Below are 114,745 nucleotides of genomic sequence, written 5' to 3' on the forward strand. Positions count from 1 at the left end.
TTAAGTAGATAATTATTTTATTATTTAAATTAATTTAATATTAATAAAAAATGTAAATTTTAAGTTATAAAATTTAAATATTAAATAATATTAAAAGAATAAAAAGTAATATATAAGATTTTTAAATAATAATAATAATAATTATATGTATAATAAATATATATTTATAAATATAATTTATTTATATTATACTGAATATTAAACATATAATGCAAGTTAATTAAATTAATAATAATAAAATTGATCTCTATAAATAAGGATTACAATTGATAAAAATTTTTAGATATTCAATTTAACGAAATTATAATAAAATAGATTTTATTTATTGAATTTAGATTTTATTTATTTATTTATTTTTTAAATGGAAATTTGAATTTTATTTATATATATTTATTATTTAAATTTATTTATATAAATAATTAATTTAATATAAAAATATATATTTTATAATAATATTTCTAAAATTTTGTATATATTTTTATTTAAAAATTTAAAATTAATTTTTTTTTAAAATATTAAATTTATAAATAAAAATTATTAATAAAAATATTTTTTATATAAATTATTAATTAAAATATATGAGATTAAATGATTTTACATTTTAATTAGGTAATAATAATTAATTTTTAATTAAATTTAAAATGAATTCGAAAATTAAAAATATGAATCGAATTTGTTTATTATTAATTTTCGAATCCCTTCCAGACAAGGAAAAAACAAAGAATTCTGAAGGGGTAATCTGGTAATTTGGGAACAAATCCAACGGGGCTGTTTGGTATCGCCGCATGTCCCTTGTCCCATTCACCCACCAAAAACTCCCAGCGGACACTCCGAGAAAAACAAAAGCCTCCGCTGCATTTTCGCTCTCCTTCATAAATAATAACACAAACACAAGCAGAAGAGCGAATGAAAAGCACGCCTTGACCGCGAGAAAGCTTTTTTTATCGTAGACGTCAGTTATCAAACACCTTCCTTTCTCTCTATCTTGGATCTCGATCTTCATCTGCTCATTGCTTTAGACGCCATGGCTTGTGCTAGTTTCGCTAAACTAAACGCAGCGTCGTCCTCTTGGATCGGCCAACAGTCCTTTGGTCAGCGACCGGGATCATCCTCAGCACGCCTTACCACTCGTCGAGTCTCCCTCCCGATCCGTGCTAGTTCTTACAAGGACGAGCTTGTTCAAACGGCTGTTAGTTTATCTCCTTTCCTTCTTCACTTTCTATTGATTTCATGTGCCATTTCAGTGCCTGATATGCGTTTTCGATTTACATCTCGTTTCGTTTTTGTTTTTGTAATTTCTCGCTAAATGAAGTCGAATTTGATTTATTCTCTCGTATTTTATTGAATTGTTCAAGTTATCCTATTCAGGATTCTGTAAACTTTCAGCTCTATCTTATGAAAAATATATATTTTTTGAATTAATTGATTGCTCTTTCTTTTGTGTCCCCCCCCTCCAACTCCACTATTACGATTAACATTTCGTTTGATGTCTCGATATATTTTCGGTTTCTCTCTATCAGTCAATTAGTACTTTTAGCTTTTCAGTTTAACGAAATCATAACGGCTGATAATGGCATACCTCTTTGAAACAAAGATTACAAGCATTGCAAAAATGGGTATCTTGTTAGACAAAGAGGTGATGTGGTGAAAACTGCGGAAAATGCCTTCTGTGATCTCCATGCAGTTGATATTATATTGGGATCGTGATTCATTTCAATCATCCTAGTTTCTATTATTGAGTCACCTCAATTCCCTAGTTCAACTCTTCCCAAATATGCTGCCTTAGAAAGTTTTCCTTTTCTCAATTGATATATGTAAATTGGTTTATGATTTTTCATTGTCTATGATGTTTCGTGCTATCAACTGCCTTTGGCTTGTTTCTTGATTGTGTAGAAATCTATTGCATCGCCTGGTCGCGGCATCCTCGCGATTGATGAATCAAATGCAACTTGTGGGAAGAGGTTGGCATCTATTGGCTTAGACAACAACGAGGTCAACAGACAAGCATACAGACAACTCTTGTTGACCACTCCTGGCCTTGGTGAATATATTTCTGGTGCCATTCTTTTTGAGGAAACACTCTACCAGTCTACTGTTGATGGAAAGAAGTTTGTGGACTGCTTGCGTGATGAGAATATTGTACCTGGCATCAAAGTTGACAAGGTATATTGTCTGTAAAAGTAAAGATTGTATATCCAAACAAACAAAGCATGTATAAAGTTCAACCAGGAATTATTTTATTAGTTGCTTAACCTACGATTTTTCTATGTTCAACAAGCTTATATATTTTAACTACCTGCACATCAGGGTTTGGTACCTCTTCCAGGATCAAACAATGAGTCTTGGTGTCAAGGCTTGGATGGATTGGCCTCAAGGTCTGCTGAATACTACAAGCAAGGTGCACGATTTGCCAAGTGGTGAGTCCAATTTACGTACTTGTTATGCCTTTGTTGATCCTTTATCCCCCTTAGGCAATTGAATAAAATGTTTTATTGATTATATGATACTATTATACATGTTCATATGGAATATTCAGGAGGACTGTAGTCAGCATTCCTTGTGGCCCTTCTGCTCTAGCTGTTAAGGAAGCTGCATGGGGACTTGCACGTTATGCTGCCATTTCTCAGGTATTCTTTCACTTCTAAAACCTACTTCTCTCTTGCATTAGCTAAAACTCTTTCAACAAAGTTAGAAATGCATGCCTATATCATTTTCCCTTTTGTTTGAAATGCATGTGGAGGGATGCTTGTGGATGTGGTTATAACATTGATGAACTCTCTGTTGCATCCTGTGGAGCAGTAAGAAAGTTAAAATATTGGCAAATTGATTGAAATTTCGGTTGAGATGAAAATAAGTCTCAGAAGTTGAGCTCTTTCTTTTTCCTTTTAACTCGATAAATATTTATCTTCCAATCCTTTGATTAATTTGTCTTGTTTTATACATGGGAGTAGATTTAGGCTTGCTGCTCTTTTCCCAGTGGTCAGTTTTGTCAGCATGCGAGTGCCAAAAATTACAGATTCTGTTTTTTCCTTACTGTAATTTTTATGTGCAGGACAATGGCCTTGTGCCCATAGTTGAACCTGAGATTCTTCTTGATGGAGACCATGGAATTGAGAGAACACTTGAGGTTGCAGAGAAGGTCTGGGCAGAAGTGTTTTTCTACTTGGCTGAAAACAATGTTGTGTTTGAGGGCATCCTGCTTAAGCCTAGCATGGTAACACCAGGAGCTGAGCACAAAGAGAAGGCTTCTCCTGAGACCATTGCCAAATACACACTCACAATGCTTAAGAGAAGAGTACCACCTGCAGTTCCTGGAATCATGGTATGAATACCTGAATCCTGCTTTTTATCAGGAATTTAAAGTGAGATAGTGTTGCTCATATGTCAGTGTTTCTCTTCTTACAGTCGTGAATTTAAATCTCGAGAATCTTTTCAAGTGCCCATGGGCAAATATCTAATTCTTTTTATATAGACTTGGTCTTTTCGCTGGTGAAATGAGATAAGAAAAAGACAATAATTAGTACTTGAGTTGTTAAAATGAGATAATAATAATAATAATGATGATGAAAAACCTGAAAAATCTTAAACATTAGACCATATCTTATGCTTAGGGTGTGTTGTTTTGTAAATCATCTAAAATTGTTGCTGTTGTATGTGATCGACGAGTTTCATGTGTTTTCAATTTGAATATTACTGAATCTTTAAGAGCAACTAGTGTAACTTGTGTTCATTTGTCAGTTTTTGTCAGGAGGACAATCTGAAGTAGAAGCAACTCTTAACCTCAATGCAATGAACCAAATCCCCAACCCATGGCATGTTTCCTTCTCATATGCACGAGCGCTGCAAAACACTGTGCTCAAGACATGGCAAGGACGTCCAGAGAATGTGGAAGCTGCACAGAAGGCACTGTTGGTGCGCGCCAAGGCAAATTCCTTGGCTCAGCTCGGTAAGTATTCTGGTGAGGGTGAAAGCGAGGAGGCTAAGAAGGGAATGTTCGTCAAGGGCTACACCTATTAAGCATCATTTAAACATAGCATTAGATTTAGATAAGCTTTTTAATTTTGTTTACCCTAGTCTTTTAAGACTAGAGGCTTGAATAACACATGTGGAAAGAACAGTTTTTCCGAACTGCTACCTTGGAAGAGATGGTTTAGTGAGAGAGAAGATATGTATTCTTATCATCCTAAATTATTGTTGTTGAAATTTTATGAATTCTGAGTGAGAGATTTGTTTTGACCATGTTTTGTCTCTCTTTGTTTCGGTTGGTAAGCTAACTTGGTGCTTATACTCCCATTGAAACCAGTTGGGTTATTATAATCTACAGTAGAAACATTTGAAAAACAGTGTTCTCTTAAACATAAAATTTGTTTGTCGTCATTTATAGAGAATTTTAACTAATATATTTACGTGAAAATGGAGAATATTATGAATAATCCCTCTTTTCTTGGATATTTTCTTATGAAACTTTGAAAATATAAAAATATTTTTTATTATTAAAAACACTTATTATTATTATTATTATTTAATAAAAAAAAGTAGGCTGATTTTAACTTAAATAAAGAGATCAAAATAACTAATTAGTCCGAAAAGTTTACTTTTTTAAGCTCTGGCGGAAAGTTCAATCGGCAATTTTAGGTCCAATCTATTTAAGGGAAGATTTTTCCCATCCCCTATAAATTATTTCCCATCTTCGTATTTAAGGACAAAAATTTAATACTATGTTCTATTTAATTTGATTCAATTAAACCAGATCATGTATAAAAATTATTAAATATTATAAAAAATATATATGTATTTTTTGATTAAAAAGGAAAAAAAACACGGCGCTAAAAAAAGTAATATCAAAAAATACACAAACATCTTCACAAAGATATACTATCTTTTAATATTTAAATTATGTTAAATTAAAACTTATTTTTCTCATTATTTTTTAAAAAATGATTTAACTAGTGTACCTTGAATTATTAATCTTCAAAAAAAACATATGCTATACTAAATATCGATAGAGGGAGCTTTAATCTAATAAAAATAAAATATAAACTAAATAAAAAATTATTAAATTTTAAATGTGGTGCGGCACGTATTAATCTTTTAAAAAATATATTTTAATTTATTAAAAAATTTATTAACGAGTCATTTATTTTTTAAGTATTATATTATTTAGTTATTATAATATAAAAAAAATTTAATTTTATAAAAAATATAAATTAATTAATTTTTTCAATTGAAAATATTATAAACTTTTTTCGGTATTAATGTTGAAAATTAATTCAAAGGTTAATTAATATATTTTTTTAAAATTAAAGGATTAATAATGATAGTTTTCTTTTAAAAAAACTAAATATTAAATTTTTCTTAATTTATTTTGCCAAAAAAGTGATTTTAGCTTTCCTTATAGTCTAGTAGTCTAGTACCAAAGACGCAGAGTAGAAGGCAACCATTACTGACTCAGTTACCCAAAACTCAACGACACCGGTAACCACCGGGATCAGAAACCGCTTTTCTACCAAAATACAAAACGACGATACCTTCGTCTCACCTGCATGCTCCCTCATCCTGTTCATCATATTCTCCTCAATCCGCCTTCTCTGCAATTTCCTTTCACTTCACATCCCAAAACCCTAAAACCCTCACTCTCCCCTTCCTCTTCCACCACCGCCACCTCCTCCACTATAGTAATGAAGGACCGACCGCCTTCCTCGTATGGTGCTGTCTATGTCCCACCTCATCAACGTCTGCGCTCCGTCATCAACGCGTCTAATTATAGCTCCTCCTCTGCTGTCCCTGCTTCTCCATTTGACTCTAAAGTCTCCAAAAATCAAAGCTCCGTTTTAAGCCATATACACAGCTCTCGTGTACCTTATTTCCAGCAGCAGCAAGAGAAACAGCGGGGGAACGGTGTTTGTGATAGCAATCATGTTAATAATAATAGTAATAATCATAAGTTCGTTTCTGCATACGACGATGGGATCTCTGAGGAGGGATCCGATCGGGAGATGGAATGCTCGATGGTTATGCATGTAAGTGATTTATATGTAAAAATTATGGTGAATGTTCGTTGCAGCCAACTGTGGTATGGAAAGAACCAAGCCACTGATATGGCAGAAAGAACAATACTTTTTAGCACTTGCCTTAGTTGCCTTTGGTCTGTAGTAGACATATCCCAGTTGTGTGATGTCTAAGCCAGTATTTTTATGCATCAGATGCCTATGTTCTAATGTTAATTGCAAGCATTCATGGGATGCTGGAGACCCTTCAAAAGATGTTTAAAATGGTTATTCTTCATTATATATTTGTCTCTGATATGGGTCTCTCTCTCACTTTTGGTTCATATTTTTTATACAATTTGGTCATTGTCATTTTTAACAATATGCAAATTATTACAGCCTTTGGCCTATACTTATTGAATACTCGTATTGTGTTCTCTTTGTTGCTTGAAAGATCTGTAGTTAATTTTCTGAGGATAAACAGATGCTGTTTTTACCCTTTTCTTTTTTTCTTTTGGTGGTGAGTATTTACTGTTTAAGCTGTCTTTGTCAGGGGGCTTTCCTTTCTGATAACATGGAAGAGTGGAGGCGGAAGCTAATCATGCTTTTGCGAGACAAGGAGAAGCAAGAGTTGGTCTCAAGGGAAAAAAAGGATAGACGTGATTTTGAACAAATAGCAACTCTGGCAAGCAGAATGGGTTTGTATAGGTATCTTGTGTTTCATCAGAATAGATGCTTCAGTCTGTTAAATTTCACCAATGATCTCAATTGAAATTATTTTTGCAGCCATCTATATGTAAAAGTTGTTGTAGTTAGTAAGGTCCCACTGCCAAACTACAGATTTGATTTGGATGATAAGCGTCCGCAGAGGGAGGTATTTTCTCCTAGTACCATCATTTTAAAAATTTTGCTTCTGGATGATAAAATTTGGTGATGCACCATAGTAATGCTTCTGTTACCTTCACAAGCAAGCTATATGTAGCTCAGACACTTGGACACATTTGTTTATGCTTTTGTTTTCCCAGCAGAAACTGCCTCTCCTCCTGCTCCACCTCTCCACTTGACAATATTGTATGCTTCAATAAATTCCAAGCAAATGAATTTTATTTTGATTGATTATTTGAGTTCCATTATTAAACACATGCATGTTTTCAGAGGCCCCTTTGTCACAGGTTGCTTCTGCTCAGTCTTTTAGCATGTACTTGAAAATTCATTGTCCTCCTGGGTTAGGAACCATGTACTTATTTCCCATACGTTGAACTTGAGTAACTTTCTTGTATATTATTCATAAGCATTTACTGAATATTTCAAAAATTGGCAGGTGAGCTTGCCCTTTGGTTTGCAAAGAAGAGTTGATTCATATCTTAGAGAATATCTCTTTCAAAAGTCCAAGACTAAGGAAAGATTTCCAGATATTTCCTTTTCAAGATCAAGCAGCAGCAGCAGTCTAGCTACTGATGAAGGGCTTTTTGAACAACCGGAGCTGCCGGTTTCCAGCAAGGCTGTAATGGATAAAATTCTATGGCAGAGAAGTTTGCAACTGTGCAATCAGCAACAGGCTTGGCAGGTTCGTGCTACCCTGAAAAATATGGAACTATGTTATATTTCTGTTGTTCTCTGAACCTATCCTTGTTTAACTTTTCTTTTTAATTCAGAAACAAGCACTATCTTGGGCAATCATGTCTCATAGGTTACTTTGCATATAATAATATTGCTTAGAAACTCTGGAAGGCTACTTAATATCGCCACTTCAGTATTTTAAAAGCATACGGCTTAGCTAGTCACACCAGAGGTGATTTTTATAATTGATCTCGTTTTACTTCATTATCTGCCTTAAGTAAAATCCCATGGAAAACAATTTGATGCTTTTTACAACCTTGAACTGATTGATCTGCTTAGGGTTTAAACTGGTGGTTACTTTTCTTCCATGTTATAAAAGGACATAGGTTATATGGGGCACATCATGTCAAGTTTGATGAAAGTGTTTTGCAGTTGAGGTTTGGACCTCCAACCTGGAAGGTGTGTGTATTGTTGTCTAAAGCACTGCAAGGAGAATATCTGATTCTGATAGTATGCTTCATTGATTTTTATTGAAATACAAATTGGATAAATTAGAGGTGCTTTTTCCCTTTTTCTTTTCTCCATTTTCCTCCTAATCTTAAATGACCATGTTGAGATACTTTCTGTAAATAGGCTAGATTTGCGGTTATTGTGTGCTTAGATTATGTGATATGATTGGGATATGATTAGGCTATAATTAGGGAATTGATTTATTTTATTTTCTATTGTATATTCTTATAAGTAGTATATGTACCCCAATTGATTTGAGGGGAATCATCAAGCATCTTTTCCTCAAAAAGTCCTTGATTTCCTCTCTTTTTCATCATTGTTTCATGGTATTAGAGCTAAGAAACTTGGCCTAGCTGTGAGTGGCAACCTTCGTTTGGAGACTTTCTGAAAATTATTTGGTCTAATCACCTAGCCCACCAGTCTCGCCGACTTTCAATTGGCGACCCTGTGAAGCGCCGCCACCAGAAGCGGCTCCACGCGCCACCCAACCTTTCTAGCTCCGGTATACGAGCTGGTGTGTGAATAGTTCTCCGGCGAATTTAACGCACGATCCTTCCTCTAGCATCGCTAGAGACCGGCGACTCTAGCCCACTCGATCCGGTCACCTGCCCAGCTATCCTTCACATGTTCCTTGTGAACAGTAGCTTCGAATCTATTGTTCACGGTCACAGATTCTTTTTTTTTTTTCTCCTGCAGATTCAGTTCCCATGGCCCAATCAAATATTGCTCATTCTCATAATTCATTTGCTTATCTAATCAAGTCTTTACTTATTGGTTCATGGATCCTCGACTATGGTGCTGGTGCTTCTGATCATATTTCTGGTAATCACAATATTTTCTCTACTCTTGTTTCACTTTCTACACCATCTAAAGTCACATTAGCTAATAGTTTACAAATTCAAGTTAAAGGGATAAGTAACATATATCTCCTTCCATCCCTTCTATCCTCTTGACTACTGTTTTATTCACCCCTGCATGTCCATACAACCTAATCTCTGTTAGCAAATTGACTAAAGATCTTAACTGTTCAGTCATCTTTATTGCTGAATCTGTGGTTGTGCAAGACCGGAGTACTGGAAGATGATTGGAGCAGGATATGAGTCATAATGATTGTACTATTTTTTCACTTCTAACCCTCCAACTTTTTTGTGTCTACTACTTTCGCTGAACTCATTCATAGTCGTTGGGACATCCAAGTCTGAACAAGTTACAAAAACTGGTTTCTAGTCTTTCTTTCTTGTCTTCTTTAGAATGTGAGTCTTCTCAATTTGGGAAGCAAATTCGAGCTTCTTTTTCCAAGCGAGTCAATAATAAGGTCATTTCTATGTTTGATATTGTTCGTTCAGAAATTTGAGTTCAACTCGGGTTAGTACAACTCATAAATTTCAATATTTTATTACCTTTATTGATGGCTATTTTCGTTGCACTTGACTTTTTCTAATGAAGAATCGTTTTGAGTTGTTCTCTATTTTTAAGAAGTTTTATGTCGAAATCCATAATTAATTTGGTGTTCGCATTAAGATATTACGAAGTGATAATGCAAGGGAATATTTGTCTTCCTCATTCACTCACTTATTGTCTACTCAAGGTATTAGTCACCAGACTTCTTGTTCTCATACCTCATAACAAAATGGGGTTGCCAAGCGAAAAAATCGGCATTTGATTAAAACAACTCGCATCTTACTCCTACATCACAATGTTCCATTACGTTTTTTGAGAAAGCTGTCTTTAATGCTTGTTACTTGATTAATCGAATGCCTTCCTCTGTTTTGCAGCATCAAAGTCCTCATTCTGTTTTATTTTCTAATCAGAATTCCAACCAGTTATCTTTGCGAGTTTTTGGATGTGTATATTTTGTTCATGATCATACTCCTAGCAAAGACAAACTCCAGCCCAAATCAGGTAAATGTGTCTTTCTCGGTTATTCATGGCTGCAAAAAGGTTACAAATGCTATGATCCTACTACTAACAGATATTTTGTGTTTGCAGACGTTACCTTTTTTGAAATCTCTCCTTACTTTTCTTCTAGTCCAGCATACAAAATCTTTGTTCCTAGAGTTTTGCCTATACCTTTGACTCTTATTTCTCCTTTGTCTCAAGTGTGTCCATCTCTCACTTCTACGCCACCTCTTCAGGTCTACACACGTCGGCCTCATCCATCTGCTAATAATACTGATATTTTTTCCCCTGATGCAGGTACTTCTAATGACTCACTTCCTGTTCCATAATCACCTATTTCGGTCATGCCTTTAGCAGCAACAGCTACTCTTCCTCTTGCTCTTCGAAAAGGCATTCGCTTTTCTCAAAATCCTCATCCCATTTATAATTTGTGAGTTACTATCGTTTGTCTCCTTCCTATTATATTTTTATTTCTACTATGTCTGCTGTCTCTATATCCAAGACAATTAGAGAAGTATTGGATCATCTGGTTGGTGTAATGCAATAGTTGAGGAGATGATTGCTCTTTACAACAATGGAACTTGAGAATTTGGGAACTGGGAAACTGATATCCTTACTACCTGGCAAGTCTACTGTTGGTTATCGATGGGTTTACACAGTTAAGGTGGGACTTGATGACAAAATTGATCGTTTTAAAGCTCGTCTTGCAGCTAAAGGTTACACAGATTTTTAGGCTTGATACAGTGATACTTTCTCTCCGATAGCCAAAATAGCTTATGTTTGCCTCCTTATTTCATTGGCTGCAATTAAACACTGGACCCTTCATTAATTGGACATTAAAAATGTCTTTTTTTCATAGTGAGCTCGCCGAAGAAGTTTATATGGAGCAACTTCCCATGTTTGTTGCTCAGTTAAGGTGGGATCTGATGGCAAAATTGATCATTTAAAAGCTTGTCTTGTAGCTAAAGGTTACACAGATTTTTAGGCTTGATTACAGTGATACTTTCTCTCCGATAGCCAAAATAGCTTATGTTTGCTTCCTTATTTCATTGGCTGCAATTAAACACTGGACCCTTCATCAATTGGACATTAGAAATGTCTTTTTTTCATAGTGAGCTCGCTGAAGAAGTTTATATGGAGCAACCTCCCGTGTTTGTTGCTCAGAGGGAGTCAGGCTTAGCATGTCGTCTTCGACACTCTTTGTATGGTCTAAAACAGTCTCCAAGAGCATGGATTGGACGATTCAACATTATAGTTCAAAAGTTTGGAATGTCTCGAAGTAAATCTAATCATTCTGTATTTTTTTTGTCATAATGGTGATTGATGCATCTATTTGGTAGTATATGTTGATGATATTATCATTTCTCATGCTGGAATCTCTCAGCTTAAGCAACATTTTGTTCAGACATTTCTAAATTAAAGACCTAAAAAAATTGAAATATTTTTTTGGGATTGAAGTGGCATGGTCTAAAACAAGTATTGCAATTTCTCAACGTAAATATGTTTTGGATATATTGGAAGAACATGCATGCTAGATTGTAGACACGTGGATACTTTCATGGATCCAAATGTCAAACTTGTTCCTGAAAGGGGAGCCACTTAAAGATTCTGCTAGATATAGAAGATTTGTTGGCAAGCTCAACTATCTCACTATCGCGCGACCAAATATTTCTAACTGTGTGTAGTCAATTTCTTCAAACCCTATATAGCAGTCACTGGGACGCAGTCATCCGCATTCTTAGATATATCAAAGGAGTTCTAGGACAGTTTATTTTATGAGGACAAGGGTCACTCACAAATTGTTGACTATTTTGATGTAGATTAGGCAGGTTCCCCTATTGTATTATGATTGGAGGGAATTTTATATCTTGAAAAAGTAAAAAAAAAAGGGCTGTGGTTGCAAGATCAAGTGCAGAAGCGTAATATGGAGCTATGACTTTGGCAACATGCGAACTCATTTGGTTGAAGCAACTCCTTTGGGAATTGAAGTATAGCAACACCGGCCAAATGAAGTTGATATGTGATAATCAAACAGCTCTCCATATTGCATCAAATCTAGTTTCTCTCATAATCTAGTTTTTCATGAGAAAACGAAGCATTTAGAGGTGGATTGTCACTTTATTAGGTAAAAGATTCAGTTGGGATTAATTTCTACTAGTGTTGTCAACTCAAATGATCAACTAGCTGATGTTTTTCATAAAATCTCTTTGAGATTCACAAATTGAGTATATTTGTAACAAGCTTGGAGCATATACACCCCAACTTGAGGGGTAGTATTGAGATACTTTCTATAAATAGGCTAGATTTATAGTGATTGTGTGAGACTATAATTAGGGAATTGATTTATTTTATTTCCTATTGTATATTATTGTAAGCAGTATATATACTCCAATTGGCTTGAGAGGACCCATATATAAGATACTGCATGCGTGTATTAATATTTGATCAATTTCTCTATTGTTCACTATTATATTGATTTGATAAATTATGAAGTTCATATTAATAGAGTGGAGGAAACAATTTGCATATCTTCTAAAAAAGCCCCTCTTCAAAAGCTAAATGAAGGACATTGCGAAGAGGCCCTGAACACTCTGTTGTCGCACAGTAAACGCTATGTTAGTAATATTAAAGCTTTTTATGAATAGATAACATGAATTTAGAATATCTCAAAAAAAAAAGATAACATGAATTTAGAAGAAAATGCTATTTTAGAATTAGTTTTTGTCAAGCAAAAAGGGGAAAGAAATTTGGGATTTTTGTATAATAATGTAAAATTTATTTATATACCACCTTTTCATTTTTATTCTGATTATATTAAATTTATTATTTCATGCAAAACTTGGATGTTAAAATGTCTTTTCAGGTTTTAAGTCAATCAGTCTTTTCTATCATTCTTTCTGATTGCCAATCTTTAAGTAGGTACAGTTTAATGTTTTAATTTTAGGATTCTCCAGAAGGCAGAAAAATGCTGGAATTTCGGAAAAGTCTCCCTGCCTATAAAGAGAAAGATGCTATCTTGACTGCCATTTCACAAAATCAGGTATGAAAAGTTTACTATATTGTTCTTTTTAGTAGTTCTTCATGCTGACTTTTTGTGGACATCTAGGTTGAATTTAGATGGCTACTTTGTTTGAGAATTGAGCATATTAAGTCTGAGTTGGATCTCAAAATGGCTATGCGCTTTCCTTTTATAATCAATATTATGCAAGTATCAGTTCATTATTTTATGATGCCTAGAATTTTGAATTTTGCAGGTGGTCATTATCTCAGGTGAAACTGGTTGTGGCAAGACCACACAAATTCCCCAGTTCATATTAGAATCTGAGATAGAATCTGTCCAAGGAGCTGGTTGTAGTATTATATGTACACAGCCAAGACGAATATCTGCCATGTCTGTTTCTGAACGAGTTGCTTCAGAGAGAGGGGAGCAGTTGGGTGAATGTGTGAGTGCTGTCTCAAACATGGTCTGGGATAATTTCCCAGATTACCACCTTCTGTCAATAAGATCTTGAAAGATAATTGAATATGATCTTTTTCTGTTCTTATCTTTAAAGGTTGGATATAAAGTTCGGCTTGAAGGTATAAGAGGAAGAGATACTCGCCTTCTGTTCTGCACCACAGGCATCTTGCTGAGAAGAATGCTTGTTGATAGAAATTTGAGGGGCATAACTCATGTTATTGTGGACGAGATTCACGAACGTGGAATGAATGAGGGTAAACTGTTAGTTCTGAGTTGAATTTTGTGAATGGAGGATATGTTTTCCTCTAATTTAAACTTCTTTTCTTTATTCACTATTAGAAATTTCTTCATTTATCTTAAAAATAAAGTGAACTGCACTCTGAGCCTTACCATGAAGCTTTGATGCCAGACTTTCTGCTTATTGTCCTTAAAGATCTCCTTCCCCACCGGCCAGAACTGAGGCTGATTCTGATGAGTGCAACCCTCGATGCAGAGCTTTTCTCATCCTACTTTGGTGGAGCTCCAATACTTCGCATTCCAGTAAGTGTAAATGAATATGCCTTATTTTATATTGTTAGCGCAAGCATATTCTGTTTAGTACTCATGATGGTTTCTAGGCAAATTTGTAGTGACATCCTCCATCTACATGTTGATAGCATGTGAAACGTGAATATTGTCTGTTGGTGGGATGCCTGGAGTTTGATCCTTGGGCTATGCTCGAACTAAAATATTTATTAAAACATCACCTAATGATATGAAAACTTTTCCCATGGATTTGTGATAAAACTAATCTAATATATATAAAGCAGGCCAATCACTCTCCTGGTGCTGCCACTTGGTTGGCAGTGGCATTTACTGTAAAGATATTGACCAGCTTTAATAATTAGTTAGTTGTTATCTATTATGCTAGGTATTTAATTCTAATTTTTTCTTTTTAGTATCATTATTATTGCCATTACTACCTAGATTTTCTTGATTTAAATGATTCCAAAAAGGTCTTTGTAATTAAATTTATCATTTAAAATTTTATTACAATCAAATTTATTATTTAACATTTTATTGTATTGCTCTTTTTTCTTAAAAGGCAAAGATAGAAATATATTGTTTGCTCTTTATTGTTCATCAATCCCACAATACACGTATATTTATCTTGCATCTTTGTTTTTCATTTATCATTTTTTTTTTCTCTTTCACGAGTTCTTAATACTCTTCATCAAATGTTGTGCATTAATTTTGTATGCTTAGTGAATAAATCTTTACTAATATCAGTTAAAATCACATTTTAGTAAATTAATTTTGGTTGGGATTGATAATTTAAATAAATAAATATGAATTAAGATTTTTGGAACTCATAATTATTATATTTGGTAAACATATTTTCATTTAAAATGTAATTGATGAATATTATATATATATATATATATATAACAAACTACAAATTGAAATATCAAAATTAAGGTAACAAGATTGGAAAAATCCAATTTAGAGTTTATTTGAGTTGAGGTGAGACTATCAAAATTATAATGCGATCAATTTTTATAATCATAAAAATTTTATTAATATCAAAATTGTTTTACATGATGAGAATAGTAGATATATTAATTAATTTTAATTATTAAATTTCTAATTAAGTTCCTATTGAACAGTTATTAATTCTTTTTTGTATTTCAATTAATTATAAAATTTAAGAATTTATACTTTAAAATTGACAACAAATTTAAAATTATATTTACAAATATAATTGTAAATACATTCTACACTCCACAAACATTTAGCTAGTTCAAGCTTATAGAGATGCCAAGTTGTTCCTATTTTAATTTCATATATTTCATTTATTGGGATGTCCATCATGTTCTTAGATTGGTTGGGCTATGCCTGGTTATCTAATGCATCTACAAATTTCAGCATTTAAACATATTATTATGTATGCGTCCGATTTGTTTAATTTCTGGAAAAAGTTATACAGGATCCTGAGGATGACAGTGTGGTCTAATCAGGGGTATTTTTCTTCTTTGTGGTTTTATTGTCCAATTAGGGTTTTACATACCCAGTTCAAACTCATTTTCTGGAGAATATCCTGGAAATGACCGGTTACAAATTAACCTTACACAACCAAATTGATGATTATGGCCAAGAGAAGGTGTGGAGGACAAGTAAACAAGCTCCAGGAAAGAGGAAGAGCCAAATTGCTTCTTCTGTTGAGGTATAGGAAGTTATCTTGGATGGTATTGCTGCTTTTGCAATATTCAGTCTTTCCTGATTTCTTTTCTCATTTTGGAAACATGTAATCAGGAAGCACTAAGAGCTGCTGATTTCAAGGAGTATAGTCCCCAAACTCGAGAGTCTTTGTCATGTTGGAATCCAGATTGCATTGGTTTTAATCTCATTGAGTATCTTTTATGTAACATATGTGAGAATGAGAGGCCTGGTGCTGTTCTAGTCTTTATGACTGGGTGGGATGACATATGTTCTCTGAAGGATAAGCTCCTATCACATCCTATTTTAGGAGATCCAAGTCAAGTATTGTTGCTCACTTGTCATGGTTCTATGGCTAGCTCAGAGCAGGTAAATTTCTTATTTCAATTTAATTATCCAATTGCTTATTTCAATAATTGCTTAGTTGTTTGTAAAGTATGTGTTGTAGCAAATTAATAACCGACAACTAATGCTTGCTATAATTAATATTTATCTGCAAAAAAAGCAGTAATAACAAGGTGGTATTGCTTATTTTGCTGCTTCTTGCTTTGATGTTTTTGTTATTTTATTATTGTACGGAAAATTTCATCCTGTTTCTACTTTTGTGTTTCTTTCTGAGATAATTTTGAGAATGATTTTTCTGGCCGTCTCCAGAGATTAATATTTGATGAGCCCAATGATGGTGCGAGGAAAATAGTGCTAGCTACTAATATTGCTGAGACAAGCATCACAATCAATGATGTTGTTTTCGTACTCGACTGTGGAAAGGCAAAGGAGACTTCATATGACGCCCTGAATAATACTCCTTGCCTGCTTCCTTCCTGGATTTCCAAGGTTTCTGCTCAACAAGTAAGGTCTTCTTATGTTGGGCTTTTGATCTATAAGATGGATTCAATTTTGATTATTGATGGTCTAGTCATGTCATTGAAATAAATAGTGCAATGCAGGGATCTGTGGAGGCCTGTGTTTCATGAAGTTGCTTTATTCTACAATAGTAAGGCTACTAGAGCCAAAAAAAAAAAAAGTGATTTGTACTTCCTCTTGCATACACACTTGTAATCCAAAAAAAAAAAAACAAGTTGGTGGGTGGTTGCAGAGATATAGTCAAATTTGTCTAGGACCTTCTTTCTACAGGTCATTTTGATTATTAAGATAGAAATAGAAACACAAGGAGATTAAAAAGTGGGATATGAGGATTACTGCAAGTAACTAAGAAAACAATCCAAATATATGGACATGTTCATATTATAATTAGGCCAAAAAAAAAAACTACGTTGAAAGCCATATAGAAGTCATATAGTCAGATCAACATCTAAGTGTATTTGTAACATTTAGCTTTGCTTATTTATATTGTCTTGTTATTAACTGTTCTTTGTAGAATATTCAGTGTCTTCATATAATTTTTTCTGGTCCTAATTAAAATTTTCATTTCTCCCACAGCCCCGCCAAACAAACATAAGTTATTTACGATCACCTGATTGTAAACTGTTTTTATGGTTGTGCAAACTTTTGCATATTAAATCATGCAGGGATCAAGACTGTTTAAATGGTGGTGCTAACTGTAGACTTTACATGAACTAAGGGTTGGAATGATGTGCTTCGATCATAATCAAAATTTAGCTTCTATCATCTTGTTGAAAACTATTTCTGTGGTCATGCAGTTTTTTGTGAGTTGCCCACACTACTGGCTAAAATGGTTCAAGGATTTCATAGTTCAAAGTTCCTCCTTAGATCAACTATAAATGAGGCCCTCAAAAGATTAGATTAGAGCAAAAATAGTTGGTCTACTGGCCCCTTCCTTTTCAACTATATCATCCAATTTCACATTTGAATCAATTTGGTTGCTCTACCCAGATCCGCGTACATCCAGTGCCTTCAGGTTCTGGTGTTAATGTAGCAAGGGCTAGTGCTGTTAAGCACTATTTGCTCCGTCTGGCCATAATTGAAACAAGATGATTGATTGACAGTGTAACTGAAATGAAAAAAGAGGTCAAAATTGAAAATCCAGCTAAAAGTTTGGATTTTCAGGTTAGAAACTCAAGAAAAGGAAGTGAAAGAAGCTTGAGAGAGGAATAACCCCTCTCTCTCTCTCTCTCTCTTTCTCTCTCTATTGGAGATTTGATGTGCTTAATGAGATCATTTCTGGTTCGTGGTAGAATTTTTATTATGCTTTATATGTTTGTATCATTCTTAAATGGTACCATCAAGGCACATAAACTTGACTATATATTGCTTTTACTGCATATACTGTAGCGAAGAGGAAGAGCCGGCCGCGTTCAACCAGGAGAATGTTACCATCTTTATCCTAGATGTGTTTATGAAGCCTTTGCAGAGTACCAATTACCAGAAATTTTGAGGACACCTTTGCAGTCTCTCTGTCTGCAAATCAAAAGTTTGAAACTCGGGAGTATTTCCGAGTTTCTCTCAAGGGCTTTGCAGTCACCTGAGTTGTTGGCGGTAGCTTCATTTTAATATCTTTAATCTTATTTCCATGTTGATGTGGCTTGTTTGGAATTCCTCCATCTGATACTTTACCAATAGAATTTATTCATTGCTTCTGATTCATGCAAGTTGATTCTTTAATGCCAATATTTTTCCTCTGATTTTATTTTTGTAGGTTCAAAATGCTATTGACTACTTAAAAATCATTGGGGCCTTGGATAAGAATGAAAATTTGACTGTTCTAGGTAGGCCAGAATTTATAAAGTTCTTTTAAAAATGAAAAACTTAATGCTTATATTTTCTTTCTAATTTATTCTATCCTCGTTTTGTGTGTTGCTTGACAGGACAATATTTGACTATGCTTCCCCTGGAGCCTAAACTTGGGAAGATGCTCATACTAGGTGCTATCTTCAATTGCCTGGATCCGATATTAACTGTTGTTTGTGGCCTTAGTGTTAGAGATCCTTTCTTGACACCAATGGATAAGAGGGATGTAAGTGAGCTTCCAATTGTTTTTTGCTTGATGAAGTTTGCATGCTCTGTATGCTTCTGTAAGGATAGCAGCTGCAAAGTACACTTAATCTGGTGAATTTTGTAATTTTGGCTTTTATTAATTTATTCTGGTAGAAGGCAGCCTAAGTTCTTTGATGACAATGAATCAATCCAGCTCAAAGACACCTCTTACTGGTCCTAAATGCTACCTACCAAAATATTGCATTCTCATGTCTAGATCTTAGAAGATCAAGTATAAGACATACTAATTTCCCATGCTGCTGCTCTCGTAGAGGATCCAATGCCAATTTTACGTGCAAATCCACCCATCCACTTCCCAATTCCCATTTTGAATTTAGCCAACGCCTTCTGTATTCATTAGGTGAATTTTATTATAGGTTTTTTATTGGACTTCATGGCCCATTTGGTATGTAGATGCCAATTTCCTAAGAAGTTCTTTGAAAGATACTTGTTGAGAAACTGTATTTATAAAGTTACCATTTAAAGTGTTGTGTCACATACAAGAGATTAAAGCATGCAGGCTAGGGACTGGTATTTGGAGGGAGAATTGGTTATGAGTTGAAGGTGGTTAGTGGAAGTCAAAGATAGTTATAGGAGTTGATGTGATAGGCACTTATTGTAACAAGTTAGTATAAATAGTGAAGTTTACTTGTAGAAGAGGATATCCAGAAATTGAATACGATAACAAATATTTCTCCCTTCTATTCTCTTGCTCTTCTCTCCCCTTGCTTCTCTTTTTCTCTCATATCTTCTCCCCCTTCTCTACAATTTCTCTTCTTCTATCTCAGTGGAAACCCTAATCTAAAGGCTGCTACTGACATGTTGGCTCATTCATTCACCTTCCCTAGGAAGCAGTACTTGATTCCTCAATGAATTTCATTTGTGTCCAACTTTACATATGATTTGATTGATTACTATTGCTATCGGTTCATATGTAGTTTGTCCCAAGCTTGGACTGAGGACTGGCATAAAATTGTCATATCTATATGATATGAAATGAAACTACCTAAAACAAATCGAGAAAGATCTTTATAGTCAATCCCGACTAGCTCATCCCAATGAAGGTTTTATTTTACTTTTTTCCTTTAGAAGAAGTGTGAATTTGAAGGTTAATTTTTTAGCTTGTTTTTATATGCACTCAGAATGTTGAACTTAATAACTCTGCTCCCTTCCTCTAGTAGATTATTTGTTGAAAACTAAGTTGAGGGATCGAAAGAAAAGTCCAATTGCTTTGCTCTCTTGCAAGGGAAAGAGTGCTTCTCAGGCTATTTCCAAGAGTTTAACGTATCGAGTTCTTTCTATATATTTAACTATTGTTATGCATTGAGCTTGTTTTGTAGTTCAAATGTTCACATGCGCAGCACATCCTTTTTTCTTCCTTTTTTGTGTTATAACACCAACTTACCATATGACATCACTGTTGGCATTGGATTTGGAGCAATCTGGCCAAGGAAACACTACAACGGATTGTTGGAAATAACAGTTTTATTGTCCAAGTTTTACATTTAAGCAGTAACACCTGGTTGGCTGGTTCTGTAACCACACATCTCAAAAGAAATTATTTCTGTAGTTTCTTTCAATCAGTGCTAGAACAGGCAATTTAACCTAATATTTTAAGGTTTTTTTCCCTTTTTTTGTCCCCTCGTTGAAGCATTTCTGGATATATGTAATATGGCTTGTATTTACTTCCTGTTTGTATGTGTGTAAAGATGAATTTATGAATCTATTCCTATTGTGCAGCTTGCAGAGGCTGCTAAATCTCAATTTTCCCGTGATTATAGTGACCATCTTGCCCTTGTCCGGGCATACGAGGGCTGGAAAGATGCTGAAATAGATTTTGCAGGATATGACTATTGTTGGAAAAATTTTCTATCCATACAATCTATGAAAGCAATTGATACTCTTCGGAACGAGTTCTTCTCCTTGCTCAAGGATGCTGGCCTAGTTGATAGCAACACTGCCACCTGTAATGCATGGAGCCATGAGGAGCATCTCATTCGAGCAATTATTTGCTATGGTCTCTATCCAGGACTTTCGTCTGTTGTGGTGAGTCATTTGTTATTTTTTTAGGGCAGATCATGCTAATAGGCTTTATTTTGGTATCATTTATGTATTTCTTGCATATATTTATATTGAAAATGTTGGAATCATCCTCAACAGCCCCTTCCCCCTAAAAAAAATAGTAGTAGTAACAAACTCATAAATTTCTCTATAATTTCATGAACGTTAATGTAATTGCATATGCAGCATAATGAAAAGTCATTTTCTCTGAAAACTATGGAAGATGGACAAGTGCTTCTTTACTCTGTGAGTCTTGTCTTTCTTATTATCTTATTCTTATCTGAATTTTCATTTCCAAACTGATTTCTGTATTCTCTGAGTTTCTCTTAAAGCATTAATTTCACTGGTTTTTCCCCCCAGAACTCGGTCAATGCTCGGGAATCTAAAATTCCTTATCCGTGGCTGGTCTTCAATGAGAAGATAAAGGTTAACGCTGTTTTCCTTCGGGATTCAACGGCTATTTCCGATTCAGTGTTGCTTCTGTTTGGCGGAAGCATCTCTAAGGGGGACATTGTAAGTCTCCTTTTTATTTTTCTTCCATTTCTGGGGCATATGGTTAAAGTGGTCATGGGTGAACAAATGCATGATGCTCTGACAGGATGGACATCTGAAGATGCTGGGAGGATATTTGGAGTTCTTCATGGAACCTGATATAGCCGAAACATATCAAAGCTTGAGGAGAGAACTTGATGAACTGATTCAGACCAAAGTAAGTGAGGCGTCGAGTGGAAACTAGTTCTGCCTGAACTGATATGCAAGGTTGTCAAACTCACTTTTTTAACTTATAGGTGAAGGGATATAAACTCAATAAACTCGTAAGATCTTACAATCTACTTAAATGCCTTCCAAAAAATATAATGATATATATAAACAGATTAGTAAACTTACACAGTCAAGCATAGAAAAACACAATTTGTCTCTATTTTTTGTTACGTTAAACTGTTTACCTTTAAAATATATTAAGTTTTAAATAAATATAAATATTAAATATAATAGGAGCTCCTTAACTATAATAAATTAATGACTACTGGGGCCGTCACCATATAATGACACGTGATCACATCTAGAAACCGGATAAGTACTACAAATACTAAATTTCAAGTAAAAGCTATAATTTCTTTTTCTATGTCATTATTTAAGAATATTTAAATAGAAATTTTAAATTTTTAAAATTAATTATTTTCACCATTTCTTCAAGACCAAAAATCATGGAGAAGCCTAGCCCTATATGAAGATAGTTTGCATACTTGGACCAACATCCAGATTTGTCCCTCTCTTTTTTTAACTTGTTATTAATCTCTTGTACAAAAACAGCACCATTTCAATGTTGTTATGGGCTGGATTTTCTTTTTGGCCTTTTAAAACCCATCACTTGGCCAAGTTGAGGTTTCAAATATGCTTGAATACGAACCTGTTAAACTAATTTCCTACTGGGATTCTGCTGATTTTGATGTGTTCACCAGTGATTTTACACCAAATTTATATGATGTGCTTTTATTCACATGTTGACTTGTTTATATGAATTTAACTCGTCAATTTATATGATTTGACTCACAGCTTGACAACCGTGCTGATACGGCTCCTCTATTTTTATTTACACTAGTAATTTAGTTTTTAAGATTGTCTGAATCTTTTTGGCATTTTATAGTTTTAGCTAACAGTAATATTTAGGAGAAAGTAATCTGTTAATGTCCATGATGAACATGGGCAGCTTTTGAATCCCAGAATGGATATACACGCATATCATGAGCTCCTATCTGCCATACGTTTACTGGTTTCAGAGGATAAATGTGATGGTAAATTTGTATTTGGTCGTCAAGTTCTGAAGCCCTCAAAGATCTCTGTTATATCAACACAGCCAGCCTTGATGTCAAGGACTGAAAGTGGTCCCGGAGGTGATAATTCTAAGAGTCAGCTCCAAACATTGCTAACCAGGTCAGGATATGCTGCACCAATTTACAAGACAAGGCAATTGAAGAACAACCAATTTCGAGCTACTGTGGAGTTCAACGGAATGCAAATTATGGGGCAGCCTTGCAACAACAAGAAGAGTGCAGAGAAAGATGCAGCAGCTGAGGCCCTGCAGTGGCTAATGGGTGGGACCCAGACAGGACATGAATACGTGAATCACATGTCAATGCTGGTAAAGAAAAGCAAGAAGGACCATTACTGAACTAGTACTTTTGAACTTCCAATTGATGGCGCTTTCTGAATGCAACAAGCGTATGTGCTTAGAAATGCCTGGTCAGGCTAATGTATCCCATTGTTCTCCATTTTTTAAGGAGGAAAAAAGCCAAAGGAATGGCAATATTCTCTACTAAGCCTTATCTTTTGTTGATATCCGGGCATGACGCTTTGCTATTGGAATTGGAGTGACAATAGCAATCTGGCACAAGAATTGTGGGCTCATCCTAGTTACTTGAAGTTGATTCTGGTTAATTGACCTGGTTTCAGACATGGAGTTGTGCTGACTAGTTACTGACTTGTATGTATCACTGTTTTCGAGTTTGTTCCTTTGCATTTGGAGTTGCATGATTGATACAGGCAATGCATTTATCTCGAGCAGATTAACTTTGGGTGGGTGAATATCATTGAAGGAAGTATATTGTACACTGATTTTAGATAGGAATACAGTTTCACCCTGTCAAGTCTAACAGAATTATTGATTTTAACTGATTTTGTGTATTGTTATGATGCTTAGAGACCTCAGGGACGTGAATGCTGTAATGGTTGAGCTGTGAATGGCTAATAGCATGCAACTCTTATGAAAGGCTCTAGTGTGAAGGAACTTGTTGCATAATTTGTTTATTTTGTTTTTTCTTCGAGCATTTTTTTGATGACATGAAGTTCAAACCCACCCATTAAACCTGCTCGTGGCTGCTGGGTAGCTTCTGTTACAAAGTGGCACTGATGCCGTGTCAGATTGACTCATCTCAGTATGGTGTAGTTAGTTAATTACATGTTTTTTTTATCTTCAGTAGACATTCTGATTGAAATTTGCTATTGAATGTAATTAGATTCGAGAAAGGACATTTGATTCTGAGTGTAGTGATGCGAGACAGCAGAGGATGTGGGTGCTTTCTTTCCCGAGGAAGAGAAAAGAAGAAAATGGAGATCAGCAACTTTGACCTGGCCCAAGCGATGCCTTTGGGATTACCATTAAAAGGTGGGTTACCGAGCAGCCTCTTTGCCTTAACCAGGTGGTGGACTAAGCAGAGCTTTGGCCATCCCAGAATTTGGTTTTTCCTTTTGATGTTTGGTTTAAACGGTGCAGTTCCATTAGTAATTGTATAATAACTTGGTTAATTGGTTTGATTAGTAATTTTAGAGTAGCTCGGTTGTTTGTTTTGACCCGTTTATTTTCATTATTAAAAAAAATCAAATTGAAAATTGTGCGCAATGTATCATTTTGCCCTATTACATAATGCCATCTCTATCTTTTTCCCTGTTAAATAACTTCATCTCTACTTTTAATCCTCGCTCCTCGATTCTACTTTTTTCTCCCAATTGCTTCATCTCGTTGCCCCTCGAAGAGTTCTCTCGAATTTCAATTATGAAAATCTCCAAGTCGATCTATATCCACTCAGGTACTTCTTGGATCGTTAGACTGCTTCCTTTGGCAAATGGCTAAGAAATTCGGCATACGAAGCAGATGGCATGAAGATTTCTGGTATTACTCGTACGTTTTTGGTTATGATCCCTACTTGAATATTTATATATTTCGTATATGGGTTAAATGTATGACATTGCTAATTGATTATGACACTGCTAGTTGATTATGGGTACATTTTTGGTAGGTAATTGATTATGAGTTATTGTTTGAATACGTGTTTGATTCATGGATAAATTGATGGTTATAGGTGTTGCTCATTGATTGGGTGTTTTTAATTATAATAATTTTATATCAATTTAATTTATTTAATTTTAATAATTTATAATAATTTAATCTTTATAATTTTAATTTATAATAAATTAATTTCTTTAATTTAAGTTGATTTCTTTAATTAATAATTAATTAACGATAAGTTTAACAATGCTATTTTATTAATAAAATAAAAATTAAGGGTTAAATTGTTTAGTATTAAAAAAAAAACAACTAAATTATGAGTTTTTTAAAATTTTAAGAATTATATTGTAAATTATCTTTTTTTTCATATATATATATATATATAGTTTACAAAATAAACCTTTTATATATTACAATATATAATATTTTATTTCATTTAATATTACTGATATTAAGTATGGTTTTCCTATAAAAGTAAAGTAATATACACAATCGTAGTAAAAACATTGCCAACTGCCTGTAAACGGCACTCATCTCGATCCTGGGTTTTGGATCAAGTCTTCTTCCCAGGTAGACTATTGGAAAAATTTTCAAGTATATGATTTATTAGGATCAAATTTTTTCATGATTTTTAATTTTTAATAATTTTTTATTATTTGAGAAAAAAATAATATTTTTTAAAAATTTTTAAAAATCTCAAATAACTTCACTTTAAAAACCTCATTCTCTAACATGAAATCTTGAAAATTCTTTCATGACTTTAAAAACTCTCCTCCAAAACAGATAGTAAATAAACAGTGTAATGTCCTTTAAAGACTTTAAAATGCTCTGAAATGGTAAAAAAATGTGGAGTATAAACATTTAACACATAATTAAAAAATTTTATTTTATTTTATTTAAAAATAAATAAATATTTTTTAATATTTAATAAAATTTAATATTTTTATGATGACATAATTAAAAGATTAATAAAAAATATATTTTTCTTAGTATATATAAAAATAAAATGAACAAAAACTATAATCGAAAGGAATATAATCTAACATTAATTAGTTCAAATTCAATTAGTTTTCTGGCCATAATTATAATAAGGAAAGTTTTGACTATTCAAGATTTGAACAATCATAGATGTGTAGAATTTTTTTTCGTCCAATTTAGCTTTGTTCCGCCGGATGCTCTTCCTACACGATTGCGTCCTCTGTAACAATATTTTGACATTTCAGCTAGCTTTCTTTTACTTCTATTTCTGGAGATGATAATTCCCTGACCTCAATCTTCTTGGGCCTTTTCCGCAAAACAATAGGAGGACATTGAATATCACCAACTTTTGCAGGAACTATTACTATCTGTTCCAAAACCACTCCTCGCTTTTTCACAAGTGCCAAGAAGCTACCTTCATTTTCTGTTCCAGTAAATTGTTTCATCTTCACTATCTTGAGACTAGGCATGCTGAGATCAATTGATCTATGTAACAGTTCTTCTGACAAACTCTCCTGGAAAACAGAACAACAAATTTTTAAGATTCCCATCTTGATTTTTGACAACAAACTCTACCAGGATCCTTGGCAACTAGTAGACCAAGCTACAAGTAATTAAGAGTACTTACATCTTCGTCACCCTTTAAAAGATGATCCAGGATAATTGTCTCAACATTTGGAGTAAGCTCAAGCAATGCAGCCATCCCGAGAAGATCATACCGTGTATATCCAGTTTGTAGCTCTAACTGCTTGAGATTATACAGCAGAAAGCCTTTTGGAAAAAAATCGTTTGGTGCCAACTTTGGACGATCATGCAAGAAAAGTAATTGTGTGAATGTCTCATAAGATGATCAATTAAGAACTGCTACTCTTTAAAAAAGAGTGTAAAATGTTGGATGACGACAATTATTATGACTGTGTGCTTCAAATAGCAACTTAACTACAACAATGAGCAGGTAACATATCCATTAAGGGATAAAATGCATTGGCCTGGCCATATTCACAAAATTGAACCGTATCAGAAATTGCTATTTCAATAGCCAGAGTTGCCCATCGACCTTCAACAAGTATTTGGAAAAGACTACCAAGTCAACTTGCTTCTCATATCAAGTAAGCTATCAGACACAATCTGTTGAAACTTGGGAGACAGCTCAAATCTCCCAGTTATGTAATCCTGAAGCTAATGATGCCTTTAAAAAATTACATTGAATTTCAATAACAATCTAGCTGTAAATATAAATCCAAGCAGCCAATAACTTAAATTAATAGTCATATGTTACACATTTTGGACAAAACAATTAACAAAAATTTACTTAATCTGGAAATATGTAATAAAACAATGATAATAAATTGTTCATACCAAGACAAAACTACTATTCAACAAATGGAACTGTTGCACCTGCTATAATCTAATTTTATTATGTTTTATTGAAAGTGACCGATATCCCCTTTCTCATCTCCCTCTAGCTGTGCAATTCTAGATATCAGGAACAGCCAAGCACAACACATAAAAGATAATCACATCTTGTTGTTGATGTGGATCATCTTGCCTCATATGGTATCAGTTTACAAGGTCATCCTCTTGAAGAAGTTCTACAGGATTTGCATAAAAGGTGGGTTATTGCAATCTAAACCCCTCTAAGAGTCGATAATTTCAGAAAGGCATGTGCCATGAGAACTCTTTATATCCAAGTATCTGTATCTTATCCAATGATCTGCTAGTGTAAGCTGTACAATCAGTGAATCACAAAGTGAGTTCCTAGAACCTAATTGCAGCTAAACAATAATAATAACCTTTTTTACTTGTGACCACAGACAGGCATGCCCTTCATATTAAAATATTATACAAAAACAAGAGTTTCCTGGTTGATTGGCCCGTGAGAATAAGTACTGGGGTCATCTGGTAAGTTCTTAGATACAATTGCAGCTAAAATAAAACATGATAAGCAGTACAACATACAAATCAATACACCTATAAATGTACATATCATATATAGAAACAATAAACGAATTAATTGTATGCAATTAATAGTATTATCTACAAGTCGAACCCATTGGTATTTCTAAACTTCTTTACACATATAGAACATCTAAATACAGGACAAGATCACAACTAGATGATTTGACACTTGGAATTTCTCATGTTAAAGAAATTAATTCAAAGAAAACCCCCCAAAAAACGAACAGCCTGTGCAACCTTGACAACACCCCATGACAATCTTGAATTTTCCATGAAGCTCCATGCATGTCGTGCTAGTGGAGATTTGTTTAGAATTGGATGTTCCTATCTTGTGATCAAATGTTGGTGGGTATATAATTCTTTGACACATTACTAATCTCCTCCAAATATTCACCACATATATAAGCAATACAATCACATTTAATATGAAAAATTCAGAGCAGAACATGTTGAATACCTTGAGCCACCAATTTTGTACAGCAAGACTCCTAACATGAGGCACTTGATCAAGCATCCTCATAATCTTGTTCCAGTATCCATAGTATCTGTCCCTTCTATGCCCAATAAAAGTACGAAAATGAGCCAAAGAGGACAAATTCTTGACACAGCATTTCCCAACCTCGAACCAAATTATAGTTAAAGAAACAAGATTAGGACAATCAATCTCCAAATTCACTTCATTTTCCTTGCAAAAAAAGTATTTAAGCTCCAGCTTCTTCAATTTCTCAGAACAAACCTTCAAAGTATCCATGCCTTTACAGTTCCCAAGCTCCAAAACCTCGAGATTGGGACACCCATTAATCAAATCCAAAGCCATCTGATCCGTCAAATAAATTTCATCAAGGTAAATCGATTTCATCGACAAAAGACGCAGATTAGCTGGCAATGCCAAATCACATCGAGTCAGCTTCAAGTCTCTAACTTTCCCATTTCTAAGAGCGGAGAAGGGGAAATCGTAAGTATCCCCCAAACGGGGTTCGTCGACATAGAAACTCTCGTCGATGAAGAAATTAAGATCGAGTTCTTGCGCTTGATTCTTGATTGCATAACGAATCCAGGAATCCACATGGAAACCGTAGCGATCTTCGAAGATGAAATCAAGGTGGAATTTGATGAGAGGGGAGTGAGAGCGGCAGACGAGGGTACGGTCTACGAATTCGGCGAAGAATTGACGGGTGGTGGAGGGGGTACTGTAGGGAGGAAAATCGGCGAAGGAGAAGTTTAGGGAGGGAATTAATGACCAGAGAGGGTACCATTTCTTGGAGACTAAGCTGGTTGTGATAGTGTCTATGGTGGGCAGGAAAGAAAGGATGTGGAGGATGAGATGTTGAGGAAAGTCGTCCAAGTTGGGAGTGGCGGTAGAGCAGGCGGCGCCGCTGGTACCGGTGGAATTATTGTCGGTATCTTCCATGCTTCAGCTGTAGCCGTTTCATGTCACGATAATTTTTTAAGTTCTTTTGTCTTTTTCTTAGTTCTGCAACCAAACTACATTAAAGCTCATAAAAAATAAAATACAAAGGAGAGGAAAATAAATTTTGATTTATTTATTTATTTATTTATTTTCTCAATAAAATAAGTTTATTATTATAGTCTTTCTAATAAAATTTCTTTCTCTACGCATATTTTTATTATTATTTTTTATTCACGTAATTTTAATTATCTAAAATTTAATATAAAATCAAATAATTTATATTATATTATTTAAAAAATAATTTTTCAGTAAATATTTGATTTTTTAAAAAGTTTAAATACATATATTAATTTCAATATAATTTAAAAATTAAAAATAATATTATTAAGAGTATTTTAATTATTTTAAAATAGAGATCAAATATTAAAAAAGTAAAATTTTTAATTTTTAATTTAAATATATTTATTATTAAATTAAATTTATGAATACAGTAATATTTTAGTTATATCATGAAAAAATCAGTAGTAGTCAGAAGAGATATTTTTTGTTTGAGAATTAAATTATTAATTTTTTCAAACATCAAACAAGAAGTCTTCTCTTCTTCATCTTTAACAAATGGTTAGTCAAGAATCAAGAACAAGTCACAACCTGTCTCTGCAATTGTGTATTATCATCACAATTTTTAAATAATTAAGAATGAAAAACAAATAACTATAGACATCCTCGAAATGCGACATTGATTTTGCTGTCGGGGAAGTAGGCCAAGTTTTATTATTTAATTTTTTAATATTGAGAAACTGATCGATTAATTTATTAATTTTAAAAATATATTTAAATATTAATAAAATATTTAAAAAATTATTAATTAATTTTTTTATTAATTTTAAATATTAAATATTTTACTATTTAATTTTTATATTATAAAAAATTTATTCGTTAATCCTTAATTTTATAAAAATATAAATTAATTAATTTTATGATTGAGAATATTATAGATTTTTACTATTGAAATTAATAAAAATACTAATTTAATAAAATTTTAAAAATATTTTAATATATTTTTTAAAATTAAAAAATTAATTAATAATTTTTTTATATTATTGAAATTAAATAATAATTTTATTTAATAACAATAATATTTGTGAAAGGAGGGGCATTGGGCCATTGGCATCTCAACTCACCATATCACCCGTGAGACAGCCTGGTTGAGGTCCTGGTCTTTCAAGTCAAAGATTCCAAAAAAAAAATACTGAATTTTTATTTATTTATTTTTCTAACTCCTTTTAGATTAAAAAATTATTAATTAGATATTGATGTCACGTTAACATATTATACATTGTTATTGCGAATCAAGATTACACGGTAATAATTTGATAAATAAAAAATATAATTTTATTATAAAAAAAAATTAAACAATTTAATATTAATATTATTATTAAAATTTACTTTTTAATGAACTGAAATTTAATATAAACATACCGTTATCAAATATAATTCAGCATGTTATTTGTAATCACAATCTTACCACTAATGATATTATCATTGAAATTTTAATAAATATTATATTTAATTTTAAATTTTCACTTTATAAAAAAAATATATTATATTTAATATCATTCAACTTCTAAATAATATATTGTATTTTTTTTATTTTTTAATATATTAACTTAAATATTAAAATAGCTGTTATAGATAATTACCACTATTTCACGTCTCTTCTTTTACAAATTTTGACTAATTACAATATAATTTACAATATAATGTTATTAAATTTTGACTAATTACAATATAACGTGATTACTTACGTTATTGATTTAATTTCAATAAAATCATATATTAAAAGAAAATTGATGTATATGTGTTATTGTCTACTGATTTGTTATTTTCAAAAGGACAATTGAAAGTATATATATATTGTCCAACCTTTTTAATTTATGTAATTTTAATTAAATTTTAAATTTATTATAAGGGTTAACTTTTTAACCATAAAATTTAATTTTTCAATAAAAAGATATTTATACACCTAAAATATAATTACATAATTATTCAATTTGAATTATGATCCATTAATTTATTCATCATAATTCAAATTTCAATAATAGAAAAAATAATAATTTTTATGTGTTGATTCCAAAATTTATTAAATATACATCCAATCGAAAATGTTGACAATAAATTTAAAATTAAAACGTTTGAACAAAATACAAAATTGACGATATTTCTTTGTAATAAGTGAATAATTTTCATGCACGGCCTTTATAGTTTTCCTTTAATTCTTCATATCATTTTCATACTCTTTTAAGAAAAAAGTTATTTCATTCGTTATATAACTTTTATTATTATTTTTTATTTTAAAATTATTTATCATTTTATTTTTTTTACTATATAAATTGATGAACAGTGATAATGAGATTCAGAAAATAGGGTTTTACAATAGATATGTGAACTTAGGAAAAACTTAGCCCTAAAGGAGGGTATTTCCTCCTTTTTATACTTTTTTTTTTTCCTCACACGAGATGGCCATTCCGCTACAAGACCACCTACCCTTTTTGCAGGTTTGTATGTATAGATGATCTCAGGACCATCTTTGTATCAGGCAAGCATTTAATTCTCTTCGACGTGTGAGTGGACAGGGCTGCGAAATGATTATACCCGCAATCATTTCTTCGTGTGCCTGGATTTGAGGAAAATGGACTGGAACCCAGGAAGGTCCGGCTTTTGAGACTGAACTAGACTGGGTCGGTCCGATCAAATGACTTAAATAGAAGTTCAGTCTGGAGGATGAACGGGTTGGACCCGACTTATTCGAAGGTTTAGGGGCCTCCTGGTTGTGGACTGTTATTATCGGTCCAGCCTCACGATGAGATAGAGAAGCCCAACAATTAATTATCAAATAGTAATATAACGTTTGTTATAAAAAAAGAAAAAGAAAAAGAAAAACAAAGGTAACAGCAGTCATAAGATGGATGGTTGCTGCCAAATACCAATAGACCAATTGAGAAGGACCGTGTGTGTCCCGTGACACCCGCTGATCGGCCCATGCAACTTTCCTTTCTTTCTTTTCTTTTTCAAAAAAAAAAATGTATAAAATCATCGATCTCAGTCGATTCAAATTCCAAACCGATTCAGAACTAAGGACTAGTCAATGATTCCAGCTCTGACTGATTCACATCTAAATTGAGTTCCATTAAGTGCACGTCCATTTTATCCCAACTGCCAGCGAGGTGGTCCAATCGACAGCCAATTCAAATCGACAAAAGCGAAAAACGCCACCATCATTTCAATTGACATCGAGATTAAGTGACCCCAAATGTTTTTGTCAATTGAGTTTTGTGATGTGTGGTTGATTTTGAATTTTGAGGCAAAAGGAGGAGATGGCCTCCTTTGGGCCACGCTCTGTTTTAGTTCTAAAATCAGAGATTGGTGCATGCCCGTCATGATAATTATACAGGCCAAGAAAATGTTGGGACCGTGTTTCTTGGAAATTTTAAACATATGGGGCAAGTGGGCGGCCGTGTTGCTTCCCGGGCTTCTTCTATTGGAGAAAATAATTAATTTTAGCTTGGTCGGTTTCAATGAATAGATTATAAAATGAGATGAGATATGATGTGATGTGTTGTGATGTTGTGATTTGAACATGGTGAAATTTTTGTCTGATGTTTTTGGTTGGCTTTCTTTTTTGAGATTTTTAGCACTCATGCAATGTTTCTAAAATTTTTATCACAGAACGTGTAAGGCTGCAGAAAATAACTGTTTCTGTTTTATTTTCCTACCTTAAAAAAATCCACAAAAGCTAATTCTCATAAAGAACTCTCTCTTTGTAATTTAGAGAGACAAAAATCTATCTATTTAGACATTATAATATAAGTTCGATCGAACATTAAATATTTTTATTAAAATTTTATATAAAATCAATTCATATATATATAATTTAACTATACCTATAGTGAAAGGTATAGTTAAGGATAATGAAGACAAAGCCTAAGAGAGGAGTTGCTTTGAGCCTCATGTGCCATGGAAGCAGTCATGTGCTTCTGCCTGAGTTGAAGGAAGAAAGGAACCACCTTAATTTGTTTTTTCCTCGTGTTGTCGTTCAGACATCAAGTCAAGTAATTCATTAGTAAGAACCTTTCTGTTGCCATTGTTTAATAACCAACTTGTGGCAGTCTTAAATTCTTCACATTTTCAATTATCTCATGTTAATTTTTTTTTTCTTTAATTTTCTTTTTCCCCTAAAATAGAAAAAAAAAAAAAAAAAAAACTATACCTAATTGGAGACACCCACCAAAAAACAAGAGCAAAGGTGGAGCCCTTACTTTCAAAATTATGACAGATAAGGTTTTTAATGCAAAACAACTCAAAAATTGAATTCCTCAGCTGGATTATTCTTCCAGAAAATTTTAATTTTCCTGGATTTCATCATTTATTTAGGTAGGATTTTTGGTAACCTATTAGTACTGATGGGACAGAAACAGAGAGCTGTAGCCATTCAAAAATTAAATGGAGGACCAATCATGTTAATAATAAATAATTTTGTAATAATATAATATTTTTAGGCTTCATTATTACTTTAGGTTGAGATTACTGTACTGGGTTGACCATTGTTGTCTTCATCTGTGTGTCTTTCTTAGGCGGCTTCTCTCTTTGTTGGGCCACTTTGGAGTGGCAGTTTGTTGTCCCCATTTAATTTAGTTTGGTCTATTTCCATAACTTTATTTTTTTAGTATTTGTGTGTCTTCATGCTATTTTTGGATCCTCTTTTCATAAGTTTTTTTTTTTTAAATAAAGCAATATTTCTAACTAGTGCTACAAATATATTTTATTTATAAATTATATTTTTTTCAATATAGTATTATACGTTTTTATTATAATATCAATAATTATTAATATAAAAAAATATGAAAAAAAAATATATAAAAAAGATATTTATGACTTCTCTGTGCAAAAATAAATGGAAATGATTTTATTTTCTTTATAATTTTTATTTTAATTTTATTCTCTCATTTTATAATAATATTATAGCTCGTGTGTTTATTTTTTGTCATTTATTTTTTTTAATTTAATTAATTTCTTCAATAGAAGTGTAGGTTAATGATGGTTGATACCAAAATTCTATGTTATCTTAGTAAGCCAATTCTATGATCACGAAATTTATTTTCCTTATTTGTATGATTGATTCGTGCATGTTATATTGTGGCAATCGAACGATGAATTGAGTTGTCATCGATTGATTATAGTGAGTAATTTGGTTGTAGTGAGTGGTGTGGTGGGCTAGTTAGATCGTGAATATAGTTTAGTCCCTCTGATTTAGTAAAATATAATCTTTCGTCTCTCTATTTTAAAAAATAGTCAATTTAATTTTTTACATTTAAAAAAACTATAAAATAGTTCATACCGTCAAATTTTCAGTTAACCTTCCGTTTATTTTAATGAAAATGACTAAACTACCCTTTAAATAAAAAAATCCAACCAAACAGTATTCACTCCATCCCAACACAGAAGAAGAATAAGAAGGAGGAGGAGGAGGAGGAGAAAGGATCGGGAGAAGAAGAAGAAGAAGAAGAAGAAGAATAAGAAGAAGAAGAAGGACGAGGAGGAGGATGAGGAGAAAATGAAGAAGAGGATCGGGGGGAGGAGGATGAGGAGGAGGAGAAGGAGGAGAAAGGATCGGAAAAAGAAGGAGAAGGAGAAGAAGAAAAAGAAGAAGAAGAAGAAGGAGGAGGAGGCGGAGGAGGAGGAGGAAGATGAGGAAAAAAGGAAGAAGAGGATCGGGAAAAGAGGAGAAGGATGATGAGAAAATGGTAGTTTAGTTATTTTTATTAAAATAAATGAAAGGTTAACTGAAAAATTAATGGTAGGGACTATTTTACAGTTTTTTAAAATGTGAATGATTAAATTGATGATTTTTTAAAATAGAAAGACGAAAGATTGTATTTCACTAAATTAGAGGGACTAAATTGTAATTTACTCTAAATTTTATAATTAACCTTATATTTTTTATACTGAAATTTGAGTTTAATTTTTTATTTTTAGCATATTTGACAATTAAAATATAATTTTAATATTTTTATTTTTTAAGTGAAGTGGAGTGTTTGATTTTGATAAATAAAATAAATACTTACAAATATTACTTTACCCTTTACCTATATTTATTAAAAAAACATCTAAAAAATTTGAAGCTGTGGTCCTTCCTTCCCATTATTTATTGCTCATTAAATAGTGGTATAGAATTTATTAGGAAAAAGAAAAGAAGAAGAAATTGAATAACTCTCAAGATATTCTGTTGTGAGGGCTCACTATCCCTTTCGAATTGTCCCTTTAAACTCTTTGATAGTCCAAAAATGCAGGCAGACTCAGTGCTGCTTCACCAGTTGAGTTGGCTGTAAACGCTCCATCTTCACCTTTATTCCTCCGCTCTGCATTAATGCCATCAACACATTCATTTCAAGACCCCACCACTTTCTCTTGCATCTTACAACTATCTTTTTTTTTTTTAAATAAAAAAATTCTATGAGAACATTAATGATAGTTATATTAAATATTTATACTGAAATTAAAAAGTAATAATTAAATAGTCTATAGTGAATATATAAATATTAATGTAATTATTTAATTTAATATTTTTTACTTTATAATTTTTATCTATTTTACTTTATTATATTCATTTTAAAATTATTAAATTTTAAAAAAAATTACTATTTAATTTTTATAGTAAAAAAAACTCACTCATTAATAATTAATTTTAAAAAATATATTAAAATATTTTGAACGTTTAAAAATCTATTAATTAAAATTTTATTAATTTTTTATTAATTTTTTCAAATATATAAGGAGTATTTATTAATTTCAAATGGCTATGTTAGATAAATAACAAACAGATTGATTTATTTTTTCCATTTATTAGTAGGGCTTAGCAGTATTCGGTTCAAATCGAAAAATTTGATCGAATCAAATTAATTTTAAAATTTTGTTCATTTTTTTATTTAATTCGGTTAGATTCAGTTTTTAATTTTAAAAATTTCAGTTATTTCAGTTCAGTTCGGTTTTGATAAAAAAAAAATTGAAAAAATCGAACCGAACCGATTAGTGATAATAATATGTATTTTCAATAATATAGAGAAATTAAATTATATTAAAATTAAAATATTTTAATCAAATTTTAAAATATTAAAAATAAGGTGTAAAAAATAGAAAAATTATTAAAAATTGAAACTAATCAAACCAAATCGAATCAGACCGGGTTAGTTTGATTTCTGATCAAAATCGATTCGATTTAATTTTCATAAATACTAAAATTTCAATTTTTGATTTATTCAGGTTCAATTTTAAACCGAACCGACCGAATGCTCACCCTATTTATTCGCTCATCTCAGTCGCTAATTTTATACTACATTTATTTCATAATAACTATTATTTTAAATTTTTTTTCTTTCAAATTATTTGTCGCATTGGAAATTTTAATATAATATTAATTTTTATTTTTTATATATTATTTTTTTAATTTTTAAATTATTTAACATTATTATGTGAAAAAAATAATACCATTTAAAACGCATTTTAGATAAATTATTATAATTTTCTTTAAAGTTAAAGTTATTAATGAGTTTTATTAGTTTGTGTATATAAATATTAAAGGATAGATATAATATTATTTAGTGAACGATGAAAAATAAAATTTAAATAAAAAAAAATTAATTGTGAATTCTCAAAAGAAGAGAAGATAATATAAATTATTAAATACATGAGTGTAAATAGGATTTGGTCATAAAGCTTTTCCATGATGAAGATTTTATAGGATTTGATCCTCTACACATTTTCACATAATGGAGAATATGTATGAATTGAGTTATTGTTTGGTGAGAGGTGAAATTTAAAAGTAAGTAGACACTAAATTTAGGAAATTAAATTGTTAGAAAGAAGAAGAAATTAACTTTTTAGGAAGAAAAAAATTATCATCTATTAAATAATAGAAAAATTCACTTTCTCGTGAGGTAATTTAATTAAGTGAGAGAAAGTAAAGGAAGAAATAAAAAATTAAATAAAAATTTTAACTAAATAGATAGGGGAGAGCATAAATCGGTCTGAATTGAAAAATTAAATCGAGCCGATCAATTTCAGTTTAATAGTTCGGTTAATCAGAAGGTTTGGTTAGTATTTTTCAACTTATTCGATTTATAGTTCGGTTTGGTTTAAACATGTTAAATAATCGAAAAATTGAAAAATTGATTTTATACATAGAAATACTGATTTTATATATATTTTTAAATTTTATATGGATTTTTAAAATATTATTATTATGTATTCAAACAATATTTATTGATAAATTTATGTGAAATATTTATTAAATTATTCTACTGAAATTAAAAACAGAAAATTAAAAAAAATTACAGATTTCGATTTGAATCGAATCGAATCGAACCGAACCGAACCAATTTTTATCGGTTCGATTCGATTCGGTTATATTTTTATAATCGATTTTTTCGATTTTTAATATTTTATAATTTAATTTTTAATTTTTTCGATTTGATTCGATTCGAAACCGAACCGACTGATTACACAGCCCTACAAATAGATACAATTTTAAGAAAACTTGAAATTTTCTAATTAAATTACCTCCAATCAAACAAGACCTAAATATAAAGAATTAACATTTTAAAGCATGAGTTTGTGATGCGAAAATATCCTTTTTGCATGATCTAGAATAGGTACAATGATTTAAGCATGATTTGGCTACATCTTTTACTTGGCTAGGATGACAACTTTATTGTGAAATGCACTGCTTTTTGTGAAAAAGAAAGGTACCTTTTAAATTTCAAAGGGAAATTTACTTTAGTTTCACTAGATTATAATAGCAATATTTTGGTCAAATTGAATCTACTCTCATCATTAGGATGATCTTAGATTTCACTAAATGATAAGGTGCTAAGCTTACTTTTTAATTTTCAATTTGGTCATCACTTAAATAGTTTCCCTTCTCTTTATATTTTCACATTTTTATGCTAACATACAATGTGAATGAAAAAAAAATTCTTTAAATTTTTTACATAATTAAATTAACTGATTTCATACGTTGTGTCATAAAAATAAAGATATTTATAACGCGTATTAATTCAATTATAAGAAATTACACTTACATCTAAATACCAAATAGAAATATATGGAGTACCTATATCGCTCTACAGGTAAATATTGAACTATTTAGCAGGTATTTAAATGAGAATTTTTGTGGATGATTTTTGTTAAAAACAGAAAATTAATCAATATTAGTTTAATAATAAATTTATAAACTTAGAATTTTAAGAGTACGGGCATTTATAGAAAAGTGAAGTAGTTAATATTAATATATTTTAATTAAAGAATTTTATCCAAGAGTACATACTAAAATTACTCTTTATTGGTAGGCTTGTTGTGCAGTTCTGATTTGTCTTAGAACGAATTGCAGTGCATTGTCTTGACATTTAGGCGGCTTTAGTAGCTGCATGTAGGCGACATTTTTTCTCTATTTTTGAACTATTAAACAGAAATACGTACACTTCCGATTGTAAAAGAAATAATATTTAATTACACCTGAAATATAATTTAAAATAATAATGATATGAACCTCCCATTCAAATCATAAGTGACGTTAGTTAAAAGAAATATTTGCAAATCAATGATTTCAAATGAATGATGATATTTATTCTTTTTTTTTTTTCTTTTAAAATATTGGCTTTGTTTATAGAAGAAGGCATCTTGGGTTGGCAACTTGAGAAGAATATCCAAAGGGGCAAAGGGTACAATTGGAATATGATTTGTTTTTTCTGTTTAAAAAAAAAGTAAAATCCCATCCGTTTCTTTTGCGAGTCACGCACGGGAGAGACGAGAGAGAGAGAGAGAGAGAGAGGGAGAAAGAAAAAAAAGAAAAAAACTAAAACGCCTTCAAATCTCTCTTTGACCGTCCTATTCCGTCTCTCTCTCCTCATCATCATCCTCATCATCATCTTCTTTATAACCTTTTCGCCGCTCTGCAACTCTCTTAATTTTACTAATAAACCCTCTTCTCTCTCATTACGCCATTTTCACTTTCAGATTCAGATTGCCCTTTTTACTATAAACAAACACTCTCCTGTCTCACGCTTCTCTATATAAATCTCCTCCTCTACGGCGTTGCTTCTTCTATTACATCACACTGCCTCTCTTCCTCCTCCGACGATTTCTATAGCTTTTCTTCTTTCTTCTCTCTCGATCGGACGGCTACGATCTTCTCCTTCCTTTCCACTCTCTAAATCGTACGGTTAGGACCCCTTTTTGTCTGCCGACCTTTACCTTACGTAACTGCTACTTATAACACTTGCTTTGCCTTTTCAAAGCCACCTTTATTTTCTTTCTATATCCCTCTTTTTCCTTTTTTTTTAAAAAAAAAATTGATAATAGAAGACTGTAGAATATATAAGTCCTTTTACACGTATGTGTATTTGATACGTCCCCGTTTCTGAATCTCCCGTAATACGCATCCACTGTACTGTAAGTATTTTGTTTTTCATTATTTTTTTTGTTTGTTTTGGATTTTAATAGTTTATTTTGTTTTTTTGTCGATTTAATTTGCTTTCAATTACTTGAAGTGCAGTTTTGCTTCTCCTCGTTTTGTTTATATTTGAGCTGTTCTCTTTTTCTTTTTCTTCTGTTTTTATGGCTTTTTTTTTTGTTGCATGCAATTGTTCAATTTGGTCCGTTTCAATTTTACTTCACTTCAACTTTACTCAACTTCTGGATTGGCGTATGTAATTTGCGAATACGCTTATCTTTATAAGTTTTATTTTGGATGTGCGTTCTAAAGATCCGATTTTTTGTTGGGTTGAACCATTTTTCATAATTATTGCTTTCATTCTTACATTCTGGACTACTTTATTTTTCTGCTATTTTTATTTAGAAACCTCTTTCTGAATTTGGGGCTGCAAAGCTGAATTAAGAAGTGTTGTTTCCATTGAATTCTTTCCTCTATGCTGTTTATTAGTTGCATGATCAGAAAGGCAGCTCGTGGATTGCTCGTTTCTCGTGGGTGTTCTGTTTTTGCAGTAGTGGGCATATTTTTTAACTTCTTTTTTTTTAAAAAAAAAAAAAATGCTTCCCCTGTATTTGTGTTCTGCATGTGAATAGTGGGTTTTATTTTATGTGCTGTGCAGAAGTGTGATGAGTTCACTTGGATATGCTTTTGGCGGTAGTTTCAAGTTTGATGCACAATTACTTTTCTTCATTGGATGTTAATTTCCAAACTTCTAATTGTAGGCCTGTAGGAACTACCATTCATTTCCTATAAGCTTAATTGTGTTTCAGTTATTTGTTTTATGTTAGTACAGGATTTGGCTGTTTAAACATAGTCAAGTGTTGAATTAAATTAATACTTATTGGTCCCTCTGTTCCTTGAATCTATCATGTTAAAGTATTATTCTCTAAAGATGAGAAAAATTGATGGTTGGAGAGTTGATCAATAACAAACCTGAAGCCTGGGTTTCTTGATGGTATAAGTGGTTTTGTTTTCAAAAAATGTTAGGTAGTTCTGAATTAGAGGTTTGTTGGTGAGAACTCATATGATTAGGATGTAACATCATATAAAACAACATAATCTGTAGGGACCATTTGACTTTATGTAGGAGGAGGGGGTTGGTATTTTTATTTTTGCTGCATTTATTGGAATGATTCTGATTGTGGTACCATACCTGGGTATCATATACTTTTTGAATCGAATAGCTTAGGTCACATGTGGTAGTCCCATTGGTCTTGAATGTCACTGATGTGGCATTGATAGCATTCAAAGGAAATAAAGGATGGGCCATGGAATATCATTGGAGCTATCACCATACAAGTACTAGTTGTATGACTTTAACTATGGGCCCATTGTTTATTTAGTTAATGGTTTGATATCTCAGTGTGTTAGCTTTATTCATGGTGATGTACTTGAACATAAAATTGTCTTAAGTTTTTTTGTTTTTAAATGTTTGCTTCTGAAATTATAGATATTCAGGAAAATTCTGATCGACACTTACCAAACATTATTGTTCAAGCAATGGCTCTGTAACATTCTTGTAAAAAAGAGAAGCTATTCAAGGTTACAAAGTCAGTTCATTTCTTGAAATTGTGTACATAGTGTATGTGTTACTGTTGTCGATATTAAGATGATATGAAAATTGCTAAACACATTCACTTTATTTAGATAGTTCAATGTTAAGTAGTTCCATTTATCAGCATCTGTAGCTTATGCCTTTTTTATGTTAAATTTGGTGAAATAGAAAAGAACCAATTCATTGTTGAAAAATTTCCTCTTTATAAATGTGTAATAATTGATTGTTTCTTGTATTTCTTGTTCATTGAAAGAATGACATCTGGTTGCGCTTGCGCACAATATATTCTTATCAATATTTTGCAGAATAAAAATATTTACTAATATATTCTTTTGGCATAGAATCATATGCTTTCTTTCTTTCCTTTTTTTTTTTTTAATTTTATTTCTGCCATATGATTTCTTTCGTTTTAGTTATTAAGTAGAAAGTTTGGAATTTTTTACACACATGCTATTTCCTAACTGGTTCTCCACTACATCAGTGGTTTTCAGTGACCAAGTTGCTTTCTCTAGGCAAGGGAGACTATGGAGCCCAATGGTCATAGAAGAGTGAGAAGAAAGGAGCATATTGTTCACCAAAATGGTGATATGATATCAAGTGTTGGTGATGTAGATCCATGGACCGCATGGGCGTACAAGCCTCGTACTATTTCACTGTTACTTATTGGTGCATGCTTACTTATGTGAGTGTCCAGCTCAATAAGCAATTTCTCTATATTGTTCTTAAATTGTTGGCAGATGACACATCTTTATTGTACATTCAATTACTTGCCAAATTAGGTATCAATTGTAGATGTTTGAGCTTTTAAATGTTTATTGCCCTGCTGGAATCTTGTTTCTCTTTTTATTTATTTATCTTCCTGTGGGATCTTTGGTTTCATGAATGAGTTGTTGTCCCTTTTTAGTTTGGAAAATATTTGGATCTGTATATTATAAGAACTGAAATTTGTGCGAGTAGTTGCTTTAGTTTGTATAATAGGCAGCTTCAATTATAAGTTTGGGCTTTGGCAACAGTTCATTAATATGTTTAGAAGGTAATGCTGATAAACTTCTACAATGGAATCAACATTTTTCCCAGTTGGGCAAGTGAAGCCCTTGATCCTGTGTGATGTTTTACTTGGTTTCTGCTCTAGTCTTTTCCTTAATAAAATTTCTTTTAAATTGTGTATCCAGTTGGGCAAGTGGAGCCCTGGATCCTGAAAGTAGTGTATCGGGTGACATGGTTACATCTGTCAAAAGGTTGGTTCATGTGTATCATTTTAGTGGTTTTGTATGGGATACTTTTTTGCTTTTATACTTTGTAAATTATGTTTAATGCTTCCTCTGCACTGTTTGTTGTAGGGGTGTATGGGCAATGATTGCGGTTTTTCTTGCTTATTGCTTGCTACAGGCCCCTTCAACGTAAGTGGCTGGAAGGATTTTTTATGAGTAATTTGTTTGTGTATTATCATTTATAAATGAAATCTTGAAGGATTGAGCATGTTTAAGTTCTATTTTTATGCTACTGATTTGGGAATACTAAAATAGATTTAGGATACAAACCTCTTGTGAGTTGTCAGTTGTCAAATTGGGCAGTATATAGTGAAGAAAAGCTTCCAAGTCCAATGCAAGGTATAATTTTTCAATGCTCAATAATGGAATGGCAGACCCAATAATTTTGGAATTACATTCTAAAATCTGAACTAAAATTTACAAATATGATTCAGATATTGAAAAGGGAATGTTGTACTGTTATGAGTTCTTTATCCATGTTTAGGAATGTGAATATCTATGTCATTTTTTAAAAATATATATCTAAATGATTTATCAATATGGTTGGTACCACTTCATCAATGAGCTGGTAGAGCCTCATCTATACCACACCAGTCCAACTGCAATGGGAAATAGACAATTTTCTAGCTGGTGATTCCTGATAATAGATTTGGGGCCATTCTAGTGTCTAGAGATTGAATTGTAAAATGATTCAGATCTTGGTTGTTATGGCCACATTATTGTGTAGTGAAACTGAAACTACTGGCGTGGTTTTATTTATCTTTTCTCTTGCCTAATAAGGTTTGGTTTATTACTATTATTTTTTTCATGCTGCATAAGTTTTACTTTTAATATATGCAAATTTATATTTTCTGACAGTGTTCTTATAAGGCCACATCCAGCTATTTGGCGTTTAGTTCATGGAATGGCTGTAGTCTATCTTGTTGCTCTGACATTTTTGCTTTTCCAGGTTGGGTTCTCCAGCCTTCTCCTCCTTCACTTTTGTTTGTGCAATGTCACTGCAATTGCATTTTGGCTTTGAGCTTTTCTAGATTTTTTTTGTTAAGCTAATAATCCATTCATATTTGGATTGAAAAAGGGTCTGTCTACCCCTTCTACCAATCCCCCCCTTTCTCTCCCTTCAAATGGGAGGTAATATTGCATTTCTTTAGTTTGGTACTTTAAGTTGATTTTTCATGTTTTCTAAATTTCGTAAATGGTGATTAATGGGATATTCTTATACTCTATACAGACAAAATTTATTCAAACTTTTGTATGTTTCTTTCCCCTTCATCTTTTTCTAGTATAAGAAAAAATATTAATCGTTGTGGATTTAAATCTCTTTTTCCAGAAGCGTGATGATGCTCGACAGTTCATGAAGTTTCTCCACCTTGACCTTGGAGTAGGTAATACTTATTGTTTAACTTCTATATCTTTAAATATATCAATATATGAGTGGAATGATTTTCATACTCAATTGTCTTAGTCATTGTTTCCCTTTCTTCTTGCAGAACTTCCTGAAAGATCATATGGTGCAGATTGTCGCATTTACATCCCTGACAATCCCGCAAGCAGGTTTAAGAATCTTTATGTATGAATTCTCTTCCATCAGAACTTGTTTCTCATTATTCATTCTTTTCCTTTTTAATATTCTTTTTAGTGGTAATTTCTTTATTATTTTAGGATGTAAGATTATCTGATATTTTTTTTCTTTATTGGAAAAATCTAGGATACTCTTTTTGATGAATTTGTTCTGGCACATATATTTGGATGGTGGGGCAAGGCTATTTTTATTCGTAATCAGCCACTTCTTTGGGTATTATCCATTGGATTTGAGTTGATGGAGGTCAGTTAGCCAGCCAGTGCCTGCAGTTTGTGTGTGTGTGTCAATTATATTATATTAAATTATATTAATTTCTACATGATGGTCTTTGGTTCTTAAAAGATAAGCTCTTCTATGTACACAACCTAACTTCCGTGCTGGCATTTTCAGTTTACTTTCCGCCATATGCTGCCAAACTTCAATGAATGCTGGTGGGACAGTATCATTCTTGATATCTTGATATGCAATTGGTTTGGTAAGACTTATGAGCTTCTGCTGCTGTCACTGTAATTGCTTTCTACCATTTTCAGGTTATAATATTTGTTTTTTTTTTTTTTTGATTTACTAGTTTAATAAATGTAAGTTGAATAGTTGGAAGCTTCAAAGTATTTGAGACATGTTTACATCTGAGGGTCTTTTCTAAAATATTTGTAAGAAAATTTTTATTGGGAGAGGATGCATTCCAAATATTAAAGTTTCCATTGGCTTGAGTGATTCAACACATACAATTTAATTGAAGTTCTTCAGTAGTTACAGACAACTGACTTTTGGCTTCCATGAACATGTTTGTTAACAAAGAACCTTATCAGGCTTTGACTCAGAATAATCATAAGAATGAAGTATGAACTATGATAATCAAGTGTGGAGTGTAGCATAGTCTATGTGAAAGTTAATGACAGATGATAATCCTGCAGTTGGGAGTGAGCTGTGGTATATGAAAGTTGAGTTATTGGTACAGTCAAGAATGAAAAAAATCGATGCTTCGTTCTCAGTTATCTGAAGTTTATTTGGATAAAAGACTGTTGAACTGCTTATATTTTAATCTAAATTGGAATTTGGTAAGGGGTAAATGTTAGTGTCCACTACCTGCTCTACCAAAGGAATAAAAAAGGGTTAATTGTATGTTACATTTCTTAAGTTGGTTACCAATTGAATTCTTCCATGTTGCATATTGTGACAAATTCTCTGGTTTATTATACAGGTATCTGGGCAGGAATGCATACTGTGAGGTACTTCGATGGAAAAACATATGAGTGGGTTGGCATAAGTCGCCAGCCAAATATCATGGGCAAGGCATGTTTTAACTTCTGATATGACGTTTGCCTTGTATAACTTAATTCAGTATTTGCAATGTGATTAAAATTCTATTTGGGCTCCAATGCAACCTTGATACTGATTTTTGACTGCTGTATTTTGCTCATTGATCAGGTAAAACGAACACTGGGACAATTTACGCCAGCACAGTGGGACAAAGATGAGTGGCACCCCTTACTTGGTCCATGGCGATTTATCCAAGTTCTTAGTCTTTGCATAGTGTTCCTGACAGTGGAGCTCAACACATTCTTTCTTAAGTTTTGTCTTTGGATTCCTCCTCGGAACCCTGTGATAGTATATAGGTTGATCTTGTGGTGGCTGATTGCCATACCAACAATCCGTGAGTACAATTCATATCTCCAAGACCGGTATTCTCTCAATCTTGAAATGTTGTTTAGTTGAATTTATTGTTAATTGGTTGTATTGAAGATATTGATGGCGAAACTAACTTGTATGGTACTTCTTGTTTTAATTCTGCAAATTTTAGGAAACCAGTGAAAAAGGTCGGGGCTTTTTGTTGGCTTTCGCTTGCTATATGCATCATTGAACTTCTCATCTGCATCAAGTTTGGACATGGTACCTTACCTATTATACTGTCGTTTTCTTTTTGAAGTGGATTAAAATATCTGTCAAGATTAGTGCCTCATCATTTTAATGTTAATTTCCCACCAGGTCTATACCCCAAACCAATGCCTGTGTGGTTGGTTATCTTCTGGTCATCTGTTGGAGTTGCCCTTGTAATATTCCTGATTTTTTGGTCATGGCAACTGCATCGAAGTTTGGGGAGAAAAAGGCAATGATTATGCTCGTGGCACACTATTCTTTGATTTCTTTACTTTCTTATGGGTATCCATCAATGTTGTAAATACCCAACCAATTTCTTCACAGAATTGTAAATACTTGTTCTCTCTTTGGCTAGTGGATCACAGTTTCTTCATTAGAAAATATTCAATTTTTTCGTGATAGCTATTCAGAAGTGCTTTTAACATGCACACTTGAGTTACTAATAATGGATATATTTGTAGTATAATAATTATGCTTCCATTTTTTTTTCCACATACAAATGAAAGTAATTTTTTTAATGGATCTTTTTAGATACAAGCGAAAGTCATCTTTCACGGTCATCACTTTAAGTACACAACAAATTACAATCAAGTACCCATTAATTTTTTGGATGGCAACCTTAACAGGATATTATTAGCGTAGCCATCATTCAGCTTCCAATCAATCAAGAGCAGCATGTCCAAAAATCATGGGGAGGATCAACGTTGTACAGTAGTCCAATTCCAATCTCACAGGTCCCATTGCTTCATCGATGTTGTTCAATTGACACCCCTTAGTAGGACATTATTAGCACAACGATCATTCAGCTTCCAACCAATCAAACCATGTATTTCCAAAAATCTTGTGGAATCTTATGTATGCCCATCTTAATTTGAATGATTATTACCCATACCTTCTCCTGCTAGATCTGAGGATCAAAGGTCTGAAATTTATGTTCAACAAGGACGACCCAGATTGCTAAACCTCTTCTACTTGAAGAAAAAATACTTTTAATTTAAATTAAATCTTGCTAGGTTGAAAATGGCTTAATTTTCTGCTTTTTCTTCCATGTTGTCTTCGCTCTAACAATCTCTTCATTTCGAGTCTCTCCTTTGGTTAGAAGGAGATGTGTATATCTTAATGGTGCCTTGTCCTTTGATCCCAGGAGTCCATTTCCTTCCATGATTTCAGACGCCAATGAGAACCCATTTATCAGAGGGTTGTCATTAGCTTGTTTTAATCCACTGTTAATGATCCCATCTTCTTCAGGATCACATAAGGATTGAACAATGTCTGAACTCTTACATTCCCTTCTATATTCTAGTATCATTCCTGAGAGTTGATGGGACTCCAAGAACTGGTCGGGGATCGTCTGTGCAATTAAGAGTTGATTAATCAATCATCAAATAATTGCTACAAAAAAATAATATGAAGACTGGATTTTGCTCAGTATATTTAGTGATTACCTCTAGCATCCATCTCACATACTTGACATTGTTGACGTGGTGGTTCATGTCCAAATCATTCCTCTTGGGCTGCAATGTCAGAAAATAACATTAATTTGCGGTTAATGTTTTGTTCTTTTGTTTGTTTTCTGGTTTGGTTGAGAATTGATTTGTTCACCTTTAAGTTAGTGATGGCATATCTAGCTTTCTCGTCCAACTTTGGAATTTTCTCAGGGACCTCTTCTTTGATTGCTTGTTTCTCTATAAACCATGGAGAAATCTCAGCCCTCACCTCCTCTGGCATCTTCGACAGCCGCCTGGTCTTCTCGTTCATCATCACCCAAGTGCTGTTTTTCACATTTAATCACTATTATTATTATTATTATTATTCTGAGAACAAGAAGCATGATGGAGAAAGAAACACAACCGTCGGAAAATTATTTCAGAACAGACCTTGTTGCCCGTGCAAAGACATGGCCTGTCGCTTGGCTTCGAATGAGCCAGTCTCGCTTCATTCCATTCTTGCCTGATGCCCCAACCCACGTGTCGATTTCGACCACCTCTCCCCTGCAGATGAATATTCCTTAATGCTAATTACGCTTCTTTTCATCGTGAATCATGATAGAAAACTTACCAGATTGGATACTGATCCACTTGAACTTGCAATTTTGAGACAACCCAGATGAGATTATTCTTAACCATCCCATGTGTAGCCCCAAATCCATTGCTGAGAAGTCCCGACAGCCATACGTGATTCAACGCTGTTTCCTACACTCATGTTCTTTGTAAATATATACAGACAAGCTATGGATAATCTGAACAAGTTAAACAAAGTTTCTCACCTGAAGAAGATGGAGGATGCTCTCGAGTGTAGCAGTTTTGTCAGGACCAACTTCGTAGGATCTGATAACAACAGTCTGTCTGTAGCCAACGCCTTCACAGATGAGACCTTGGCGATGAGAATCAACGTACTGTTTCTTGTTGGGAATGTTCTGACGAGTGATTTGCTCTTTTAGGGGAGAGAGATTTTTAGCAACAGAAGCTACAGAAGTGATTGCTACTCCTGCAGTTTGGCTGAGTGAATCAACCTTATGCGGCCTAGATAAGGTCCCTTTGATTTTAATTATGTGCAAATTCTGCTTATTAGAATCATGGGTATTGTTGCTAATCCACCTGACTGGAAAGGTGATTCTACAACAGCAAGCAGCCATTTCCTCTCTCTCCCTCTCTCTCCCTCTCTCTCCCTCTCCCTCTTGCTGCTCTCTCTCTTTCTCTCTCTCTTGCTGTTATACGAAGATTTGAAAAGTTTGAAACAGAGAAAAGGAGTGGAAATGAATTTATATCTAAAAGTGACGGTCCATTCAAGGGCTAAATTTAAACCTTGGCGAGAAATTTAGGGTCCTTGTTATGGCTTTACTAAGCATATGAAAAATATCCTTTGTAGACGCTAGAAGAAAATGAAATGCTCTCTTGGTCCTTGAAATTTTTTGCTTGCCATTTCTTGGACAAGCTCAATATCCACAATAACCTTGTTCGCTGAAAATAATTTCTATATAAAAATATTTTTTTAAAAAATATTTTAATTTTTCTTTATAGCTTTTAATTATAATATTTTAAAAATAAAAATATTTATAAATTTCTGTATAAAAAAGTTATTTTTCTTAATAATGTCTAATTTTACCTTGGGTTAGGAAAATATGATGGATTAATTTTTTTCATTAAACTTAAAAATTTTTGTAAAATAAACAGAGTTGAGAAAATAATTTATGTATAAAAAATATTTTTTTATAGCTTTAATTGAAATATTGAAAAAATAAAGAATATTAATAAATTTTTACATAAAAAATTTAGTGATATTAATACAAGAAGTCTAGAAAGTGAATTTTCTTTTTTAAAAAGAAAAAGACAATTTTTCTTAATAATGCCTAATTTTAACTTTAATGTGAAAAATATTTTTTTTATTAATTTTTTTAATAAATTTAAAAATTTTGGTGGAATAAATGGAGCCGAGAAAACTAATTAAAGGGCTAGTTTCTCTTTTGGTAACATCTAGGAGCTCTTTTGTTCCTTTAACTTGGGAATGGTCCAAAATTTTGTTGCTTGTGTTTGGTACTTAGGAATGAGCATACATATTCCTCTTGAGATTTTCTCATCTTTCCCTCTTTCTTCTCTCCCTCTGCCCACCAAAATTGGCTTCTTAGGACATAAAATTGAAAAGAACCTTTGACTGTGGTGGAAAAGGGAATTTCCACTCGAAAGATTCTTGCTTTCAACAGTTAGCTTTTGCTTCTGTGTGCTTCAGACAGCAGAAATTAGTGTTCCTGAGGGCAGTCAATAGTTACTGTTGAGCTTTTGGGTGGTAGAATGACATAGTGGTCTTATTACATATATAGGAGTTTCCAGTGATTTATCATGGAAACCTTGTGAATTTTGTTTGGTAGGGAAGAAAATCTAGGATTTATGTATGCTCACTTTTCTTTTTCCCCTCTTGTTTGTTGCAGTTGCGAGTGCCAAGAAAGTTATTTAAAACTTCTCCCCATCAAAATTTTGCCAAATTGCAAGCATCTCTAGCAATGTCAAGTAAGATGGGAAGCAGACAAGATATTAAATCAAATTAATGAAAATTATGGGGGTGAAAATAAGACAAAACAGTCATTTTGTGGCTTTAACTTTCATAGATCTGAACCCAAATTTCAATTCTATCAAATCAAATATTAATTTTCAAGTGTAAAACTAAGCCCCATTCGATACTTTCAATCTTCTGCTTTGTAATTTACGGTTTTTAAAATTGGATTCTTCTACCTTATTATTTATTTCAATAATTTACTTTATTATATAATTAATATTTTATTTGTCAAAAAGTTTGTTTTTTCTTATAAAAACTAAGATAATAGTAACTGATAACTTTTCAAGAAAGGCATATTTTTAAATGCAATAATATAGTTTGAATAAAAATTATTTTAATATTTTTGTTATTAGATATATATTTATATTTTTACTTGACTTTTAATGCTCACTAATTAATATATTTAAATAAATACTTTTTATTAATATTAACTCTAATACTAATAGTTAACAAAGTCATAAGATAAAAATATATATTTTAAAATTTTAAAATATATTTTATATAATTTTTATTAAAATTAAAAATTTATTTTATTTATAAAAATTTTAATTTTTAATTTATTTAATTTAATTTAATTTTAAATCGAACTGACTAAATGTAATAATTTAATTTTTTTGGTGTTATGGATTCAACAAATAGTGGAAAAGTCCATCTCAGTTTTTATCAGTTTGATGTCTAAGTAAGAGCAAAGTTAACATGCAAGATCCATCAATTTCTCTTCCTATCATGCCCCACTTACTGGAGCAGGAACAACCCAAGTGTCCACTCTGTGACTCCACCAAAACCAGTTCTGCTACTATAACAACACAAATTGAAGAAAGTAGAAGTGGTTTACAGGCAGGGAAGAGGAAAAAATCTGAGTCAATGAGTTAAGTATTGATATAGGAGAAATGAAAATTCTATCAACATCTTTGAGAGAATTGTCCAAGTAATTTTGGAGGCCATCAAGGACCTATGGTCGCGTGATGGAGGCATTGGGCAGTTAGTTCCAGATGCATTGAAATTAAAGCTCTACAAATGTGGCTTCAAGGGAAAACGTTTTTTGTTTTTGGTTTCTCATATAAGGCAAAAGATAATAAATTTAATAATTTACAGGAGACAATTTTGATATTTTATAAAAAATTACACCTTAAAAAATTGTAAAAGGAGAATGAGCAAAGCGTCGTCGTCTTGAAGTCTATATTGGAATGCCAATTTGGTTTTATTTTTATGGATCGGACTTTAACCCAATACCGCATCCGGGTAACTCCAAGAGTGAATGGCATATCGTGGACAAATGGCACCAGTTAGCATTTCCGTTTCATCTAAGCTAAAATGCGCCTTGTCCAAAAAATCTAAAATTATCGGCAGCCAACGAGTGCCAAGCCAATATTCACCACCGATCACATTGGCCCGCTACTAAAGCTAACGGCGACCGATTTTTATTCTATTTTTTGAACTGAAAATCAAAATAACAGAGGTAGAGAGAGATGGGAAGTACGAGCATCGCTCTCTTCCCTCACTTACGGTTCCATGGTTGCTTCTGTAAGCGCTTCCTTTCTATTAGAAACCAGCAGCAGCAGCAACAACAACAACAACAACTGGCTTCTTCGTCATCCAGGAGACGGAGGTTGAGATTCGGTAGTTTGCGGAGCACTACACGTTTCAGTAGAGTCGCTTGTTTCGCTGCTGTTGACGATGATATCGGCGAGAAGCAGCCGGAGTCACCTTCTACCAGCTCTACTACTAGTGGAGGTGTTGGCTCGGCTCTTGAGGATAGGCCTGGTGAGGGGATAAATCATAATTTGTCTTTTTCCCCTTTTTTCTTTTGTGAATTCAAAACTTTTAGCTAATCTGTGTTTAGCGCTTTTGCTTGCATATGCTCTGTTTGTTAGCTGGTAGTATGTCATTGGAAGATATGATAGATTCTGGGCAAAGCTTGGATTTCTTTTTTTAATTAAAGAGAGCAAGATTAGAAACATAAATCTGCACGATAAACTGTCGATGATACTCTCTCTTCAGTCTGCTGATGTCTTTCTCATGTTATCAAGAATGACCTTATTTTGTACTTGCTGTTTTTCTTCTTTTTTTTTTTAATGGACATTACAGATATGCCTGACAGCTCACTAGAAAACTTTGCTCAAAATACTGAAGGAAGTGCACTTTATGATTTCTTGTATCCCAGTAAAGAGCTCCTTCCCGATGATAAAGAAATGAGTATATTTGATCATCTTGAAGAACTACGTCAGAGAATATTTGTGTCAGTTTTGGCTGTTGGAGCTGCTATCTTGGGATGCTTTGCATTTTCAAAAGAACTTATTATGGTTCTTGAAGCTCCTGTTAAAGCACAGGGTGTACGCTTTCTGCAACTAGCTCCAGGAGAGTTTTTCTTTACAACATTGAAGGTTAGATGGAACTAACAGATTTATTGCCTTTGAAAGTATTTTATGATTTGCAATTATAAGGGTTTTTTTTATCAGACTTGATGGCGAAGCTGGATTTATGTGGCCTTGGTTGGTCGTATGTGCAGCTTCTATTTTCTTTATTTGGCACCTGAATATGTTTACGGTCTGGGTGAATGTGTAACTATTAGGCTTATAGCTACCTAGTTCTGAAATTCAAAAAATTAATCAGGAAATTCATAATCTATGTTTACCTTAACAATGAAAAGGAGGATTGCTATGTTTTTCTTTATTTCATCATCTTTCTTATTCTTTAATTAAATTTTGGCTTCCTTTTTATAATGATTGAGCTACTGATAGAATATAAATGCCTTCAATGACACACCATTCCATTGTGTAAAAAGAGTGATGACATTTAGTTAATTATTCATTTTTAGATGTGATACCAGCTTGCAGAAAGTTGTGGAAAACAAAGGTAGTAGGGGAAGTCAAATATCATATTGGGTGGAACCCTAGTCCGAAACTTGGAAGAGAACTATCAGCAGAATATAAAAGAAAAATGGAAAGGTAGTGCAAAAGGAGAACGGATGAAGATACCTCATGCGACCGGAAAACAGAACTGTGTTGTGATTGGCTAAACCTGCAAGAAAGAGAACGTGAAGTGGTGGGTGCCCACGGCAGCCACTCCGATGCTCAAGTCAGCAAACTCATGAATAGAGTGAATGTAATGAATTGTTTAGAACTTAAATGTAGTTGCGTAAGAATTGCGTATTTTTGCCTCTGTTATCATTCTTTTCTTTATATTGTAAGAGGATGGAGATGAATATAGCATCTCATGATGATTTAGCAATGATGTGGCTGGCTAATCTGATAAGGGATTCTGTCAAGTTAACTGGTTGTTGATTCGTGATTACAGGCATAACGGGGGCAAGCTGGATTGTGTCTGCTAATGGTAACTTTATGTCGAGACTCGTCCTATCCAGGAAAGGGCGAGTCTTGGTGATAAACCGGGTATTAAGGTGCCTGAGTCTTCCTTTTTTTGGATGGGAGCGCGTTTTCAGATTTTTGCCACGTGGTCCTGTTTTGTGGTGCCAACTCATGGCTCACTTTGGGTGATTGTTATGTAACATTAGAGGTCTCTTCGCTGGTCTTCGATTCTTCAAATTCGAAGGTGATAGTTGTTCTCACGATTTAGGGCACGTGGCTTATGGATATTAGTTTTTTCCTAGCTCACGCCGCTTTGCCTGTCTAGCTTTTTAATGACGGCTGCTCCATTTCTCGAGCCCTATTTAAAGCCTGCCGTTAAAACCGTCTTGTAAGAACCCTTCTTCTTTTCCAAATATCACTTTTGCTCTCAACTGTAATCTTTGTTTTCAGAAAAATTCAGTCGCTCCTTTTCCGATTACACTTCCTTACTTTCATGGTAATTTCTGTTTTCTTTTTTCCTTTTACAATGAACAGGAATACTTCCTCTTTTTCTCTTACTCCTAATAGAGGTTTCGCCTCCAGCTCCTCCTCTGACGGCCCCATCCGTGCCCCGACTCCTATTGTTCTACTGAGGGCGGCTCAAGAGAGCGAAATTAGCCTGAATAGCGAAATTCCTCTATCCTATCAGAGTAAGATGTGGGTCGCCTCCATGATAAATATCAGATTCTTTGAGAGACTTTTCATATCTTTGCCCCTTTTTCAAGTTCGTGTGAATGACCTGATTCCTACGAAAGATACTGTTATAGTCTTTGAAGAGTAGCTAAATGCGGGTCTTCGGTTCTCTATGGATCCGTTTTTTGTTGATGTCCTTCGGTTTTATAAGCTTTCGGTCGCCCAGTTGCATTCCAATAGCTGGAGAATTATGTGGCATCTTTATAACAACATTGAACCAAGCGTAGCCTTTTTCTCTTAGCTGTACTAGCTGGGTATCCGCAAAAATGAAGAGTTTTGGTTTTTTAGCAGGCAAAAATGTCAAACGATGTTCGATCGGATATCTTCTTCATTAGAGCGATGGAAAAACAAGTTTTTTGTCCATCATCACAGGATGTCTAGGGGGTTTTGGGCGCCTTCAAATGAGCTGAAATCTATGGGTGGAACTGAGAAAGGATAAGTCTAATCGAGGAGGGATGAGGATGAGGCTTTAGAATTTCTCTTGACGATAGCCAAGTCTCCAAAGAAAATGGACATCATTTAGGCAGTAAGGAACACCATTTTATCTTGGCAAAGTCATCTCCAGGCAAGTCAGACTTAGGATTCTTGCCCGCCCAGCCTTTCCAGCCTCAGGAAGAGCACTTCTCTGGCCAGAGATCAGGGTATCTTTCTACCTTCTTTTAGATTTTAACTTGTCTAACTTACTTTTCAATATACGTAGATGTGGCTGGGTCAAGAAGCAAATTTGCTGAAGCGACACGTGTTGTCCACAAAGGCAAGATTGCCGCTGGGGTAATCTCTTCTTCCCCAACCTATAGTAGAAGAGTCGGTCCACTTACAGCCTGAGTCTTCTGCCATGGGCGCCTTTGGATCTACCCCCATTTTTGAGCTTTCTGCTGTTATCCCCGCTCCTACTGAGCTTGTTCCTGCCAACGTGGAGATTGACTCCTCATGGCCTCCCAGCATCTAGCGCTTAGCATTGGTCCTAATCCGGACGCTTTCTCTCTTTGATGATTCTAACGTGGCCGTCCTCTTGACCAAGAATGTCTTGAGGCTCGGGGATTGCCGTCGTCTGAATGAGCTCGAGACGGATGAGTTTTTTGATAATGTTATGCATTCTGTCTTAGAGAGTGCCTTATGTGTCTACGTGGCTAAGGAGTGTAATAAAGTCCTGAGACAGGAGTGTGGTGCTTAGGAAACAGACAGGAGGTTCTTGGCAGAGGAATGCTCGAGGTTGTAAGCTCGTATTGACGAGGTAGAAGGTGCCATGAAGGAGACTCTGGAGTCCGTGGACAAGTTTCAGACTGAGCTAAGTAAGGCCAATGCTTCCAAGCTGGTCCTTGAGAATCGGGCGAAGATTGCCGAGAATCAAATGGCCCTGTTGCATCGCTAAGTCCTGGAACTACAGGCTCAAGTTGAGAGGTCAGGGCCGCCTCTATCAGGGTTGCTGAGCTTGAGATAGAATTTCAACATATGATTGCCTAGGGTGGGGAGATGTTCGTACAAGACCAAGACTCCGTCAAGAAGGAGCTTTTCAGGCATTTTCCTGCAAAGGACTTTTTTTGGGTCGATGACATTTCGCTGAGGATGAGGATGGGCAGGACAAAGAAGTGCTAATTGAAGACAATCCTATTGATCCCACATCGATTTGGAAAAGAGATAATGTGCCCCTTGTATGAGCATAGGCACTCCTCCCATTTGAGCTAACTTTTGGAGTGAATTAGGCCTAACCTAAATTTAACATGGTATGAGAGCATCCCACTGATGTTGGACCTCTCAATATGTCACGCTCTAGTGTGGTTCTGGGCGTGAGGGGTGTATTGAATCCTACATCGGTTTGGAAAAGAGATAATGTACCCCTTATATGGGCATATGCACTCCCTTCCTTGAGTTAGCTTTTGGAGTAAGTTAGACGTAGCCTAAATTTAACATGGTATTAGAGCGCCCCATTGATGTTGGACCTCCCAATGTGTCACACTCTAGTGTGGTCCTGGGCGTGAGGGTGTGCGTTGAATCCTGTATCGGTTTGAAAAAGGGATAATATGCCCTTTATATGGGTATAGGTACTCTTTCCCCTTGAGCTAGCTTTTGGGGTAAGTTAGGTCTGGTCCAAATTTAACAAACTCTCCTAACCCAGCTTCTGATGTCATAGCCAATGATGAATCTGTAACAGAAGCTCGTGAGGAGGCGAATGATGATGTCCCTCCTGCCCTGTAATAAGTCTTTTATTTGAATGAAAAATATTTTATTTTCATGGTTTGATATGATCAATAACCAACCATAAATCTTATCTACTCAAAACTTAAATAATTTTTTTTAAAAGATTGTGAAGGGATTAACACTCGATCACTATAATGGTGACAAATAAATTGAAAACTTTTGAATAGCAGGGCTAATACCTGGACATATGGCCTGGCGAATATCTGCCTTGGAGCTGAGATACCTTATAGGATTTCTTATAATTTTGAAGCTAGTACTCTTTTGTGAATACCCATCTTGTAGCTTGGGCCTCAAATGCATCGAAAATCTTATATGGGGCTATCACCTAGTAGTTGAGTATGGCGAAATTTGCCTCTTGGCCTGGCACAAATGCCTTGATTAGTGGGATCAACGCCCGATCTTTTGGCCTATCTTATACTCGCCCTGTGGCCTTGGACATCAAATGTCTTAGAACTTTTTATGGGGATTAATACTTGGTAGTTGAGCCCGACGGGACCTGCCTTGTGGCTCCACATGAATGCCTTGATTAGTGGAACTAACGCGCGGAACCCACCTTGTTTAGTGAAACCAATGCTTGGATTGTGGTATGGCAGAACCTACTTTGTGATCTGACCTGGCAAAACCCGTATTGTGGCCTTGTTTAGTGGGGCCAATTTTTGGAGTGTGGTCTAGCAAAACCCACTTTGTGATTTTGTCTGGTGAAATCCGCCTTATGGCCTTGTTTAGCGGGACCAATGTTCGAATTGTAGTCTAGCAGAACTGCCTTGTGATTTGGCATGGTGAAATCCGTCTTGTGGCTTTGTTTAGAGGACCAACGCTCGAATTGTGGTTTGGTGGAACCTGCCTTGTGACCTGGACTAGCGGAACCCGCTTTGGCCCTGTGCCTGACAACGAAACCTAATGATGCAGCCATTTTGAGAGAGAGAAGAGAGAGATTTCTTTCTATGAGAAAAAGAGTAGGAGACCAGTCGTAACCTAAATAAACGGAGATGATTCAATGGATTTTCCGACAATGGAACCAATTGATGCGGCCGGAAAACAGAGTTGTGCTATGATTAGCTAAACCTGCAAGAAAGAGAACGTGAGATGGTGGGTGCCACGATAGTCACTCCAATGATCAAGTCAACAAACTAACAAACTGGCGAATGGAGTGAATGTAATGAATTGCTTAGAACTCAAATATAGTTGTGTAAGAATTGCATACCTTTACTTTTGTAATCATTTTCTTTTTATACTGTAAGAGGATGGAGATAAATATAGCATCTTCTGATGATTCGACAATGATGTGGCCGGCTAACCTGATAAAGGATCCTGCTGGGTTAATTGGTCGATGATCCCGTGATTACAGGTGTAACAATGGTAACGAGGGCATGCTGAATTGTGCCCGCTAACGGTAACTGTATGTCGAGATTCGTCCTATTCAGGGGAGGGCGAGTCTTGGTGATAAATCGGATGTTGAGGTGTCTGGGTCTTACTTTACTCTAGTGGTACCGCGTTTTCCACTTATCAGATCATTGTCACGTGACCCTATATTGTAGTGACAGCTCATGGCTCACTTTGGCTATCTCAAAGTATGAAATAGCTTGTGTGGAAAATGAAAAGGAGTTAAGATGGAAAAAATTTTTTGAGGGGCCAACTATCTACATTACCTTGACATAATGTGATTTCAGCATATGGTGTTGTCAGTATGAGGCATTTGTGCATATCAGGATTACATAATTTATATTTTTGTGTAATTATGAAAATTTGGTTACTTTGTCTTTTTAGTTCCTCTGCTGGATAAATTTATACTCTTTTGAACATGCATCACTGCTTAATGTGGTCATTCGGTGGGAAAGGAATTATAAAGGATCTGAAGGAGTGGATATGTCTGTCGGAAATCTGAAATCCAATATTATTACTTATTTGCTTGAATGGTTGCATTCTCCATATTTATTTGAACCCCCTGGTCTTTAAGACCATCAGGGCCTTGATACTTCATACCTTCAACTAGCTAATTCCTTACTATGTGCTTTTTATCACTTGTATTTCAACATACTTAGCACTCCATGGTAACTGTGTTTCATTTTCAGTATCCCATTCAGTAAAAATCATGGCCTTGATACGTCATACCTTAAACTAGCTAATTCCTTATTATGTGCTTTTTATCACTTGTCGTCCATTGTCAGATAGTATTTCAACATGCTTAGCATTCCATGGTAATTGTGTTTCAATTTCAGTATCCCATTCAGTAAAAATCATTGGGTTTCAGTTGGGATTAAGCTACTGCTGATAGTAACAAGAACCTTTTGTGCCATGCAGGTATCAGGATACTGTGGCCTTCTTTTGGGAAGCCCAGTTATCCTTTATGAGATTATAGCCTTCGTTCTTCCAGGTTTAACAAGATCAGAAAGAAGGTTCTTGGGGCCAATTGTTTTAGGCTCCTCAGTACTCTTTTATGCTGGAATTGTCTTCTCCTATTTGGTTCTGACTCCAGCAGCGTTAAATTTTTTTGTTAGCTATGCAGAAGGAGCTGTGGAATCTTTATGGTCTATTGACCAATACTTTGAGTTTGTGCTTGTGCTCATGTTCAGCACAGGTCTGTCTTTTCAGGTAAAACTTTTTGCCCTCCAACTCATTTTGCCTTTACATTTACATGCAATGTCAGCCTCTTGAAGTTTGAAATCAGTTTCATTATCTTGCCTTGTCAAATAAGATTTCGTTTTTCTATTGGTACAATAATCCAACATTTCCTTTGCTTTTGATTCATTCTCTGCCTAGGTTTGGGAATTTTGTATCTGGCTTGTTTGCATGAACATGTAAGAGTAGTTCTATTAATATGTTCTCAGTTCTCAGATATCCCTTGTGGAGTTCTCTGTATTCTTTCTTTTTGTGATCATTATAACCTAAATAACAAAACCCTGCAGTTGAACGCTAGAAACCTTGCAGTTTTCCCTAATCTGGTTCGATAGTTGATTAAATTATTTTACCTAATCTGGTTCGATAGTTGATTAAATTATGTGATTCTACAGGTTCCTGTTATACAAGTTCTACTTGGACAAGTGGGTCTAGTGTCAGGGGACCAAATGCTGTCAATTTGGAGATATGTGGTTGTCGGGGCAGTTGTTGCAGCTGCTGTACTCACTCCATCAACTGATCCTCTTACTCAGGTGCTTTTAGCGGCACCTCTTCTGGGTCTTTATTTGGGTGGTGCGTGGATGGTCAAGCTCACTGGCCGATGACTTGTTTTCACATAGAGGATTTGTTCTCAGTGATTAGTGCATGTAAAAAGGGCCTGACTGGCCTTTGTATATTTGGCCAAAGGATGTAAATCTGTAATATATTGCTAAATTTAAGTTATCCATGTAAAATTCGACAAAGAAACAAGGCTATCCATATAAAAAACAATAAGTGTGATGCTTCTTGAAATCAATCGTTTGATTTGTGTTAATTCTTCTTTTTTTTTTTTTCTAATGGTGGTGGTATGAAACTAGTTTCTTTAGCAACGCATTGTTGTCCAACTTTAGTTTTTTCTACATTTGAACTTCCTTAAAAAATCAGAAGTACCAAGTAAAACAGTGTAGCAGTTGATTTCTTTTTTTTACTAAAATAGATAATTTATGCAAATATTTGACTAAAATTAATATTTTTCTTTTTAAAAAAAAGGCTTATTCTGTTAGATACTAATTGGAAAGGTGGAGGTCAAAATTGTTAAGGCAAAATTAATAATTTGCGTAAATTTTGAATTATTTTAATTTTAGCCCTTAATAGATTAAGGCGTTATTATTATTATTATTATTATTATTATTATATGGAATAAAAATGGAAAAGCAAAAAGATTTTTGCTGTTTTAAAGACAATCCAATCAAAATGGCCAAGAGACGTTTAATTTAGGATTCTAAAATCAAGCCCTACCACCCCTCTATTGCAGTCTTCGCAATTGCTTTAGTAAATCCAAAACTTTTTATAAAGGAAAGAGGTTCATTATAGGCGAACAAGGTCCAATTAGGCGCTGGCACTAGTAACACAAGTTGCGGTACTGCGCTGAAGCTGCAAAACCACGGGGGAAAATGACCGCAGGCCTACGAACTGCCCAATGAGGTTCGACGGGTGAGAATCCTCGCAGGCGTGAGGTCTGGTTGGGGCGAGAACCAAACAAAATCTAATTAGGGGCGCTACAGTACTGCCTAGGACATGTTGGACCAGTTTTAGCTAGGCGCTGGACAGAATTTTGGACATGTGCTGCTGGGCACGCAAGCAGAAGCAAGGCAGCTTCCTTGTCCTTTTCTACTGGCTGGAAGAAGAAGCAAGTAGAACTTTCTGTGGGACCCACATTGTTTAGAATTGTCTCCAATTTTATATGGCTGCCATTTTTTCGCTATTTTCCCTATTTTTAGGAAATTCTAAAACTTCTCCCTCCATCACTAGCTAGGTCGGCTAGTAACCTATAAATATGCCATTTGTATTCATTTATACACACATGTAAAAACTCTCTATGCTAGCTGAAACCCGCATCCTTGTACATTCCACTTGTAAATAATTTGTTTGCAAGTAATATAAGTTTTATTCCTTCCTTCCATCTTTCTTAGCACAGTTCTATTGGATCAACTAACTTCCTTTTTATACTTAGCTTCTGTTGGCATCTTCTTTATAGTAGTTCATATTTGTTGTACACTGCTAAGAAAGGGGGCTGACTTAGTTCTTGGTTGGACTAAGGTCACATGAATCCAAGCCAATTCTTGGCAGATTTGAGTCGTGATTATTCAAGGACCATGACAAGTGGTATCAGAGCATATTGTTGCAATTGGTAGGCTGTTTGCAAAATGTCTGATCCCAACGATGTTACTCATGGTGCGGTAGGCCAAGCAATTGTGCCAAGCAGCAAGGAGCAGGTTGCTATGGCTTCCCATGCCGCGATAGGCCTTAAGAAGATCCGCAGGGGGAAGTCGCATGAACCATCTCGTGCAAGGGACGAGTTCGGCGATGTTGATACTCGTCTGGCCAAAATTGAGCTAAAGCTCATAGATGGCGATGACAAGCTGGAAGAGCTCGAGGCACACGTGGAGGAGCTCGATAGGTCTGATGAGGAGTTTGGGATGAGGTGCAAGGGGCTCTCAATGATAAATTAGCCGGGGAAAGCGAGACCATGAAACATGCAATGGCAGAAGAGCTTGCTGCCGTAAAGGAGGAAAATAGATACTTGTGAAAGGAGTTGGATAGGGTGCTTACGAAGATGAAAGAAGTCATGGATGAAGTTGTGGTGCTTAAATGGGTAGTAGCGCAAGGAGTTACGTGGACATCTTCTACGCCCGCAGGTATGTTTGCTACTTCCTCTAGAATAGAAATTCCTAAGCCTAGTATGTTCAAGGGATCTACGAATGCAAGGGAGATAGATAATTTTATTTGGGGAATAAAGCAATATTTTAAGGCTATTGATATAGTCGATGAAGCCCTTAAAGTAGACAATGCTACTTTGTTTCTTATGGACACAACATCGGTTTGGTGGAGGAGACGCCATGCCGATATTAAGAATGGTGCATATATTATTGCTAATTGGGAATATTTCAAAAAGGAGTTAAGGAAACAATTTTATCCGGATAATGCTGCCCATGAGGCTAGAGCTAAACTAAGGAGGCTCACACAACGGGGAAGTATCCAAGAATATGTAAAAGAATTATCGGAGGTGTTGTTGGAGATTCCAGACTAATCCGACAGTGAGGCCCTCTTTACCTTCATGGATGGGCTCCAAAATTGTGTAAGGTTGGAGGTGCAACGTAGGGGTGCACAAGACTTGGCCATGATAATTTTAATAGTCGAGTCTCTTGTGGAGTTTAAGAGGCTAGATAAGGGGAAGGTCAAGCCTTACAAGTCCAAAGAAGGTGAGGAAGGCTCACAAGGGAAGGCTGGAGGTTCTAAGAACAGGAAGAGAAAGGAAAGGGGTTTCAAGTTCAAGAAGCCCGAAAATAAAAGTGGTGATAGGCCTCCAATCAAGTGTTTCTTATGTGAAGGCCCACAGAGAGCTCGAGAGTGTTCAAAGTAATAAACTTTTTGCTCTTATGGAGGAGAAAGAAGCGGGTAGCAAAAAGGGTGAAGAAGCTAGTATGGAATCCTTGCAACTTGCAGTTGCCTTGTGTAAGCAAGATCCTCCGAAGGTGAAGAAGGGGCAACTCTTTGTGAATGTAAACAACTTCAAAAGTTGCAGGCATTAGTGGATACTGAGGCTTCCAACAACTTCATAAAGCTTGAAGAGGCAAACAAGCTTGGGATCAAGTATGATAAGACCTTAGCATGGTTGAAGGTCGTGAATTCAAAGCCTAACATGATCCATGCTATTGCTCGTGAGGTGCCTATCAAAATTGGTGAGTGGCATGGTAACCTTGACTTTTCTATTGTGCCTATGGATGATTATGCTTGTGTGTTAGGTATGGAATTTTTAGATGGTGTGCATGTTATTCCTATTCCATATGTGAATTCTATGTGTATTATGAACAAAGGGAATATATGTACTATTCCATTGACAAGGAGTAAGGGCAACCATGCCAATGTGCTCTTGGCAATGCAATTGGCCAAAGGAGTTAGACATGGAGAGCACACTTACCTTATCGCTTTAAAGGAAGAAGGTGAAGGACAGTTCCTTAATGTGCCTGAGGAAGTGTTACAAGTGCTTGATGAGTATAGTGATGTTATGCCTTCGGAATTGCCGAAGAAGTTGTCTCCAAGAAGGGAAGTAGATCATGTGATAGAGCTGGAGCCTGAAGCCAATCCACCATCGAGGGTCCCTTATAAATTTGCTCCTCCGGAATTGGAGGAATTGAGGAAGCAATTAAAGGAGTTGCTAGAGGCCGGTTTCATACAACCTTTACAGGCACCATATGGAGCACCGATGATCTTTTTAAAAAAGAAGGATGGCTCACTTCGAATGTGCATTGACTACTATACGCTTAACAAGGTAACGGTGAAAAATAAATATCTTATTCCTATTATAGCTGACTTGTTTAATCATTTAGGGGAAGCTCGGTGGTTTTCAAAGCTTGACTTGAGGTAAGGATACTACCAAGTGAGAATTGTCGAGGGTGATGAACCAAAGACCGTATGTGTGATAAGATATGGCTCCTTTGAGTTTCTTGTTATGCTTTTTGGGCTTACTAATGCAACAACTACTTTTTGCACGCTAATGAACAAGGTGTTCCATCAATTTCTCGATAAGTTTGTTGTGGTTTACCTTAACGATATTATGTTTATAGTAAAATTTTGCAAGAGCACCTTGAGCATTTGAAACAAGTTTTTTAAGTGTTGCGAGAAAATCAACTATATGTAAAGGAGAAGTATGAATTTGCTCAAAAAGAGGTGTCATTCCTTGGTCATATCATTGGAGATGGGAAAATCTAGATTGATGAGGCTAAAGTGAAGGCCATACGGGATCGGGAGGTGCCAAAAAAAGTTACGGAAGTGAGGTCTTTCTTAGGCCTTGCCAATTACTATTGGAGGTTCATCCGAGGCTATTCAGCTATTGCAGCTCTCCTAATTGACCTTTTGAAGAAAGACCGGCAATGGGAGTGGGATGTGTGGTGCCAGCACGCATTTAAAGAGTTGAAACAAGCAATCACTGAAGAGCCATTCCTGGTGCTTCCGAATTATGGGAAGTCGTTCGAAGTACACACAAATGCTATAAGCGGGGTATTGATGCAATGTGGACACCCCATGGCTTATGAAAGCAGAAAATTGAATAAGACCGAAAGGAAGTATACAGTTCAAGAAAAAGAAATGATGGTGGAGGTGCATTGTCTTCGCACTTGGAGATATTATTTGCTCGGGAGCAAGTTCGTAGTGAAAATGGATAATGTGGCCACAAGCTACTTCTTCACGCAAAAAAAGCTCTCCCCGAAGCAGGCTAGATGACAAGTATTTCTTATGGAGTTCAATTTTATCATTGACTACAAGCCAAGAAAAGTGAACCTCATTGCAGATGTTATTAGCCACAAGGCAGAATTGGCTGCCACAAGCCAACCCAATTTACCGCTGGAGGAGGGTGTGAGGCAGGTGATGGATTTTGATGCATAGGCTAGGTAGTTGTTGGCGTTGGCACGGGCTGGCAGGTTCTAGAGTTTTGTAGCAGATGAGGATGTCTTGCGCACTGTAAATGGGTGCTTACATGTGCCGAATTGAGCAGAACTGCATAAGGAAATTATCCATGAGTGCCATGATGCACTGTGGGATGGTCATCTAGGGATTGCGTGCATGCAAGCATTGGCGGAGCGTGCATACTACTGGTCGAGAATGTGGGATGACATTGAGCATTATGTCAAAACTTGCCTTGTTTGCCAACAGGACAAGGGTGAGCAAAGGAATCTTATGGGACTGTTAGAGCCATTGCCTATTCCCGGGAGGCCATGGGAATCAATCTCGATGGATTTTATCATTGGTTTGTCGAAGGTGGAGGGTTATGGAAATATCATGGTGGTGGTTGATATGTTCAGCAAATACGCCATTTTCATACCTATGCCTATCTCTTTTAATGTTGAGGATGCAGCCAAGGCATTCTTCCAAAGCGTGGTAGAATATTATAGCCTTCCAAGGACTATTGTAAGTGATCGAGATCCAAGGTTCACTAGAAGGTTCTGGATGGAGTTATTCAAGATAATGGGCACAGAGCTTAATTTCTCAACCAGTTTCCATTCTCAAACCGATGAACAAACCAAATGGATCAATGCCCTCTTGGAGATGTACCTTCATCATTATGTAAGTGCTAACCAAAAAATTAGATTCACTTACTTGATATTGCTCAATTTTCCTACTACTTGCAAAAAAGTGAATCCATGGGCGCAAGCCCTTCAGAAATAGCTACGAACCAACAACCTTTGACTCCTCCTATGTAATACCCGGTTAGACTCCGGTATCGGAATTCCTACCGTCCGGTGGAATCTCGGATGTCGGAAACCTCTAGAAGGGTAAAACCATGTTTTTATAAAATGTTTTAATGTATTTTATGGTTTTAAGCAAGAAAGGAAATGAGTTTTGTATGAAAATAGCTTTGGAGGAAGACCCAGGTTCGGCCGCCGAACCTCAAGTTCGGCTGCCGAACATGCATGCATTTCGGGAGTGCTTTAGGCCCCCGAAGGCATGAGTGAGGGAAGTCCAGGTTCGGCATCCGAACCTTATGTTCGGCCGCCGAACATGGCATGCATGCGGAGGCACGTTAGGCCCCCGAAAGTGGCCTGGCCAGCCACCTATAAAGGGGTCCCCATGTCCGAACGGGTGAGCTTTTCTCCCCGTTTTCGGCCAAGGTGAGTTCTCTGCCGTCCCTCATCGATTTTGAGCTTCTTCCTTCGAATCTTCATGATTTTCTTATGAGTTTTCACTTGGTTTGAAGATATTTGAGTAAAAGAGCAAGTTTTGAAGCTTGGAGACCAAAGAGTCGATTTCTCCCCATCTCCAAGCTAGGATCGTTCTTCCTCTCAATCTCCAAGAGGTAAGCTTAGATCCAACTCTCCTTGTATGTTTTAAACAAGTTTTATGAAGATCTATGGGGTAGAAATGCATGTTTAGGTTATTGTTGAGTTTATGGATTTATGTTATGCTTATGAGCAATGTGGATTGTTTGATGTGTTTTCGTTGGGGTTTAAGTTAGTTTGAAACCCCTATGTGCTTGTTGGCTTGAGTTTGCATGTTGTAGACTAGGTAAATGCATGTGTGAATGGATTGAGAGATTTTTGTGCATGAAAGAGGCTGAGTTCTGCCCTTTGGAAGAACTCAGGTTCGGCAGCCGAAGGCTCTTTCGGCCGCCGAACCTGCCTGTGGAGGCCAACTTTCGGCTGCCAAACCCTACCCCCGAAAGTGGACTTTCGGCTCTGGAAGGGAGTTTTGGCCGCCGAAGGTGCCGCCGAACATGCATGAGTTTCGTCTCTGAAGGGAACCTTTCGGCCGCCGAAAGTGCCGCCGAAGGTGCATGACTTTCGGCTCTGGAGGGACTTTCGGCCGCCGAACCTGCCGCTGAAAGTGCCCTGTTCAGCCTTCCTTTGCATGATTTATGTGATTGTTTTAAGGTGTTTTAGGGGGTTTTTGGGGAGTATTCTAGAGTCATGTTCATGGATGTTTGGTCCCTCATTTGAGTCCACCTGTGTAGGTTCGGACCCGAGGAACCAAGGACCTCAGCAGTGAGATAGCTGCTTCAGAATCATTAGAGCTTCAGCCAGAGGTGAGTGGAATAACTCTTTATGTTTCCAAGCAAATAAATAAACTTTGAGCATGATACATGCATCACGTATGCCATGAGATATACTAGGTTGTTTGCATTAGAATTCACGAATATATTGCATTGCATAACTTGATGATGATGTGGATGGATGTTGGATGACCCTTTAGTCCTCGTATGTTATGGTATGATGATGATACGGTACGGATAGCCAGTGAGGCTCATTCTACGCCCCTGACACTATGTTAAGAGAAAGACCAGTGAGACCCATTCTACGCCCCTGACACTATGGAATGTTATGTTATGCTATGTTATGTTAAGAGAAAGACCAGTGAGGCCCATTCTACGCCCATGGCACGATTGGACTATGTAGAGGACTATTGGTGACAAGTCCATCCTTGATGTGATTTGTTTGTGATGTGTTGCATTTCATGAAAGCATGAAATTTAAATTGAATGTTTATTTATTCTGCTCACTGGGCTTTATAGCTCACCCCTCTCCTTTAACCTCCAGGTTTTTAGGTACAGGGTAGACCAGGAGGTCAGCAGGAGTAATATCATGTTTTATGTAATAGATATAGATGTTGACATGAATATGATGTAATGTAAAAGTATAGTTTAGAAATGTAATGTAATGATGCTTATGGAAGTTTAGAGTTGTGCTTGACCATAGTATGTTGTCAATCCCTTTTTAGTACATGATCTTAAATATTTAATGATGATTATGTAAACCAAGCTTAATGTATGTTATGGTACCCCATTGGAGTATTTGATGAGGACTCCAGTGAGAGGTTTTATGTTATGATTTGTGCATGCACAGGTTAAGTTTGGTGAATGAATGAATGAATGAATGAATGAATGAATGAATGAGTGAAAGAATGAATGAATGAACAAATGAATGAATGAACGAACGAATGAATAAATGAGAAAGTTTTAAATTTTTATGTAATTGTTGATCATGTATGGGATTAAACAGGTTTTCAAGCATGTATGTTAGGCTTGCTACGGTTCCCGGCGGCCTTAAGCCGATCTGGATCCTAGCGCCGGTAGCGGTCCGGTTTCCGGGTCGTTACATCCTACTTTAACTAGGAGGTATGGAGGAAAGAGTCCAAGTGCCTATAAATTTGCTAAAGGATGGAATGAGAAAGGCGAATTTGCAAAGACTCTCCTTAGCAAAGCCTCCAAAAAGATGAAGAAGTGGGCTTATGTGAATCAACAAAATGTAGAGTTTAAGGAAGGGGACTTGGTGCTAGTCAAGTTGTTGCCCCACACAGTGAACAACTACAGCCTGATTTACAAAGCTTTATTGAAAAGGTATGAAGGACCCTTTCTGATGGAGAAGAAAGTTTGTAAGGTTGGGAAGGTAGCTTACAAACTCAAGCTTCCTCCCCACATTGAAACTCACCCCATCTTCCATGTGAGTTTGTTGAAGCCATATTATCAAGATGAGGAAGAACCAACAAGGGGGGAATCCAAGAGAGCACCAACATCTGTAGCAACCACTCATGCTAATAGAGTAAAAGAGATAATTTCTCATAGGGTGGTACCAAGAAGGGGCAACCATTTGTATCATACTGGCAACCTCTAGCAAAATGAGGATGAGATTCTATCATATTGGCAAGGCGCGGCTAGAACATCGCCGAAATAGCTGAAAGAGAATGTTACAGCCTTCACAATTGCTCCCGCAAATCCAAGACTTTTTGCGAAGGAAGGAGGCCCATTAGAGGCGGACAAGATCCAATTGGGCATTGGCACTAGCAAGACAGGCTACGAAGCTCGGCTGAAGCTGCAAGACTGCAAGGGAGAATGACTGCAAGTCTATGAACTGCCAAGTGAGGTTCGATGGGCGAGAATCCTCGTAGGCACGAGGTTTAGTTGGGGTGGGAACTAGGCAGAAGCCAATTGGGGCGCTACAGTATCACCTAGGAGATGTGGGGCGCTACAGTACCACCTAGGAGATGTTGGGGGCCAATTTTGGCTCGGCACTGGACAAGATTTTGGACCGGACTGGGCTGCTGGGCGCTTAAGCAGAAGCAAGGAAGATGCACGCCCAGCTTGTGCAAAAGCTAAACTTGCCAATTTTCTAGAAGCTATTGGGGGAGTCTGGTGCAGAAGCTAGAAGGGAGTGAAGGCAACTTCCTTATCGTTTTCTGTCGATTGGAAGGAGAAGCAAGTAGAATTTTTCTGTGGGACCTACATTGTCTACAATTTATCACTAATTTTATGTGGCTCCCATTTATTTGCTATTTTCCTTATTTTTAAAAATTCTAAAACTTCTCCCTACACCACTACTTAGGTGAGCTTGTAACCTATAAATATCCCCATTTGTATTCATTTGTACACATTTGCACACATATGTAAAAACTCTCTAAGCTAACCAAAACCCACCCCTTGTACATCCCACTTGTAAGTAATACAAGTTTTATTCCTTCCTTCCATCTTTTGCAACATTGCTCCATTGGATCAATTAACTTCCTCTCCATACTTAGCTTCTATTAGTATCTTTTTTACTGTAGTTCCTATTTGCTGAACTACAATGCTAAGAAGGGGCTGACTTAGTTCTTGGACTAAGGCCATACGGATCTAAGCCGATTCTTGACAGATTGAACCGTGATCACTCAAGGACAGTGACACCTCCCCTCTTGTAATGCATTCCTAACGACTTTAAATGCTAAAAAAGCATTTAAAAAAAAAAAAAAACAACTTGGTGTTATTGTCTTTTTCTTTTTTTACTGCAATTGTTTGATGGGAATAACAATAACATATGAATAGTCTATGGATATGATAATGCACACAGGAACATGTATAAATGATCAATAACAACTATGGATCAGCACCCATCACCTCCCCCTCTCTGTAATCGCTGACGGTAACATTGTGCATTTTGGCTTCTATATCAGTTGTACAGGAGTTCTCTAGTTCAGATTCCATTTGTGTTATTGAACTCCTCAAGCCACTGCATGCCTGTGAGAAGGTCGCCGAAGAGGTTTTGAAGCTTTCTACCACAGCCAGCATTTCACTGATGATATGGGATAATCCCTCCAAAGCTGCCTTTATGGCGATAACTTCTTGTGGGGGATAAAGACATGCTCCAAGCTCATCAATATGTACACTGATTCCTCGACACAGATTTAATAACTTCTCCAAGGAATCCACAAAACTGCCACCATCGTCAGGTTTTTCCTGCTTAAGCATACCAGTGATCGTACGAATAAGTTCCTTTATGACAACAGTTGTCTCAAACACGACCCTGATTGCTGATTGAGCAACTTTCATCTCTTCAGGTGATAAGTCATTGCCTAGTTCGTCGAGACTCAAATTATCATCATCTTGGACCCCGCTTGCTGCTGTAGGAACACCATCATCAGAAGCCTCATCCGTCAGACTGGTGGAAGCCGGCTTGAGCTCCTTCAACTCACGAAGAACATCCTTCACTGAAACTGCAACTTGTGTCATTGCACGTCCAATTGCTGTGATATTTGTGGCAGGAGTCTTCTTAAGAGAAGAACATGCTTCCCATACAGGACCAACTAACTGAGTGACTTCAAGTTTTAAGTCTTTATTGCGAGATCCTGCATTTGTTAAGGGGAAAGCAAACAAAATATAAATCAAATTGTTTTGATTGGCATAAATTCCATGATAGCCTAGCGTATTTAGATGATGTGTAAGATGATTTGAGTGATATCATAACAAGCCTCGCTTTATAAAATGAAACTAAAATAATTGGATTTTGTCAAATGGCTAACTAAAGAAAAGTTCATATATATGCAAAATTACTTCCAATTTTGAGCTAGGAAGTTTATTACTTTTTTAATCCAAAATTGCCTCTGTTTTCCGATTTCAAAATGTCCATGTTCATTTTTGGGATCCATAATGGACATATGACACAATAATTGGCTGTCTTAAATGCTCCTCACATTGCTTGTAAGAATTATAGCTGATTTTATGGAGCTTTTTACCCAATAAAGGTAAAAAAAAATTAAAAAAATTCTTAAACCCAATGGCAAAAATATTTTCTCAGCCCAAAGCGAAATTGAAAATTTAAAAAAAAAAAAATCAACTATAAAGTGCGGTAGTTGATAAATACAAAAAAATAATTTTTAAAAAACAAAAAAAATATACCTTACCGGACACTATATGTGCAGTAAGGTATTATATATATATATATATATATTGAAAGTTTATTTACCTTATGACCCTTGAAAGTTTAATAAAATTTATAATTTAATCCATACCTTTTAAATAGCAAATAATTCAATTCTTAAATTTTTATTTTATTAATAAAATATACATTTTTTAAAATTTACTATTAATCATAAAAAAAATAAGTAAATTATGAACCCATAACCTCAATTTTCTTAATTTTTAATATATGTTAATATATTTTATAACTGTCTTATATTAAAATTTTTTTCACTATATAAGCCCCACACCTTTAACCTCTAAATTTTCTAATCTCTTATATATATCAAGATATTTTATCATAGTCGAGTTAAATATTTTCCTAGCTCTATTAAAGTAAGTAAATTTAATACAACTCACAAATTATTTTTTATAAAATTTATATAATTTTTTACAATATATTTGCAATAAACAGATATATGAAATAAAAATAATATATAAACACTTAAATTAAATTATTTATATTAATAAGATAAAAAAATTAATACAAACACTACAATTAAATTGTTTATATTAACATGATAAAAAAAATTTAATAGAATATTGTCATAATATGTGAAAGAATTTTATTTTGTTAACAGAATAATTATTTCATTAAAATTTATTGTTGAACTAATAATTTAGTCGTTTGAATTTTTTTTTTATAATAATTTAGCTCTTATATTTAAAAAAATTTATATAAATTTATTAAAACAATTATTATTTTAATAGTGTTGGAAAAATTATTAATATAAGTCTACAATAAAATATCTTGACATAAATAAAAAAATTAATAAATTAAAGATTAAGAGATTACTAAGTGAAGAAAAAATTTAATATAAAACTGATATAAATACCTTGATATAAATAGAAAATTAAAAAATTTAAGGCTTAAAGATTTTGGGTTTATACAGCAGAGAAAAATATTTAATATAAAATTGCTATAAAATATTTTAATACATATTGAAAACTGAGAGAATTAGAGTTTGTGGCATGACTAATAGTAAATTTTAGAAACTGTGTATTTTATTAATAAAATAAAATTTTAAGAATTGAATTATTTATTATTTAAAAAGCATAGATTAAATGGTAAATTTTATTAAACTTTCAAGAACCATAGTATAAATCAACCAACTTTTAATATATATACATATATATATATATAATAGTAAGATATATTTTTTTTATTTTTTAATATTTTTTTGATTTATCAACTACTGCAATTATAAAGTGTGTAGTTGACTTTTTTTTTTTAAAAAAAAAAAAAAAAAAAAAAAAACTCCACTATAAATTTCAATTTCGCCATGGTCTGAGAACCAGGGTTTAAAAATTTTACCTTTGTTGAGCAAAAAGCCTGATTTTATGAGACTAGATTCTATTCATCTTTTCTTGGTTCATGTTGATTCTTCAAGTTTGAAGACAATAAATTCTCTTATATTTCCAAACTGGGATCATGCATGTATATTGTCTGACCCAGTCAAAATCCTTGTATATAAATAGGGGTGATTTGTGGCGTGTGTATATTTCACAGTTTATTAGTTTAATACATTCCAATGCCAGTGCAACTTAGGTTGACACTATCACCTTGTTTCTTGACAAGTGTTAAGAATTTTCTTCTTTTGTTTTTCAGAAAAAGCATCGATTTCGGAAAGATTGCCAACAATCAGATTGCTTCATGAATATCCAATTAGCGTGTGTTTGTTTCTTTGCTATACCTGGGCAGTATGGGGCGCATATGATTTCAAAGATATGGGCATACATGAGAGGGAGAGATTACCATATGAAGCTACAGTTTCCATCATCAACTTAAAGCTGCAATCAACAACTTGCTTGACAGAAGCATGGATACAGGAAGAAAGAGTAGGGCCTGCGCCCACTCTGCTTCCATGAGAAAGCAACAGGAAACCCTGCAGTGTATTGAAGTATGTAGCCATGTTCTCCTCAACTGCTTTCAATTCTGGTTTTTCCCCAGTCCAAAGCATTCCAACTGCATAGTGCGTTGCAGAATCAGTAAACTAATCGATTTGTTGAATTTGAGACATCATGCTACATAGAAATCAGACAAAAAATGGGCAGCTATTGCTTCCTCCAGGGAAAAACAAACGAACTGGTTTAAATCTCATTTTCATGTGATAGATATGGATGATGTGGGGGGCACAAAAAAAAACCTATTGGTACTCCCTTTTTTGTGTGCGTCATTCTCCTAATTTGAAAAGCATAAAAATGAACAGCATTGAAAAACTATTCTGAATAGAAACCAAGCATATGATGTTCACAAAAAGAGAAGATGAATAATGATCTTGATACAGTATTTGCATCCTGGAAAACTTGAAGAATCCATACATTGGAACATGGAAGGGTGGTACCGGTCATTTTGGCCAGTGGAACCCTCTCCCCTTTTGTTGATCATTGTGTTTTTTTTTCATCTTCTCCTTTATTTGTTTTTCTTTTACCTTTTTCTTCTTTGAAATAGTTTCCAGATCTAGCATTATTTTGTATGGTTTTCTTGTTTGTTGTTCTTACATCTGGAGGTTTCCTACCTCATCTTGGAGGTCTATGTCCCCTCCAACACGTATAGAGTTTTTATGTTATCTCCATCTAGTGTGGGGTGTTGGTTCTGTTTTGTAGGATCAATGTATAGTAGATAGAAACTGATTTGCAGTGGTTGATTTTTCCTTTACAGGATCTTGGTAGTGCATTCCATTCCTATGGTTCATGCTATTTGCATTGTCATTTGCAATTAGATCCTACTTCCTAGATTAGGCCAGATGTGATCCAAAACCTGTTCAGCTGCTTTGAAGAAATGTCTGTTTTGGTTTGCAAATGATCCAGTTGTTTTGATAGGAGTTCATGTTCTTAGTCTGGTCTTCCGAAGTGGGGTAATATCCTCCCTGGTTTATTTGTGTTACTTGAATTTGATGGATGAAATACTTATCCCTCCGTTTGGAATAAAACATTTGGCTTTCTAACAATTCTCTTCTTTTAAGGAAAGAATTAAATTATTTATAATTTAAAATTTTTTATCTTTATGATTTTATAAGAATTCAAAAGAATTATTTTTCCCATGCCAAACAAAGGGTACATATTTTTTCTAATAATTTTTTTTCAAAAAAAAACTTCAAATTCATTTCCATAGTATACTCCTAAATAGAAAGATGCCCAAGTAACAAAAACACAAAAACGGATTCAGAACATAACCAAAACAGGAGAATCACATGAAAGCATAAAAAAAAAATAAGTGCACAGGTTAGAAAGGAGATATACTGTACCAATAGTAGCTTGCTTGGAGACCTGGTCACCCATTTTCACAACATCTACCCAGCTCACTTTATCCAGTGATGCAGCTGGTGCCTTATCCAACAACTACCCAAGAAAACCCAAATAAAACCAACTAAATTTAGATAAATTTTCTACCCAAAAAAATAATCACAATAAAATTTGTAAACAGATGTGAGTTTAGATGTATCGATTCACAGCTCTGAATTAGATAACCTGGAAAGTCTCATGAATGGTGTTGAGGTGTGAATTAAGAGTTTGATTCAGTCGCTCTTTATCCGCTTTCCCCATCCCTCGCTCTTCTGCTAACTGCTTTTGGGTTTTGGCTTTTGGCTTCTGGCTTCAGGGATTTTGGGGTTTATGATGAGAAATGAGTTACTGAAATAGAGACGCCAGCAAATTCGTCCTTAACTACACAGCCACACACCCAATTGAAAACGACATCGTTTACTTTCCAGAGTTTTTGCGCTCTAAAAATTAGCAATTAACTATTGACCATTTTGTAAACTTGTCTATGCGTTTATTTATTTATGGGTAAATTACACTTTACTCTCTCATTTTTAGTGTAATTGACGGATCGATCTCTGTAATTTTAAAACCGAATACTTAATCCATTTATAATCAATTAAAGCTTCTTCAGCGCCCGCATGCCCTATTCGCTCCCAACATGATCCAGCACTCACACTCTTCTGCGAGCCTCTATTACAACTGCTATCATCAATGTCTGATTTCGATAGAACTGCTTCCCTTGCAAGAATATTCAAGTCTATCGCTCATGCTATCAACGCTGCCGGATTTCGATAGAAGCAAAAATTGTCAAATCCACTATCCATACTATCACTGGTACCCAAGTCGGTAGAACTGTTACATCACAAAAATTGATAAGTCCACTACCCAAATTACCATCGGAGCTATAATTTTGGTAGAATTGCTTCCGTCGTAAAAAATTGCCAAGTCTATTACCTGTGCTATAACCAGTGTCTAATTTCGGCAGAATTGCTTTTGTCGCAAAAATGGCTAAATCTATCACCCATTCTATTACTGGTGTCCAATTTTGGCAGAATTGCTTTTATTGTAAAAGTTATTAAGTCCATCACACAAGCTACTACCGGTACCCAATTTTGACAGAACTGCTTCTATTGCAAAAATTGTCAAGTCTACTATCTATGCTACCATTGGTATCCGATTTCGGCAGAACTCATTTCATCACAAAAAGTTGTCAAGTCTACCACCCATGCTATCGTCGGTGCCCGATTTCGACATAACCGCTTCTGTCACAAAAATTGCTAAGACTTTCACCCATGCTATCACCGGTGCCTGGTTTCGACATAACCGCTTCTGTTGCAAAATTGTCAAGTCTATCACCCATACTATCACTGGTGTCCGATTTCGGCATAACCACTTTCGACGCAAAAATTACCAAAAATTGCTAAGTCTATCACCCATGCTACCACCTGTGCTCAATTTGGGAAAAACTGCTTCCGTCACAAAAATTGCCAAGTCCACTATCCATGTTATCATCATTGCCCGATTTTGGCATAACTGCTTTCGTCGCAAAAATTGTCAATTCTATCACTTATTTTACCACTGATGCTCAATTTCGGCAGAACTCCTTCCATTGCAATAATTGTCAAGTCCATCACGCATGCTACCACCGATGCTCGATTTCAGCATAGCTGCTTCCGTTATAAAAATTATCAAGTCTATCACCAATGCTACTATTAGTGCCCGACTTTGCAGAATTGCTTTTATCGTAAAAATTGCCAAGTCTACTATCCATGTTATCATCGGTGCTCGAATTCGACATAACTGCTTCCGTCGTAAAATTTACTAAGTCTATTACCCATGCTACCACCGGTGCCCAATTTCGGCAGAACTACTTCTATCGCAAAAATTGTCAAGTCTACCGCCTATGCTACCACCGGTGCCCGATTTCGGTATAATTGCTTATGTCGCAAAAATTATCAAGTTTATTACTCATGCTACTACTGGTACCCAGTTTCGACAGAACTGGTTATATCGTAAAATTGCCAAATCCACCATCCATGCTACCACCGGTACCCGATCTCGGCAGAACACCTTCCGTCATAAAAATCACCAAGTCCACCACCCATGTTACCACTGACACCCAATTTCGATATAATCGCTTCCGTCGCAAAAATTATCAAGTATATCACCTATGCTACCTCCGGTGCCCGATTTTGACAAAACTACTTCCATCGCAAGAATTGTCTATTCTATCACCCATGCTACCACTGATGTTTGATTTCAGCATAACTGCTTTTGTCATAAAAATTATCAAGCCTATCACCCATACTACCATCGGTGCCCGATTGCGTTAGAAGTGCTTCCATCGTAAAAATTGTCAAGTCCACCACTCATGCTACTATCGGTGCCCAATTCTAGCATAACTGCGTTTATCACCCATGTTATCAATGGTGTCCTATTTCTACATAATTGGTTCACTCGCAAAAATTGTCAAATCCATCACCAATGCTACTACTAGTGTCCGATTTCAGTATAATTGCTTCCTCCCAAAAATTGCCAAGTCCATCACCCATGGTACCACTGGTGCCTAATTTCGATAGAACTGTTTTCCTCATAAAAATTGCGAAATCTACTACCCATGCTACTATCGGTGTCCGATTTTGATATAACCACTTTTATCGCAAAAATTATCAAGTCTATCACCCATGCTACTCCCGGTACCCGATTCCGGCAGAACTGCTTCCATCGCAAAAATTGTCAAGTCCACCACCCATGCTACCACCAATGCCTGACTTCGATAGAACTACTTCCATCGCAAAAATCGCCAAGTCCACCACCTATACTACCACCGATGCCTGATTTTGGCATAAACGCTTATGTCACAAAAATTGTCAAGTCTATCACCCATGCTACTCCCGGTGCCCGATTTCGACAGAACTGCTTCAATCGCAAAAATTGCCAAGTCCACCACCCATGCTACCACCAATGCTTGACTTCAACAAAACTGCTTCCGTCACAAAAATGGCCAAGTCCACCACCCATACTACCACCGATGCTCGATTTTGGCATAAACACTTTCGTCACAAAAATTACCAAGTCTATCACCCATGCTACCACCAGTGCCTGATTTTGATTGAACTGCTTCCATCGCAAAAGTTGCCAAGTCTACCACCTATGCTATCACCGATATTCAATTTTGGCATAACTGCTTCTGTCGTAAAAATTGCCAATTCTATTACCTATACTACCACCGGTGCTCAATTTCAGCAGAACTGCTTTCATCATAAAAATTGTCAAGTTTACCACCCATACTACCATCGGTGTCCGATTTAGGCATAACTGCTTTCGTTGCAAAAATTGCCAAATCTAGCACCCATGCTATCAGCAGTGCCCGATTTCGACATAACTGCTTCCCTCGCAAAAATTGCCAGATTCACCACCCAAGCTACCATCGGTGCCCGATTTCAGCATAACTGCTTCCCTTACAAAAATTTCCAAGTGCACCACCCATGCTATCACTGGTGCCCAATTTCGATAGAACTGCTTCCTTCGCAAAAATTGCCAAGTGCACCACCCATGCTATAGATGCCCGATTTCAACATAATCATTTTCGTTGCAAAAATTGACAAGACTATCACCTATCCTACTATCGGTACCCAATTTCGGCAGAACTGCTTCCATCACAAAAATTGCCAAGTCCACCACCCATGCTACCATTAGTGCCTGATTTCAGCATAACTGTTTTTGTCGCAAAAATTGTCAAGTCTATCACCGGTGCCCGATTTCGGCAAAACAGCTTCCATCGCAAAAATTGCCAAGTCCACCACCTATGTTACCACTGGTGATCGATTTCGGCATAACTGCTTCCACCGCAAAAATAATTAAATCTATCACCCATGCTAGTAGTGGCTGTGGAGTACTTCTCAAAATGGCCAGAGGCGGAAGCAATCCCCACAATCACAGCCCGCAAGATGATAGATTTTGTATGGGGGAATATCATCTGCAGGTTTGGAATAACGAGGGTACTCATCTCAGATAACGGCAGACAATTCAACTGTAGTGCCTTCAGAGCATTCACAGCAAACATGGGCATATGGCACAAATTCTCCTCGGTAGCTCATCCTCAGACTAACGGCCAGACAAAGGTCACCAACAGAGCTATCCTCCAAGGGTTAAAGAAGAGGCTGGATGGGGCAAAGGCAAACTGGGCAGAAGAACTCAATAGCATCTTGTGGGCACTCCGAACTACCCCCAGGTCGTCTACTAAAGAAACGCCTTTTGCACTTGCATTTGGCACTGAGGCCGTAGTCCCAATCAAGCTACAAGTCCCTACACATCGGGTCCAGTTCAATGACGAGAACGCGAATAATGATAAACTGAGAAGTAACCTTGATGCCCTAGAGGAAGTTAGAGAGGAAGCCCAAATCCGAACTGTCGCTTATCAACAAAGAGCGGCCCGTTATTACAATCAAAGGGTCAGGGAAAGAAGCCTGAAGGTAGGAGACCTGGCCCTGAGAAACCTGGAAGCTACAGGAAAAAGAGCGGCGGTAGGCAAGTTGGCACCGACCTAGGAGGGCCCGTTCAAAATAGCAAAAGTAGTCAAGCCAGGAGTATATCGAATCGAGGATATGCAGGGAACCCTGAGCCTCACGCCTGGAATATCTAGCACCTGAAGAGGTACTTCCCTTAAAATATTTGTAAAGAAAATTCTTATACTCTGAAAACATGAATGAAGGGAATAACACCATTTTTGGCAAAGCAATGTTATCTCTATTACTGTGAGTATTAACTCTCTCTGAAAAAGAAAAGAACAGATCCCAGAAGACCTCGGTGAGGTAGGTGGTCGGGCCCCTAAAGTGCCCCCGCCACCACAAAACCGGCTGAGATAACGAAACGACAGTAAGGCCAATGAGTCTGAATCCCATGCAAGGCTAAAGAGCCCAGAAGCGGAAGTAAGGCCACAGAGCCCAAACCTTATAGAAGACCTCAAGAAGGTATAAGACCAGGAGAGATCCCCAAGATCTCCCAGAGCAAAAATGGCCGGTGAGATCCCCGAGATCTCCCGGAGCAAAAACGGCCGGTGAGATCCCCGAGATCTCCCGGAGCAAAAACGGCCGGTGAGATCATCGAGATCTCTCGGAGCAAAAACAGCCAGCGAGATCCCCAAGATCTCCCGGAGCAAAACTAGACCCCGACCTCCCAAAGGAGCTCGGGTCCTAAGAGAAAGGGACTCAAATCTCACGCGACAACCAAAAGAGGCAAAGCGTCGTGCCGATCTCAAAAAGGTACTAAAGCATATATAAAAAGTCTAAATCCGAACTCGGATTACAGGCTAGTAAGACACCGACCCCAAAAATTGACTGATGGCACTAAACCAGCTCGGCTAACCTAGAGGAAGATCTAAGCAACAAAAAACCTAGCCGGGGAATACCCGAGAACTGAATCATCAGATGAAAGACGACAAGAGGCCAAAAGTGCCGACCTGAAAACACGAACTCAGAAAACCAAGCAAAAAGAGAGCCAAGCTCAGAAAGCTCAAAGGCAAACCGAAGGCAACAAATCTCATGTGATCCAAGAGGAAATCCAATGGCATGAGCAGATAGGGCCCCGGCCTTGATTCCTATTCGAACAAAACTTGAAGCAAGAGGTTGAACTTGATCATTACCTTAAAAGGTACATGATCTTCCTTACTTTGGTTATATGAAGGTTATACACCCGAGCTCATATCAATGGAGCAACGAAAGAAAGATGAGGATACCCTCGTGAGAACCATTAAAACTCAAAAGTTGAGAGCTTAATTAACTGTTAAAGAACCGAGCTTGGAAGGAAGGCTCAACATGGTTAAACTCTGTGAAAAATTAAGTGAATACATAGCTTAAGGGCTGTTGTGCTTAAGATAAATCCAGTTCGAAAAAACTCACAAGTACGAATACCTTTACAAGATTAGAGGAATTCATAAGTCAGAGGGCAAGTCCCTTGTTGAATGGCCAGCCCTGATTAGTTTACGGGCCTTAGAAAAATCACTGGGCATAAGGCTTAAGTGTTTATCCTTAATGCACTAACTTGATAGGTTTTAACAGATTATCTGATGAAGCCAGAAGAAATGAATAACAAGTAAAATAACTCAAAGTACCAACACAAGTTAGAAAATTAAATTTCATTAAGGAGAAAAGTAATTACGGCCTATTTCACAGTTTACTCTACTGAAGGAAAAACTGTCCTTAACGGACTTACATGCCTAGGGGCACTATCATCTACACTATCATTTACACTATCTGTATTTACATTGTTTACATTGCCGCTCATGGGAGGACCCGCATCCTCCTGCTCAGATCCCCCAGTACCCACAAAAGGTACGATCTCCTGCCCCTAAGGCCCAGCTCGGGTTCTGCCTCAGAAGGCTCAGCTGCAGTGCGAGAAGTTCCTTTGGGCAGAGGTCTATCATCCTCCTCGTAAATCACCTCCTCACCATCATAGTCTTCCTCTGCAGCTCGGAGTTCAGCCAACGGGGTGGAGGGAGCGTATCTGCCTGTCCTTAAGCCCCGGTTGTACCTAGAGACGAACATGCGGAAGCTTTTATTCCATATGGCTGTCTTCATCTCGCCAGAAGCTTTAAACTCCGCAAGTCGCCTCTCGCAGGCCTCAGCTACCTCGGCTTTAAATTCAGAAGAACTCTTTTAATTTCAGAGGCGAGCTTCATAGGCCTGCTCGATCTCTTTCTTCAGCTCGGGGGACTCCTTATACTCCCTCAGACGTTCTTCACACTCCAGCTGAACCCTGTCTTTAGCCAGCTTAGCGTCATCGAGCAGAGTTGAGCACCTCTTCTTCAAGGCCTCGACCTCTTGGCTAAGATACTGGTTCTGAAGTTTGGCTGCCTCAGCCTCCAAGGTCAAGTCTTTAAAATTTTCAGCCTGCTTGGCCAGCTCCTACTCGAGAACAACTACCCGAGCCAGGGATTCCTCCATTTGAGCCATTACAGCAGCATGATGAGACTGGGTTGCCTCAGAATCTGCCTTTAGGGCCTCGTACTGGTGGCGGATCTCATCCCTTTTCCTTCTGGACCTCTTACAGTGAAGATAGCTGTTTCAGGGCTTCTTTACAATGAATATCTGCTTCAGTTACCTTTTCGTCCGCTCTTTTGAGAGCGTCCAAGGCATATGTTAGCTCCGCCTGTAAGGACTTGGAACGCTCTTGAGCCGCGGCTAGATTGCTCCGGGCATCACTGGTGGCAGACAGGTTTTCCTCCAAACGTGCCTCCTCAACCCGGCGATCCACGGACTCCTGGAGAGCATGGTCGCGAGCATCCACCTCCATGAAGAGGCCCGTCACCTAGCAAAAAGAGAAAACTGTCATAACAAAGAAACAAAGAAAACCAAAATATGAGTAGGATTCGAAAGAGACAACTTACCATGAGGAGCATCTCCCTGATGATGTTCCCCAACTCTCCCCGAGGACGAGATCGAAACGCTGCCTGCTCCCGAGTAGAGCTGACCAAAAGGCCAGAGAGAGCAAGCAAGCGAGGATCTGAAGCTTCTGTGACCCCACCGAACATCCTCTCCCGCAGTATCTCTGCAACCACGCTCGCCGAAGATTGGTGAGTGATGTCCTCTGCATTCAAAATGTCATTGTCCGGGGCAGACAGCAGAGGCACCACATGAGTCTTTTTCTTCTTCTCGAGGGGAGGCAGGGCTGGAGCTGGCTTCCTTGAGGCTCGAGATCTCTTAGGGATGGGGGCAGGCACTTCAGAAGGAGGAGGACGCTTACTCCCGACCTCCACCGCCATGACCTCATCATTGGCCGAACTGGGCCCTTCTCCCTCAATAACAGGGGCAACCTCAGTAATGGCCCCTTGAATATCTCCCCCTGTCGGGCTGATCTCTTTCTTGCCCTCGGGAGCGCTGACGCCGGCTGGGTGCATCCCAGGCACCCCCTCAGGAATACCCTCGGAAGGCACAGCCAAATCCGTTCTCGTCAGGTCGACGTCCTCAACTGACCTGGCAGCGATCTGAGGAGCCCCCTCCGTTCTCGGAACTGAAACTCGTCGAGATTTTGGAGCCTGGGAGGATTGAGTGGCCGAGCTCGGTCTGTTGCGACTGGATGGCCTGGAAGATATGGTGCTTCGGGAGCTCGGCTTTGAGGCCCAGAAAGAAGCTGGGGCAGGAGGTCGGCCAACCGTCCTGGAAGATATAGCCTCGGCCACCTTTTGAGTAGCCTCTCCCACGGATTGCCCAGCCAGGAGGGCATCCAAAGCAGTGTTCATGCTCTTCCGAGATAGTGTAAGATTCTTGAGAGGTTTGATTTGGTCCATTTTCACCTCGGAAGCTGTAAAAATTCAAAACCGTGGCAAGTCAGAAGCAATCCTCAACAAAAAATGAAAAAATAAAACAAATCAGGTAAATGAAATAAGGTACCCGCGCCCTTAATATCCCAAAGGTTAGACGTGAACAAGCACTTTTCGACGTCATACTTCTTCTCCACAGAAGTCAGTCGAAGGAATCCGACCTGGTCGGTAAGGCTAAGCTGGGGCAGGTCATTGCAGCCCAGAGAGACATCCTCCCAGGGGAGATCGAGCTCCCAAGCCAACCCTGTCTGCTTCTTCAACTCTACCACCAAAAATCCCTCTATCCAGCCCTTGATGGAGTCCTTATAACCCGTGAAAATGGACAGTCCTCCGCGAGGGGCAAAGTAGTAAAATTTTTGGCTCGCCTTAACCAGCCTGAAGAAGCTAACGAACAGATGAACCGTGGGAGTGAACCCCCAGCTCAGACACACAGATTCGAAGGAAGACATGAAAAGAATAGAGTTAGGGGTTAGCATTCGAGGGGTAATCTCGAAATACCGGAAGACCTCGTTGAAGAACGGAGAAAAGGGGAAAGACAAACCATACTCCCTCTGCTTGATGAAAAAGACTAGACTGACGTCTCTTTGAGGGTCAACTAGGCCAGGGGGAGAAGGATCAGGAAGAACGATCCTCTCATTCCGGTAAGGAGCCCGAATGTGAAAAAGAGGGGTATCCAGGTATTCCCTAGAAATGAAATTCCTAATGTTGGACGAGGTGATGCTAGACTCTAGGTTGACCACATCGGGAAGACTAGAACTATCCATGGTAGAAGAAGAGGCGTACCTGAAAAGCGATTAGGGCGGACGAGCAGAGGAAAGTATAGAAAGCAGTAGAGCAGAGAAGAGCAAACGTTCTGAGGAGACTGACAGGAAATGAAATTTGAAACAGTGAAGAGCCGAAAAGATGTTTTGAGCAGTTTTGTCCATTGGGTGGCGTGGTCATTATTACTCTCGGTATTTACCCCCTCATCAGTCGGACAATAACTGACGAGAAGGTAAAGGGGCAATTGATGACCACTGGGTTTCTTCACCCCGGTCTAGGGCCAGGCCCATTACAATAGCCTATCACCTGGAGACCTTCATGCCTCCCACGCAAACCAGGTCCAGTCCGCTCAAGCCTTGAGACCGGGCTCCATCTGAATTTCTCAACCAGGCCGTTCCAGCCTTCATAGCCCCTCAAGCGGATCCCCTCTGGGCCTCGTTTTAATCTTATCTTCCGGCCCAGCCCGGAACCAGGAAGGAGATCAACCCATCTGTCTTGTGGGTCCATCCACACTCGCGCCCGGGGAGAATCATAGGCCGTTACGCATGGGGTAGGGATATGATATTCTCGTACGTCCGAATCAACATGGCAGGGACAGGTGGCCAATGATAGACAGTTTGTTATACGTCACTAGCAGACAAAAGAAAACAGATAAAAGGAGGATTGCACTCCTAAAAGCCTAAGCTTTTGTTAAGTTTACAGAACCCTTGTAAAACCCTATTTTCTGGATCTCAGATCATCAGTAATAATTTTATTTGTCTTTTAATTGTCTTTGAGAACCAAGTCTCATTATTCATAGATCATGTAATGTGTGAAGGTCCTGAAGGACAATGTGTCCTCCAAATTTGCCTAGGTGGCATCCTTGTCCTTCCATATTGTAGATGCTCAAAGTGACAAAGCTGAATAGCATGTTGTGACTTCCTTAGTGACAAAGCTGAATAGCTTGTCGTGACTTTCTTTTATTTGGAGGCACTTCTACAGATATTTGAATAACTGTAAAAGACCTGGATATGATCCCCAACCAAGCAGTTTGGAGGCCAGGTTAATCGAAAGCCAAGATAACATTTCCAATCTTCAGTTAGATACAAAGCTGCGGTAAAATAGGTGAAGTATATTAAAATTTATTCACTATGGGTAAATTCATATTATAGCTTCTTATTCAAGCTCAAATGGCACATTGCTTATGCAATTCATATTGTAGCTTCTTATTTCAGCTTAAATGGCATATTATATATTATGTTTGCAGGTGTTTCTTTTCTGACTTTATCTGAAGTCTGTATAAGAAGAATTAAAAATGATAAAAAGCCTTCCAATATCTTGTGCATATTATGAAATTGATAAATTAATATGACCTTTTGGCCAGGAAAGGTTCACTAACTTTACTGTGCGAGCTCAACTCACTACCATATCCCAACTCTGGTTCCTTCGGCGAGTAAATGTATCAGCTGCTGCAAATGGTAAGTGAAGCAACAACATTTGCAAACTCAACGTCATATCCCAACTCCCCTCGCTAGGTTGTGCATGTTGCACTTCCCGCAAGCCCATCTTGCGCCACGCCTTCACTGTAGCAGTGAATCTCGTTTCTCAGTGCTGGGCTCGTGCCTTCTTCAACTCAACGGCCTGCCATTCTCCTGTTGGGCTCGGTCTCACCTCCAGCGGCCTAACACTACCCATGTGGCCCAACAACATGTCCAGCAGCCATGCCACTCCTCCAGTGTCACTTCTATGCTAGCCTACCTTGCGCCCTGGCCACCTGCTAGTCCCAATTTCCCTACTCGTTGAACCTCGTTACCCCAGGCTGAACCTCACTCAACCCATTGTCAGCTTGCGGCACCGAAACTTTAACTACCTAATGCAAAATTAGCATGTTGGTCTACCAATTGGCTGTCGTATGCAACCAATTTCGGCCCCGCAACCTCTTCGGCTTATTTTTTCGTAACTCGTGAGATTTTTTATGTGACAAGCAACTCTATTTATGTAGTTCGGGTTGGGGAGTTCTGAGTTATTTGGATAGAGTTTTTAAGGTGGTTGTATATTTGGATCCTCTCCTTCTGGGCCCTATTCCCTTGATGTTGGCTTGGGCTTATACATGTAAGTCGGATTTTATTATAATCATTGGCTTTTTCATAGGATTTTTAATGCAATTCATCTATCTTATCTTTAGAACATATTGTTATTTTCCATCAAAACATAAATTCATGTGAGAAGCTCATGAATAAGACATGTTTTGGAAAATAGAAAAACATGTTAAGAATTAAATAATTATACAATTCAAAAATAAGTACTAAAAAAATCAACACACACTTAATGTAATTGATCAATTTAATTATGTTCACCATAGAATATGACGTATTATCCATAATATATAATTAGACTCATCTCTTAACAAAATATATAGAAAAATTAATTATATTTGAGTTAATATTTAAAATTTTAAATTATTTAATTATAAATAATCATAAAATTATTTAAAAGTTACTTTTTCAAATTAACCACTACCTAATCAGCTATCTATTACTAAAACAATTAATAGCGTCGTTATTAGAAGCAAAATAGTTTCTTACAAACTAACAACAAAATACGATTTGCTAATATGCTGATTCATATTAGAAGATTTTCTACTGAAGATCTTCCATGAAATATCCTTTCTCTTGCCTTCCTTGCCTGCAATATATATATCAAGAAATGACGAACATCAATTTCTTTTTTTCTTTTCTCTATTAATTAGTTTCCAAACAAAAAAGCTGAAGAAATGGAAGAACTCCACACCTGTTTTTCCCAATCTGTATAAATAATTACTAAAGAAAGCAGTAGAGTTTGCAAAAGGGCCCCAATATTTATTCCAATCCAAAGGCCTCTTCCTTTAAGCTGCAACCAAAATCCTAGTATTGCTGCAGCTGGAACTCCACACAGATATAAAGATGCAAGATTGACATAAGCTCCTATGTGCTGCCAGCCACAGCCCCTAGCTACACCTGAAACTCATCAACAAACAAAACTATTTACATCCCTTTATTCGCTGAAGCTCATTTATTATTATAATTTCAAGAAGTTGATAGAGAAACCTGAAAAAACGCCCTGTAATCCATCTATTATTACAGACAGACAAACCAGAGGAGCCATGGATGATACAGCGTCCACCACTTCTTTGTCGCTGCTGAAACTGTAGCCAAATACATGGCGGCTAACGAAGAGAGTTCCGCTCACCAGAATCAGCTCTGCAGCTGTGATAAACATCAGACAGCAGACAGCGGTGCGTGCCACTCGTGGTTTCCCAGCTCCTAATTCATTGGAGACTCTAGTGCTGCATTGATTGGATTCTCTTAATTTTTTTTTTCTATTAAAAAATTTCATAATATAGATCCTGCCACTAAAGAGAAGAAAAAAAAGTGTACAAATAGTGGAGCAAACCTCACTGCAGCACTTAGCCCATATGGAAATGAATAGAGAGTTGCAATTGTTGTGAGACTGTTTACAAAATAACATATTATTAAATTTGATCAAACATATATACAGAATTATTTTATTTTATTTTATTTTATTATTTATTTGAGATTGCAATAAGATGATATCTCGCGTAACAGAACTTACCATATAGACAGGACAGAAGTCTCCAGTTGTGGGTTTGGTAAGAGCCCTGACAACAATATTACCAACTCATATGACCACCATTGCAGGCTACAATCAATAAAAACAAACTTTAATATTCATCAAACTTCAATGCTACTAGGGTCAGAAAAGAAAATGATAATGAATTTACCAGATCATTACAGCAGAAGGAAGGGCGAAGCGAAAGAACTCCCCAATTCCATGGAACAGCTCCATAGAAATTGGAACACGGGTTTTGGAACAGGCAGGAGAAAATGTCATGTAAGATGCAAGAAAAATAACATTCAACCAATGGGAAACACTGATAGCTAATGCCCCTCCAAGATTTCTTAATCCAGACTTGAATACCAGTGTCCAACACAAGGGTATGTGTAAACAAAGAGTAACACAAGAGCTTATGAGCATGGGAATGGTTAAGCTCTGTGTTTGAAAATATTTTGTGAGCGGCTGAAAAATTGCATAAGCAAAGAGAGCAGGGACCAGCATGCTTGTGAATTTACCAGCTTCATGAGCAATTAAGGGATCCTGGCCGAGTAATAACAGCAGCTTTTCCATATTGAACCATATAATAGAAACAGCAAAAGCCACTAAGATTAGAGAGAAGATTGCACTGTAAGTTTGGCTTCCAAGTTTTCGATATTGCTCTGCTCCATAAGCTTGCCCACACAGAGTTTCAAGTCCACTCGCCATTCCACACTGTTTTGGCCATGCATATGATATAAACAAGATCAAAATTTTAGAAAGAGTGTTGGACTGAATTGCTATGTATAAAGAAGGAATTCTCTACTAAGTATACACCAAGAAGCAGCATTCACTTGAATGAGGATTCTAAGTTCAGGGTTTTTCAGTGCTTGCGAAATGATTGAATCTACACAATGATTCAGAGAAAGCAGAAAGTTCATGGATATTTGTATATAGCCATGCATTCATTCAAGTGAAGCTAGAAATTAGCAGTACTGAAGCAAAAAAATATGGCAAAAAAGTTAAAAATGGATACTTAATTACCATGAGACTGAAGCCAGTAACAGCAGAGAGAGAGATGGCTATGGCGCTGCTGGAGAGAGCAAGTTCACCAAGGTGACCCACCATCATCATCGATATTACGTTTATCAAGTAGAGAGATAGAGTTACAGTCACCATGGGACCTGCTATGTAAAATAGTTTCTTCCCTTCTTCGGTGAACACATCCCAAGTTAAAAAAGCTGAAACTTGTGCTTTGTCTTCTATCTGTTCTGGTAGTAAACTCTCCTGCAAGCTCTTCTGTGAGTCTTCCATGGATTCTTAGCTGCCTTTGACACCCTCTGTTCCTTTCAAGAGTACTTGAAGAAAAAGAGAAGATGAATAAAAGGGGCGGTTGATTAGGCCTGCCGGGCTAGCTAGTCACCACAAACCAATCGGTGGATTTTTCCTCCACTATGTTTTTGTTTGGAAGTATCACATCATGGATCCCTACAGCGAATGTTAGGTTGCTTTTTTTTAATTTCCCTTATTGTGAATGTTATAGTCTTGTTCAAAAAATTATAAAATATATATATATAATATTTTTAAATGTCTCTTTTTCAGAAAAAAGTTTTTTTTAATTATAAAAATATGTATTCTCAATTCAATAAATTAAAATTAAATTATATTTATATTAAATTAATATATTAAGAGTTAAAATATTTCTATTAAATATTCATTTTATTTATAAAAATTAAATTTTAATTTAAAAAACATCAAATCACTAATTTAAAAAAAATGTTGATTGATAAAACTTGTACTTTATAAAAGTTAAAGTGAGAATTCTTGGATTTTGAAATCAATGATTAAAACATTTAACAGGATGAGTCCAAATTGTCAAGTTCATAGTGTATAAAAATATTTAGGAATGAGACGATAGAAGAACAGTGGTTGCACGAGAATTCAAACAACTAAGCCTTCTTTACCAGAAGTTTTTTCTTTTTTAGAAAAAACAATTTAAAGTGGGGATATGACTCAGCATTTTTATCCCCGAGGCAGAAAAATTTTAACTAATGAACGAGTATCATTTGTTCTGACATGAAATCTTTTTTTTTTTTTCTGTTTTAATTTCATTTTGTTAGCTTTTTTTTTTTTTTTTGCTTTTGGGCTGGAAGTGATTTCTGTATAACGTGGTAGTTTCTCACCATGGTTGGTTGAATGATAACCGATTTTTTTTTTTCTTATATTTTATAAGTTCTTGTTATTTTTTATGTAAGAAATGTGTTTAGATTTCGTGAGAGCTGGTGATCTCGCTTTTATTAATGGAATGACTTTTTTTATATAAATGTTATATTTTTTGTATTGCACCGCTATGTTAGATGACTCATACTTTCTTTGATTGATAATCGGTTGAACTCTGTAGTATCTCATTTCTATAGTGCTCTCTGCTCTTTGCTTGGGTTGTCGCTGTTAATATTCTTGAGAAATTATGCTAATGGATATTTCCTTCTGATCTGATGGGACATGGTATAGGGAATGTCATGGTGACCAGGATATATATTCCTAAACCAACCCTAATTTGACATGCTTAACTCCCCCACAGAACTTGTCTTTTCTCTATTTCTAGAACCTTAACCTAGTCAAACCAAAACTCACAGATCTATTAACTCTTCAACCACCAATCCCGATACATTGATTTCCCAGCCAATCGAACCCTTGTCAAAGTGTCTTCATCCGGTAAACACGCAAGATCTAAGTTTATCAATTGGCACATCTATGGGAACGAAGAAAGATTATCCTATTACCGGAGTTTCCAAACAAAACCTATTAAGATCTATATGGCCAGCCAAGAAATTTGCTCACCAACATCTACCGGAAATGAGAACTAAATCCCAAAAACTCCCAACCATCGAGAATATCTAATAAACTTATTCCCACTCCCTTCCACCCAAATGATGTCCAACATACCTTCTGCCAACAACTCCACACCAACAAATGTCATCCCACAAACTTCACTATCTAACCAAGACCTACAAGTTATGCCACTGCATCTACAACAAACTATGATGTGGATGAGACAAATCATGCAACAACAAGATCTCACAACTCCCATTACCACAAATCTAATGTTAGTTATCACCCCTAACTAGGCACCAACACCAATGTTCGCTACTGAGGCCAAAAATCTTGAATCAATAACTGCAACATAAGTAACCTAGAGAATTAGAGATAACGAAATATCTAGAGAGCCGCCAGCTAAGTCAAGAAGCCGCATGGTGAGAAGTTTGATCAAAGAAGATGTTGACGCAGGAAGGAGTACCATCTTGTGAAGAGATGGTGAAGAAACCAGTTCCAGATCTCTTGCCAGTTCAAAGAAACCTAAGACAAAGGAAAAAGGAGTGGAGGAAAAATTAGAAAAACTAAAAGAATAACTCTTTAAAAAGCCAGACAAGAACTCGCACTAGCCTAAAGACATCCTCACCATATACGGCCCGCATCCAAGAAGACATTATCCCAAAAAAATTTCTGATGACGACCATGGGAGCATACAATGGCACAAAAAACCCTAGAAACTATGTAATCAACTACAAGACTTTTATAGAGTTACAAATCAATTATGATGCCTTGCTCTGCAAGGTATTTTCAACTACTGTAATCAGAGCAACTTTGATATGGTTTAATAACCTTGAAGTAGAAAGCATCAAAACTTTTTATGATCTAGCCAACTCATTTATGAAAAGATTCATAGTCAGTGTCCCAGCTTAATGAAAGACCAACTACTTGGAAACGGTCAAGCAAAGGAGAGATGAGACTTTGCGAGAGTATGTAGCTCGTTTTAACGCGGAAGCCCTTCAGATCCCAAACCTCGATGAATCTAGAGCCGTGGAAGCAATGCAAAAAAGAACCACCTCTGTTGAATTTTTTAAATCTCTGAGTTAGAAAATTGCCGACCACATTGGCGGGCCTAATATAGCGGCCTGAGAAATACATCAAGCAAGATGACGTCTTGATGACCAACAGATTCACAAAGGTGTTTTGGGAAAAAGATTCAACTCGCAGACATCTTGAGGACTGAAGGAGGGAACCTGTGGACAGGAGACCCGGCCGAGGCCTAAGAGCCTTAAACAAGTATAACAACAACCGAGAAGCCGACTAGTGGCCCAAACCCCCTCATCACAGAGAAGTCGCCCTTTTGAATGTCTCTATGGCGAACATCTTAGCAGCAGTACAAGATAAGAACCTAATTCAATAGCCTCAACCCCCTTGGTGTGACCCCAATACTCAGGATTTGGACCAATATTGTCAATTCCATCGAACAAATAGCCATGACACTAATAATTGTTACCAATTGATGAACAAGATAGAAAAGTTGATAAAAAGGAGCCATCTGAAAAACTTTTTCAAAAAGGATGTCGCTACCACTAACAAGTCAGAGGAAAAAAGGGAGTCGATCAGGGAGAGGGCAACAAGGCTTGATAGGTCGAGTGGGATCATCAACATGATAATTAGTGAAGAAGCAGAGTAAATAGGAAAAGGAGAAGAGGTGGCGGACAAAAGTAGACAAAAGTGATGCAAGTAACTGAGCACATTCTCGGGGTGGTTCATTTCTCAGCAACTGATGGAGAAAGTATAGAAATATCTCATGATGATGCTCTAGTCATGGAAGCCATAATCCACAGCTTCAAAGTATAAAAAATCCTAGTAAATGGAAACAAAGTAAACCTTCTCTTTTACCAGATATTTCAAGCCATGAAGATACCTGAGGAGAGTCCGCTAAGAGATTAGGTCCCAGTGAAAGGGATAGGGAAAACCTCGGTACTGGTGGAAGGAAAAATTAAGTTGTTGTTGACTTTAGGGATGCCACTCACAGTCTGGAAACAATATGCCATGTTTTTAGTTGTTAGATTACACTGGTTTACAACGCAATCCTTGGCCGGTCAATACTATATAATTTCGAAGTAGCCTCCAACATCTGGTACCAGTGCATAAAATTCCCCATTCAAGGAAGAATAGTCGTGGTCGAAGGAAGACAGGAGGAAAGCATACCATGTTTTATTGTTAGATTACCACTGGTTTACAATGCAATTATCGGGCGACCCATGCTATATGATTTCAAAGTAGCCAGTACCCGTGCATAAAATTTCCCATTCAAGGAAGAATAGTCGTGGTCGAAGGAAGACAGGAAGAATGGCAGGTCAATACTTATTTTTATTTTTAAATTATATTTTTATATTTAATAATATTACTAATTAATATGTTAATAGTAAATATAATTTATTATTTCTATTATTACAATTTATATATGACTTTTTAATTTTTTATCATTATTTTTAATATATTATTTTTTAATTTCTTTCAACTTTTTAATATAATATATTAATCACAATAAAATACAAATTTTAATATATATATTTTATTTCTATTTTTAATAATAAATAAATTAAAAAAATTATAACTAACACTATCTCTCTTGCATGTATAATAACAAATAAAAATATAAAAATTTAAAATTAAATTTATATTTATATAAAGTTGGACTTCAAAATAGATTATGAAAAATTGAAATGTAACTATTAAATAGCACGATTAACGTTATGTGTATAAATTTGTAATGTTTTTATATATTTTATTGAGTAACTACCTATAAAGATATATTTAGATAATAAAATAAATCATTATCACTAAATACATATTAACAATAATTTCATAATAAAAAATTATGTAAAAAGTTTTTACTATCTCACAATAATATTTTGTATTAATTGATAATTTTTGAAATTATATTTAATATAATTTAATTAATAAATATTATATATTTTTTCACTAATGCGAATAATTATATAAAATAAATAGGTATAATCGATTAAAATTATTATAAAATAATTAAAAAATTAATAGAATTAATTGCAAAAAATATTATTAAACTAAAATTTTATTTAATTCAAATAACTAAAAAATATATATATATATAAATAATTAAAATATAATAAAAAGTAAAATAATTTTTCTAATATTCTAAATTAAACATTATAAATATTTAACAATCAAATTATTAAATTTAAATTACTATAACTTATTATATTAATAATTATGATAATCATATTCTCTCCGCTTTCTATAAAAATATAATATTCATATATTCATTCTATATAAAAATCACGGACACAATTTTCATTTCAAATATTTTTTCACACAATCTTTCTTATTATTTTCAAATAGCTCGTATTTTATTTTTTATTGTTATCTTAGCGTATAGCATGGGATGTATGATTACACAATTATCGCAAACTCAACTCTCTTGAATATATTTGAGCTAAGAAGTCATCCATATATTAGGAATTTTTTATTCACGAAAATAATAGTGAAATACATTTAAGCTATAATTATTATAATATTATTTATACTATTACAAAATATCGTTGGCCTAATATGATTGATACAATGTTAGCTTAATATGATTAATATATTAAGCTTTATCGCTCAAAGAAATGATATACTCGAAAAATATTGTGATAAAGTAAATGATTCTTTTCATACACTGCTACCACTAGCCGCCACCGTCATCCACTACTATTGGAGTTTAATAAATTTTATTTTTTTAATAATATAGTTCCTTAAATGAAATTTATTATTCGATATTAACAGTATATGACGTAAGTACTAAAATTTTTAATTTTCTTTGATACAATTAAGTTTGAAAATGCATGGTTTTGTACTCCAATAATATTTGAAATCTTTAAATTCCTTAAATGAAGTTTGTTATTTGATATTAATAATATATGTCGGCAATATATTATACATTTAATCAAAATATAAAATAAGATATATTAATAAAATTAAACATTTTATTTTATGAAAAAAATTATAATTTTTTGAATCTCAAGAAATAAAATAAAATAATTTAATGGTTTTAAGTTTAAAATTTAAATATAAAAAAGGAAATATTTTAGTCTTTTTAATAAACGGAATAAATTTATAAAAAAATATTATTTTATATTATTTTATATAATAATAATGTAAAAGGCAAACAATTAAGTAATAATAATAAGAGGGGAGATGAGAAGAGGGAACCGTTTTAAATTGAATTTGGATCAAATCGCATAGCTTTAAGAATCGACGGTTCGGCCCGAAATCAGTCGTGGAGAAGCCGGAAGCCAAGTCTAGCAGCGGAGGGTTTGAGGTTTTGTTTTTAAGCAATTGGCAGTACAGGGATAATTACTAATGGGGTTGTTTGGAAGTGGAGGGATTTTAATTTAAGTTAAAGATTCTGATTAAACTCAATGACAAATGACAGCCCACTTCGTTATTTTCAGGGTGAATATGGACAATTCATCCAATTAGGTTATTACTATTTTTAGGGAAAATAATTTACCTAAATTCACTCGAAAAATAAGAAAGTAAAACACATATAATTTTTATATGAATTTATATTTTAAATTTATAATAAACCGAATAAAAATGAACGTCCCGAATTAACTTATTTATAATTATTATAGAATAATAACACCAATCTATTTTGTCTCAAAAAAGAAATTAGTCTCTAATATTATTGAACTCGATAACACTTCTTTCTCTTACAACAATCAATACATGTTTCTTTCAACTCAAAATGGGAGAGTGATCAGCTATTCCACACCCCAAAAGAGAATATTATATAATCCCTCATTAGCCCAATTGCATTTGGCCAACTCGGCATTAATTCCTTGTATTAGTTATCTCTTTACTCCACGTCACATTACTTCATTGTGAACTAAAGATCTTCCTTCAAACATCCTTTCCCTTGCCTTGCTTGCCTGCGACATTCCAAAGCACAATATGATCATAATTTCTTGCAACATCCAATGTGAGGCCAAGAGGTCGGCAAAATTACCAAATGATTTGTTAATATATAAATCTTAACTTAAAACTACTAAATAATTTAGATTATTTATTTTAAATTAAGTGAAAAATATGTCCAAAAAATTATTTAAATCAATTTAGACTAAACTATTATATCAAAGTAGCTGTTCAAGGCTATGGATCGAATGATATACCTGTCTTTCCCAATCTGTGCAGCCTGTAACAATAGCAAGCAGAACCGTTTGTGTAAATGCACCGACTTGTATTCCAATCCAAAGCCCCATTCCTCTTAATTTCACCGTGAAAGCCAATACTGCAGCAACTGGAATCCCACAAAGATAGTAGGCTCCCAGGTTTATATACGCCCCTATTTGCTGCCATCCGGACCCCCTTGCAACTCCTGAAACAAGTTTAAGGAAGTATAACGCCAATACTATTGAGTTAAAACTCATTGGTAATATTTAGTAAGGGAGAAAAGAGTTCGAACCTGAAAGCACCCCTTGTAAGCTGTCCATTATTACTGACAAACAGAGCAGGGGAGCCATAGTTGTGACATAGTCCACCACATCCTTTTCGTTGCTGAAAACATACCCGAAAATGCGGCGGCTTGCGAAGAGGGTAGCAGTTACTATAGTTGTCTCCACAACTGCAAGAAACGACACAGCATAAACAGCAACACGTGCTGCTTGTGGGTTTCCTGCTCCTAATTCATTTGAGACTCTAGTGCTGGAAAAAGAAACTATCAAATGTGAGAAACATTATCAGCTAAAAAGCATCTATGTGTAGAGAGCCAGACCTTGCTGCAGCACCAAATCCATAAGGAATTGCATACAGTGTAGAAATAGTTGTGAGACTGCAGAACAAAGTAGGTAATAAATTTAAAAAATAAATGGATGGAAACTAATTAATCTCATTTTCAAAGTAAACCAAACTAGGATGAATTAAAACATACCACACAGATAGTATTGAAGTTTCAAGCTCTGGATTTGGCAAGAGTCCTGAGAGCAACACAAGCAGCTCAAATGACCACCACTCAAGGCTACAATCATCAGCATGATTAAAACATCAAATATTTTAACACAAAACTTGTTCTAAGGGAATTATAGATAAAGAGAAGATAGACTAATCACCAGATCATTACTGCAGAAGGGATAGCAAAGCGAAAGAATTCTCCAATCCCATGAAATAACTCCATAGAAATTGGGGCACGTGTTTTGGCACATGCAGAAGCGAACTTCATGTACAGTGCAAGAATAATTACATTCAACCAATTTGAAATACACATTGCTACTGCTGCTCCAAGGTTGTCTAGTCCTGACTTGAACACTAAAACCCAGCATAGAGGGATATGGAAACAAAGAGCCCCACAAGAGCTTAGGACCATAGGAAAAATCAAACTTTGTGTCTGAAAATATCGAATAAGAGGCTGAAGAGTTGCAAAAGCAAAGAGTTGAGGAACTAGCCACATTGTAAATTTACCAGCTTCATGGGAAATTCTGGGATCTTGTCCAATAAAAATAAGTATCTTTCCCATGTTTATCCATATCACAGAAAGAGGAATACAAACTAAGATTAAACAGAAGATAGCAGTCTGAGTTTGAATTCCAAGCTTTTTATACTGCTTAGCTCCATAAGCTTGTCCAGATAAAGTTTCCAATGCACTTGCCATCCCCATCTGTGTGATCATACAAAAATATCATTAGATTTTGTTACAAATAATTCGAGATTTAAGACTCTATCATTAACGAGTCCGAGGAGTTAAAGAACTCCCTCTGATTATCTCCTTCCCTATCAATCATCCCCTAACGCAATCTACTAACTGGGACCATAGCAGCAATATTATATCCAAACTAAAATCCAGATTGTTTCTGACATAAAATCATTTCTGTAAGTTTTTTAACTTTTTGCTTCCCAAGGTATTCAATAATGACGCTGTTTATTTTAATGGCAATGACTTGTCTTATGCAGAAATAAGGAAGAGCCAAAGATGAAAACAAAAGCCTTTTTTACTGTGACTCATTGCAACAGTGAACTGAGAGGTAGAAGAATTTGAATTTGTTTCTGCAACATCTTCTTCCTTACAATCACTATTTCCCTCTCAGGTTTCACTTGTTAAAATCAATTACAACCCATTTGAAACGAAAACAAAACTTAAAATTGTCTACTGTTGTGGAAGCGGAAAATTTGCTAAAGGAAAATGATGTCAGGAAACATATAGCCAAAGAAAGTTACTATCATGATAGCAACTGCAAGCACCACAGATATCCATCACAATGTTTATTTATGACTTGGACAAGTCCACTTTCAATGGCTTTTTATTTTTCTATTTTCTCATAATAGTTATGAAATTTTTCAGCATTAATTTCCTTAATGACATCCTCATTATTGCTCTAAAAATAAAGTTCATATATATTTTTCACTTTCTATTGTGATTATCCATAATTCGAAATAAATATAAAATATTAATCATGAGTAAGGACAAGAGAACTCAGTGGGTAGGTGTGAGAAAGGAATTAGTCTATTCTACCCTTGTTAAATAATTCCATCTAATGAAAATTAGACAAATACACGAAATTAACAATTTAGATAGAAGTAAAATCAAGAAACTAATATTAAAGAAAAAAGTTATTATATATTTATGGGAATTTCATTAATTATAGTGGTTGTGGGACTAAATATATACTAAAGTTGCCCTTATTAATTATCCAAATAAAAAAATAAAGGAAATAAACTTCAGAATCTTTTGAGAGTTTGCCATGGTTTCCTTCTGATTTAGCTCAGCCACTATTTGTCGGGCAGAGAAATTCCAGTTCCATATCATTTCCAACGTTTTCCTTTCTAATTCAATGTATCTTCTGTTTTTTTTTCAAAAAAAAGAAAAAGGAAAAGGAAATGGACAAGTGCATGGAGAAGGAGACAGCCCTTTTTATTTATCTTCTTGATTTCTTTCTAAAGTTGAGATTAGTGTAATAATAGCATATTCTGCTTCTGCATAAATACAATTACAAATAAACAAACAAAACACAAGTAGACAGAATTAATTTACAGTTTTCCACAGAGAAAACAAATGGCTTCTTTCTTACGATAACCATGCACATTCACAACCGATCACCAAGAAAGAGCAAAAATCAAATGAATAAACAGCATTAAAAAATCAGTAATTCAGCAAAAGAAGCCAAATCCAGAAAATATTAACAATAAGCAAGCAGGAGAAAGAAGAAAATTACTTACAAGAGGACTTAAACCAGTGACACTAGAGAGAGAAATGGCCATGGCGGTGCTAGAAAGAGCAAGTTCATCAAGATGACCAACCATAGTCATAGAAATAAAATGCACAAGGAACTGAGAAAGAATCACAGCCACCATAGGTCCTGCTATGAAACCCAGTTTCTTCACTTCTTGAAAGAAGACTTGCCATGTTAGAGCTGATGAATGATCGCCTTCTCTGTTTTGTTTGATTAAAAGAGTCCCTTCCATGTTTCTATTCTCTGATGGATCTCCCATGGAATTATTGTACGGGTTGACGTTGCTGCTTATTAGCCCTCTTTTTTCAGGCAGCGTTTTGAGATTGAAATATGAGAAGGAGAGAGGAGACGGGAGGAGCAGAGAGACGGGAGTTATGTGACTTATGTCTATCTCACATTTAACATGTAGGGTATTTGTAGTAACTCGGGACAACTATGACCTGTTTGGTTGGGTAACTATTTAAGAAATTTAAAGTTTTTTACTGAAATTTATTTTTATTTTGTTCGTATTTTTTCTTTATTTTAAGAAATTAAGGATTTATTTAATTTATTTTAATATTATTAAATTAATTTTGAAAAAATAACTTTTCGAACCGTTTACAATTGGACAAAATTACATACATTCAAAATTATAGTCATATATACGTTTAATCATACCATATTATATTATAATGATTAAATAATAAACATTTTAATTTAAAAAATCAGTTAACATTTTTTTATCATTATTTATTTTTAATATTTAAATTTTATAAAAATAAGTTATAAATTTTAAATATATTTTTATTTACTTTTTTAGTTTCACGTGTTAACCAATTACAGCTTTTCACTGTAACCCTCCATCAAGTATTAATAGTAAATTATAAATTAATTTTTGAAGTTTATTAAAACTTATAGATTAATTTCTCTTCTTTTAAATTTAATCTTTAAAATGTTATTTTTTAATAAAATAATCTATTTAATTATAATTTACTTCTATATTTTTATAAATTAATCTCTAAAAATCATAATTAATGAGGGATGAAATATTAAAACTTCCTAAAGTACTCCTACTTTCTTAATTACAAATTTATTATTATTTAAAATTTTCAATTTAATTATTTAATTATATTAGCATTTTATTTAAATTTAAATTGATTAACGAAATCTCTTAACAGTAAATTAAATTTTATTAAGGAAAAATTATTTTAATATTTAAATTACTTATATTTAAATTTTATTTTAAGTCAAAGTATATTTTAAAAAAAATAATTATGATCTGTTATTATTTAAAAATTTTTAATTTAATTATTTAATTATATTATTAGTCTATTTAAATTGATTGAAAATATACTTTATTAAATTTTATTATAGAATTTTTTTTACATTTAAATTATATTTATTGAAATTTTATCGTAAATTAAATTATTTTTTAAAAAAAGTAAATTGCATATAAAATATAAAAATCATTTTAAATTAATGATCGGTATGAATTGATTTTTTTAATAAAAAGATAAAAAATGTGATTAGATACATTTTTATTATTATTTTTAATTAATATAAAGAAATTTATTATACCACATTTAAAAGAATACTTTTATTTATTAACTATTTATAATTTTAATGGATTTGCTAACGATTTTAAAAATTTATTAATAATTTTTAAAATAAAAAATATTGTGTAAAATTCATTAATAAATTTGAAATTCGGTTCATATTATTAACGGGATTTAAAATTTATTTGTAATTTATAAATTTATAAAATAATTAGTATTGAATTTAATAATTAATTTAAAATTTATTAATAAATTTATAAGTAATTGAATTTATTAATAAATTTTAAAAAGTGTTTAAATCCCCGATGAACTCTAAATTTATTGATAATTTATCTACAAAATTACTAATAAATTTAAAAATAGTTACTAAATTTTATTATTAAATTAATAAATAAAAAATATTAAATTTATCAATAATTTTAAAATTTTTATATTTTTTTAATTTAATATTTTTTTATTATCAACATATTTAGTAATTCATCGGTAAATTTTAAAGAGAAAAAAATTTATTTTTATTTAAATTTAATAATAAATTACGAATTCATTGTTAAATTCATTAATAATTAACATATATAAATATAAACTTTTCTTTTTATTATTTTTTTTTTCTCATTTCTGCTTTTTCTATTATTTTCTTTCATTAAACTTTATCTCATAATTTTTTCTACTCATATTATTTCCTTTTTCATCTCTTATCATTTTTTTTCTCACTCTTTTCTTTTCTATTATTTATTTATTTTTCTATAATTTTTTCCATTTTCTCTATATTATTTTCTCTCATATTATTTTCTTCCATCATTTATTTTCTATCTATATTTTTTTATTATTTTCTCTTCATTTATTTTTATCTCCAATCATTTTCTCTTTTTTCTCATTTCTCTAATCATCTTTCCTCTACCCTCATTTTTCTTCTTTTTCATAATGTTTATTTTTCTATCATTTTTTTTCCTTTTTCTTTTTTTATTATTTTTCTATTATTTTCACTTTATATATTTCTAATAAATATTAAACGTAACAATAATAATATAATTTTAAATTTTATTAAATTAATAAAAAATAATATTAATAATAAAATTTATTATTTAATTAAAATAATATTTATTTTAAAATTATTTAAATTTTTAATAAATTTAAAAATCAATTGCAATGCATTGTAATTTATTAATAGATTTATAGATAAATTTTATATTGATAAATTATTTTTCTTTTATTTTATTAATAAATTTAAAATTCATTAAAAATAATAACAAAAATTTTATTAATAAAATTCATTAATAATAATAACGAAAATTTTATTAGTAAATCAAATAGTATTATTAACAGGCTTAAAAATCATTGGTAAAAATTTATCAATAACTTTTTAATAATGGACCATATTTCATTAATAATCCGTTGATAATTGATTTACTAATAAATTTTTATTAAATTATCAATAAATTTTTAAAAATTTTATGGGATAAAAGAGAATAATAAATAAAATATTAATGAAAATTATCTTACTTCATCATTGAATTCAATTATTATTTATTATATCTAAATTTATTCTAAATTCAATTATTATTGCGGCTCCTAAATAATTGAAACATTCATAAATACCGTACAAACTACCTTAGATTAATTTAATATTAGTAGACTTATTTTGTTAATGGCTTTTTTTTTTAACCAAAGCTAATTACAATAATTATACTTTTCAAAAAATATATTTCAATTAGTTCTAATTAGCTGAAGACGTAATTTAATTTTAGATGATAAAAAAAATTATTTTTTTTGCCATAATAATATTATCATATTGGTTGACAAGTATCATTTCCTATTGCAGACATTGCATGATAATAAAGGACAAATTCCAAAGGACATTCGTAGATTTTTTTGATAAAGACGAACGTCACATCTTCATTAATGGACTTGCTTCCCATGGTATTGAAAAAATTGCTACAGAAAATGATGCCAAGATACGAGGATGGTACTTTCGGAACTATTTGAATTTAAATTCAAAATTTATTTAGTTCTTATTTATTATATATATATATTTTTTTAAAATAAATTTTATATTTATTTAAAATCACATAATAAAATTTAATTCAACTCTTTTATATTAGACAAATTAATAATACATTTTCAATTATTATTATTATTAGGTAAAATACCTTGTTAAAGCGATGATAATTTTTCAAATGGATACATAAGCCCTTAATAAATTTTTTTATCCAAAGAAACTCTCCACTAAACAATAATGACAGGCTAATGTTAATAAAATTAAATATTTTATTTGGTGAAAAAAAATTTATATTTTTTAATCAAAATAGATAAAATAAAATGTTTTGATCATTTTCTATGAATCAATAGTTTCAAATTTGAAATTTAAATATAAAGAAAGAAATATTTTAATCTTTTTAATAATCGGAAAAAATTTATAAAAAATATTATTTTATAAAATAATTTTGTAATATTTTATATAATAATAATAATGCATGTACACAACTATTATTTCATATCATATTGGTTTATAAAAATTATCCTATTAATTTATTTATAATTATTTTAGAATTAATAACACCAATCCGTTTTGTGTCAAAAACGAAATTAGTCTCTAATATTATTGAACTCGATAGCACTTCTTTCTCTTACAACTATTAATACATGTTTCTTTCAACTCAAAATGGGTAGGGATCAGCTATTCCACACCCCAAAAGAGAATATTATATAATCCCTCATTAGCCCAATTGTATTTGGCCAACTCAGCATTAATTCCTTGTATTAGTTACCTCGTTACTCCACATCACATTACTTCATTGTGAACTAAAGATCTTCCTTCAAATATCCTTTCCCTTGCCTTGCTTGCCTGCAACATTCCAAAGCACAACATGATCATAGTTTCTTGCAACATCCAATGTGAGGCACAGCATAAATCTTAATTTAAAACTACTAAATAATTTGAATTATTTATTTTAAATTAAATGAAAAATGTTTAAAAAATTATTTAGATCAATTTAAACCGGACTATTACATTAAAGTAGCTGTTCAAGGCTATGGATTGAATGACATACCTGTCTTTGCCAATCTGTGCAGCCTGTAACAGTAGCAAGCAGAGCCGTTTGTGTAAATGCACCAACTTGTATTCCAATCCAAAGCCCCATTCCTCTTAATTTCACCAAGAAACCCAATGCTGCAGCAACTGGAATCCCACAAAGATAGAAGGCTCCCAGGTTTATATACGCCCCTATTTGCTGCCATCCGGACCCCCTTGCAACACCTGAAACAAGTTTAAGGAAGTTTCGATTCTCAAGATAACTCCAAAACTATTGAGTTAAAACTCATTGGTTTTATCCATGACAGGTAATATTTAGTGAGGGAGAAAAAGAGTTCGAACCTGAAAGCACCCCTTGTAAGCTGTCCATTAACACTGACAAACAGACGAGGGGAGCCATAGTTGTGACATAGTCCACCACATCCTTTTCGTTGCTGAAAACATAGCCGAAAATGCGGCGGCTTGCGAAGAGGGTAGCAGTTACTATAGTTGTCTCCACAACTGCAAGAAACAACACAGCATAAACAGCAATACGTGCTGCTTGTGGGTTTCCTGCTCCTAATTCATTTGAGACTCTAGTGCTGGAAAAAGAAACTATCAAATGTGAGAAACATTATCAGCTAAAAAGCATCTATGAGTAGAGAGCCAGACCTTGCTGCAGCACCAAATCCATAAGGAATTGCATAGAGTGTAGAAATAGTTGTGAGACTGCAGAACAAAGTAGGTAATAAATTAAAAATATAAATGGATGGAAACTAATTAATCTCATTTTCAAAGTAAACCAAACTAGGATGAATTAAAACATACCACACAGATAGTACTGAAGTTTCAAGCTCTGGATTTGGCAAGAGTCCTGAGAGCAACACAAGAAGCTCAAATGACCACCACTCAAGGCTACAATCATCAGCATGATTAAAACATCAAAAATTTTAACACAAAACTTGTTCTAAGGGAATTATAGATAAAGAGAAGATAGACTAATCACCAGATCATTACTGCAGAAGGGATAGCAAAGCGAAAGAATTCTCCAATCCCATGAAATAACTCCATAGAAATTGGGGCACGTGTTTTGGCACATGCAGAAGCGAACTTCATGTACAGTGCAAGAATAATTACATTCAACCAATTTGAAATACACATTGCTACTGCTGCTCCAAGGTTGTCTAGTCCTGACTTGAACACTAAAACCCAGCATAGAGGGATATGGAAACAAAGAGCCCCACAAGAGCTTAGGACCATAGGAAAAATCAAACTTTGTGTCTGAAAATATCGAATAAGAGGCTGAAGAGTTGCATAAGCAAACAGTTGAGGAACTAGCCACATTGTAAATTTACCAGCTTCATGGGAAATTCTGGGATCTTGTCCAATGAAAATAAGTATCTTTCCCATGTTTATCCATATCACAGAAAGAGGAATACAAACTAAGATTAAACAGAAGATAGCAGTCTGAGTTTGAATTCCAAGTTTTTTATACTGCTTAGCTCCATAAGCTTGTCCACATAAAGTTTCCAATGCACTTGCCATCCCCATCTGTGTGATCATACAAAAATATCATTAAATTTTGTTACAAATGATTCGAGATTTAAAACTTTCTCCTTAATGAGTCTGAGGCGTTAAGAACTCCCTCAGATTATCTCCCCCCTAACGCGATCCACTAACTGGGACCATAACAACAAAATTATATCCAAACTAAAATCCAGATTGTTTCTGACATAAAATCGTTTCTGTAAGTTTTTTAACTTTTAATTTGCTTCCCAAGGTATTCAATAATGAAGCTGTTTATTTTAATGGCAATGACTTGTCTTATGCAGAAATAAGGAAAAGCCAAAGATGAAAACAAAAGCCTTTTGACTATGACTCATTGCAACAGTGAATTGAGAAGTAGAAGAATCTGAATTTGTTTCTGCAACATCTTCTTCCTTACAATCACTATTTCCCTCTCAGATTTCACTTGTAAAAATCAATTACAACCCATTTGAAAGGAAAACAAAACTTAAAATTGTCTACTGTTGTGCAGCGGAAAATTTGCTAAAAGAAAATGATGCCAGGAAACATATAGCCAAAGAAAGTTACTAATCATGATAGCAACTGCAAGGACCACAGATATCCATCACAATAGAAATCCTACCTTTAATTATTTTTTCTTTTAATGCTTATTTATGACTTGGACAAGTCCACAGTCAATGGCTTTTTAGTTTTCTATTTTCTCATTATAGTTATGAAATTTTTCAGCATTAATTTCCTTAATGACATCCTCATTATTGCTGTAAAAATAAAGTTTATATATATTTTTCACTTTCTATTGTGATTATCCATAATTCGAAATAAATATAAAATATTAATCATGAGTAAGGACAAGAGAACTCAGTGAGTAGGTGTGAGAAAGTAATTAGTCTATTCTACCCTTGTTAAATAATTCCATCTAATGAATACAAGAGATTAACAATTTAGATAAAAGTAAAATAATTAAATCGTTATATTATTTAATTTTTGGTATGTAAATATAATAAGATTTATTTATTTTAGCATATTATTATAATAGGAAACCAATATTAAAGAAAAAAGTTTATTATATATTTATGGGAATTTCATTAATTATAGTGGTTGTGGGACTAAATATAAACTTATAAAGTTGCCCTTATTAATTATCCAAATAAAAAAAATAAAGGAATAAACTTCAGAATCTTTTGAGGGTTTGCCATGGTTTCCTTCTGATTTATCCCAGCCACTATTTGTTGGGCAGAGAAATTCTAGTTCCATATCATTTCCAACGTTTCCTTTCTAATTCAATGTATCTTCTGTTTTTTTTTCAAAAAAAAGAAAAAGGAAAAGGAAATGGACAAGTGCATGGAGGAGGAGACAGCCCTATTTATTTATCTTCTTGATTTCTTTCTAAAGTTGAGATTAGTGTAATAATAGCATATTCTGCTTCTGCATAAATACAATTACAAACAAACAAACAAATCACAAGTAGACAAAGAATTAATTTACAGTTTTCCACAGAGAAAACAAATGGATCCTTACGATAACCATGCACATTCACAACCGATCACCAAGAAAGAGCAAAAATCAAATGAATAAAGAGCATTAAAAAATCAGTAATTCAGCAAAAGAAGCCAAACCCGGAAAATATTAATTAACAATAAGCAAGCAGGAGAAAGAAGAAAATTACTTACAAGAGGACTTAAACCAGTAACACTAGAGAGAGAAATGGCGATGGCGGTGCTGGAAAGAGCAAGTTCACTAAGATGACCAACCATAGTCATGGAAATAAATTGCACAAGGAACTGAGAAAGAATCACAGCCACCATAGGTCCTGCTATGAAACCCAGTTTCTTCACTTCTTGAAAGAAGACTTGCCATGTTAGAGCTGATGAATGATCGACTTCTCTGTTTTGTTTGATTAAAAGAGTCTCTTCCATGTTTCTATTCTCTGATGGATCTCCCATGGAATTATTGTATGGGTTGACGTTGCTGCTTACTAGCCGCCTCTTTTTTCAGGCAGCGTTTTCTCTCTGTCTAAGTAATTTGAGATTGAAATATGAGGAGGAGAGAGGAGACGGGAGGAGCAGAGAGACGTGGGATTTATGTCTATCTTCTATTTAATATGTTGGGAATTTGTAGTAACTGGGACAACTACGACCTGTTTGGTTGGGTAACTATTTAAGAAATTTAAAGTTTTTTAGTGAAAATTGGTTTTATTTTATTGGTATTTTTTTAAATTTTTTAAAAATTAAAAATTGTTTTACTATATTTTAATATTATTAAATCATTTTTTTAAACAGTAATACATTCAAATCAAATAAAAATTAAAAATATATTTTAAAAATAGATCTATCAAATTAAAAATGAAAATCTTTATCTTTTTTAACTTCAAATTAAAATATTTAAATTTATTTAAACTTAATTTATTTTTTTTTTAAAAATAAATATTATAATAATATTTAAAATTTAAAATTTTATAATAAATTAAATTTACGACCGCTATTAAATTAAATTTAATAATAAATTATTATTATTTATTTAAAATGTGATTAAATTCTCATACAATAGTAAAGTTTAATTAGTATATAAAATTTATGATATAGTAATGTTTAATTAGTATACAAAATTTATGGTATTGTAGATATAAATATCTAAACGGGTTAATAATATTAAAATCATATCATACTATATATTTTATATATTGTAGGACGAAACAAGTAAAAATAAAATTTTAATTTGATTGCACTCCGAGGCTTAGCCTGGTGGAAAGTGCATCCTTGTAGTCTTGTGAGGTCAAAGGTTCAACTCCCCCACCCCCTGTTTCAAAAAAAAATTTTAATTTGATTGTTATTTATTTTTGTAAGGGACGAAATTCTTCAAATTGAAAAAGACTATTATGAAATAAGTTAATTTTAAATTGGATGAAAATTTTTTTTAAAAGTAAAACTATTGATTATATTAATAAAATTTCATCAAATAAAAAGAATATTAAAATAGATACGATTATATCTCATAGATTATCTAGCCAAAATATGAATAGTTAGGATAATATTACGACGAACCCATATAACAGAAATATTAGTTCTAGAGTCTAATAAAGATTTACAATCATTCAAAATCAAATCCCTATATAAGATAATTTGACAAAAATACTCATTTTTCTTTCTCATTTTTCTAGTATAAATCATTAAAATCTCCCGAACAAAATAATAGAAAAGAGTTTATACGAGATAAAACTCGAATAAAGTTTCAAGACTGATATCATCATTGCGATTCCGGAAATTCATAATAACTAGTAAACCTCCATTGGACATTATATTCCGAAACAACCGAATCAATAAAATTTTAAAAATTGTCAATTATAAAAACAAACACATAAATCTTCCACATTAACGAAATACCTTCTCCTAATTCTTATCTATTGATTGAAAAGCAATCATCAAAATGTAAAAAATAATGAAAAAATTTCATACGAGAATTAAGAGTTTTTATTTCTATAAAAAATAAAATGTCCGGCTTGTAACTAATAACTAAATTTTTGAATACATTAACTATCCGAGAATTAAATTCATTAATAATTGACATATATAAATATAATTTTTTTCTTTCTATTATTCATTTATTTTATTATTTTTTTCTATTTTTTTATTTTCTCTCATTTTTTTCTTTTTCTATTATTTTCTTCTATTTCAATTTATCTCATAATTTTTTCCTCTCATTTTTTATTATTTTCTTTTCACCTCTTATCATTTTTTCTCTCTCTTCCCTTTTCTATTATTTTTTTTATAATTTTCCTTTCATTTTCTATTATTTTATTTCATTTCTTCTCATATTCTTCCTTTTCTCTATTATTTTCATTCATCTTATTTTCTCTCATATTATTTTCTTCTATCATTTTTTTCTATCTATATTTTTTCTATTATTTTCTCCTCATTTATTTTCTTCTCCAATCATTTTCTCTCATTTCTCTAATCAACCTTTTACTCTACCCTCATTTTTCTTTTTTTTCATAATTTTTATTTTTCTATCATTTTTTTTTGTTCTTTTTTCTTTCTTTTTTATTATTTTTCTATTATTTTTACTTTATATATTTCTAATATATATCGAACATAAATTAAAAAGTTAATAATAATAATAATATAATTTTATATTTTATTGAATTAATAAAAAATAATATTAATAATAAAATTTATTCATTAATTAAAATAAATTATTTAAATTTTTAATAAATTTACTAACGAATTGCAATTTATTTTAATTTATTAACGAATTTATTGATAGATTTCACATTCATATTTTTTTTTTCAATTTATTATTGAATTTAAAATTCGTTAGATCTGTTATAAAACTCAATTAGTATTGCTTCCCTATATAACTGCAGTCTCAAAATCTGCAACACTACCTTGGATTAATTCAACATTAGTAGACTTATTTTGTTAGTGGCTTTTTTTTTAAATCAAAGCTAATTACAATAATTATATTTTTAAAAAAGTATATTTCAATTAATTTTAATTAATTAAAGACGCAATTTAATTTTAGACTATAAAAATTATTTTTTTGCAATAATAATATTATGACATTGGTTTACAAATATCATTTCCTATGGTGGACATTCCATGATAATAAAGGACAAATCCCAAAAGATATTCATAGAAATTTTTTGATAAGGACGAACGTCACATCTTCATTAATGGACATGCTTCCCATGGTATTGAAATAAAGAAGTGAATATGTGAATTGCACTAACTTGTTTGCTTTTGTGAAATAAGCGATTGAAAACAAAATGCCTTTTCTCACTAACTACAATTGTGAATTGAGAGGTAGATGAATCTGATTTTGTTTCTGCTACATTTACCAATTTTAACTTGTAAAAGCCAATTATAACCTTTTGCAAGGAATGAGCAGTATTCGGTTCAAATCGAAAAAATTGATCGAATCGAACTGATTTAAAAAATTAATTCAGTTTTTTATATATTTCGGTTCGGTTCGGTTCGGTTTTTAATTTTAGAAATTTTGGTTATTTCGGTTCGGTTCGGTTTTGATCAGAAAAAAACTGAAAAAGCCGAACCGAACCGATTAGTGATAATAATATATTTTTTCAATAATATAAAGAAATTAAATCATATTAAAATTAAAATATTTTAATTAAATTTTAAAATATTAAAAATAAAATGTAAAAAATAAAAAAATTATTAAAAATCGAAACCGATCAAACCGAACTGAATCAGACCGGTTCGGTTCGATTCGATTTCTGACAAAAATCGGTTCGATTCGGTTTTCATAAACACTACAATTTCGATTTTTGATTTATTCGGTTCGGTTCGGTTTTAAACCGAACCGACCGAATGCTCACCCCTACTATTAGATGGTCTCCTTCTCTTTCCCAAGTTCATCTCCTTCTTTTTCTCTAAAATAAATATCGGGAGACATACTCTTTTCTTCGTGTCGTGATTAAGAAAAAAATCTATTTATAAGAATGAAAGTGCATTTATATACTTAATTTAGTAGTAAGTGTATATGAGTAAATCTGAGTCTCAATCCCTAATTTTTAATTTTTATTTTATAAAAAAAACATATGAGAGTAAAAAGATTTTTTATATAACTTTGAAAACCGAGTGATTTTATTTATAACAGTGGGTAAAGAGAATGAAAAGATTTAATAAAAAACTATAGGAAGCAAGTGGAAATTGAAAAATATATAGAAGAGGAGAAGGCAAATGAACATTGGAGCACCTAGTATTTAGTTTCCAGTAAACCTTAAACTGGAATGGAAAGTTCAACTCTATTTTCTAAAAATTTTATAGGAAAAAAAATGCAAATTAGGAAAATTATTCTCTGCATTTTTATTTATAAAAAAGCAAATATAACGGAAGGGTTTAACGGAGTAACGATTTGTGTTAATATGTCATTATTGTTTAATCAAGGGCTTTTTGAAACAAAAAAAAAAATTATTAGGGACTTATGTGATCATTTGAAAAATGTTAGGGGTTTAAAAGGCCATTTGCCTTCTTAATTAAATATAGATATTTATTTTTATAAATAACAAGCATTTTTATCACATTTATTAAAAAATTATTATTAACATTTTTATAACATTTAAAATATGAATTTTATATAATTTTTATTATTAAAAATATAAAAAAATATTTGTTTAAATTAACAAAATAATATTAATTATAAATATATTGAGTATTAATAGTCGATATTAAATTAAAATAATTTTTTAAAGAGTAATTATTAATTAAAAAATAAGAAATGAACTTAAAATTAGAATAAATAAAAAAATAAAGAATAAAAGAAAAAATAAATAAAGAGAGCTGGACTAATTAAATAATCTTGATGTAAATAACTTTAAAAAAACAATTTTTTTTATAAAATTCTAATAATTTTAATAAAATTTACATTTAATTCAAAATCAATTCCCTTAATATTTTAAGAATATTAAATTCTTATATTATTGATTTTGTTAAATATAAAAATTTAAGAAAAAAATTATTTTTTTAAAATTGTTTCAAAATTAGACCTTTCAAATAAAGGTTTACACTTTATGTAGTATAAATAATTTTTTAAAAAACATAAGTGAATTCTTATAAAATTATACATAATTTTATTTTCATATATAATAAATATATTTTAAATTAAAAAATTATTTTTTTTCAAATAAGAAAATTACAAAAAAATAAAATAAAATAAAATAAATTCATTCGAAATTCTTAATTTCAAAAGGAGAATTAATAAATTCAATCCTTCCATGATTAAAATTTACATTCAATTATCTAAATTCATTCTAAACTTAATTATTATTACCAGCAAAATACTCAAATCCAATTAGTTTTATAATTTTTAATTTAATAGTTTAGTAAAATATTGTTTAGAAAATTAATTTATATTTTAAAATTTTAATAATAAATAAAATATTGAAATTCTATTTTCATATATAATTGTATAAAAAAGTATAAATATTTATTATATAAATATATAAAATATATTTAATTAATAACTTATATAAGCAAAGTGGAATAACATATACTCAAATACAAAATCTCAACTTAATATAGATATTATTTATAAAATTCCAACCCAAGACAAATCTAGTTATATGCTTTTTCAAATACATTTTATTATAATTTCATTGGATTATATACTTTAAAAACTCGACTCAATAATTTCAATAACATATACTCAAATACAAAATCTCAATACCTTTTATTTTTAGGTGTTTATCACTGTTCTTATTCCTTCTTTTGTTGTCAAGAGTTGGCAATGGAGTAAAGTCTCTAGCACTCTCTTATAGCCATTGCTCATACTCTGTCGCTTAAGGCCTTGCACAACCAATTAAGGTTAGTTTTGCTTGTTTTTGGTTGGAAATATGAGTTTATAGATTTGCTACGCATCGTATAATCTTTTTCATGATACTTTCCATAATTATATAATATTTTAAAATCTATATTTATATTTATATTATAAATTATAGATATATTTTAACTCATTATACTGTAATTATTTTTAAAATTGAAAACCGTCATGTACGAAACTAGTTCAAATCAATTGTACTGATATAACACAACAATCGTCTAAAATAAGTTATGAGTTGTCACTATGAGATAGAGTCACGTGATAAAAGTCTTATAAATCGATACGCAGTCCCACCCGTGAAAAACAAGATCTGGACACCTTAGCATCCAGTTCTTCATCAAGACTCGCCTCTCCTGAATAGGTCAAGTCTTCACATAAGGTTATTGTTAGTAGGTACAATCTAACATATATGAATTACATTTATAATCACGGGATCTTTGATCAATTAGCCAGAGGATCTCCTATCAATTAGCCAGCACCAACTGGATTTCAAGAAAATGCTATAATTAACTCCATTTTCTTATAGTATAAAAGCTAATAATTGCAGAGACTAAGATATGCATTCTTGCACAACTATTCTTGAGTTCTAAGCAATTCCTTACATTCGCACTTTTCTTCAATTTACTGACTTGAGTGTCGGATTGGCTGCCATAGGCGTCAACCACCTCACGTTCTCTTTCTTGCAGATTGACCAATCGTAGCACAGCTTCATTTTAGCCATATCATTTGGTTCCATTGGTGGGAACTCTATTGAATTCTCTTTGTTTATTTGGATTAAAACTGATCTCTTATCCTCTTTCTCTTAAAAAGAAATATTTTTTTTTCTCTCTCTCGAAATGGCTGATAGTTCACAAGCTGCTACTAAGATTGCTATCAATAAGGGCGCTATTATTTCTTTCGCTCTTGATAATAGATAAAATAGACCTTCTAAAGTCAACGAAGCAGATCTCAACAATCTGAACAATGAGCAAATGCTCCAATACATCAAAAGATTGCAGGTTACTCTCGAACAATACAAAGTTTGGGGGGAGGTATCATTCATGGCTCCCAAGGGAAGGGAGGACGCTTCCATTGATACTCCAGGGACTTGGATATAAGCGATCCAAGCACAGTCCAAAGGGAAGGCCAAACTTGAGGATGAAGAGTCATCGTATGAGACTCTAAAGAACATTGATTGGAAGCTGGTTCGGGCTCTGCAAAGGTACCAGAAGGAGTAGGAGGAGGATTATGGCTTGGACGGTGCCTCACCTCTGTTAGAAGAGATCTTAGCAGAACTTTTCCAACTAAGTTCAAGCTGTCAAGATTGAATAAATATGATTGAATAGTAGATCTCAGAAGTCACCCGGCGATCTTTAGGATGGCCATGCAGCTTCACGATGTCAACCACTTTGTATTGTACCTAGTGTTTCTATCGATACTTATAGGTTTGGCTTAGAAATGGTACTAACATTTGAGCACAAATTTAATTCAAAACTTTACACAATTCGCTATGTTATTTAAATACAGGTTTATTATTTATATATCTCCTAAAAAACTCACATCTAACTTGCGGAAAATCCGCCAAGAAGAGAGTGAATATTTAAGGAGTTTTATCTCATGGTTTAATACAGAAGCAATGCAGATGGAGGAATTAAATTATGAGATAATATGTGAAGCATTGAAAAAAGGAACACACAATGTCAAATTCATGGATTCCCTAATCAAGGACCCAGTCGCTACATACCAACAGCTAATGGATAAATCCCAAAAGTACATCAAGTTGGATGACAAAGTCCAAGTATTAAGAGAGGATAAATGATGATTCAAAAGCAAAATCAAAAGATAGAGAGGCGAGAATATGAAGAAGACCACCGATGTTATCCAGTCTCCCGAAGAAGGGATGTTCAAAGTGAGTATAAGAACTATACTCCATTGAATGATTCATGAACATGTATTCTAATGTAGATATGGAAAAACGACAAAGAGGTTAGGTGGCCTCCCAAGTTCAACCTTGAGAGAGTTGAAAGGCGAAACAGGACCAAATACTATCGCTTTCACGAAGACCATTGACATATAACACAGAAATGTCTGCAACTGAAAGATAAGATCGAGAGGTTAATAAGGGACGACACACTTCGAAAGTTTGCCAAAAAAAATAGAGAAGAGAGGAGGCCCGAACCTGAGGTAACAACTCCTGAAACTACCCCTGACCGTGAACCTATAGGAGTTATACATGTAATTGTAGGAGGACCCAACAATGGTAAGAAAAAAAAATAAACGAGCCATAGAAGATATCCTAAATGTTCAATAGTAGAGTCAGGTCATGTGTCTTTAATATAGGAGACTTAGTCCTTAAAAGAGTAAATGTAACAGGAGGTAATGTCGGGTCTGGTAAGTTAGGTAAAAACTAAAAAGGACCATTTAGGGTCTCTAAGGTTATTTGTCCAGGGTCTTATAAGCTAGCCAAGTTAGATGGCCGAGTCATTCCCCACTCTTGGAATATTTGTAATCTGAGAAAATTTTATCAATAACAGTTAACGTTGTATTTTTCATATGTTGTGTTATTCAGTAACAATGAACAATGGGGTTGCCTTCTTTAAAAGGATTAAAGAGCATTCATTAAAGACCACAAGGCAGGTTCCACCAGGACATAATCTGGGTGTTAGTCTAGCTAAACAAGGCATTTTATGTGAGGCCACAAGGCGGGTTTCGCTAGGCCATAATCTGAATATTAGTTCAGCTAAACAAGGCATCTTATGCAAGATCACAAGGCAGATTCCGCTAGGCCATAATCTAGGTGTTAGTCCTGCTAAATAAGGCATCTTATGCCAAGCTACAAGGCAGATTTTGCTAGGCCATAATCCGGGTGTTAATCCTATTGAACAAAGCATCTTATACTAGGCCATAATCCGGGTGTTTGTCCCACTAAATAAGGCATCTTATGCCAGGTCACAAAGGGGGTTCCACTAGGCCATAATCTAGATGTTGGTCCCGCTGAACAAGGCATCTTATGCTAGGCTATAATCCGGGTGTTAGTCCTACTAAACAAGGTATCTTATGCCAGGCTATAAGGCGAGTTCCGCCAAGCCATAATCCGGGTGTAAGTCCTGTTAAACAAGGCATCTTACGCTAGGCCACAAGGTGAGTTCCACCAAACCATAATTCGAGTGTTAGTCTCACTAAACAAGACATTTTATGTCCAAGCCACAAGGCGGGTACCCGCCAGGGCATATGACTAGATGTTAGTCTTGTTTCATGAAGTTTTTAAGGTATTTTATACCCAGACTACAAGGCGGGTATCCACCGGGCCACATGACTAAGTGTAAGTCCCGTTTCACAAAAAGTTTAAGGCATTTTATGCTCAACCCACAAGGCAGATATCTGCCAGGCGAGTTTTCGAGTGTTAGTCTCAAAAGACAAAATGCGAGTTTCTGTTAAAACGCTTCTCCAACTACCTTCTCGGCCTTGGCCTCATAATCAATTTTGTACAATCCAACCCATTCCCCAAGAGTCTTGGCACTTGGAGCCGTTAAAAAGGCCAACACTATGGCTAGTATAAAGACCTTTCATAAGTTTTATATAGTCAGGCTGATTGCAGTCCTCAACCAATGCACAGAGCTAGACACCATGTTTCTCGATCACTTTCGCACCTTCATAAAGACTCACCTTCAATTGTTCTTCGTAAATCATGATGGTATTCTCTGCACGAATCTGGTCATCCACGTCAAGGAAATTCATAATTGAAGGAAGTATTCCTATTTATTTCTATAAAAAGGAAAGCAAATAGGAATTATCTTGAAGTAAGGGAGTGTGAATAGAAAAGTGGAGTGGTCGAGACTTTTCTAAAGTGCAAATATCAGTTGTGAGCAAAAATAGTATTTGAAGGAAAATAAGGATTTTTATACGATAGTTTTTCTGGCAAGTTTTGAATACAATTCGAGAAATAAGGCAATCGTCATTTATGGGCAGAAGCAAGCAAAACGACGTGAGCATGGAAGGTCAATCTAAATATGTCATGTGCCCCAGATCATGAAGACAACTGTCACCTTTGAATATGAAAAATCAAAAACTAGCAGGGGACCTCTGATGTAACACAACAATCGCCCAAAATAAGTCATAAGTTGTCACCATAAGACAGTGTCACGTGACA

The 114,745-nt window shown here is 34.3% G+C and overlaps 10 protein-coding genes and 1 long non-coding RNA gene across 19 annotated transcripts; 5 read left to right on the plus strand and 6 right to left on the minus strand.

The window, feature by feature from the left end:
- Positions 1–828: 828 nt before the first annotated feature.
- On the plus strand, positions 829–4,239 carry LOC110600040 (fructose-bisphosphate aldolase 3, chloroplastic). The gene is made up of 6 exons (XM_021736733.1): positions 829–1,189; positions 1,894–2,163; positions 2,308–2,417; positions 2,537–2,627; positions 3,053–3,322; positions 3,739–4,239. Exons 1-6 carry the CDS (start codon positions 1,025–1,027, stop codon positions 4,015–4,017), a joined length of 1,185 nt encoding a protein of 394 aa, XP_021592425.1. The 5' UTR covers positions 829–1,024; the 3' UTR covers positions 4,018–4,239.
- A 1,166-nt stretch (positions 4,240–5,405) lies between these two features.
- Positions 5,406–24,444, plus strand: LOC110599715 (DExH-box ATP-dependent RNA helicase DExH5, mitochondrial). Of its 4 annotated transcripts, XM_021736260.2 has the most exons (20): positions 5,406–6,020; positions 6,541–6,695; positions 6,774–6,861; positions 7,309–7,554; positions 12,901–12,996; positions 13,211–13,399; positions 13,511–13,670; positions 13,826–13,956; positions 15,452–15,619; positions 15,709–15,981; positions 16,267–16,461; positions 17,866–18,069; positions 18,230–18,299; positions 18,399–18,547; positions 20,308–20,613; positions 20,815–20,874; positions 20,989–21,141; positions 21,227–21,337; positions 23,646–23,794; positions 24,216–24,444. In XM_021736260.2, the coding sequence occupies exons 1-19, from the start codon at positions 5,544–5,546 to the stop codon at positions 23,754–23,756; spliced, it is 3,342 nt and encodes a 1,113-aa protein (XP_021591952.1). In that variant the 5' UTR covers positions 5,406–5,543; the 3' UTR covers positions 23,757–23,794; positions 24,216–24,444. The 4 variants fall into 4 exon arrangements, with proteins under 4 accessions (XP_021591952.1, XP_021591951.1, XP_021591953.1 ...); XM_021736259.2 differs by lacking the exon at positions 24,216–24,444 and having other exon boundaries at positions 23,646–23,977; XM_021736261.2 differs by lacking the exons at positions 23,646–23,794; positions 24,216–24,444 and adding an exon at positions 22,340–22,476 and having other exon boundaries at positions 5,407–6,020; positions 21,227–21,387.
- Positions 24,445–25,435: 991 nt separating this feature from the next.
- LOC110599716 (F-box/LRR-repeat protein At3g26922) lies at positions 25,436–28,837 on the minus strand. The gene is made up of 3 exons (XM_021736262.2): positions 27,810–28,837; positions 26,022–26,192; positions 25,436–25,908 (listed from the first exon to the last, which is right to left on the minus strand). Exons 1-3 carry the CDS (start codon positions 28,761–28,763, stop codon positions 25,639–25,641), a joined length of 1,395 nt encoding a protein of 464 aa, XP_021591954.1. The 5' UTR covers positions 28,764–28,837; the 3' UTR covers positions 25,436–25,638.
- Positions 28,838–38,621: 9,784 nt separating this feature from the next.
- On the plus strand, positions 38,622–46,020 carry LOC110600004 (CDP-diacylglycerol--serine O-phosphatidyltransferase 1). 3 transcript variants are annotated; one of them, XM_021736669.2, is made up of 13 exons: positions 38,623–39,266; positions 41,343–41,543; positions 42,034–42,099; positions 42,202–42,261; positions 42,991–43,081; positions 43,463–43,517; positions 43,623–43,702; positions 43,841–43,957; positions 44,105–44,189; positions 44,916–45,007; positions 45,143–45,396; positions 45,516–45,604; positions 45,701–46,020. In XM_021736669.2, the coding sequence occupies exons 2-13, from the start codon at positions 41,386–41,388 to the stop codon at positions 45,826–45,828; spliced, it is 1,275 nt and encodes a 424-aa protein (XP_021592361.1). In that variant the 5' UTR covers positions 38,623–39,266; positions 41,343–41,385; the 3' UTR covers positions 45,829–46,020. The 3 variants fall into 3 exon arrangements, with proteins under 3 accessions (XP_043806493.1, XP_021592361.1, XP_021592362.1); XM_043950558.1 differs by lacking the exon at positions 43,841–43,957 and having other exon boundaries at positions 38,622–39,266; XM_021736670.2 differs by lacking the exon at positions 38,623–39,266 and having other exon boundaries at positions 39,351–41,543.
- A 26-nt stretch (positions 46,021–46,046) lies between these two features.
- LOC110600005 (palmitoyl-acyl carrier protein thioesterase, chloroplastic) lies at positions 46,047–48,351 on the minus strand. The gene is made up of 6 exons (XM_021736673.2): positions 47,859–48,351; positions 47,651–47,784; positions 47,470–47,583; positions 47,195–47,363; positions 47,038–47,106; positions 46,047–46,943 (listed from the first exon to the last, which is right to left on the minus strand). The coding sequence occupies exons 1-6, from the start codon at positions 48,225–48,227 to the stop codon at positions 46,602–46,604; spliced, it is 1,197 nt and encodes a 398-aa protein (XP_021592365.1). The 5' UTR covers positions 48,228–48,351; the 3' UTR covers positions 46,047–46,601.
- A 2,591-nt stretch (positions 48,352–50,942) lies between these two features.
- Positions 50,943–59,293, plus strand: LOC110600023 (sec-independent protein translocase protein TATC, chloroplastic). The gene is made up of 4 exons (XM_021736705.1): positions 50,943–51,406; positions 51,731–52,026; positions 58,183–58,473; positions 58,893–59,293. Exons 1-4 carry the CDS (start codon positions 51,112–51,114, stop codon positions 59,100–59,102), a joined length of 1,092 nt encoding a protein of 363 aa, XP_021592397.1. The 5' UTR covers positions 50,943–51,111; the 3' UTR covers positions 59,103–59,293.
- LOC110600024 lies at positions 52,033–57,021 on the plus strand. Its single transcript, XR_002485633.1, has 2 exons — positions 52,033–53,338; positions 53,485–57,021. It is a non-coding gene; the product is annotated as an uncharacterized LOC110600024 (long non-coding RNA).
- Positions 59,294–68,738: 9,445 nt separating the features above from the next.
- On the minus strand, positions 68,739–73,875 carry LOC110630879. Its single transcript, XM_021778511.2, has 4 exons — positions 73,705–73,875; positions 73,482–73,575; positions 71,990–72,199; positions 68,739–69,623 (listed from the first exon to the last, which is right to left on the minus strand). The coding sequence occupies exons 1-4, from the start codon at positions 73,777–73,779 to the stop codon at positions 68,875–68,877; spliced, it is 1,128 nt and encodes a 375-aa protein (XP_021634203.1). The 5' UTR covers positions 73,780–73,875; the 3' UTR covers positions 68,739–68,874.
- An 11,216-nt stretch (positions 73,876–85,091) lies between these two features.
- LOC110631064 (protein DETOXIFICATION 12) lies at positions 85,092–87,646 on the minus strand. Its single transcript, XM_021778774.2, has 7 exons — positions 87,194–87,646; positions 86,340–86,884; positions 86,171–86,257; positions 85,991–86,047; positions 85,645–85,883; positions 85,349–85,554; positions 85,092–85,243 (listed from the first exon to the last, which is right to left on the minus strand). The coding sequence occupies exons 1-7, from the start codon at positions 87,461–87,463 to the stop codon at positions 85,181–85,183; spliced, it is 1,467 nt and encodes a 488-aa protein (XP_021634466.1). The 5' UTR covers positions 87,464–87,646; the 3' UTR covers positions 85,092–85,180.
- A 5,935-nt stretch (positions 87,647–93,581) lies between these two features.
- On the minus strand, positions 93,582–97,583 carry LOC110600162 (protein DETOXIFICATION 12). Of its 2 annotated transcripts, none has more exons than XM_021736927.2 (7): positions 97,199–97,583; positions 95,098–95,642; positions 94,920–95,006; positions 94,764–94,820; positions 94,455–94,613; positions 94,162–94,367; positions 93,582–93,921 (listed from the first exon to the last, which is right to left on the minus strand). In XM_021736927.2, exons 1-7 carry the CDS (start codon positions 97,469–97,471, stop codon positions 93,893–93,895), a joined length of 1,356 nt encoding a protein of 451 aa, XP_021592619.2. In that variant the 5' UTR covers positions 97,472–97,583; the 3' UTR covers positions 93,582–93,892. The 2 variants fall into 2 exon arrangements, with proteins under 2 accessions (XP_021592619.2, XP_021592618.2); XM_021736926.2 differs by having other exon boundaries at positions 94,455–94,693.
- A 3,728-nt stretch (positions 97,584–101,311) lies between these two features.
- Positions 101,312–105,367, minus strand: LOC122721754 (protein DETOXIFICATION 12-like). Of its 3 annotated transcripts, none has more exons than XM_043950468.1 (7): positions 104,952–105,367; positions 102,761–103,305; positions 102,583–102,669; positions 102,427–102,483; positions 102,118–102,276; positions 101,795–102,000; positions 101,312–101,589 (listed from the first exon to the last, which is right to left on the minus strand). In XM_043950468.1, exons 1-7 carry the CDS (start codon positions 105,222–105,224, stop codon positions 101,561–101,563), a joined length of 1,356 nt encoding a protein of 451 aa, XP_043806403.1. In that variant the 5' UTR covers positions 105,225–105,367; the 3' UTR covers positions 101,312–101,560. The 3 variants fall into 3 exon arrangements, with proteins under 3 accessions (XP_043806403.1, XP_043806402.1, XP_043806404.1); XM_043950467.1 differs by having other exon boundaries at positions 102,118–102,356; XM_043950469.1 differs by lacking the exons at positions 102,427–102,483; positions 102,583–102,669 and having other exon boundaries at positions 102,118–102,356.
- Between the last annotated feature and the right edge of the window lie 9,378 nt (positions 105,368–114,745).

This window comes from Manihot esculenta, chromosome 14 (assembly GCF_001659605.2).
Source record: "Manihot esculenta cultivar AM560-2 chromosome 14, M.esculenta_v8, whole genome shotgun sequence".
Classification (NCBI taxonomy): Eukaryota; Viridiplantae; Streptophyta; class Magnoliopsida; order Malpighiales; family Euphorbiaceae; genus Manihot; species Manihot esculenta.

Excerpts from the sequence above, each read along its gene's own strand:
- LOC110600040 (XM_021736733.1), top strand. The coding sequence starts at position 1,025 with ATGGCTTGTGCTAGTTTCGCTAAACTAAACGCAGCGTCGTCCTCTTGG. Across the intron at positions 2,164-2,307 it reads CTGGCATCAAAGTTGACAAG|GGTTTGGTACCTCTTCCAGG; the intron begins GTATATTGTCTG and ends CCTGCACATCAG. Across the intron at positions 3,323-3,738 it reads CTGCAGTTCCTGGAATCATG|TTTTTGTCAGGAGGACAATC; the intron begins GTATGAATACCT and ends TTCATTTGTCAG.
- LOC110631064 (XM_021778774.2), bottom strand. The coding sequence starts at position 87,463 with ATGGAAGACTCACAGAAGAGCTTGCAGGAGAGTTTACTACCAGAACAG. Across the intron at positions 86,885-87,193 it reads TTACTGGCTTCAGTCTCATG|TGTGGAATGGCGAGTGGACT; the intron begins GTAATTAAGTAT and ends TGGCCAAAACAG. Across the intron at positions 85,555-85,644 it reads ATTACAGGGCGTTTTTTCAG|GTGTAGCTAGGGGCTGTGGC; the intron begins GTTTCTCTATCA and ends GATGAGTTTCAG.
- LOC122721754 (XM_043950467.1), bottom strand. The coding sequence starts at position 105,224 with ATGGGAGATCCATCAGAGAATAGAAACATGGAAGAGACTCTTTTAATC. Across the intron at positions 102,670-102,760 it reads CCTTCTGCAGTAATGATCTG|CCTTGAGTGGTGGTCATTTG; the intron begins GTGATTAGTCTA and ends TGATGATTGTAG. Across the intron at positions 102,357-102,426 it reads GGATTTGGTGCTGCAGCAAG|CACTAGAGTCTCAAATGAAT; the intron begins GTCTGGCTCTCT and ends TTCTTTTTCCAG.
- LOC110600004 (XM_021736669.2), top strand. The coding sequence starts at position 41,386 with ATGGAGCCCAATGGTCATAGAAGAGTGAGAAGAAAGGAGCATATTGTT. Across the intron at positions 42,262-42,990 it reads TTGCTACAGGCCCCTTCAAC|TGTTCTTATAAGGCCACATC; the intron begins GTAAGTGGCTGG and ends ATTTTCTGACAG. Across the intron at positions 43,703-43,840 it reads GCAGGTTTAAGAATCTTTAT|GATACTCTTTTTGATGAATT; the intron begins GTATGAATTCTC and ends GGAAAAATCTAG.
- LOC110600005 (XM_021736673.2), bottom strand. The coding sequence starts at position 48,227 with ATGGCTGCTTGCTGTTGTAGAATCACCTTTCCAGTCAGGTGGATTAGC. Across the intron at positions 47,584-47,650 it reads GTGGATCAGTATCCAATCTG|GGGAGAGGTGGTCGAAATCG; the intron begins GTAAGTTTTCTA and ends ATTCATCTGCAG. Across the intron at positions 46,944-47,037 it reads ATGTGAGATGGATGCTAGAG|ACGATCCCCGACCAGTTCTT; the intron begins GTAATCACTAAA and ends TTAATTGCACAG.
- LOC110600162 (XM_021736926.2), bottom strand. The coding sequence starts at position 97,471 with ATGGGAGATCCATCAGAGAATAGAAACATGGAAGGGACTCTTTTAATC. Across the intron at positions 95,007-95,097 it reads CCTTCTGCAGTAATGATCTG|CCTTGAGTGGTGGTCATTTG; the intron begins GTGATTAGTCTA and ends TGATGATTGTAG. Across the intron at positions 94,368-94,454 it reads CTTACAAGGGGTGCTTTCAG|GAGTTGCAAGGGGGTCCGGA; the intron begins GTTCGAACTCTT and ends AACTTGTTTCAG.
- LOC110600023 (XM_021736705.1), top strand. The coding sequence starts at position 51,112 with ATGGGAAGTACGAGCATCGCTCTCTTCCCTCACTTACGGTTCCATGGT. Across the intron at positions 51,407-51,730 it reads GGCTCTTGAGGATAGGCCTG|ATATGCCTGACAGCTCACTA; the intron begins GTGAGGGGATAA and ends TGGACATTACAG. Across the intron at positions 58,474-58,892 it reads GCACAGGTCTGTCTTTTCAG|GTTCCTGTTATACAAGTTCT; the intron begins GTAAAACTTTTT and ends GTGATTCTACAG.
- LOC110599716 (XM_021736262.2), bottom strand. The coding sequence starts at position 28,763 with ATGGAAGATACCGACAATAATTCCACCGGTACCAGCGGCGCCGCCTGC. Across the intron at positions 26,193-27,809 it reads TACAAAATTGGTGGCTCAAG|TTGGCACCAAACGATTTTTT; the intron begins GTATTCAACATG and ends GATCGTCCAAAG. Across the intron at positions 25,909-26,021 it reads TTTTAAAGGGTGACGAAGAT|GAGAGTTTGTCAGAAGAACT; the intron begins GTAAGTACTCTT and ends TCTGTTTTCCAG.
- LOC110630879 (XM_021778511.2), bottom strand. The coding sequence starts at position 73,779 with ATGGGGAAAGCGGATAAAGAGCGACTGAATCAAACTCTTAATTCACAC. Across the intron at positions 73,576-73,704 it reads CCATTCATGAGACTTTCCAG|TTGTTGGATAAGGCACCAGC; the intron begins GTTATCTAATTC and ends TTTCTTGGGTAG. Across the intron at positions 69,624-71,989 it reads GGAAACTGTAGCTTCATATG|GATCTCGCAATAAAGACTTA; the intron begins GTAATCTCTCCC and ends TAACAAATGCAG.
- LOC110599715 (XM_021736258.2), top strand. The coding sequence starts at position 5,544 with ATGCTCCCTCATCCTGTTCATCATATTCTCCTCAATCCGCCTTCTCTG. Across the intron at positions 13,957-15,451 it reads CTCCAATACTTCGCATTCCA|GGTTTTACATACCCAGTTCA; the intron begins GTAAGTGTAAAT and ends TTGTCCAATTAG. Across the intron at positions 15,620-15,708 it reads AAATTGCTTCTTCTGTTGAG|GAAGCACTAAGAGCTGCTGA; the intron begins GTATAGGAAGTT and ends ACATGTAATCAG.